Below are 139,561 nucleotides of genomic sequence, written 5' to 3' on the forward strand. Positions count from 1 at the left end.
TCTCCGTTCTCTTTACCCTGCATCTAATGACCGTCAACTTTGTAGCCAGCATCGTGTCTATGTCTATAGCTCTGGTGAACTCATTTCATCCAACTGGGAAGGCGGATATGTTCTGTAGGATTACTGGATATATTATATTCGTTTTGATTGGAGTGAAGTTGGGAAATATAACACTAATGTCCATCACTGCTTTTGTGAATGTCTCTCTCTCGAATTTTGGGAAGGCACTCTTTTCAAAAACTAGGAACGTTGCGACATGTCTTTGCGTCATTTGGCTCCTGCCGCTTCTTAATTTGTCGATGCCTCTAACGGAACTTTGGGGAAAATTTACCGTCGCAAGTTATGCTCCTTGGTGTTTTCCCTACACAGGTGGATTTGGAAAATACTTGGTGTGTTTTTCGCTCGTTATGACGCTGTCAGCACTTTTATTTTCTTATGTTGGAATCATACGGAAAGTTTTACAAAGCAGACGTAAGATCGAAACAGCGAACCAACTTGATATTCAGAAAAGAAAGAGACTCAGTAATGAGAGACAACTGATCATTTCTGTCGTCGTCATGGTGACGCTATTTATGGTCCTTTTCCTTCCAACAGGAATAATTCCCGTTTTAGATCCGGAACTGAATCTTGGTGTGACTGTCCATGTGGTTTTTACTTATGTCCTATGGGCCCAAAATATTATAGATACTCTAATATTTTCAATTTTCCATTCCAAAATAAGGAACGGGATTAAAATGTTCATGTTGTGTAGAGGAAAAAGATAAAAAAAACTTGTCAATTAAAAAGAATCTTGTTTTATGCGGCTGGATCGATAGATCCAGGGCCTATTTTGTTTTTGTCCTGCATGTCTGTTTGTCTGTCTGTCTGTTGTCAACTTTCAACCTTCGTCATAACTTTTAACCATGAGAGATAGCTGACTCCGCTACGCTCCATTCAAACCTCGGATGTCATAGCTTGAGCACGGGACTCTGAAGTTTTTATCAAGAAAAAAAAAATAAATAAAAAAATCCGGAAGAAAATTTTCCCACCCTCGACTAGAAAAAACACGTGTTTTTTTAGTTGAGTATTTTCCCGAATTTTTTTTTTACCTAGTGACCTTGACTTTGACCTATATGCTAAAATAGCTTTTTCGAACTTTCTCCATAACTTTTGAACCATAAGGGATAGAGACTTCATATTTGGTATTCCTACTCCACTAATTAAGTTCTTTCAAATAACCCCAAGGTCGATGACTTTTTGACCTTGACTGTCACCTATATGCTAAAATTAGCTTTTTTCTATCTTTGTTGCCGTCGGGCGCATAGTGTTTCATAAACACATCTTGTTTTAGATGTTTTGTTTTGTTTGCTTGTTTTGTTTTTTGACACTTTATTCTTTTGAAAAAGCGAAAAATCTAAAAATGTATTTTGGACTTTATTTTGTGATTATAGATGCATTCTGATATTAAAAATTACAATAAAACCTTTTAGTAAAAGGTTAAGATAACAAACAACACTGAAAGAAAAACCTAGTGAATTTAGCTAGTGTGTCTCGTAAAGCGTTTGTCATAATTAGTAATCTTTCAGTTTACTGGCCAAGATAGTGAATTTTGAAGCGGGCGTCGTATAGATACTTACATACAAAGTGAAAGTTACTTATCAATTCTAGATTTACAAATCTTATCTAGTAAATATACTCAATACTTAGTAAAACTGCTTTTAAGGTAGTGATTGTATGGACAATAAATTTACTAGTCTCCTTAGTGACTTTAACTAGCTATTTTTTACAGTGAATGATCGATTTCAAAAAATCCATAAACAATACAAATTCTAGTATGTGAATAAAGAGGACATATAAAAAGTATTTAAAAACTCCGAAATATGATTTTGAAGATTTGTTTCTTCTTTTGGAAAGTGAAGTATGAGTAAATGTACGATTTCCAGACGTAGAATTAAAGCCAAGTTCTTCCAAAATACAGTTTTCATAATGATCCTGACAAACAAAGACAATATCGTTAGAAGCCTTGTCTGCTCAGCTGGGACCATAACTTACCCCGGTATTTTTCATGTAGTCGCTCTAACTCTTCCAACACTTCTTCAGTATAAGGTTTAGTGCGAATGTAATGAAGAACTAAATTGTTTTTTGACGTAACGCGCAGAAGAGAATCATTAGACACCCTGTAAGGAAAGTTGACGATGGAAAAGCAGAAAATACACATGTATCTCGTTTGTCAAACTATTTAGCTGTTAATTGGCCTTTATCGTCAGTAAAACATGTACATCTACAAATGAAACTCTGTGGTGTATTTTATTTCAATTTCACCGAGATAATTACGAATGAAAATAACTATTGTAAATTGACAAAACATCGTCGTATCTGAATATCGAATTGAAGGCCAAAGTAATTAGTTTTCTCTTTTCGTGTAGAATTGATTGAATAATTAAATTTTTCTTCATAGAAATATAAAAACAGGTCAGTATTACAGGAGCACAATTAGTACCCATCGGGATTTCAAGTTTGTTGGAAAATTTGATCTCAGAAGACTACATAACTGTCGTCAATGAGGAACTCCAGCATCCTTTTAATACAAGTATCAACTTTAGAGCACTTGTGTGTACAATCAGAGTGGTTTTTCACAAAGTAATTTTGTTGTTGACCAATAACAAGATGCGGAAATTTTCCGAGTTTCGTTTTTTTTTTTTTATTCAGTTGTTTGTGATATCAAAGATAGAAAAGTCTTCTAAGTTTTAATGTTATAAACTTAAAAAAAAATATTTTAAAGTTTCTAAAAGTTCTTTCGAGTTTTTGAGGATCCACGTCTGATTTTAATGCACCACGTCTAGAATAGGCTGAATCACTGAAGGCCTATATCTCAGTGAAGTTCTCCTTAACAGCACCGGCCCTCATCCTCATCCCAACCTCCAATCCAGAGAAATCTTCAGTGCATTGATTAGGCCAACCACATATCAGCAGTCTCCAACAGAAATCTATGGAGCGCCAAATTAACGTACAGGGTGTTTCAACAAACATGTCCCGACTTTTGATGTCTGTATTTTTACACAATAGTGAAATATTTTTAAAATTATAGCTATAATTTAAAGCCCATTTTTTGCATTATAATTATGATATAAACAATATAAAATAAAGTCAGTACATTTTTTTCCATTTAAGTTTTGATTACATTTTCAAAAATTTGTTTGTGGCGTTGTTTTCTTCAAAAATGGATCTATGGATGTTTATAAAGTAAACAATACAAAAAGATAATCTCCAAAATCATCAATATTAGTGCAAATGATTTTTTTTTTAAAAAAGTACTCATTTGAAAACCATCTTTCTAGAAAGCAGATTTTTCATTCAGAATGTCCAAATATATATATTATAAAGGTCTTTGAGGATGCTGACTGACAATAGTGTGACTTTTAGAACGCGTAAAAAAGGACGTTAAATTGAAAAATTCTGCCGATGTTCAAATTATAAAAATGCCTGTCTTAAAAAATAATTGATTCAGAGTTACTTTAACTTTTATATCGATAAAATTGTTTGGTAATGTAGTTTTCAATTTTACAAATAAAATCTTTCATTAAAAGTGTGTAACTTTATATTGAATCCGCAAAGTCGGGACATGTTTGCTGAAACACCCTGTATATTCAAATATTTGAACCTATCTTCAAATACTTGTATACATGTACCTATCTTTAAAATAATTGAACCTATCTCCAAATGAATTTAAGATAGGTACATTTATTCAATTGAATTATACCTATCTTAAATTTATTTAAAGATAGGTACCGTACAATTGAATTAAAGATAGGTACAATTGATCTGAAGATAAGAAATATATCCACAATAAAATTAAAGATATGTATATTAGCTAGGTTCAATTCTTACCCCCCCCCCCCCCCCGACAACGACAACGACTTGAACACAGGGAGAACTGTATATAGGTTCATTATACCGATCTTTAATTCATTATACATCTGTTAAAGATAGGAATATTTGAATTAAACCTATCTTTAATATATTTAAAGATAGATATATTGATTTGAAGGATAGGTACAAACTATTAGATAATAAATTGACGATAGGTACAAATATTTGAATATTTCAATACTGGTTATGCGCCAAAATACTACCGGAAGTCATGCATTCTCGAGCTCTAAGCCTAAGCTTCGTTTGTGATGCTGAAGTTGAGGAACAGGTAGACACTGTAAAAAGCGTTATATCTATATTGTCTGGTCTAAAATTATAAAAATTAATAAGAACTTTAGTAAGTCTCATTTAAACACAGATACGTTTTATTATAAATGTTGTGTTCTGTCAGTTGATTGTATTTTGTGAGAGTTATCTTTCTTTTTATGAAGCAACGAAAGCAAGAAGCAACGAAAGCTAGATCATGGTGAAATAAATTCAAGTTGAAGTTATATATAGAAGATCAGGACTGACGTGGTATTTCATGTATTGATTCACCTGTATTTCTATAAGCGCACCACTTTAAGAAAAATGTTTTTTTTTGTTTCTTTTTACTGATAAAAAAATATTCCGTAACATGATCTTAACTTAGGGTAAATTTTGTTTTTCATCTTTTTTTTAAGAATAGGCCTATATTGAAAAACCAAAAGGATAAAATAAATTGTTACGACAGAATGTTAGTTTAACATTTTATCCAAAAATGTGATGTCTTATATCACTGAGACACACAAAGGGATGTGTCCCAATATAATGTAAAGTTATACATTGTATATAATATATAGTTTCAGATCTAAATGAGTGGCTGAAGACGATGATGATTAAGCTACAGATCTGCAGCTAGCTATAAATACAGGACTGACAATTTCCCATTCCATCTACTTAGCAATGCTAAGAACATGCTTTTTAATGCACACCTTGGTTTTGAGGTTTCAATTTCACAAGCACATGGTAACTGTTTAAATATGCTCTTGGACTACTTGAAATCTTCACCTTGATTTTGACCAGAAAAGTGATCACTGGCAGGTAGTAAAATTTTTTGCTCACCTGACCCAATCTTACGAATTATTTTAACATAATGTATCATAAATTAACTCCAGATGTATCTTTATATGAATAAAAAATTCTTGAATGGGACGAAAAACAACATACCATCAATCAACTCTGGATATACTTTTGAATTATTTTTCAATAGCTTGAATAAAATAATTTACGATGCATGGCAATTTACAATACCTTAAGAATGTAATTAATTAATCTCTGCAAGTGTATTTTAGCTTAGAATTAAAAATAACTTCCTGGTCCATGGTCTGGAGATCTTGTAGGAGCTGACTGTGTTGGAGGACAATTTACAGTAGATGGAGTAATTTCAGGTTTTGCAGTTTAGGATGTGCTGAACAACTGTCATCAAAAGTAAGTATACACCTTTTTGTGGGAACTAATTTTTTAGCTTTTAAATACCTTGACAAAGTCAAGATATCTTTATGAAATACCCCCTGTGTCAACATAATAGCATGGGCATCCCTGTTAAATTTTAGGAGCAGGTTCAATCCCATGTAACCATAAGCCCTTCTTAAATTAAACATACATAGATGATGCATATATGGATGGACACTACCAGACTTGCTTTGGATGCTGGATTTGACCTTCATTTTTCCCAGTGGCCAGGTTTATGAATTTTTACCAGGTCCATTATCAAGTAACTATTAGCCCTACCTGAACCAAACTTGCATTGATTTTGGGGTTGACACAACCAAATCTGATTTGGATACTGTGTCTGAACTATATTTTCCAGATGAGTTAATTTAACCATACTTTAGCCAAATTTGCATTGGGTGGTGTTTCTACAAATGGACACTTTCACACTAGCTAGGTTTTGATGCTGAGTCTTTCATGCATTTTCCAGGTGAGTGACCAGGATAATGTTTTGGACTACATATAGCTGTATTATCATATAGCCCGTTATGATTATAAACTAATGCATGAATGATGAACCTTAGGATGGACACTTCAAGACTTGCTCCATATGTTTGAACTGACAGACATTTTCTTAATAAGTGAATAGATGAAAGTTTTGAAGCAGGTCCATTCTCAAGTAACTATAAGTCCTAATTAAACCAAATTATAATCAATATTTGCCTTACTAATAGATAATATTTGTCGAGGTCAGCTTTGTATTCTTTGATTACCTATCATTTAAAAAAATGAACCATTATCATGTCCACTCCCCAGGTTCCTGTCAAGTTATATATGTAAAGTTTGGTCATTTCAAGTCCCCATATTTTTATTTGTCTTTAAATTACAAAGCTTGGCATATTCATTTAACACTTTCTTTGGTTCACAATTTGAGTAATTTGATCATATATATTGTACATTTATTATGTGAGGTTCTAAAATTGGAATCACAACTTTTCATGTCATCGTATGCAAAGTGAAAGTAGAACGAGTACATGTAATACATGCATATCCTTTCGTATTTAATGATGTCCTTGTTGAAATAATTGTATAAATGCTGTTAAAAGAATTTGAACTACTAGATGTTTTGTTTAAATTATGCTTTTCACTGGTATTTTACCTGTATTGTGCAGACATGTGTTGTAGGCTTGCAGACAGTCTATTTTTCTATTTACATGGTGGCGTATTGCATTACTTCCGGTTTATTTTTCTCTTGATCCGCGGTATTATTAATACGCCCTTGGGGTTTTGTAAAGAAGTGAAAATGTACAGTTATAAGGTAATTAATTAATTAATTATTGTTGAATGAATTACAGTCAAGTTATTTTATGGTGAAATAATTATTATTGTTCTAATTATCTTAATGGAACTATTTTCCGTATAAGATTTTCCGTATTTTTCGTATATTCCGTAAGAATTTATATAATTATAGAGTTTTGTATACGAATTTTCTTTAGAGTATAAAAAAATTTTCCGTAAATCGGGGAGTCTGCTATTTTTGATGTTAGGGTTAACATAATTATTTTGGGCTTTTAGACAAAATTGGTAATTATTTGCTAATTGTTAAATCAGTTAATTGTAATTCGGTAAATGGTTTAATTTAATTGGGGGAAAGTTTAATTTTAACAGTTTTTGGGGATTAATTTATGATCATATATCTTGATTATTTCAGGATCCGATCGTATCTGAATTTCCAGTTGTTAATAATCTTTTATTCATTGATAATTAAGTTTAATAGATAGGTTTCAGCCATATATTTCGATTATTTCGAGATCCGGCTGTTTATTAGAATTTATTTAATATTGTGAAATTTGTCAGTAAAAAGGGTGGTTAAAAGGCCTGGATATTATATTTTTTTGTATTAAAATTGTTCATGTTGGTTTTGCAGACTCAATAAATCTATAAAACTTAAATTTCGAGTTTAGTGTTTTGACTCAGTGTTTAAAAAGGGAGTTTACTCCTGTCTTCTAGAACCACTATAGCAATACTTAAATGAGATAGTCGTTGGACGCTTTCTCGCTACAATTTTTGGTGTCAGAAGTGGGATGGCCATTAAGCGCTATCCCGCTACAATTTTTGGTGCCACAATAATTAATTAATTAATTACCTTATAACTGAACATTTTCACTTCTTTACAAAACCCCAAGGGCGTATAAATATATACCGCGGATCAAGAGAAAAATAAACCGGAAGTAATGCAATACGCCACCATGTAAATAGAAAAATAGACTGTCTGCAAGCCTACAACACATGTCTGCACAATACAGGTAAAATACCAGTGAAAAGCATAATTTAAACAAAACATCTAGTAGTTCATACTCTTTTAACAGCATTTATACAATTATTTCAACAAGGACATCATTAAATACGAAAGGATATGCATGTATTACATGTACTCGTTCTACTTTCACTTTGCATACGATGACATGAAAAGTTGTGATTCCAATTTTAGAACCTCACATAATAAATGTACAATACATATGATCAAATTACTCAGATTGTGAACCATATAAAGTGTTAAATTAGTATGACAAGCTTTGTAATTTAAAGACAAATAAAACATGGGGACTTGAAATGACCAAACTTTACACTAAAATATTTGTATACACGTAAAATATAAAGGAAAGAAAGGAAAAGACTTTTCATCTGATTGCCTATAGTTGGATTTTGACGAGTGGGTTTTATGACATCTGTGAAGAATGAGGATTTTTGCTTTGTTGGATTAAGTACCGTTGGCTCTTCCTATGGATTTCTTCTTAATATTACATTAAAATATATATTTATTGTCCTTCCTCTCTATAATAGTATTAAGCTAATACGAGACTACTCGTCATGTTGCATTCCGGAGTTTCCTTACTCGCGAGTATTTGCAGAAAGAAGTTCTTTCGAAGATTTTTATGAAGATTCCTTTTTCTATGCTATACAACACTTGAATGATTTATTTAATCCAGGCAGATAGAATAAATGGGGATGGGCATGCATTTTAATTATGTACCCCAATTTTTTTTTACGAAAAGCAATCACAAGTGCAGTTTTAATATTTTTTTTTATAGAGAATGTCAGAAGCAGAAATTCAGGCACTGAAGAGGGGAAGGGCATATCAATGTCTAGACTGCGAAGATCCTATGCCTAAATATATTGGAGAAAGAAGACAAGTCATTGCTCATCTATATAAATATCATGTACCTCTTGACCGTGTCCCATATTATTGTTCACTCTGTCATTTTCTAACAGCAGAAAAAGACAAACTAGCCGCCCACGTTAAAGGGTACGTGAAGCATGTAGAAGCTGTAAAAACACTAGAAAGCAGTGGAAGACCATTAGAGAATTTCCTTCGGGCCAACCCGAACCCCGTACTATTAGTAGAGGGAGTACATTTTATTAGACTGAGTCGGGAGGAATCCAGGCAACACTGGATGGGCGTAAATTCCAGTAAAACACCAACTGCCCCAACCCCAGTTCCATCCGTGACTCCGGTACCTACTTCAAAAACTGCCATCCCTGCATTGGACACTTCCCCATTGCCATCCTTCACTCCAGTAAACCTCGCCTTTGAGGACTTACTGGAGGATGATTTTAAATATCTCGATCCCTTTCTACTAGGAGACACTGCACCTCAAGTGGCAGACATGGCAGGTTTCATGCCGGAACCCATCCTGGATGGTGCGAATGCTGCCCCATACTGCATCAGCAATGGGAGTGAAATTGGCACATCAGAAAAAGTGGGGACAGAAACAGAGAGGGCTTCCAGAGGCAGTGGTAATGAAGGTGGAAGTGGCCCACCGGAGAAAGGGGGGACAGAAACAGGGAAGGTTCCCAAGGACAGAGGCTCTGAAGATGGAAGTGTCCAAGTTAAGAGGGTAGAAGCGGCCACGGGGGAAAGAGAGGACCAGAAAGACGGAGTAAAGCGTCAGGCCCCTAGAAAAGAGAATCAGATGAGGAAAAGGAAACGAAGCAATAGCGACAGTAGTGACAGTAGTGAGAGTAGTGAAAGTAGCGACAGTAGCAGAGAAGGTGTCAGTGGAGAGAAGGAAGAGGGACGAGATCATGAGGAGAGAATTATTCAGGAGTTACAAAAAACAAATCAACACCTATTCTTAATATATACTTGCTTAAATGAAATGAATAACAGAATGAAAGAACAAGGGAGGACACTGGAGAGAGTAGTAGGGACTTTGAGGTTACCAGACAGAGAGAATAGAGAGAGCAGAGAGAGCAGGGAGAACAGAGAAGACAGAGAGAGCAGGGAGAACAGAGAAGACAGAGAGAGCAGAGAGATCAGGGAGAACAGAGAAGACAGAGAGAGCAGAGTAGACAGAGAAAACAGAGGGAACAGGGAGGACAGAGAGAGCAGAGTAGACAGAGGGAACAGGGAGGACAGAGAGAGCAGAGTAGACAGAGAGAATTATCAGGAATATCATCAAAGGCAGAGAGAAGGAGGATATTGGAGACGGGGGCGGGGTTCTGGGAGAAACGCGTGGAGGAACGGAAAGTGAAAAGAGAAAGTGAGTTGTAAGCAATTGTAAATATCGTTTAGTTCAAATTGAATTTGTATTGTTAGAGTTTTGTAAAATCTATATGGATGAAGATGTAAATCTGGGTAAACTGTTTAAGTAGACGTGGGTTAGGGGTGGATTTTTTTTTAATACAGACATTGCTGTATATGTGTAAAATGTTATAAAGGTATAACATTAAGGTACCGCTGAGGTGAACTTGATGTGTATTATATAAACTTTTATGAGTGAATTGATGAGCAGTTTACATGTTGATAACTTGTTATGAATGCTATTTTACTATTAATATTCACAATCTCATGAACTGTACATATTTATCATTTTTTACTTGTAATGGCATTGCCATAGTATTATTATTCATGAGGACATGAATCTTTAAACGGAGGGGTAGTGTAAAGTTTGGTCATTTCAAGTCCCCATATTTTTTATTTGTCTTTAAATTACAAAGCTTGGCATATTCATTTAACACTTTCTTTGGTTCACAATTTGAGTAATTTGATCATATGTATTGTACATTTATTATGTGAGGTTCTAAAATTGGAATCACAACTTTTCATGTCATCGTATGCAAAGTGAAAGTAGAACGAGTACATGTAATACATGCATATCCTTTCGTATTTAATGATGTCCTTGTTGAAATAATTGTATAAATGCTGTTAAAAGAATTTGAACTACTAGATGTTTTGTTTAAATTATGCTTTTCACTGGTATTTTACCTGTATTGTGCAGACATGTGTTGTAGGCTTGCAGACAGTCTATTTTTCTATTTACATGGTGGCGTATTGCATTACTTCCGGTTTATTTTTCTCTTGATCCGCGGTATTATTAATACGCCCTTGGGGTTTTGTAAAGAAGTGAAAATGTACAGTTATAAGGTAATTAATTAATTAATTATTGTTGAATGAATGAAAGTCAAGTTATTTTATGGTGAAATAATTATTATTGTTCTAATTATATTAATGGAACTATTTTCCGTATAAGATTTTCCGTATTTTTCGTATATTCCGTAAGAATTTATACGAATTTTAAGAGTTTTGTATACGAATTTTCTCTAGAGTATAAACATGCAGAGACCTTACAAATTACAAAGAAGTCTGAAGCTATTTTTGATGTTAGGGTTAACATAATTATTTTGGGCTTTTAAACAAAATTGGATAATTATTTGCTAATTGTTAAATCATTAATTGTAATGCGGTAAATGGTTTAATTTAATTGATAAAAAATGTTAAAAATTTTTCAGTTTTGTAAATATTCAATTTATGATATCTTGTTATTTTTTCCCCAATACCTAATAGTTGTTAATAATCTTTTATTCATTTAATTGTTTAATAGAAGGTTTGCCATATATTTCGATTTATTTAATATGAATGTTAAAAAATGAATTTTTTAATATTGTGAAATTTGTCAGTAAAAAGGGTGGTTAAAAGGCCTGGATATTATATTTTTTTGTATTAAAATTGTTCATGTTGGTTTTCAAAGATCAATAAATCTATAATTGCTCATGAAATAATGTGTAATTTAGTGTTTTGATTCAGTGTTTATATGTTTTTTTCTCATAACCATATAATAAATTGTATATAATTTTGCACATTGTTGATGGTTTTGTACATATATTTAAACTTTTTAATTTCAGTGCTCAGGTGAGCGATGTAGACTGTGGGCCTCTTGTTTCATATATGAAGCAGTCTTCCAACTTCTGATTTTCCTGCATTTTCTACAACTCTCTGCCAGATGTGCTTGCTGATTTCCTTTCTTAAACAGACACTGGTAAATAAACGACCCTGAGTACTGTTTTCTCTTACAACAAATGTTTCTCGCAGTGTGTTCGTGATATCGTCTTTACCAAAGAGATGAAAATGAGAAGTTAATACAGAGGTTATCCATGGCTGATAGGGTGGGATGGAAATGCACTTTTGTTCAGAGTTTGTTTTAGGTGAAACATTAGTAGCTTTCTTTGGAGAACCACATGTTGAACAGTTCTTTGTTATATGGGATTGAGCTCTGTCATAAATATTGGACAATATTTATGACAATCCATATTCAATAATTATTACAAGTTACTTTAGAAATTTGTGTCCCCTGTTTGATAAAAATGAGGAGGGTACCCAGTAGAAGAAATGGAAAAAAATTTTAGATGGAGGTTTAAAAAAATGTCAACCTTGACCATTCTGGGCCTTTTCAAAGTTAAAGATATAAATTCATGACACAAAATTTTATCGCAAAAGTTTACAGAAAACGTAAAATTATTATTTGAAAACTATACAGGAAGGGGGAGGAGCCCAGGGGTAACGATGCCCAAATCCTGCTAGAAATATATTTGCAACAGATTGAACAATTCATCATCTTCTTCAGACACCATTTTTGTAAATAATTTATCTTCAAACAAAAGAGAACTCCATCAAAAAAAGGCAAAAGTGAGAAGATGCAAGGCAAAAATTTCAAGCTGCGAAGGTGTGATATATTAGTATCGCTCCTTCGTCTTTGCACTTCCACCCTCGCACCTTCGTGCTTTGCTGTCACTTCTTAGCACTTTCACTCCTTCGCCTTGAAGGTTTCACAACTTTGGAACTTCGCAATCACAAATCTTTGCCCTAAAGATGAGAGTGCAAACGTGCAAGTGGCCCCAATGCAACATAAAATTTTTAACGAACCAACCATTGATTAATTGCAGCAGTATGTAATAAAGACTTAATGCTTGTAATATCTTTTGATACACATTTTTAAATTTACAGAAGAAAGATAATTTTTTGTTTATATGATTATGGGACAAATGAAATAAAGCCCATTACACATATTCTTTTTTCTGGTGCAAAAATGGTCACCCTTTCTTCTTTTTTTTTCAAATGTGACTTGAAAGGTTACATTGGAACAGAAATGTGAAAAAGCTCTCCTTTTTCCTAGCCATGGGAAAATCTTTACCATAAATTAAGACAAAATTTAAAAATCACAGATGGAAACATAACCAGGACAGATATAGTTGAATATGTAGATCTATAGGGGCACAAAGGGAGGGTTGATTGGCCCAGTATGAGAAATATGGTTTCCTGTGCCTTTGTAATAGGCTGTCAGACAGGAGTGATTAATGTATACTTAATGGGAACTGGATGGGGCTGTACTGGAAAAAGGCATAGTGGAAAACATGTCACAATAGTCCTCAATACAGAGAAAACTACGTACAGATGTAAAATACATGAGTAACCGGTAATTTTATCTGAGCTAAAATATCATCGATTTTAAAGTATGAATGTCTTAATAATATTCCCATACAGTCTTAAATAACCATATCTCCATGTATTTATATATAACATGTTCTTTTATAAATAAAGATTAATATTAAAGCATATACGAATAAGGTTGTTACAAAAAATGTCACATTCTTGACTATTATAAGCCATTAAATTGGTACTCAACTGTTTCATCATGTTTATATTTATATGTGTTGAACCATTTCAGTCCTGAAGGCTGAGGATACAGAGATCTGTAAGGCTGGACCTGGAGATCACTGGATTCCAAAATATTTTAAAAATCCAGAAAATCCTGTAGTCCAGGCAGCCGACGGACTTGAGAGAATCAAAGATTGCAAAGGCAAGAGGTCTTTGACAACTCTAACCATAGTTGATTGGATAAGGTCAGGTCAGATAGTTCAGAGGTTTGATTACGGGGCAATGTTTGACCACAAGGTCATATTTTCATATGCAATACAAAAATTGCTCACAGTTCAAGTCAAACAACAGGGATTTGCAGTGTAATTTTCAGCATAATGGTAAAGTTTTGTATTAATCTTTTTTAAATTTAAGTATGCCACTTCTTAGATTGACCAAGAGGGGGTATTTGTTCCATTTATGAATGTTCTAGATAGTTATATTTCCATTAGAAAATACTTCTGTGTTGCATGATAACGTAAGTTACTATAGTATTGCAGTTTCATGTGTATACACCACTTGTTGCAATAAAATAAGTCTGAACAATGACCTTCAAACAAACTCTGTATTCAGGATATGTTCAGACAGAGACTTTAGGTCAAGGGTCCCGGTTTGTACTTCTAGTTTGTCAAAGACCCCATCTAACTGGCAACATGAGTCATACAATGTATAAGCATGTTAGTGTCTCCCCTCTACACAGACAAAAGATGTCAGAAATCCTAAACGACAATAAAAACTCAGTTTTTTCGACCTGCTTTCCTTTCAAATACCTTGTATTTATGTATTGCTATCATGCAATTTTTGTTTTTCGGTCATTGTAATTTTTATTTTCTTAAAAACCACAGGTAATTTATTAGGGAAACCCACACACACAGCCTTTTTTTTGGTTGTGCAAAAGGAAAACATGGGAGAAATTAGGCCATTTCATGTAAGCTTGCCAAAGCAATTTTTCTGTTGACATGCTTTATAAAATAGTTAAAAAAAAAACAAATTAAAAGTCAAGTGAAATATAGATGTTTGAGGTTGAAAATGATTTGTACACTTGAGTTTATAAAGATGGTACTGTAATAAAAGCAATTTTGAAATTGCAGTATGCATTTAATGTTAAACTAATTTGTCAAGGTGTAATAAATAATTTTTAAGAGTGGCATATTTCATTTTTTGTTGATTTTTTTCTCTAATATTTAGAAGAAGAATGAATAGGTGATTTTGTTAAATAGACTAGAATTTTGAGTTATAAATCTTCTGTGTTTTTTTAAGCAATATATATAGGGGAGATGTTGAATGACCATAAATCTGACACATAGCACTGATATTTATGTAAAGAAAACATTTGTTAAAATTAATAGCAACATAGAAAAAGTTGCCAAGATAAGATCAGGGAGTGACAGGGTTTAACTCAGTACTAAAGCAGCACTTCTCAGATGTTGGTTAGGGATAATTTCCATTTTTTTCAACACCATATCCCATAATTTGTAAGAATCAAGTCTTTGAGTACAAGTTATGAGTGATGTAAATCTGGTCTATAACAGTGTGGGGAAAAAGATCATTTCAAATGTTGGTTTAACATAAAGGGTTTGTTATGGGGCAGTGAGCATAGATGGTGAAATTGTTATTGCTTTGTCTATCTCTCTGTATGTTTTAAACGTATTGTAGCTGATACAGTGCAATTCTTGGTCACAATATCCATCAATGTTTTACACAGTAATTTCATAAGTCTTTGGGGAAGAGGGATAATTATACACTTACTGTTGGAGAGCAATTTTTTTGGGGAGGGGGGTGTATTTTTGTTGTTTTCATGATAATTTGAAGAATTCTACAAATTCCATGACAGGTAAAATTTCATATACAAAACTGCACAGTTCTGCGACCATAAAATCCAATTTCTACATTATTTTTTCCTCAAACCACAAAAATTTAACCACAAGAAACCCCTTAGCCTGGGACCACAAATTTCACTTATTTCAGAAGAAGCATCCTTGCTCAGCACAACTTGGTTTGTTTGCTCTATGCAGGGGAACAGAGAAGAAGAATTTCAAAGAAATAATTCACTTTCACTGTACAACTGAATAATCCACAGAACTCCCCCACCTCCCATAGAATTCCTGACCCAGGGGCCATAAACTTCACAATTTTAGAAGAGGCAATCTTGATCATCAAAAAATGCACAAAGTTTATCTCCAGAATACCCAAAAGCAGAGAAGAAGACCTTCAAAGAATTTGGCCTTCTCACTACATGTACATATGATTGTTAGAGCCCTACCCTCGCTAATGAACATCCAATTACAAATTATCATGCTAAAAGTTTGACTGCATGTTGTCCAGGAGTAATGAAGATTTTTCAAGAAAACTCAAATTTTCATGGTTTTGGCTCCACCCTTAAGGCCCTGGGGTGCAGGGCCTGACTGTGAAATTTGTTAATTCTTGTTCCCTTTCACTTATAGATGTTCTTTTCCAAATTTGGTTGAAATTGGTTCATTGGTTCCAGAAAAAAGAAGCTGAAAATGTTCCAATTTTAAAGATGATGGATGATGCAGACAAAAACAGATAGTACTTCACTTAAATGTCTTGGGTGACCTAATAACACCAATGTAGGTTCCAGTGAGAAGTACGAAATTGAATATTTCCCATAGTGCAACACATTGATGGTTAATTAAGCCTGCGTTTGAATTCTGAAATCTTAAGAGATTTAACCATATAGGAACAGCATTGTAGGAGGAATGTTGCTGTGTTAAGCATTAACAAAAGGTCAAGTTTAACTCAAGCTGACGGGGGCAGGATCTCTGAGAGAAGCATGTCTTTAACAAGTTTGGTGAAAACTTCCAAATGAAGGGAACAACACAAACTATGATGACAATGTGAAACATTTTGGGGAACACCCACATGTCAGATTCAAGGGGATTATCCTTTCAATTTGTCATAGTGACCAAATCCATTGACCTCATACAAAGCCGACAAAGTCTCCACAAAGAAGGGATACTGGAGGAAGGGTGTCCATGGACCACTCACAGGGCTATAGCCAATTTAGTGGACATTTGGGGCATATTAGGAAAACTGCTGTAGGAGAGAGCTTAGCAAATTAAAGCCCAACCGAAAAGTTTGTAAAATAGGTAAATTTTGTTACAGCTATTGAGAATAAGGATTAAGGACAAAAGATGGTTTAAAAGATTGGGATTTTTTCATTTTTTGCTTTCCTTTACCAGACTTCAAGCTGTGCATTACAGAATTTATTAGTTGAATACTCTGAGATTTAAATGCCCACAGATAGAATAAACATTAAAAGCTGTTGTTAGTACAAAAAAAGGAGAAAATCAAAATTCTTTAATCTGAATAAAATCTATAGAAATGAAGTGATCATTATAGTTCTCCGAGAATACCAATTATCGGCAATCTCTACTTAACATAGGCCAACTCCCGGTACAAGGGTGTGAAATATTCCATTTCAATGTTTATAAAGTGCTTTTAATAATATTTTTGCAGATGTTTTTAAAAAGTGTGATTTAACTTGCTGTCTTGAAATATTAAACGTGTGTGTTCGTACAAACATTTAAATATGGACTTCCAAGCTAGAACACCCAGTATTTCCTTTAAACTTGTCGCTTATTGGAATTTGGCCTTCAATTAATATTGATCACAGCTCTTGATTGTGACTAAAAATATGAGTTGTTTTAATAAAACCCTTAAAAAGAATGTATTAATTTAAAACTATACTTTAAAAGTACATTATTCCTCATGGTTTTTATACCAGTATTTCCTTTAAACTTGTCGCTTATTGGAATTTGGCCTTCAATTAATATTGATCACAGCTCGGTATATAGGAATCACCTTGTCTGTCTGTCCGTCTGTCTAGCTGTCCGCCCGTCCGTCTGTCTGTGCAAACGTTTCCGGTCCATATCTTTCTTACGGAGGGACATTAGAATCTACTACTCCACACAAAGATTGCCCATGACCTAAGGGTGTGTCATGACCTTGACCCAAGGTCAGTTGGGGAACTTCAAGGTCACTGGAAGAAAATTTTCATAATTTGTGTCTGGTCATGGATAAATTTGGGGTTCTCATTTCACACAAAGATAGCCCATGACAATAGGGTGTGGTCAAGGTCATTTGGGGAAGGTCAAAAAGTAAAATTCATAATTCGTGTCCGGTCCATATCTTTCTTATGGATAAACTTGGTAGGTTCTCATTTCACACAAAGATTGCCCATGACCCAAGGGTGTGTCATGACCTTGACCCAAGGTCATTTGGGGAACTTCAAGGTCACTGGAAGAAAAAATTCATAATTTACGTCTAGTCCATATCTTTCTTATGGATAAACTTGGTAGGTTCTCATTTCACACAAAGATTGCCCATGACCTAAGGATGTGTCATGACCTTAACACAAGGTCATTTGGGGAAGTTCAAGGTCACTGGAAGAAAATTTCATAATTTGTGTACGGTCCATATCTTTCTTATGGATGAACTTGGTAGGTTCTCATTTCACACAAAGATTGCCCATGACCCAAGGGTGTGTCATGACCTTGACCCAAGGTCATTTGGGGAACTTCAAGGTCACTGGAAGAAAAAATTCATAATTTACGTCTGGTCCATATCTTTCTTATGGATAAACTTGGTAGGTTCTCATTTCACACAAAGATTGCCCATGACCTAAGGATGTGTCATGACCTTAACACAAGGTCATTTGGGGAAGTTCAAGGTCACTGGAAGAAAATTTCATAATTTGTGTACGGTCCATATCTTTCTTATGGATGAACTTGGTAGGTTCTCATTTCACACAAAGATTGCCAATGACCTAAGGATATGTCATGACCTTAACACAAGGTTATTTGGGAAACTTCAAGGTCACTGGAAGAAAAATTTCATAATTCGTGTCCGGTCCATATCTTTCTTATGGATAAATTTGGTAGGTTCTCATTTCACACAAAGATTGCCCATGACATAAGGGTGTGTCATGACCTTGACCCAAGGTCATTTGGGGAACTTCAAGGTCACTGGAAGAAAATTTTCATAATTTGTGTCTGGTCCATATCTTTCTTATGGATAAATTTGGTAGGTTCTCATTTCACACAAAGATAGCCCATGACAATAGGGTGTGTCATGACCTTGACCCAAGGTCATTTGGGTAAGTTCAAGGTCACTGGAAGTAAAATTCATAATTTGTGTCGGATCCATATCTTTCTTATGGATAAACTTGGTAGGTTCTCATTCCACACAAAGATTGCCCATGACCCAAGAGTTTGTCATGACCTTGACCCAAGGTCAGTTGGGAAGTTCAAGGTCACTGGAAGAAAAATTTCATAATTCGTATCCGGTCCATATCTTTCTTATGGATAAACTTGGTAGGTTCTCATTTCACACAAAGATTGCACATGTCCCAAGGGTGTGTCATGACCTTGACCCAAGGTCATTTGGGGAAGTTTAAGGTCACTGGAAGAAAAATTTCATAATTCATGTTTGATACATATCTTTATTATGGAAAAACTTATTTCTGAAAAACCCAGCAGGGGGTACTTTGTCCCGTTTGGATAGTTCTAGTTATTTATGTTATTTATATGGTCATCCTTAAAAAATGTATAAATAGACACTTGATGAATTAAATGTGTCCATATCATATATAGACAACAACAGAAGATTTTAAGTATCCTCAAACCTTTCCCTGCCTATAAAGCAATCGGAGTATCAATCCCTTAGGGCCATGGTTTTATTTAAGGAATAACTGTCTTATTTTTCGATGTCATGATGTGATCAATCGATTGGCTTGCGTGATAATTTGTATGAACGTTGAAGGCGTTTATGCATAAAATTATCACGCAAGCCAATCGATTGATCATCGTCATGAAATCGAAAAATAAGATAGTTATTCCTTATATTTACATGCTATTTATTCTGCCAATCCACGTGCTACAAGCCCTGCTTCTGTCTAGCTACCATATTTGTCCCGCCCTGCATGTGAATTTTTTAACCGTGCCCATCGATGAACCAGTGCATTGATGAGAGAATTAAAGTTCATTAACTATTTGTAATTTTATCTCTAACAAAGACATTGGAAATGTAAATATTACATGTTGAACCTTTCATTTTTGGGGGCTGACTTGTTTTATGCCAATTTTTGGGTCTTTTTAGCTCACCTGAGCCGAAGGCTCAAGTGAGCTTTTCTGATCACAATTTGTCCGTTGTCTGTCGTCGTCGTAGTCGTCGTTGTAAACTTTTCACATTTTCATCTTCTTCTCAACAACCACTGGGCCAATTTCAACCAAACTTGCTACAAAGTATTCTTGGGTAAAGGGGATTCAAGTTTGTTTAAATGAAGGGCCACACCCTTTTCCAAGGGGAGATAATTATGAATTAGAGAAAAATTAATGGCATTTTTAAAAAGTCTTCTTCTCAAGAACCACTAGGCCAGGAAAGATGAAACTCATGTGGAAACATCCTCAGGTAGTGTAAATTCAAATTTGTTCAAATCATGACCCCTGGGGCTAGGGTGGGGCCAAAATGGACGATCAAAGTTTACATAGGAATATATAGGAAAAATTTTTAAAAATCTTCTTCTCAAGAACCACTGGGCCAGGAAAGATGAAACTAATGTGGAATCATCCTCAGGTAGTGTAGATTCAAGTTCGTTCAAATCATGACCCCTGGGTCTAGGGTGGGGCCAAAATGGCCGATCAAAGTTTTACATAGGAATGTATAGGAAAAATCTTTGAAAATCTTCTTCTTAAGAACCACTGGGCCAGGAAAGCTGAAACTCATGTGGAATCATCCTCAGATAGTGTAGATTCAAGTTTGTTCAAATCATGACCCCTCGGGCTAGGATGGGGCCAAAATGGCCGATCAAAAGTTTACATAGGAGTATATAGGAAAAATCTTCTTTTCAAGAACCACTGGGCCAGGAAAGATGAAACTAATGTGGAATCATCCTCAGATAGTGTAAATTCAAGTTTGTTCAAATCATGACCCCAGGGGGTAGGGATTAGCAAATATGGCCGATCAAAGTTTTACATAGGAATATATAGGAAAAATCTTTAAAAATCTTCTTCTCAAGAACCATTGAGACAGGAAAGATGAAACTCGTGTGAAATTATTCTCAGGTAGTATAGATTCATGTTTGTTCAAATCATGACCCCCATGGCTAGGGTGGGGCCAAAATGGCCGACCAAAGTTTTACATTGGAATATATAGTGAAATCTTTTTAAATCTTCTTTTCAAGTACTACAAAGCCATGATTAGTAATATTTATATGGAATCATCCTCAGGTAGTGTAGATTCTAGTTCGTTCAAATCATGATCCCATGGGGTGTTAAAATTCAAGCCCCCCCCCCCCCCAACCAACCTCAGTAAACTTTAAGTTCTGATCTGATATGTGCTTTTTCCTAGCCGATGTGCTCAGGTGAGCGCTGTGGCCCCTGGGCCTCTTGTTTTTCCTCTTGTATTTGACTACAAATAGTTCTGTCTACTTAATACATAAGGCTTACCACAGGTGTGACATGGGATGCCTGCTCCTCTAAGGCACCTGATCCCACCTTTGGAATTTCCAGGGGTCCATGTTTTATACCATGTAGATATCTTGCATATTTTATAGGGTGAGGTATTGAATGCAAAGTATTTTTAATATGATTTTGAAATTGGCCTCAGATTGTAGCTCATCTATTATATGTCTCTTTGTTAACTTTATCCTTAACAAATATCTTTAAAGAGATGCAGGTTAATATCTTTTTCCCTTGTAGGTTAAAACAGATTTTTCAAAGAATAACCTTGTGATGCAACTAATTTATGTAAAATAAAATGTCCCACACTACCCAGCCGAAGACCGGAAATATACCACACCATTTAGATTTACTGAAGAGGATAGGAACAAAAAACTAAAAAGGGGTTTCCGTTCAGATAAAATTACCCGTAATAATGAGAGCATTGTGTCAATTGGTTATTCTTTTGTTACATTCGGCTTTAAGAGTGGATTCACCATGTTTGCAAAGAAAACCTACAGCAAACAGTCCGTAAATGGTTGTGTGGAATCATTCAGTTTCAATTCATTGACAAGTGTTTGCTGGGCTTCTAGCCTCTATTAAATCTCCTTAATCTTGTAGGCTCGGAAATTTGATTATTGGTGGTTAGAAACATCTTCACCAGTGAAGAAAATATAGATTTAAAGGTCAATATTTCATTTCCCTTGACATTGATAATGCTTAGTCAATCATCAAGTCTTAATAACAAAGAAAATATGATGGTCTTCGTGAAGTAATAATTTCAGCAGAAAGGCTTAGAGCTTTGATACAAATTTTGAGTAATAGTTTTATTATATCATAGAGAAGCTACATATTGTACATTACCAAAATTACAACTCATTATTTTTGTGCAATATTTATTACGTTTTTTTGTGCAATATTTATTAGGTTTTTATAAGGGAGACAAATTTTCACAATTTCTGATTATTATTGTGTAGGAACAAAGGTATTATGTATGCTAATGACATTTTCAAGAGCGAGAGGCTCTCAAATTTGTGTAAAAAAGTTCTCTTGGATAAAAGTACATGATTTTCAGCCCATTTATAAATTGATGAGGCTTGTTGAATCATAATATAATTTCTCGGTGATATGTGAAGTGAAAAGAAGACGTATTTTGAACTTTTTGTAGGACCCATTAAATAAGGCTGTGTCCATTGCAGTCCTACATCTTGATGCTTTATGAGATACAAGGTGACTTGATGTATTGTTTTTAGGGTAAAGTGTTTTAACCACGAGTTAAAGGAATTCCACAGAATGCAGTTGTTAATGGTGGGGAATGGCTTGACATGACAGAGGGGTGATGTTTGCCATTAATAATGATCTGGCCTCAGTTGTCCTGTGCTCTTTTTATACACTGACTGACAGATGGACAGTCCAGGACCTAGCTAACTGATTTAAGTGACAGTTATGACTGGAAGTGAAGTAATGTTCATTTACCAGACAGACATAGCTGACCGGCTCACTGTCCGAGTTCTGGAAGAACACCTGAGTGACAGTCCTACATAGATTCCATTAGTTCCTCATATCTACGTTTGTCTATGAAATATTAAATTTTTACTATTTTTTATCCATGCTTTCTTAAAAAGTCAGAATAATTTGTTTCTTCACATTTTCTTTATGGAATTCTGGTCAGGAAAAAATATTGGGCCATGGGCACACAATTTTGCTTCAGTTTCCAATGCAAGGACAAAGGAATGGTTCATTTAAAGACTTATAATATGTATATATATTGGAACCATATGGTACCAATCCCTTTCTCTACCCTTTTTTTAATGCAGATATAGGACAATTAATACCTTTGTTAATCCAATGCAGAAGTAGTTTAAATTTCCCTGAGACTTGGACCAATAATAAAGGTCATGGCATAGGAATGAAATGATTATGATGCATATTGTCAGGTACAAAACTGAAATATGTAGGTCCAAGTGTCAATTCACCCCAAGCACAAAGGTTTGTGTGCTTTGTCATGTCAAAATACAATCATAGATTCATACTTGGTCAAAGACTTTTGCAGCATAATTTTTACCTGGCCAGATTGTGGAAGGGGTCAGTTGAAAATGTAAGGTTCACAACTATGTAGCTCTTTAATGCAGGGTCTTTAAATGTTAGGTTATAAAAGTTATTAGTCATTGATGAAGATCACTTTAAAAAAGGTAAAGATCAGATAAATGTAGGTAAAAGATTCTTCCTTAGGTTAAAACTCTGCAGTGCATGGATTAATTTGACTCATATGATATATAGCATATCAATTTGCAGTCAACCAAGAGCAAAAATTGTTTATGGTTGATATATAAATGAGTTGTTAGGTTCTGTAATATTTCATGCACACCCCATTTAAAGTTTGCCCCATTAGGGAGGGTATTGAGGGTTATTCAGTCCCAAACTTCTCAAGTGTAATTTGCATTGTTATGGAAGGTCGGCAACCGTGATTTAGATAGATTTTTTAAGTTTCTGCAGGTGAAATAGTTACTTGTAACTTCAGTAATATTTATTTATTATTTGCTCAGCACAGCGTCTATAGTTAATTATTGCTTGTGTATTGGTTTCGTACTTACAGCAATTGCACATCCTGCCCAGCCTCATTTCTGATCATCACTCACCATCCTCAACCTCTGGTTTTTTTTGCTTCACTCTCATGGCCCAGAGTTTTTAGCTCACAATCAGGAGTATTCTTAGGTAGTGTAGAGTGTAGATTCAAGTCTGTTTCAAACATGACCAGGAGTTTTTTTTTTGGGGGGGGGGGGGGGGATAGGACAACCTGGGATCAAAATTTTAAAAATTGGAGAGAAAAAAATTAAAAATCTTTTGAAGAATAGTAGAGGTATGATTTATCATTAACATTGAAGATCCTAAGGTAGTGTAGTTTAAATTTTGTTCATATCGTGGCCATTTAGGGGTAGTGCAGGGTCTAAATAGGGGATCTAAGTTTTATGCGGGAATATATACTGTACACAGGGTTATTTTCGCCCCGTCTTATTTTCGCCCTTTCACACTTGCAAACAATTTTGCCCTGTTTTAAATTCGCCCAGTCATAGTTTTGTTTAAGAAATTATACTGAATTCTTTGAATTCATCCCGTTTTAAATTCGCCCAAATGAGAGTAGGGCGAAAGGGGCAAAAATAAAATGGGGGCAAAAATTTCCCTGTATACAGTAGGTTATCTCTCTTAAAATCTTCTCAAGAATTGCAAAGCCATGATTATATATCATATTGATATAGAATTTTACATGAAAATGCCTTATTCTGTCTGGGCAGAATTTTTTGAAAGGATTCCATTTTTGCATTTTTAAAGGTTCTGAGATCACTGTAAAATTGAATATCACTTAAAACTTATTCCATATCCATTATTATAGTGATCTCTCTTGGCATCATTAAATCTCTAAAATTACTTCTCACTAAAAATGTTTGGATAAAATGATAAATTTGTGTCTAGCTAAAATTTACTTTTATATGGTATGTAGGAAAACATATCTGCTGATAAAGAAGGATCATAGTTACTCTGAGCATGTAGGCCCAAAGACCTCTATTTATGTATGTTTTTTCAACTCCAAATTGCAAATATAATGTAATGAATTATGGATATAGTGAAGTATGAATGTACTGGCTGTAGGACTTTGCTATAACCAAGTTCTACTGTAAATACTGTCAAAATTCACAAAACCTTGCTACATTCAGTTAAATATGAAGTTTTAGAAGAAATAGCAGACTTGCACTCTTTAGATAATACTGTATATATTAATTATTAATATTAAATTAAGGGCACAATCAGATAAAATGGCTGAAAATTAAAATAAACATTTTCAAAATATTTTTCATGATTTTGCTCTGATTTATTACATATTAATTATTACAATAACGTTAAAGAACTTAAAGTGCGCAATTTCAAGAATAATTACATTACATTAAAATTTATAAAGAATTTTAAGATTGTTATCTTCTTGTATGAACTTTTTTTTTCAATTTTATCATAATTGCATGTTATGATGACCTCTTTTTGCAGACATAAAATTGTTATCAAAAATCTTTTGAATTTTAATATGCAAATTGATATACCAGTACTCTTCATAAAAATATTTTCTTTTTTATCCTTTAAATCACATAGTCCCCACAAAAAAATAGATTTTGCACGTAGTCAGCCAGACAAAAAATTAAAGGGGAAAAGTCATTCATAACATCATCAAAATTTACATTTGGAGCAGAAAACATTTGGATGCCATGCAGGGGTGACTAGGATCAAGTTTCAGATCATGTAAGCAGAAACCCAAGATAGTGACTATGAATCGCTTCCATTCACAAGAAAAATGTTAACGTTCAACTTCGGTATTTCCTGCAAAGAAGGCATGTAAAGGGATTCCTATTTAAGCGGGACCCATTTACGTGAGGTTTTTTTTGTGTATGGTGTGTCTATTCAAAAATGAGTTTGAATGCATTGTGGAGTGGTGAATATGCTTGAGTGAATCTGTGAAGTGTTGGTGTTATTCCAGGTATAGTGAAGCACACCGTATAGCCCTGAGGCAACACAGGCAGAAAAAAGGTGGGATGGTTTGGTTAACGCTACTGAACCTATAGATAGTGTATACACACATGCAGAAGGGGGTTCCCAGAAGCAGATGGTGACTGAGGATATAGTTTACAGGAGTTGGAATGCATTGTGGGGGATTTATTTTTCTGTGAATGACTGCAATAGTGGTGTATTCTGATCTACATAACTGATTGTCTGTTTTGGTGTTGAAAACACGTGTGTCTGTTATGAACTGGGAGTTAAATGTCTGACCCCAAAATTTCTCTCAGCAGTATATTTGGAATAGATTATTTCCATTATTAACATTCCCACACAGGAAAAGCAGAGTTATAACTTGGATGATTATATTTTCTAAAACCTGTGCCTTCTCTGCAGAATGTGTTGTCTGCAATATGTAAGTATATACAGCTATGATATACATGTCTGATTGACCATGTCTTAATTTGAAGCTATGAATGAGAGAGATAAGGGGATGGAGATGCAGTTCTCAACATTCTTTCCATAGCAGACATAATATTAGGTATCAACAAGCACGGCCAACTGGGCACCATTTGGGTCCAGACACAATGCTGATCACTTGTTGAGAGTGTTCTAAGCTGTAGATAATTCAGTTAATCTCAATTACTGCAGCTCATTACATGGTCAGGTATCTGTTAACTCCTGACATAAACTATGACACTCTCTTGTTTTTTATACAAACAGTGATGAAGAAGAGACATTGGAGGGATGATAATGACTGTCAGGTTTTTGTTGTTGATGTTGTATTATGTGATATAATGGTATGAATTTATTGGTTGACATCTGTGAATTTCTCCAGCCAGGAATGAGGGAGGCATCTCTGGAATGAAGGAGTGATGTCCAGGTTTTATCTCTGTATAGTACCTCTCATATTGGGCAGAGGGTCGATACAAGTGCAGAGTGTTTGACCGAATTAGCATTATAAATAATACATTTGTATTCATTTTCAAATGCAGATTAAGTAACCAAAAAATATCATAAAACTAGAGAAGAATGTCCATTTTAAATTCTAGAAATATTAGAAAGATTTTTTTCCATAAAGAATTTTAAAATTTCATCAATTAATTTGGATATAATTTAATCTTAACACATAAGTATAATTATAGTCTTTGACACTCAGCAAACTCAGCCTCATATAACCCAGGTTGCTTACTTATTGGGAGATTACGTAAATTATTATACATTTAATCCAATTATATTTAATTTTTCTTAATAAATAAAAGGCATTTCACATGGTACACTCTTAAAACTTTCATACTGCATTTTATGGGATTATGAATCTCTCTTAATTGTGCTGTTCACATCTACAAAAGTTAAGGGGGTTCGAATCATTTGACTGTCTTATGAAGAGGAGTTTTCAAATGACTCTACAGATAATGAAGTCTTAAAGATGTTAGTTTGTAGCAGTTTGATTGATATGATGAGCTAAATTAATTTGTTTCTAATGAGATCAAACCTGGAAATTCTCTTGCCTGTGATGTAAATACAATATAATATTGAGATAAAACCAAAATCTCACTGCTTTGTATGTATAATTCATTTTAATTTTAATTTCCTGTTAAAATGGATGCAACTTCTTTTTCCTCCTAGCCAGCATTACAAGACATTGTACCAAAATTAAGTCTCTGAAAATATGATTATATATAGTTGTAAAAAACATTTTTGAAAATATCGCTATGAATTAAATTTATGGAATTCAATATCTCTTGTTATCTTGGAATACAGTTTTTTTTAGGTCACCTGAGTAAACTCAGGTGACCTATTGCTATCCGTTTTCGTCCGTCGTCGTGCGTCGTGCGTTAACATTTGAACATTTTCAGCTTCTTCTCTGCAACCACTGAACCAATTTCAACCAAATTTGGCAAAAAGCATCTATGGGTCAAGGGGAACAAAAATTGTGAATTTCATGATCCCTGCCCCCCTGGGGCCTGAGGGGTGGGGCCAAAACCACTAAAATTAATGCAATCTTTAAAAATCTTCTTCTTTACTCCTGGACATCAAGCAGTCAAACTGTTTGCATGATTGTAATCAGCAATGAGTCCTCTACCAAAATTGTGAAATTCATGGCCCTGGGGTCAGGGGTTCTAGTGCTAGGGCGGGGCTAAATAAGTAGGTAGTGAAAATGCATTATTTCTTTGAAAATCTTCTTCTCTGCTCCTGGGTATTAAATTAATCAACTAAGTACATAGTTATGATGAGCAAGAGTGTCTCTACCAAAATTGTGAATTTTATGGCCCCAGGGTCAGGGGTTCTGGTGTTAGGGCGGGGCTCTATTGATTATATAGTGAAAATACATGAATTCTTTGAAAATCTTCTTCTCTGCCCCTGGGTATCAAATAAACTAACTTAGTACATAGTTATGATGAGCAAGAGTGCCTCTACCAAAATTGTGAATTTTATGGCCCCAGGGTCAGGGGTTCTGGCGTTAGGGCGGGGCTCTCTTGATTATATAGTGAAAATACATGAATTCTTTGAAAATCTTCTCCTCTCCTCCCGGGTATTAAATAAACTAACTAAGTACATAGTTATGATGAGCAAGAGTGCCTCTACCAAAATTGTGAATTTTATAGCCCCAGGATCAGGGGTTCTGGTTTTATATAGATTATATAGTGAAAATACATGAATTCTCTGAAAATCTTCTTCCCTGCTCCTGGGTATTTAATAAACTAACTAAGTACATAGTTATGATGAGCAAGAAAGCCTCTTCCATAATTGTGTATTTTTTGGCCCCAGGGTCAGGGGTTCTGGTGGGGGGGGGGGGGGGCTCTATAGATTATATAGTGAAAATACATGAATTCTCTGAAAATCTTCTTCTCTGCTCCTGGGTATTTAATAAACTAACTAAGTGCATAGTTATGATGAGCAAGAATGCCTCTTCCATAATTGTGTATTTTTTGGCCCCAGGCTCGGGGTTCTGGTGTTAGGGCGGGGCTCTATTGATTATATATTGAAAATACATGAATTCTTTGAAAATCTTCAATTCTGCTCCTGGGTATTAAATAAACTTACTAAGTGCATAGTTATGATGAGCAAGAGTGCCTCTACCATAATAATGAATTTTATGGCCCCAGGGTCAGGGGTTAGGGTGGGACTGTATTGATTATATAGTGAAAATACATGAATTCTTTGAAAATCTTCTCCTTTGCTCCTAGGAAATAAATAAACTAACTAAGTACATAGTTATGATGAGCAAGAATCCCTCTTCCATAATTGTGAATTTTATAGCCCCAGGGTCAGGGGTTCTGGTGTTATGGTGGGGCTCTATTGATTATATAGTGAAAATACATTAAATCTTTAAAAATTTTCTTCTCTGCTCCAGGGTATTAAGCAGATGAACTACAAATATAGTTATGATGAATATAGTTATGATAGACAAGGGCCCATATCTTACAGAATTGTGAATTTCAAGGCCCCAGGGTCAGGGGTACCATAGAGGGGGGGCTGTACTTATATACTGAAAATGAATGAATGGTTTGAAATCTGCTCCTTGGTATTAATCAAATATCAAGGCCAAAGGGTCAGGGGTTCATGTATGGTAGGGGCACTACTGATTATTGCTGAATATTACTGATTAGTTGAAATGCATTTTTTCCCCTTACCCTGCGTATGGGTATTAAGTAAACAAACTAAGCAACTACTAAGTGTATTGTTATGATGATCAATGGTGCCTCTTTCAAAATTGTGAATGTCATAACATCTGGCTTAAAACATGAATCAAGTTTAATCACTGGAAAGTTGTTGCATAATGCTCAGGTGACCTATAAGGCCCATGGGCCTCTTGTTTTTCATGCAGTTTTCCTAGGTTGTTGAAAACTGATGTTTTGTTCTAATATTCTGGCTAAGGTATTGCCAGTGTTAAATCTCAAGTGTTTCCTCACTTTTCACTTTTAGGCCACAAATTTCCCTTCTCCAATGTTTAACAGCTATGTTTTAAGCCACAGGAAGTATAGAATATCTGAGAAAGCTAGGTCATAGCTAGACGTTAAGAAACAAGTTTTTTGGCTGTATGATAAATGGATTTACTAGTGATCTTGGTGATAGGGTCGAATTTCTCTGCTAACTGTTTTATGGGGCAATGGAATGACAGCTGTTTTGTGAATGCCATTCCCATTCGTTTGGGGGAAAAAGAGGAGGTCAGCTATGTACTGTAGAGCAATGATGATCTAGTCAAGGCTTGCTTCTCATAGGTTCCTCAGGAAAACTAAGATTTTAGCTCCTCCAATACATCTAACACATCACCATTCAGGCTCTGTCAAAGGTTAATCTACAAGTCAATCAAGAGTCAAAATATAATGATCAGAGATTATCAATAGGGTATAATGTTTGAAAAATGAAAAGGACATATTTTATATACTTTGCTGTAACCGAATTTAATGCATCCCTCTCATTTAAAATCAAAATAGTGAGTGAATGGTAGACATCTATGACCGAAGACTAATTGTTTTAACTTTGACAATAAGAGACATTTTAAATTGACTTTAATTATAGTTTATGTAACACATGGCGATTTTTGGCATCGTAGTAGTTGCATTTAGTTCAAGTCCAGTTAAAATGTTGGAACAGTATAAATTCCATCAAGCCTACCACTCCTAAATATATTATGGTATTTTCATCACTATAAGGTCTCAATACCATTTGAATTTACCAACAATATATTTACCCTATAGGCTAGCTATCTCTTTTGAAAAGACCACAAATGACTTGTGAGAAAATTTATATATGTGATTGCTTCTTTTTTCAGGCTACATGTATTATTAAAAATCATATGCTTCAATCTTTAAAAAATATTTAAAGGTTTCCTGTTCTTAATTCTTTTAGTCAATTAAATCTTATTTTAGGAGCAAATGTTAAACTTTAAGTAAATATTTTAGAAAAGACAAACTGATATAGGTGTTGTCTATCAGGGATACATGTATAAAGCAGTACAATTTTTAAGGTTTCCCATATCAAAAAATAATACAGAAAAGTATATTTTTAATATATTTTTAATACATTCATTTTTGTACTTTCTTAAAATAATACAGAAAAAATATATTATTTTCCTATCACAAAAAATTCAGTATATCATTTTTGTATTAAAATTTGACTTTGATTTTGTACAGTATATTATTTTTGTATTTTTTTGGACTTAGATTATTTTCAGTGTATTATTTTTGTATTTTTTCAGGACTTATTTTTTTCCACATGTATTTTTTCTGTATCAAATTTGAACTTAGTAATTTTACAGAAAAGTCTATACAGTTAGACTGTATCATTTCTGTATTAAATTTGGACTTAATAATTTTACAGACAGTTTGTCTGTATTATTTTTATATCAAATTTAGACTTAGTAATTTTACAGAGTTTGTCTGTATTATTTTTATATTAAATTTGGACTTTGTAAATTTATAGAAAAGACCTTACAGTTAGACTGTATTATTTTTATATTAAATTTGGACTTGGTAATTTTACAGAAAGACAGTCAGTATTTTTTGTATCAAATTTGATTTTAGTACATTTACAGAAAATTCCATATATTTGGTCTCTATTTCTTTTTGTTGTTAGGGGGGGGGGTTAAATTTAGACATATTTTCTATTTACGTTTGTCTCTATGAACTTTATAAATTTTAGAGAAATTCCTTGCAAAATGTCTGCTGCTTTTTTTTATAAGTTTATAGCATACCCGGTACTTAGAAAATTTTTATTATATATTTTTTTCAGGAATCTTGGTATCCAATTATATAGAACTTAAATAATTAATTGGTACTAAAATTTATGTTAATCTCAATCAGTGGTAATCCAGAGAAATATTTCCGTCTTGGGCATGAAGACTTTACAGCGGGTTTACATTGACTTTTCAGCGGGTTTACATCTTTCACGTGTTTACATCTATCACACAACAGGTGGTCTTGCAGGCTAACAAATGATTGCATCATACTACAATTCAGAAATTACGTGATTTACCTGTGCACATGGAAAGTCCCAACTAGCTATTACCATGCATACGATGTTTTCTTCAGATTTTAGTATATATGTGCATTTTTTTTCACTCAGAGCAGGAATCATATTCAAATTATCCTAAATAACTTTCAAGAAATGAGCTGACAATGTTCAAGTCTAGAAAGGGATGTGCAAGTAGTAGGTTTCCTAATTTAAATTATCAGTGTGTTTAAGATAGATATTTACACTAGAGAAAGTTAGCTGAAACATGTGCAAAAATTATTAAAGTTTGGAAGTATTAATTTTTTAAACCTGCTTGGACTGTGTTATTTATGTAGTAGTACAGTCAATTTAATTATTCTAGTAGTTGTAATGTAAGATGGTTTTATTCAGATAAAATATCAGTTTTTCTTCAACTCTGTGTTTAATTCTACTCTCAGTTTAAAAAAAAAACGATCCTGATGTTAATTAGCTAATAATTTACAAGTTAATTATCTTTGATCTTGGGCTAATTCTTGCATAATCAATGCAATCAAATGACAGTTTCTCAAGTTAAATCTTCTACCCTGACAGCCTGAGGCATGTTAATTAGCCAGGTGGCTGTGTGCTTGTGTTCAAGCGTGAAGTGATTTCCTGTCGTGAATTCACACTTGGTTGCGTTATGTAAACAAGAGATTATCAGTATGCACTGAATAAACAGAACAGCTAAGGAATATTGCCTACACTGGGAATATTTATTAATTTTTTGTTAGGAAAATAGGACATGGCGCCGAGAAAAGGGGGCATGGCTCTGTGCCTTGCTATTTTGCTTTAGATTTAACACTAAATTGACCCTTCTTCTTGAACTTTATGGTCTATTATACGGGTCAACTTGTATACTAGTGATTAAAAAAACAAAAACAAAACAATATGGCTGACCAGAAATCTTTCTCATCTGTAATCGGAAAATTTCTTAAAAACAAAAATAACGATTATAAGAAATGATTCCTAATAATTATTCTAGTAATTATCAAGGGTTTATTATATTGATTCCATATTACTTATTAGACTTCGTACATAAGTAAATTTCCTTAGACTGTTAAAAATATTTTATATTTAAAAATCGGCAATCTTCGTAAATAAGGAGCTATTTGATTGGTCAGATTTTAAAATTTTTCTTTGCTTTTCTCTGATTGGTTAACGGTAATTTACCCACGCCATTTTGAAAAATAGATCGACGAACCGAATTGAGAGAGTTGGTGATGTTTAATAAAATTTAGCTAATATTCGCCGATGAAATTGGTAGAAAATAGATGTTTAGCTACAGCATGTTAGCATGGATCACATTTATAAACAAAGAAAAGCGAAAACGGAAGGAGGTTGGCGTTTTTCAAGCATCATGCCCTGGCTTTCCTGGTGTAAACAACGCCATATGCGGTAAGAATTTACATAAAATAGCACAGTAGTTTCAATTTTTAAAATGTGAAATGTAGATTAATAAATGTTATCTTTTATAAACAATTTATAGTAGGTCAAATTAAATGCAGATATATTGGATTTGTGGCGAAAGAGAGTTTTGTAATGCTACTTTCTATCTTGAATTGTATGGATAATTACGGGCTTTCAATGGCAAATGATATTATTTACATGGACCAAAAATGACTTAAAAATTAATTTAACCCTATCCCTCAGGCCTAAACATGGAATAATAACAGATAAAATCATCTTGGCATACAACCATTCAAATTTTGAAATGTGAAGGGGGGGGGGGGGGTAATCATTGCAACTAAACTTCATGGATTTATGGTTTAGCATACTTATAATTTATTTCAAAAATGACTTGAGAAGAAGGTGATAAGAAAGATTTTTTTGGCACAAACTAATTATTTTTTATATCAATATATGATGATCTGTATTTCCCTTGCCCAATATCACTTTAAGATTTCAAATCAAATGACCCCCCCCCCCCAATAAAAGGGGGGGGGGGATAATGGCTCAATTTGTAGAATATTTTGCCATGAAAAATTCCAATCAGGTGTATTGGCAGTTTTATATTTTCATTTTTTAATGCTCTGTATTTCTATCCGTTCTGCAAAACATTTATCAGCATCATTACTTTTACAGTTTGAGTGCCTCTGCAGAGCCATAGAAGAAAAGCTGATTAGTTATAGAGGAATAGGACACCCACCCCTTGAGGCATTACAGGTGTGTAACATTGACAATATCAGCTAATCATGTGAAGATTTCTTTTTGTGTGTGTCTGTGCATCTAATTTTGATACACCTCGGTACTTTTTGATATTCTATTTTGTAGATTATGCAGGACCAAGCAGGATGACAGTGAGAAAACTGGAGATGTACTTCTTCAACAAAGTAAAGTGCTGTGCAAAAGAAACCCCAAAGCAGAGAGAAGATCTAGACTTTTGAATTCATATCTCATTATAAATGTACAATTTACAAAGACAATAAGATTGATAAAACATGACTTAGAAATGAGGACAATTGAAGAGTGAATACTGTATGTAAGACAGAAAAGATCAAGATAATTGCACAAAAAGTAACTAAATCAGTAATCTAAAGACATTTCTTTTTTTTGTATTTTTCAGAATGTATTATTTTTAGATTTTTTTGTTTTAAATGCGATTTTAATACAGAAATAATAGACTGATACAAAATTAATACATTTTGTATTATTTCCCTATTTTTTTTTTCAAGGTGCTCCAAATAATACAGAAATAATAGACTGATACAAAATTAATACATTTTGTATTATTTTCCTATTTTAATTTTCAAGGTGCTCCAAATAATACAGAAATAATAGACTGATACAAAATTAATACATTTTGTATTATTTTCCTATTTTTTTTTTTCAAGGTGCTCCAAATGATACAGAAATAATAGACTGATACAAAATTAATACATTTTGTATTATTTTCCTATTTTTTTTCAAGGTGCTTCAAATAATACAGAAATAATAGACTGATACAAAATTAATACATTTTGTATTATTTTCCTATTTTTTTCAAGGTGCTCCAAATAATACAGAAATAATAGACTGATACAAAATTAATACATTTTGTATTATTTTCCTATCTGTTTTTTTCAAGGTGCTCCAAATAATACAGAAAAAATACATCAAGTGTATTATTTTTGTATTTTTACTGAGAAATAAAGTATATTAAAAATATATTTTTTTGTGTTTCATTTCTAAGAAAGTGTATTATTTTTGACCTAATTTGGAACCAAGATAAAAAGGGTTCCAAATTTGGTCATTAAAAATATACTTTTTTTCTATCATTTTTGTATTATTTTAATCTATTATTTTTATATTTATTTTCGATATGGGTTGTGTACCACATACTTGGAGCCTTTGTTGTTTGTTGGACCTCTATGTATAGGGTGATTGAATCTTTAACAGGTTTGTCTCTCTACCTACTGGGTTGTTAGGCCCTGTAGACAGAATATAGATAGGTCTAGATAGGTGGTATACACTGCTTAAAATCCAGATAACATTCAGCACCCCCCAACAGTCAGGGGTCCAGTTCAGCTTTGATGGGTGTTCCAATTGTTTTCTCATTGCCTCAGACAATAGCCCACTATGTGTGTTTTATAGGTCTTTGTCTTGAGGTAAGAACAGAACCTTTGATCTTGGTATTTAATTGTGTTAGGGTTGAATGGAAACGGTATTGTGTATTGGGGGTAACGGTTGGCGTAAAAGAATGGAATTTGGTCAAATGTGGTTAAAAATATTATGAATATAAGGCGTATCTGAGAAAAATTCTTCAAATCAAATACATTTCTTTTGTTTCAAAATTGTTTCGTGGGTCTTTGGTATATGGGTGACAACTCCAATACAGGTATTGACAACTTGCACAATTTTCAAAATTAATATTTGACATAATAATTGAGAATGTAAAAAAGTATGATAAACTTGCATAATAAATTCAATAATTTGAATATTAAGCGATGATAATTAAGCTACTTGCATTATGTCGTATTTGTTTATCTTGTATATAGAGGACAGGTGTTCAACTGTTTGCATTTGCATAGATATTAATTAATGACTCTAAATGTATTATATAATAAAGAGTTTACATGCATGAAAGTTCTGGTAAATGATGCAGGTTGATCACATTTGAGTTTTTTTCTTCCTTGCATGTGTTTGGCTGACATTGCAATGCATAGAATCTCAAATCATTATATAATAGCTGTGAACAGTTTATTGTGGATAAAATTATGATTTTATCTACTTAAAAAACAAATCAAGAAAAAAAATCAGCAGTATACATAAAACAATACTAAATATAACGATTAAACTACATACACATATAATCAGCAATTTTAAATCTGTTGGGTAAGTCAGAATCAGAGATTATTGGTAGGGTTTTGGGACAGAAAAATGACAAGGAAGACTGTGGATGACTAACTGGGATGAGAAAGTCAAGACCTATTGTTAACTGGAACCAATAACTAGAATAAGAAAGACCTTTGATTAACTGGAACCACTAACTAGAATAAGAAAGACCTATGATTTACTGGAACCACTAACTAGAATAAGAAAGACCTATGGTTAACTGGAACCACTAACTAGGACAAGAAAGACATATTGTTAACTGGGACCACTAACTAGGAAAAGAAAGACCCATTGTTAACTGGAACCACTAACTAGGACAAGAAAGACCTGACCTATTGTTACTGGGACCACTAGTTAGGAAAGGAAATACCCATTGTTAACCGGGACTCTAACTAGGATTAGAAAGACTTATGATTAACTGGGACCACTAACTAGGAAAAGAAAGACCTTATCTTGTATAATGATATACTAATGATATACTTTAACTGTATATCATGATATTAACAAGGTTAAGGATATGCGATCCTCAGGTAGGAAGGATAACTCAAAAAATTTATATTTAAATTGAAATGCATCAAAATTAAGCTTGAAAATGATTTTTTTTCATGCAACAATTTTCATTTTATTCATCTTTATAAGATTCAAGGTTTTTGGAATTCTTAGAAAAGGTCTTATAAAAGTTGACATTTGTACCCTATAAAAGGAAAACAAATTAATATAGTTTTGGAGAAATAAGATTTTCTTGAATCTAGCCTTAAATACAAATACTTATAAGCTTGATATGAAATAAGAAGTGTTTTGTGGTGTCTTGCAATGATAGCAAAAGCATTTTACACTGTGTATTATAGAATACATGTCGGAAATAGAAGACAAAAAATACCAAATAAGTATAAAAATCATGACAATTTCTCTGAATGCCTGGATACCTATCATTTTTTGACCAAAAATATATTTGTTGATCAATTTGCAGTTAGAAAATGCATTGCTGATATTCCAATTCGCTTTTTCTGCAAAAATGTTGGAGATTTGACAATTTTCCCTTTATAATATGATCAACTTTAATCTTTAACTTTAAAGAAATACTGTGGATAAATTTACTTAACTTTGTGGATTCAGAGATACTTTTATGAGTAGTTTTGATTACTTAACTGCTAATTTTATAAACCTGAGGATCGGACTACCTTAAGAAAGATAACATTAACCGGAACTACTAACTAGGATAAGAAAGACCTATTGTTAAGTGGAACCACTAACTAGGAAAAGAAAGACCTATTGTTAACTGGGACCACTAACTAGGATAAGAAAGACCTATTGTTAAGTGGAACCACTAACTAGGATTAAAAAACCTATTGTTAATTGGAACCACTTACTAGGATAAGAATGACCCATGGCAGGGTTCGACACTAACGCTAGCCCGCTGGCCCGGGACAACTGAATATTGAGGTCGGGCTACCAAACATGTCTTTAAACTTGCCCTGCAGGGCTACAGTAAATTTTACCAATTACTCGCTAAGAGCAAGAAAAATAATTATAATTTACATACAATATACCTGATAATAGTTAAATTTATTTTCAAATATGTTTTATCAGCATAATTATAATTTTTTAAGTCAAAAATGTAAACTTTAAAGGTGATACAAAATCCCTAAATGATATAAATAATTATAGAATTTTTCGAACAGTAAAAATGTCTTAGGTACAGGAATAGAGTGACATATAATTTACACCCAAAATTCAGCCAGAATGCAAGATTTCGCATCTCTATTTTCAAAATTTTCCGGGGGAGGCCCCCCGTACCCCCACCAGCAGGAGGGGGAAACCCCCTCCCGCACCTACCCCCCTCGTCGCTTCGCGACTCGGCCAGCAGCCAAAGGCTGCTGGACAACTAATACATGAGCAGGGCTAGTAGAAATTTGAAATTACTAGCCCTGCTGACAACTATAGTTTTAAAGTTAGTGTCGATCCCTGCATGGTTAACTGGAACCACAAACTAGGATAAGAAAAACCTATTGTTAACTAGAACACTTACTGGGATAAGAAAAGAACTATTGCTAACTGGAACCACTAACTACGAGGGGTGATCAAAAAGTTCACAAACTATCTCTATATCTACAAAACCACAATTCAGATTAGAATGAAATTCGGTACACACATAGCCATACACAAGGTCTATAAATAGCATATGCTGAATAAAGTTTCTCTCCTTGTTTGTGACGTCACAATGTGAAAATGACGTCACTATATAGGTCACTTGTGATGAAAAATGGTTGTCTCAGTCGAATTCGTTCAACAAACAACTGTACAATTTATTGTAATATCTTAGAAATCCCTCTACAGTATCATATAATAATTTGTACACAGTTTATTGAGATAAATGAGTTCCTATAAATTCAATTAATGATTGGATTAATCGTTTTAGTGAAGGAAGGGTGATGGTTAAAAATGATACTTCTCATCTTGCCTAGTGAAAGCAAGTTTGAAAAGATATGTATTTTTAATAAAGCAATTTGCTATCAAAGACCTCCAATTAGCACTTTGAAAAATAGTTGAATATTTGAATAATGATATAAGTATTAAATACCTAAGATATCGTTTACTTTAGATTTTAAACATATTAGATATGATAAAAAGGATGCACCCATTCTCTATCCACCTTGAATAAAGGTCTCTCCTGAGACAGAAGATTTGTGTTTTAATGGTCGCCATGCTTATTTTTGGAAAGGATGTTATTATCCACCCATTTTGTTGCTGAGATATGACCATTTCTGACAAATTAACTGTTCTTGTCATAAAAATTAACACACATGGAAAGAAATATAAAACTCGGAAAAATTTTTATAACTTTTGTGACGCTACGGAGGGGGTCACGTGACCGCCAATATCACGTGATTCGCGCATGCGCAGAACGATGGTTGATATGCATTAAAATCGGGGAGGATTAATTTAAAATATAATCAACATTAAAACCAAATATTGTTTCTTGTATGGAAGTTATTCAATTAGTTTGCGAACTTTTTGATCACCCCTCGTAGGATAAGAAAGACTTATTGTTTACTGGTACCACTTACTAGGATAAGAAAAACCTATTGTTAACTGGACCACTTACAAGGATAAGAAAGACATGTTGTTAAGTGGAACCACTCAAGAAAATGCATGTCTCAGACAATGTAAAAATGTGTGTATCCAAGTGATTAAAAGAGTACACTTTTTTCTCTGATGTATAGTTATCCATAATATACAATAATATACAAAATAAAAAATTTAAAATTTTAAAATAGTTATTGCTTATCTATCTACCCTAAATTAAAGCATGTTACTGGAAACACACATTTTTTTATTTGATTATTCCTGCATATGGTGTTTATGTCTACCTACTTATTAGATACTTCAGTTCATGCTCTGATTACTATAAATTATTTAACTGAAACAGGCTATTGTCAGATATGTTGATGTTACAGTCACATTTCAAGTCAGTGTTTCATAAATTGTGATATCATTTTAATGACCTTGTTAGTAATATAGCCTATAATTGTGTCCTATTTCATATCAATTCATCATTTTCATAGGAGTGGACCATCATGGTAACTCAGTCAGTAGAGCACTCATTCCATGATCAGAAGGTCTTTGGTTCAAATCCTGGCTGAATCCTAAAAATAGGTAGCAACTGTTATTTTACCAAGTGCTTGCCTTTTTGAGGTGAAATTTGTTGGTTCTTCGGAAGTCCTTAAAAAAACTGAGGCAGGTGTTTGCAGGATAAAGATCCCTTACTGCTCAATGACCCTGAGTGTTGAGTAAAGGTCATAATATAAAACTCCTCACTAGTGTATGCTGACATATCTATATGAATGAAAAGTTGTTTAATGGAATGTAAAACAACATGAAATCAATCAATCGATAGATTTTTGTTTTGAAACTAAATAAGGCCATAGAAAATTCTGTCTTCCTGATCAATATATAGGGCTCAGGTCAAAGGGAATGCTTACTTATCCATGCCACCTAATCCCACCTCCATTTTTTTCTGAGAGACTGTGTTTTGCTCTGTTCATTGATCTGTATTAGAAGGATTTTTTTCCATTAATCACTGTTTATTTATCCTAATATCAACTTTTCCATTACATAGCAGTACTTGGAATCCATGTCGTTGAGTTTTGTCAAGTTAATGATTGTAATTATACCTTTATTTATCTTAATTAATTAATGCACTTCTTTAATTAGTTGACCACATTTATGGAGTTTAAATGCACATTTCAAAATGCATTGCAAAACACATTTGACTCTTTTATGTATCTCTTGTCAAACATTAGATGACTTGTTTTTGATTTCCGCTAATTTTGTAGTAACCTCAGGTTTTTTTCAACAACCTTTGCTGAATAAAATTTAAACAAATCATTCAATCTGAAAAAATTTTGTCATTTGCATCTACCACAGTTTAATCTATTGCAGAAAACCTCAAAGCCGTTTTCTTTACTACTTATCTGGATGAATTTTGCTATATGTTTACACATTATATGAATTAGATTTTGTCAGTATGTACCATTTGGTGAGCACATTTATAGACTATAATAGGAATATTTACAAAAAAACAAAATGGAAAACATTAATATGGATGCACTTCATGTAATAAATATTAATAATCAAAAACATCAAAAAAGGCACATGCACCTTATGATGCATAATAAGGTAGATATAAAAGGCAAAGTTTAAATTAGGTATAAATTTTCATCAAATAAGGATGTGTTCCACAGGGAACCTGAGTTTTTACATGGGAATATGTAAATGATACAATAAAAGTTCATGCAAATCTAACACTTCTGGTATTAGCTTGAAGAACACATCAGATACACAGTTATTTTATCTGTGAACAAAGAAAATAAATTAATCCTTTCAAAAGGCTGTAAATAATCCTGCCATATAGTTCCTATAAACTCTTTTAATTAAATGACAAAAAAATAGAATCTAGCTTTTATACTTTATAAGTTCTGTAGTAAAAAAAGAGAAACAAGCTAATTCAGAGAAATTGTGTCCCCCACTTAAGGAAAAAGTAAAACATGCGCAGTTCGGGTGGAGGGAGGGGGGAGACTTGGATCCCCCTCACTGAATTTTTAGAATTATTAAATGTATACATGCATGTATACTGAAGCAAATAAAATATACCATTATGGATATAAAGATTTAATTGCTTATTCTTTATTATGTGTATAGAAGATTCTTTTTATATGGAATATTTATCACACTGTAATGATGATTTTATGAGTTTGTACAAGCCAGACCTCGTAAATTTTTCATTTCGCATGCTGAATACTATTATTTAGTTAAAAAAAAAAGTTGTCCGTCCAGACTTGAACTCGGGACCTCTCACATAGGAAACGAGAAACATACCACTAAACCACGGAATCGCTTTACATGAAGTCAAGTATATGCAGAAGTGAAGTCACATACATGTACATATTCATGTTCGGTATTGTCAAAATTTTACACAATCCATGGTGTTTGATTTATTTAGCCTTTATTAAACAGTTCTAATAGATGTAATAAGAACATAAAGTCGACCGAGAACCTGTTTTATACGCAATAACTCTCCTCATGCCCCTGTGGTAAAAATAGCGACATGTAATACCATAAATACTAATAAAACAAACAGGGCGGGGCACTTTGAGAGGGGTGAGAGAGGTCCTAGGGAGTTTTGGTATAAAATTACATTGAATAAGCTCAAAATCTTCTTGAAATATCGCCCGGAAATGATAGTGTTACACACAGACAGAATGTAAATTTATGACCTTGAACTTTGACCTTTTTACCTCAAAATCAGTAGGGGTCTTTATTAGGCCACAGGGAGTTGTTATGTAAAATTTCATTGCAATAGCTCAAATGGTTCTAGAGATATCGTGTGGAAACAAAGTATTATAACAGACAGAATTTGCTTATTTATGACCTTGACCTTTGACCTTTTGACCTCAAAATCAATAGGGTTCTTCTTTAGTCCGTAGGGAGTTGCTATGCTAAATTTCATTGCAAAAGCTCAAAGGGTTCTCGAGATATCGTGTGGAAATGAAAGCGTTACAGACAGACAGAGAGACGGACGGACGGACAAACCCAAATTAATATCCCCCACTTTTCAAGCGGGGGACAAAAATTTAAGGCTGGACTGGAAATTAAACCTGGAACCCCTGCATTGCTAGTCAGGTGCTCTACCATTGAGCTACTCAGGCGGATATCCACGGTCCATATAACCTTAACTGCTATAGTTACAAATACACCTAATCACCAAAAACCCATTAAAAGGGGATGCAACAGAAATAAATTAAACAAAGAAAAAAAAGATACACATCACAAACACCACATGTTAATTGTTTTATCTAAAATTAAGCAAATTTTCTTGAATTTTGTTTGATTCTTATAGTTTTATAAATCAAAGGGAGATGTCATAATAATTTATGCCTTTGCTAGGGAGAAACAGTATTACCTGTTCTCTTTGCTAAACGTAGTCTATTAAACGAAGAAAAAAATTGCTCATGAATTCACAAAGAAGTTATTGCATAAAAAAATCTAGATAATTTGGGTGGACATTGATAGTGATTTGCCTCAATCATTATATTGTTTTTGTCATTTAATTACTCTTTTGGGAGACTCTTGGTTGGTGTCTTCTACCTATTCCCACTTTTTAAAAATCTCAATTCCACCTATTCCCACTTGCAAATAACAATAAATGTTTAGATAGTTAATTTGTTTTTACATTAACTAGACTAATTACATCTGCTCTTTAGATTTACCTGTATTTTGTACATTTTAAGACAGAAAATAATGAATACATCTATAAGAAAATATTATTTATTTCGGATTTTTGAAATAATTTAAAAGATCTTACAAGAAATAGCAACTTAATATCTTAATTTAATATCTTAATTTAAGAACATAAAATAAATAGATTTGATGAAAAAAAGCATTCAAATAGGTGGATTTTAGAATGAATATAATAACGGAGATAAAATATAATTTAATTTTATTGAAAATCCATTTTTTCTTTCAAATATTATAGTAAAAAGTCTGATTTATAATTTAATAAAGCAAATATACCTGTCCTCTATTCCAATAGGTGTTCATTAATCATTGTTTGTACAGTAATTATATGTTTTCATAGTTAATCATTTGTTTACACAAAAATTCCACCTATTCCCACGTAAAATCTTACCTTTTTCTACATGATTTTCAAAAAGTGGGAGTAGGTTGAATGAACCTCTTGGTTAAATAAAAAATTTATTTGAACAAAGCTGTTAAAACATTCTTTCTTGTAATAAGGATTTATTTTTGTTTAAAAAAAAAATTACATTAAATAAAAGACACATTTATTCTTGGACTGATGATTATTGATGATAAAATATAGGAAAGTTGAAAAAGAAAACTCCTTGCAATAATACCCTGGATTTGTAGGATAAGTGCTTTACTTTACTTGTGACCCCATTCCTGGTTTTCCTTGTGTTACCAGAATACAAAAAAACCGAGTATCTGCTGCATTCTCCTGCTTGATAACTAATGAGAAAGAAATGTGAACTTGATTTTTGTTGATGATTTAGGGCCACATGTTTTGTTTCATACAGAACTAGGAGGATGCTAGGGTTATCTGTCAGTAGAGTTCCAGTTAGACTTTTATCTCTATTAGTTACCTGGCAATTACCTCTGTATCGGGGGTCTGGGATGGAAATGCAAGTAAATTAAGAAAACGTATTTAAAAAATTTAAAACTGCATCTGATATTACAAGGATGTATGTTTGATCTGCCATTTCTTTAAATGGTGGGCAACATTGATTCAGAAAATTTAAACAGCAAGCACCTCCAAATAATTTATTAAAAGTGAACAAACCTATGCCAAACAAGTTTCTTTAGCCAGAGATGCATGTGTGACCATTGTTATTATAATGCTTTGATTGTATCATCACATGGTCTTTCTCACTAGCATCATCATCCAGTTGAATCTGGATACAGAACCTATAATAAAAAAAAGTGAAACTATGAATGTATGTAAAAATTAGCTGTTTTATACCACTGTAGGCTGTGTCAGAGGTTTTAAGATGTTGAAAAGCCCATGGTTGTCATAAACACAAATCATGCATCATTTTTCCACTCTTCTACATGTTGTTTGTAGATAGATGAATTATATTTATGACACTGGAACATGAAAACTCCATTTATTCTGAAACAAAGTTACCTAACCTTGGATTTTTATAAATTAAAAAACAAATACCAGGTGAAGGATGTAATAATTTATGTTCTGAGAAGTTCACATAATGAATGAGATCTTCAAATTAAAAAAAAAGAAATCAGGAGAAAAAAATATTTATTATATTTAGAGTTTGATACATCATTACATTTCAAAGCCTTTGAAAGAAATTATGTATTCAGACAGAAAGTTATTTAGATTTTAAAATAGAATTTAATTGCTTTGAGAAGGAAGAGATTATTATTCAGATTTTATTTTTTTGGTGCACAGAAAATTAATAATTCATTGTATTTATTAGATTGCTTTGTCTTTAATTCTAGCATGTGTCTGGGATTTTGCATAGATAATGACTTGTAAACTTTATTTGCTCCAATAAATGCCATGATGTCTAAATTGTTTGCAAAGGGATATTATTGAGATGTCTTACCTAGCAAAAAATTAATTGGTGGTTTATATCTTTTAATGTTAGATCAGCATCAAGAAAAAATTTGCTTTGATAAGGTTAAACGGTCATTTAAGGGGAGACAGGACACATGTCACACGACTAAAAAGACATATTATGTCATAATCGGTGATGAAATACATGTTAGACGTTGTTAAAATCAACAGTTCTTGTGTAATTTTATTCTAAATTCTAAAATTGTTTTTTAAACATTTAATTTTAGAAATTATTATTCATAAAATTTTTAAAGATCTTGCCATCATTTAGATATTGTGAAGTTGCCCAATCCACAAATTTGTTTCTCTTTACCCTGCAGTTTGACGTCAGTGACGTCATAGACGTAGTGTTTGAATTTTCAGTGCAGTGAGATCAAGTATATTACACACACCGTCTTGATCAGTTTTATTTCATAATAAACAGGTCACAGTCAATGTATCATGATAAATTTCTGCAGCAGATTTTTCAGAATTAATATTTTTTAGTGTTTAGTAGCAGAGATTCTCTCTATTTAGATAATTTTGAATGTTTATGTTTTCGTGTGACGTCACAATTGATTTCCCGCACTCGAAAAATACAAACGTGAAGCGTTTTTATCATGCTTACGTCTAATTCAACGATGTCCTGTGCGATATTGAGGTAAGCTTCACCCTGTGATATTTATGCAGTAAGTAATTACGATGAAGGACTGACATTCAATCTTAAATTTAGAAATATTTATTGACAGAATTTTTTCCAAATGAGGTATTTGTCGTTGAAGCTGCCTTGAAAAATGCAGAAATTATCCCACCCAAATACTATATAAAATTAAAACAATTGCTTTCAGATATGTCCCCTCATTTAAACACTATGAATATTCTGAAATATTTGAGTAAATAATGTTATCTATAATATTTATCGTTTGTGCGTAAAAATTCGCATGATGGACTCCGTTATGGGCCTGTAAACATGAAGTATCTAAACTCCATACAAACTCTACACAGGGCGGTATTTGTGGGGCGATATCTTTTAAATAAGTCAAGAAATCCCATGACAGGAACGTTTTAAAATGTTAAGTACATATTAAATTAGTAGGGATGTCAAATCTGTCAGTTTTCAATTCTCAGTTACTCGTACGTTTTACCGATCGAGTACCCGGGTACTCGGTAAAAGTGTAAATAAATATGAACAAGTAAATTGAAGACTGTAAAACATTGTAAACTCTTGTAGAAATAAAACCAGATGCACTGATAGGAGGCTTATCCATAAATGTATCTTTGATGTAAAAATGATGAGCACTTCGTGCCCGACGAAATTTAATATAACAATTTTTAAATTCAATTTATTTATCAGATAAACACAAGAAATAAAATCATAAGTTGTTCACAGTGTTTTTGTTTAAAAAAATAATCTGCTCCGTAATTGTAATGTAACTCTTTGTCGCGTTTGACGACCAGGTATCAGTCGTCAGAGCTACGTACAGTATCAACTTGAACTTGATCAAGTTCTCCCAACAGAGCGGATTTACGATTTTAGTACACTTGTTCGATCCGAGATTATTATAGTATTACGGGACGGTATTTTGTAGTTTGACGTAATGGTGGACATCAGTTATTTTAAAGCCTTTGCCTTCAGCCAGTTGTATTGGCATGTAATCAAACACAACCATATCAACAATCGCACGTGTAATATCATCTGCTCTTTTCCCGAGAATTTACGGCTTCTCGGAGAATTGACAAAATTATCTAATTTATTTAAACATAATGGATCTTAAACGATGTTCAGTGAAAACAAAGTAATTAAAGCCAAACAAAAATGAGGGAAGAAGGCAGCCAAAGATGAGAAAAGCCAGGCACCCCAGGTACTTGGTCATGATGATTACTGTATAAACACTGCCACAGGCGATAACGGTCATTTAGAGTCGTAGTAAACCCTAATTACTGTATGTAAAAGTGCAATGAGTATTTTACGTTTTAAAACAGATTGTTTAATTCATTAATAAATAAGATTAGAAATATTCAAAAATATACGTCCAAGTAACCGAGTACCGATTTTAGTATTTGATACTCGGACCAGAGTACCTGGTTAACCGGGTGCTCGTTGCCATCCCTATAAATTAGTAATATAAAATATATGAAAAAAATTCATTGACATGAATTTTTTTCAGCTAAAGGTTCTGTTCCTCCTTAAACAAAAGTGGAAAAGCACATACCTTTCTAAATAGAATTGTCACATTTACACATATATAAGGTAAACATAGTGCCTATATAAGTATCTGAATTGATTAGTAAAGAAATAGCATGTCAGAATTTGAAGGTAGAAGAGGGGGGGGGGGCAACTGATTAGGTAGGGGCTCATGGACCTACCCCCTAAAAGCTCTTAAATTCTATAGGTTTAGTTTATTAGAAAAAATAAAGCCTCCTTAAAAATATAATTTTTTACTACTGCAGAAGTACTTTTTTCCGTACACTATGTACACGGGGACAAATTTTCTGCGGAAATTTGTCCTATCAAAATTAAGGTAGGATTCTTCTCACATTTCTTGTATTTAGAATTTAATGAAATTTTCACAGAATCAAGAGGACAGTATCACTAAGTGATGGTATCACTGACATTAAATTTGACCATTTAATATTAGAGGCAAGGTCAGGTCAAGGTCATTACTAGTACCTTTTTCCTTGATATTAAAAATAAAAAATTACTGTTTCCAATCATGCAACCCCTACTTGTAATTCAAAAGATTGAATGTTTTTCTTTTTGCATAAAAAAGACACTACAATATAGGGCCTATAAGATGATATTACCAAATTGACATGGATAATTAAAATAAAATGGATATTTGCTAATCTGAATTTCCTCTACTTTTGTTAAATTTTTAAGATTTATTAGTTATTTTTATATGCTTCCTATATTTAACTTTTTCCAATTTTCACATATAGTAAAGTTGACACATAAAGGTACAAAATGATACAAAAACTAAAGTTTTCATCGTTTACTAAGAGAGAAATAACACTTTTTACGGATTTTTGGCTCAAATCTGTACTTAGATTTGAAGCATTTAAAAGCCAACATAGTTCTACTATGTTTGAAAAATCTTATTTATTTGATATATTTTGAAACTTTAGTCCCTTATTATTAATTTAACTTACATTTGAAAATTTTGTCTAGTCTTTGATTACGTAAAAATTATAACTAAATTCAATGTTCTATAATAATTTTTAGAGGCAGAAAAGAAGATATTTTCATACGCCACCATTCCGCCAAAAATATAGTCCCTGCTAGTTTTCAAATGCAGTTTACCATTTCTATTTAAAGTTGTATAATTGTGATGAGGAAAGAAAAATATGGTCTTTTAAATCTCTTACATTTAAATATAGAAGACATATCAACAAATGTACTTTGAATATTCCATCTAGTCAGAAACCAGAGAAGAATCCTACCTTAATACAAATATAAGGCATATAAAGAGAGTCTTAAGATGTCCGCCTTAAATTTTATACCAGCAGATTGAACAGAACTAGAGATTTCGCCGAATTATGACCCCATGGAAAAAAGTATATAGATCTACAGTATTTCAGAATAGAATTTATTAACAAGCAAATTCAGGAAATCGTGTCCCTCCCCAAAACACTTTCAGAGTATTACTAGTTGGAATGGAATTATTTATGGTGGACTATAACCATTCCATTTGTCTGTCTTTCCATTATACAAAAAAGGTTAAAATTTTGCATTAGTACAATTTCAAGACAAAGAATAAAGTTTCTGAAAAGTTTAGCAAAACTCATTATTAAATATCTTAGAGCTATCTTTTCTCATTCAAAAGTTATTTCAATGTTTAAATTTTTTAAATAGACTCAACTTCAAGGTAATAATATAGTGTTTTTTCAGAAAGATCTGGCCATAATGCACCTGTGAAATTTAATCGCTGCATCTTTTCCCATTTAAAAGTTAGACCAATGTTTGAAAAAAATGAAAAGTAGATCAAACCTCAGGTTTAAGGTCATTGGGTTGAAAATCGTAGTACATGTGGAATCAACATGTGAAATGACCTATTTTTTCTTATTCAAAAGTTATAACCAAGATAAGTTTTTTGTGACAGACTGACAGATCTGGACAGCTAGACAAACAGACAAAGGAGATTTGATGTAACTTTCCCAAAAGTGGATACCATGTCCCCTCAGTTTTACAAAGGTGGGGGACAAAAAATTAGGGAATAACATTGTCTATCTTTCTGTCTGGCCAAGCAAACTTGTCCAGGTATATCACTGTATTGGAGAATAATTTGAAGCTCTTAGTACACATAATGTTCATGACATGAGAGTGTGACTTGACCTTGAACCGAGGTCATTCCTGCAAGGTCAAGTCACGAAGTAAAAGTATGAAAGCTTTTTCCAGGCTATAACTTTGTTAAAGAGAATCACTCAATAAAAGGGTACCAATTTTGTTAATGCTATCCTTAATCCCAGAATATTTTTAAAAAGAATTAACAGAATCTCATTCACATACTGTCGAGAAAATCCACTATACCACTTTCCTCATATGGAAGGGTGGGGGGTATCATTTTGTGAGCCCAGTGCTAATAGTACCTTTAGTACTATTTTTTTTCGTATACAATAATGATTTCAAAGCAGTAGAGCTATAGTGTATGTCAGAAAATTATGGTTTAAGAAGGTGATCTAAGGGACATTTGTTTGTATGTTAGAAGTGGTTGTGTGGAGGCATGAAATAGGTGAACAATAAAATATCTTTATAATGCAGACCAACACACTTCAGATTTTGGGAAGGACGTAAGAAATGATAATAATAAAACAATGAAATTGATAATTTTTAAAAGGTAAGGAATTTATTTAGGAATGCTTATATACTTGTATGTTGACAGATGGACAGTTTTGCACTAAATTCTTTTAAATGATAAAATCCTTTTCTAGGAAAGTTAATTGGAAGAAAAATGTATGTCAGTTTGGTTATTTTCCAGAAAAATAATGTTCCACTAATGTTATAGGTATGCACATAAACTTACTGAAAAATATTTATTACCCAATTGTTTAGTAAATTTGTATGTATGTGCCAAGGTGGTTGTTTCTGTGAGATTTGTTACTGAAAATGTTGCTTCCAGAAATTTTTTCAGAGAATATGGGATTATGTATATAGGAAAAGATCTTTTTAAAAAGACTAATATAGAAGCAGTTTTTTCCCAGATCATCAGTCCCCTCAAGGAGGGGGGGGGGGGGGTGTAGGTGTGACCACTTATATATTTAACTTCTCATTACTGAACTAGTTTCAGTATTTCTTTAACCTAATTGCTCAGGTGAGTGATGTGACTTCTGGGCCATTTGTTTGCAAGTAGTTACTCTTCTGTGAGCCATCTTAGATCCTCCCCTTATTCACTTCTTGATCAATAAAAAAAGACAAACAAACTTTGGAAGGCATGGTAGAGGTGTCATGGTTTCGCCAAATTACCAGTTACCACTGTCCAAGTTTTTAGTCTATCTCATTTTTTAAAAATTTTCCTTTCTATCTAATAAGACAAGACCATTTTTGGAATACCAAAAAAATGACCTTAGGCATCACTTTTGAACAGTTGGTGCAAGGGCTTTTATATAATTTCATATGTGTATTTCTAATGACAAGGCCTTCCCCGGGTATACCCTTTAAACTTGAACATTTTTGAACTTGGCTTTGGAGATTGATCCAAATTTTAAAAGTTTAATCATGGTCATAACTTTTGAATGGATATGCTTTGGCTTTCATATTTCACAGGTATAATTAATTAGACAAGTCCTTTTTTGGGTAACAATATTTTTCATCTCTTGACCTTGGAGTTTGACTTACATTTGAGATCTACAAGCAGAGAGCAAAGCATAAAACTAGAAAATTTACTTTTGTTTATAAATAACAAAATTTTTAGCTTTCTTACAGTGAAAGCTTTTTTTGTTTATGAGATTTTATTAAATTAGCATTTTAGAGTGTGTATACAGCCTGGTAAATATGGTATGACGGAGAAATTATATGAATGTAGAAATCGTAAATCTTACACATTGGTTGTATATGATTAAGAAATTGTAAATCTTAGTTACATATTTTGCATATTTAACAGTCCTTGTCAACAGCATTAGTTCATGTTCAAACACATTGTTGATGTGTGAAGCAAATTTTCAGCTGTCGTAAATTTTTCACCATTGCTACGTTAAGGAATTCAAAAGAAGGTGTAAACTTGTGTAAAATTTTTGGAGTTAACTTGAACAATGGCTGAACGTTTTGTAAAAAAGAACATTACTGTTTATCAGAAAACAGTTATTGAATTGGTTTTATTTAATTTTAGGAGTGATGGTGTTAAGAGGGAAATTAAGCCATAATGTCAAGCGAGGGCCGTGATTCCAGCAATGGGATAGCTTCTAAATCTGACAGCCCAGAAACCAAGAAATCCAAAGATGCTGCGTCCGGGCCTGATGGTAAGACAGTTACTGAGGGTGGGGTGGGGTTATAGGTGAAAAGGGGGGGGGGGGGGGTAGAAATGAAAGGAGGAAAGGTTGCAGAAGCATAAAAAAGGAAGGTATTTGAATTTATAACGCAAAGTCAATTTTATCACCATTTCCAACAATGTTTTCATATACAAAATCTTGTGGAAATGAAGAAAAGAATGAATTATGTATAATTATCATATTAAATAGAAATATTTTATGTAAATATTTCATGTGGAGGCTGTTTCTGCAATTTCTTTATCATCTCAAAGATAAATTCTACACAAATATTTCACATTTACAGAAAAATGGAGCATTCAGAATGGTGATGATACCCTGTAAATTAGTTCAAAAAGCATAATTTTGATAAGATAGAGGGGGAAAAAACCTTAGATGTATGGGAAGTTTGAAAGAAAAACATAAAACTACACCTACTCATAATAGATACAACTCAAACACATATGCATAAAAACAGGGCAATTAAAGGCTTATAAAGTTTTCATTTTTTTTTGAAAATTTTGATTTATAACCAAGTTTAAAAGATTTTTATCATAAGGTAAAGGTATCTCAATTTACAAAAGTTTTTTACAAAAGTATAAGCTTTCCCCCTTTGTAGGCCAATAAGAAGGGCTTCAGTTCAAGTTTAATTGCCATAAACTGGCTTGAAAACATGGGTAATATGATAATGTTGGATTCACTGTGGAGAAACATGTGACCTATCCCTATATCCTATCTTGATTGAAATTTGATGCTTTATAAAGAATTTCAAGTTTTACCTTTGAAGGCCATTCTTCAATGCAAGTAAAAATTTATGGTCTTGGTCTACATTTGTATTAAAATTAAGGAAAGTTAGAAGTTTTAATTTTATTGCAATTTTATTTGAAATTTATATTTCACAAGTTTTATCAATCTGATTTTGTAGTCATTATTAAAAGGAATGAATTCAGAATGCAAGTACTGTAGCCAATGGGCCTTGTGTTCTTACTTCTGCTGGGAAAAAACAAATGCCGTATAATCCCTATTAACCGCCCCTGCCCCTATAAGAGCCCCCTTCGGTCTTTTTCAATTGTCAAAAAATAAGGGCCCCCTGTACAGTGATTAAAATCAACTAGAATCGTATCAAAAAATGAAGAAAGTGAGATGAAACTTGACTATTATCCAATTTCTCAATGGAAAATGAATGATTTAGCATAATTTGGGTGGATTATTTTCACTTTAAGTAAAGTTAGACATTATTTTAGTGGTTCCTTTTATTTATTTTTTTTTCATAAGATTTTTTGAAGTTAAAATATGACATTAAATATTATAAAGAGAATACCAAAGTAACAGCCCCCTTTTTGCAATTTTCTAAGCCCCGGGGGTGGTTAATAGGGATTATACGGTAGAGCATATGTGATTAGCAGTGTATCGATCTATATCTATCAGTCATTTTTTCAAAATGCTTTTCCATCTACAGTTTTAGTCCCATTTAAACACAAATTGTTACATAAGTGGTCTATTCTAAATACAACAAAACTTCATCATTTTCTTTTCATTGTTATCTCCTTCAAAGACAAGGTTAAAGAAATAGTTATGGAAAGTTTTTATCTGGAGCCTGTTTTCTCTATCTTTAGCCTTATCATTTGTTCATTAAATGTGCCTGTTGGTAAAGGCTATGCAATGACGAACCAAGAATCGCAGTTAAAGGTCAAAATCATGTTGAAGTACATCAGTACTTTAATAATGTTTAAAATTTCAAAATTTTCTTGTCCAAACTGAGGACTTGACTTACACAAGTCTCTTTCATCTTTCTGTGTTCAACTAAAATTTGTGGCCCTTTGCAGTGCTCACCCTAGTGGTGAATGCAGTTCAGATCAATGAGAACATCAAAATTTATTAGAATTTTGTACCACAAATAGTTACATATGATAAAAAGTTACCTAAGTTGATTAAGCCTGCCTGTGCTCTGTGCTTACTGACACCTCATTGATTAAATCATTTGATTTCTCATCTCGGGATTAAAAGTATTATGGGGAGGGAGATGAAATCAAATTAAAGATAGCGATGATGCCACCAACGAATTGGATGCAGTTATTCAAGAAAGACTAAGCTAGCAATTTTGTACAGAATGCCGCTATAAGACAAAAAATACCATACTTAGATATTGATTTTTTGAAGCCTCTTATATTGATAAAAAAATATATATATCATACAGATCTACATAAGGAGTTGCAACATTCACCAGCTTGATTAGGCTAAAGAAAAAAAATGTTTGTTTATGGTTACCCTAATTTTATGCTCAGACTGAAATATATTTTTTCCCTGTAAATGTAGAAATTGAATGTCTGCATGTACTTCTTGCTTCAGATATAACAAATTTAGGTTGTAAGGTCACTTTTTAGTTCACCTGGGCTAAAGGCTGAGCTTTTCTGATAGAAATTTGTACATTGTCTGTTGTCTTCATGGTTGTCATCCCTGGTGAGTGTTGTGGCCTAGGGGCCTCTTGTTTTTACAGTGTTCTGCTTGTTGAATTCCAAAATATGCTGTCTTTCAAAATTCAGATAAAAATTACAAACTATGTCAATATTAGTAGGTCAGATTCAGTATGTTGTGCCACCCTGATAATAATGTCATCTTAGATGTGTCATGTCATTGTAAGAAAGTCTAAAGGTAGGGGGATGGGTGAATAAGTGTAAGTTGATTCTAACCCTTATAATTATATGACTCATGGTAGAAATTTTAAAATGAAACCCAAGCCATATACACAGTTGGATAGGCACTAAACTACTGCGGGCTGTTCAGATATGTTTGTTTATGGGTACACGAAAGATTCCTTGAAAGACTTAAAAGCCATTAAGAAAATGAGGCTCCATAGAAATGGGGAAAATTCAATTTTCAACTGATTAAACTTTTTACAGCTAATAGTGATTAAAAAATAGTGGGTGTCTCTCATCCTCTGTGAGGTGATTTGATTTAAGGCAGGAGTCAGGCAATTATTATTTTTTGTTGCGGAGATTCCCACAATCCTTCTCTCTGTGTATTGTCTTTGGTTTTCTGCACAAATGACAGGGACGATGGCAGCCGTCAGATATAACACGATAACTAACCTTGTATTGTTTTGCTGCACTGCATGTCCCAGGGTATATTATTGTTTAGATAAAGAGTGGCATATTAGGTTTTAAGTGTGACTGGGTGTCAAAATTAACCTGTGTGGTTAAAGGATGACCTGTAAATATGTTGTATCATTCAAAGAGAGATATATGTGTCATTTATGTTGTATGCATTTGAACTTGACATTTCAAAGACATCTCTTTATTTAAAAAAAAAGTGTGTACCCAACACCTCATAGATATCACTTGTTCATGCTTGGTCAGAATTTAAAAATATTTCATCCTAGATATCATTTGTTCATTTGTAAGCACACTAACTTGTAGATATCACTTCTTCATTTTTAAGTAAATCTATACATAACACTTAATTCATCATATCATTTATTCTTTTCAAATAGATGTTAAATCTAACCCTTAATGTATAGATATCTCTTGTTCATTCTTGATCAGATATTACTTGATAAATATTACTTGTTTATTCTTAAGGAGGATTGTTCCTTCTAAGCAGACTTAAATCTCATAGGTATCACTTGTTTATTCTTAAGCAGACTTCTCATAGATATTACAGTGTACTTGTTCATTCTTAGCAGATTACTTCATTGATATCATTTGTTTATTCTTAAACAGACTACATCATAGATATCACTTGCTCATTCTTAAGCAGATTACTTCAAAGATATCACATGTTCATTCTTAAGCAGACTAATTCATAGATATCATTTGTTTATTCTTAAGCAGACTACATCATAGATATCACTTGCTCATTCTTTAGCAGACTACTTCATAGATATCACATGTTCATTCTTAAGAAGAAAGTACTATTAGAACCTGACATAGATATAATTTGTTCTTTCTTACAAAGATTTTGGGCCTGTCAACCATTGATATCACTTGTTCATTCCTAAAAAGCCCTTTCACAACTTGCACACAAACACTTTACAACACTTTGCAATCAGAAAGATTTAGCTTCGCACAAGCTTTAATTTACATTCTTTGCCTGCGATTTAGTGGTCACACCAAGTATCCTCAAAATTGTCCACATGCACAGTATTCAGACCATTTTGATCATGAAATGCATAATTGCACGAGCATCACATGCACAGTTGCATTTGTTGCACATTCAACCGTCCAATCACCTCATCACTTGCATGATCCTATGGTGTCATCTTAAAACGCTTGCTTTCATTGTTCAACAATCATATATAGATGCAAGACTTTATGCCTATGCAGTGCACAGTGGTCACTTTAGATCATGCAAATTACAAATACTTTTATAAATGTGATGATTTCAGCAATAGTTTATGATCAAAATGGAAATTTTTCAGTCACACAAACCATATTTTGTTGCTTCTGCTTGAGCACCAGCTGTGAAAGGGCCTTAAGCAGACTATTTTACAGATATGACACTTGTTCATTCTGAAACAGTCTATGCCATAGATATTGTGTTCATTCTTAAGCAGACCATGTTAAGTTTTAAAAAAGACTTTGTTTTACTTGCAATGAACTACTTTTGTTGGGAGAATCAAGCAATCAAAATGTTTTAACTTTACACTTCATTCAACAGGGGCATGAAAAATTTCAGATTCATGCTGGAGAAACTTGAGTGAGAAGCTAGTAATTTTAAATTTATTTAATTTCAAATTACCTAACTGGAATATAGTTTTACATGGCAATCAATGATTCATTCTTACATTTGAGAATTTTTCCGTGAGATTGAAAAAGGGTATTTGTCAATCGGCATGGTTTCAATGTTTGCTTCTAAGTGATTAAAGTTTTGACAAATTGGTGTTTTAGTTTGTAAAGTGATTTCTATACTGAGTTGACACATTCTCAGCTGTAATTAAAATTTTTTTAGTTAAGAAAGTGAAAAAAATTCTTTAATTTGTTGATTTATTGAATAATTTCTTTAATACTAAACTGAGATGTTTTGTGGGATGGAAAAAGAGATGATTCAGACCCAAAGTTCATTCTTCTTAACCTAGACTTCTGTCTTCTTGAGGGAATTACCATAGGTATTTTCCAATCAGTTTTATTTGATACAATTTCATAAAATCCACGTGTAACTTTTTCAGTTGAAAAATGATAGACAAATCAATCACCACCCACCCACCCCCTCCCCCCACCCCCCAGGGAAAAAAATGTGGCACTGCCTTGATGCAGGTTGAATTTTTATAAAGAGTCTCAGTCACAGTGGTGGTACAGACTATTCAAATGTACACAAGAATAAAATTTTTACAACATAGTCAGACTTCCTTAATTTTGCAAAAATATAGTTCACTGAAGTAAAAGTGATATACAGTATACAAGACAAAACATGTAAATATTTTGGTTGAAAATTACCAAGATATAAAACGCAAAAAAAAGCTGTTGCAAAAATTTTTTGATCCTCATGCATTATTTAGTACTTTTGCAGAGGTGTAAAATTGTGAATTGGGGGAGGGGGGTGTAAATTTTTGTGGTTTGAGAAAATGATATTTAAAACTTGTTTATGAAAAAACAAGAAACATAAATCTTAACATTTCTAAATCTTATTGGGCTGTTTTCACCATGGAAACAGCGGAAAATTATAAACCCTACAAAAATAGTGAATTTACAGTATATATGCTAAAGAGAAAATATACAGATAAAAGTATTTTTCAATATGAGAAATTCAAAAGTATGTAGGAAAGGGAGACATATTACACAAACATCATCTCTATAATATATGGCACTTGCATGATTCTGTAGTACATTGGAAAGAAAGGTGTTCTAATAGAAATCAAACCTTTCAGTTCGAGGTCAATTAATTACGAAAACATTAGTACAAAAACTTATCCTTGAAAATAAAATCAACGACTCAATGTCAACAAATAAATTGAAATCGAGATATCTTAATGGCAAGTTACCTAGGAAATAAAATTGTGAAAGTGATTTGAAAGTAACGAAACCAACATTAAGCTGTAATTTTCATTGCTCAAATTTTGTCAAGTTAATGATGCGAGGCTATAATTACATACTCACCTCTACAAGCTTAACTGTCGAAATCTCCTCCATCTCCCCATTATATCCACGTTTTAAATATGGAAAAATGTTTCTTTTATCTGTTAATGAAAAGAAAATAGATCAAAATGGTTAAGGATCACTTTTCTCAACAGGACTGTATGAATAGCATTGACAGACGCATGCAGTTGAAAGCGTAACTTGGGTGGTCTAACACACTGTTAGAAAAAAAATCAGGGAAGCCAAAAAGATAAAACGTCATACGTGGAATATACATAAATTAGAGGCCTAATTAGGGGTTACATGATTTTGAATACAACAAACTTCATAATTAACGGGACGATTTGATCAGGGAACTACCTATGGATCCAAGAGAGACATAATTGTGTATTTTGTTGAGAAAACTCTTCAATTCAGGTGAATGTACTGGCTGAGTGAACATGTATAGGAGGTATTGACCCACATCAAGGCCCTCATACCACCAGAGTAGAGATGTGATCTGTTAGACTGCTTGTAAGCTGGCAAACAGGAGGTGTGTGTTAATATTGCTACAGCAAAATACCTCCAACCATTGTTTTTATCCAGGTTCCCTTTTTTTATCGGATTTTAGACGTATCAATTGTTCAAAGTGTTTGATTTTGAAATTTGAGAAAATTCACTTTTTTTCTGCATGAAAGAACTGGATTTTCTCTAGTACCTTTCGTTGCAGTGATGGTGTATTGTTTTGAAATGTGATAGTGATGTTAATGATTTGAGTGTTTTCTTAAGAATATTAATCTGTTGGAGTACTGGAATTTACAAAATATGAAATTTGATCCAGGATAATTTTTATACCAGTGCCTATATTGGAAATTTGGTATAAGAAAAAATGGAAACTTTGCAAGTTTAAAAAGTTGTCAGATTTAGCTGGATTGAAATTGTGTACCAGTATAGTTTCCTATGGGAGCTGAGTATTTTCTGTGGTGTTCTGAGTGAAAACTTTCGACCTGGATATTATCACTGAGGTTTTGGAAGTTTTAGAAGGTAATTTTTCTAATTTGTTAACAAAAGTTAGGAGAATATGAATGTCTATAAAATAATTTCTTAATGTTTTCAAATTTTAAAAAAGCAAGACTTGGCTAAAATATTATATTAAATAACTAATAAAAATTAACATTTAAAAGTAATGATATCTAATATTCTTTACATGTAAAGGCAATAAGGATCAAAATTAGCCCCAAAGATTGCGAAAAAATTTTTAGTGCACATATTTTTAAAGACACAAATAATGAGTAGCATGGCCATGTCTATGTCTAGAGCTCTATTATTCATTTATATTTTGTAAAATTCATTTAATATATGTATTAAATTACTCAATATATTTTTATTTCATTTTGAACTTTGATTCTTCTGGCATGTATAAGTATCATGCAGCAATACCCCCCAAATTTTTATATAGAAATAAAGTTTTATATAGAAATATATAGGAAAAATCTAAAAATCAAAAAAACAACTGGGAAAAAAAAAAAACACACATACTTTTAAGTTACATGAATTAAAAATTCAATTTTTTGTTGAATTTCTCTGAAATTTCATTTTTAAACTGTTTAATTCAAATATAAAATATTTTATATTTCTTGGATCTATGCTATGTTCTTTATCTCGTTGAATTCAAAATTTTATAGTCTTGATCTTCAAAAGTATGGATTCCTCAAATTGAAAGTTAATGTACTTGAAAGACGGATGAAGATGGAAAAACAGGGCATAATAAATTACTAGATTCCTGGGTCCTGAATGTTTTTCAAAAGAACTTGCCACTTTGACCTAAATGTAATGAGGAAAAAAAAACGAATAATTTTTACATTAATTTGAAAAAGGTTTTTAATATATTTCATAAGATTTTCAAATGCTATTTTTTTTCCCAGAGAAATTGTCAATTTTTCCAGTTTTCAATCGACTAAAGTTTCAGATCTTTTAAGAGTAAAATAGGCACCAGTTATGTAAGAGGGCCTGGCCCTGTATTTTGATATATCATGAGGTTGTGTGACTTGAAAATCAATGAAATTATGTCAAAAAAATTCCAGTTGTATAAGTTCTTTTAAAATTTGTCACAAAAACTTCGATTATATTTACTACTGATAGCTAAGCAAAATTAAAATATTGACAAGTTTTCCTAAGGTACGTTTTTTTGCAAAAAAGAAAAAAAAAAGACCCCATAAAACACCCGGCGGAGATATCTTTGAAGTATGCATTCCATGAGTATGTCATATTTCAAAGACATTGTAACCTTTACTTGTTTACATTGACACTACAGCATAGTGTTGATAGCCCACCTACATTTAAGTGTCTGTGTGTGGCCCAAAGTCTGCAATACTGTGTATACATGCAGATCCATTATTAATATTTTAAATATGACGGTCTACGTGTAACATGAATGTCAAGTAGTGATGGGATTTTCATATTCCATTGTCATCATGTGCAAAGGGATTTATTGTTTTTTGTGCCATTCTTGGATTATCAATTGAAGAAGATATCTGAATTTGAATTTGGATGTTGATTATATAAAGATGATACTGGATACAAGGTGTCTGAGAATGCTATCAGAAATTAGTCTAAAAAGATATTAGGATGAAATTCTGAAGATAAAGTCAAAGTATTGCCGAGTATTAATTCTTTCATAGGATAAAAGATTCAAGAAGAGGATTCAAAACATATTTTTTGACCACTTGAATCTGTAAATACTGCAGTTTAAAAACCAATTTAATCTTTGATGGAAATTTTATATAGGGACATCTTGTCTTGACCTCCTTATGGAAGTGTAAATCTCTATAACCTCAGAATGAGTTTGTTTAAGTGTTAAAAACATTGAAAAAACTGAATAATCAATTAAGTGCTTAAAGAACAGAAAAATATTTGCTATAATAAAAATTGTTTCATAGATTATTTACTGCCTGGAGACATAATATTAGAACTATAGTGGCTATATATAGTTTCATAAACTACAATTACCACTACAACGATAAACAAAAGGGGGGTTAATATATCTCCTCTTACCTCACTAGAATAAATGAAATTTTCATGAGAAGACATCTTTCATCATAGTGCAAAATATAAAAAGTGATGTACAAGGCTTTTTGCATGGAGTTGCTGTACTATTTATTACTGTATTAACTGCAGAGTCTAACCAACAATCTATCATTAAGTCATATGCTGAGGTTTTTCATACTAATTGTCAGGCCATTATTTACACACTGAATTGTCTGTGGATTACTGTATAGGGGATTAATTTCACGGGTTGTAATTTTCACGGTTTTCTCTCATCGGACACGATCGCGGTTTCTTGAATTTGCGGAATTCTTATGTTATAGAAGTTACCTCCCTTGTCTATATCCGTTTAATCCATTGCTACATGTAAACGACATTCATCATTGTTATGTCTTTATTTCACGAACAACAGGGTAGGCTAAAATAAAATAGTTAGACTCAATAAATAATTGAAGATTAATTAAAACAGTGCAGTTATCAAAAGTCCTTGACTACAAACGTCAAATAACTTTCCTATATTCTATTACGATGAGTGCATGTACACTCCAAGATCTTCAATACATCGCGGCGAAAAACCACTGGACGGTAATAAATGTGTAAAAGTAGGTCGACGAAATAATATCCTTCCAAATCTTCAGTAAGTTCTATAGTTATTTGAATGCTTTTTTAAAATCAAATTAAAATGTCGATAAAAACTATAATATGCATGATAATGCAGGTAATGCACACACCGTGCGTGGTAACATTAGTTACGTACGAGTAATCAAAACTCATGGCCCACGTGTTTTGATTGGCTATTAAAAAGCCTTTTAACAATTACAGGTTATTATCTGTTGACTTGAATTAATGTAAAGCGTGCTAATTAAAATAATTGACTGACAAGTACTACTCGTAATTACTGAAATGACCATATACAGTGGTGCATGTAAATGTATTTAAACCTATCGTAGTCTATTCTCAAATTTCCAAATAAAACATGGAGATTATTGAAAAATTATTCACTGTTTCTTGAATTCACGGATTTATTATCACCGTGAATATAGCGAATATTAACACCGCGAGTTATTTTCCCCCTATACAGTATTCCATTTTCTTGGGTCGCCACACCATGGGTCAGATAGATTGAAAGGGGATGCTTACTCCTCCATGGCACCTGATCCTACCTCTGATGTTTTTGGAGGAACGTGATGCTCTGCTTCCAATTTATATTGTTTCAATGGATTGAAGAACTTGATAATTGTGAGTTTATAATCTCCGTATTTCAAGGTAAAGGAGTTCAAAATTATTTGTCGGAAATCAGTTTTTATATGGGGATTATAGGAGAAATATTTTCTTTAAAATATCGACAGAGGAATACCAGAGTCGTAATATGGAAGTATTATTAGGTTTATATATAAAGATTCAAATTTGTTCAAATCAGAGCATCGCCTGCGTGGCACAGTGGTTAGGGCGTCTGCTCTAGAGTCGCGAAATGAGTTGATCCTTACGTCGCGGGTTCAAATCCCACTGTGGGACGTGGAGACCGTATAAACCGAGGTCTCGCTTCGCAGAAGGTGCTGGCACGAAAAAGATCCCTCCCTGCTCAATGGTTCTGAGTGCCGAGTATAGGATGAAATTTGCAGCTCTCCACCGGTAAGTGGTGGCGTCTCCATATGAGTGAAAAATTCTCGAGAGGGACGTTAAACAATATACAATCAATCAATCAATCAAATCAGGTCTAGGATGATTAATTGTTTGTTGTTTAATGTCCCATTGAAGAATTTTTCACTTTTAAAGAGACTTCAACATATACAGGTGAAGAAATTCAAATTAAAGCCTTTACTCACACTCAGGACCATTGAGCAGTGAGGGACCTTTATCATGCCATTTGACACCTGCCATGAAGAAAAGACAGGATTTTTAAGGTCTCATTCGAAGGACCCGCAACTGAAGCTCAAAAACCCAAAACCTTACAATCATAGAGCAAGTGTTGTACTGTATCAGTGACCATGATGTTCAAGAGTTAGGATAGCATGTGCAGATCTAGAAAGGGGGGTAGGGTTCTGGACCCCCACTGAAATTTGCAGAGATCTTAAATTTATAAACTGATCCAACTAAAAGTGCCCTTGGAAACCCTGCCCCCTCCCTATAAAACACAGACCCCTGATAAGTGGGTATGTAAAGTCTCTTAGATTTGAAGCTTTAGTAGAAGTGAGCTGATTAACATTTATGAGAGCTTTCAACTGCATCAACATTTTTTTATCTCGACTTTTCCTTTGACCTTGACCTCACTAAAATTTGTGAATAGTTCAATTTCAAAGAAGTCATACAAGATATTATTATTAAACCTTATAAGCTGATACATTCTGGTGAGAACTTATAAACTACAACATTTTTTGACATGGCTTTTTCTTTGACCCAGATTTCACTGTTTGATTTGAAAATTTTTAAAGAAGCTTTTATAGTTATTTTTCCATACTTCCCATGGTGATACATGTGTATAAGAGCTATTAAACTGGAACAACAATTTTGATCTTGACCTTATTTTGACCTTGACATCACTTCTTAAATTAGTGATTATCTCCATTTCAAAAGAACTTTTAAATGGACCTCTCTATAGTCTCCCCTTTCTGTGATACAGAGAAGATTAAAGTTTATTGCTTTCTTTGCAAATTTTCAACAGATAGAGTGTTTGTTGAAGACTGAAATCAGCATTATCTAAAAGTGGAAAGTATGTAGACATACAAAAGAACAGATATTTCTAGTAAAATGTTTATATTCAGTCATAGTTTTCATACATATTTTTCAGTCAAGAGCTTGTTTTATACATAATCAGATCTGAAGAATTTTCAACCAATTTCTCTAGAATAAATTAATTTTCAAATTGAGTTACCAAGTTGACTACCGGTACAAAAACTCATTAATCAGCTTGTGCCTATCACACTTTGTTAGCTAAAAAAAGATATTCGTTTTTCTTCTTGAAAAATATTTGTCCAAAAATTGTTTCAACTTTGATCATTGTTGATATCGCGTGAAATTACCTTCGAAAAATTAAATTTATCGCTTACATGTATAACTCATGAAGAACAAACCCGAGCATTTTTTCCACAACAAAGTGTACACGGGCAATATTCTAGCCCTCGTTACTAAACTCCCTTTTTAAAAAATCTTTAAAAATATCTAATTTTCCTTTATTCTGTAAATATGCATATTAATATAAAAATTACTATGGATTATATTCAGTTAATTTCTTAAATTTTTAAAAGATATATCATGACTTTAAAAGACTATCGGGTTTACATAATTAGATATCAATTTAGATTATTAAAAGTTTTTATGTTTTCCATGTAAGGATTGTTGTAATAAACTATTAAATCAATCTTATAATTAATTTTTATATATTTTTTAATGACATACTTTTATTGTTTAAGATAATATGTGCCTGTTTCGGATGAAGCGGCTTTAATTATTGAATTAATCTCAAAAGTTGTAAATAACAACACTAGTAGATTCATTTTTGAAACAGACTGACAACATTATTTACATAGATTTCAGCACCATAAAAATAAAAGCGAGTAATATTTTTTCGCGAGTGATGCTTCTCGCGAAATTACGAGATATTAATTCCTCGCGTATAATTAGGAATTAGTATTGTGAATATATAAAATATAATTCTGATCTGCTTTAATTAACACTGCCTTCCCTCCCCCAACGTTAAAGTGTAAAGATTTTGACTTATACTTAAGATATGTTTCATGATCAGGGGGCCAGGTCCCAGGATCATGGAACAGACTTGTAAATTGTTTAGTAATCATTAAATAAATCTCTAATTTTGCAGATACATGTAATAACCTTTTTTGAAGCAATATTAATCATTAAATAAATCTCTAATTTTGCAGATACATGTAATAACCTTTTTTGAAGCAATATTCATTGTGAAATAAAATGGTAGATTTAGACTTTAAAAATGTAGATATAGACTTAAATTACACGACGACTTTCATGCCGATTTCAATAGTCCTCGCCCAATGACGTCAAACACCTAGGCAGCCGCACGAGATTTACATGCACATTTTGCCTCCTTCAGACATAGAGAAGATGCGCACGAGATTTGCATGCATTTTAGGCCTCCTTAGCTCCTGACCTATCAACCTGCCTAATTTACATAGTTTCCAACTTTCAAAGAGTTTGAAATTTAATAACATTTCTCCTACAATATTATTAGTCACAAGTTTTTAGTTTCCATTGAAATTTAAAACATTTCTCCACTACACAAGTTTTTATCTGATTACATATGTAACTAAACACTATTGCAAGTAGACCATATATATACTGGGATAATTCTCTGAGTCAGATTTTGATTTTGTTGAACACTGTTGATTGAAATTAAAGATTGAAATTTCTGTGAAATTCTTCAGAAATGTTACTCTAGCTGCTACAGTTTTTGACCAGTTTGGCTACTGGAAATTTCTAGTCCAAATGCTACCTTCATATGCTTTTGTTAAGTATAAAAAAAAGTAGAGCTACATGCAGTCTCATCATGCAGAGACTTATGATCAATAAAAGTTTTACAAAAATGCACCATACTATTTCTCTCTTTTATGATCAAGAAATGGGTGGGAGCAGTGAATGCAATAGGAATTGGTGACTGATAAACTGGTAGACAATGTCATTGGAAAATCTGCATTTGTTACCTCTATAGTACAAGTTAAATATTCTTGAAGTGTGTAGAAGTTTGGGCTTTATGGACCGTGGATATCGGCCTGGATAGCTCAGTGGTTAGAGCACCTGACTAGTGATACAGGGGTCCCGGGATTGATTCCCGGTCCAGCCATAGGTTTTCCTTGTGCATTTCTCCTTTCCTACTACAAGTGACATAGCATTGATAGAAAGCTAATTTCATCTGTATGTGCTTTATAAGGGAAACAAAGTATTTGAAGCAATGTCTCAAACTCTTCATTAGGCAAGCCCAGAAGAAAAAAGTTCTGTATAAGAAGTTATGTAACAAAGATATTTGGTTTATATTCTTAAAGAAAGCTTACATGTCATCCTTCAAATGAAAGATCTTGTCCTTTTAAAAGATTTTATGTTAATATATTTTGTATTTCACCCTGTGCAGTCTATGCCTTTTGAGGGAACCTCCTTTTGCGCTTTAACACACAGATTGATAATTAAATGAGATGTGAAGACGACTCTTTGTGGGTTTATGTATTATGACCGATGTAGGTTTATGACATTTTGTTAATGTATTGCCAGCACTCACGAGGCGAGACTACGGTAAATATATCAAGCATGCAAGTCTTGTTCAGAGCCTTTTTCAAAAACACAACTGCATACAGATTACTTTGTTATCAAAGCCTGGATCAGACATTTTGACAGATGAATAGTGTTAGATCATATTGTCATCCAGCCTAATTTTTTGCCCACCAATTTCTTTCAATTGAGAAGTATATTTGATCAAATATCCCGATAATTACCAAGAACTTTTGATAAATGCCAGTACAAGAGGAAGCTATGACGTCTGTACAAATGATTTTAGGAGAATCAAGTTCTTCAACATGTTGACTAATTCCTCTGAAGGAGACAAAAGCTATTCCTCCTTATTATAAAGCCCATTTAAGTGATTAGATTTCTCCTAGCTGTTTCCAAAAAATAACCCCAAATTATTCAAGCATACCGGTAGCAAGGGTTCAAAATCATCAAAAAATCATTTTTTGTGTGACTAAACTCAGGAAATAACAAAGCCTTCTGTTTAAACCTCCGACTTGAAATGAAAGCCCAGTGAAATCTTCTATATCTCTTGATTTTTTTTATTGCACATGAACTGTTTTATAGAAACATATTTTATACCTCCTAAGTGTGGGCAATTAGTTCTGGTTCTTGGGTCTGGCCCAGGCTTTCAACTTGACAGATATTCAGGTTTTTTTTATGTTGAAGCAGAAATTTCTTTTTCTTTTTAATAACCTTCATGTTGTACTCAAAAAGCAACAATGGGGACCCTTTGTACCTCCAAGTGGGAAAAAAGAGTGTCATATCCATCTTGATGTAGAATCTGTATTGAACATATAAAAAACATTTAAAAAGATATTTTTAACAAAATTTTAATTAAATCAAATAAATTTACTTTGAGTACTTTGCAAAAAAAAAAAAGAAAGATCCAATGTCTTCTTTGCAGACACTTCAGAATTAAACATAGCATTAACATTAATGTTTTGAATTAATCATTTTGCATTTAGTCTTAAATACGCAACTCCTGTATATAAAAGTAAGTGCAAAAAGGGAAATGTTAAATTATGGTATGGTATTCTTAATTAGCATTAAGATTTTTGTGTATTTTTCTTGTGCTTCAAAAATTAATTTTCAGTGAATGTTTTGGCCCTTATATAGAAGTATAAAATTTGACTTTTCTCTTTTAAATTCTTTAAATTATGCAAATGGATTGCCAGACATAATGAATTTTAAATGAGAAAATTCTTCACAATAACACAATAAAAGTGTCCTTCAAAGGCTTTCAAAAAGAAATTTAAAAGAAATTTTTCTCATAAAAGATGAGATATGTTCTGAGATTTAATGCATGTATAATGCGTGCTCAGTAACTTAGTTATGGGTGTGTCATTCACTTCTCTGGGCATTGGATGCTTAAGTGTTGAAAAAATACGAGGGGTTAAAAAAGTAAAAAAAAAAAAAAAAAACCGTCAGAAGTTATGAAGGTGATATGGGTAGGAGCTGGGGCAGTACGCTGTGCGTTCTGGTGGGTGATTTTGTAGACACTGAAGGTAATAGGAGCTGCAGGGTATAGAAGAGATGTCACTAATTTATGATGGTGTCTTTAGTACACTGTTCACAGGTTGTAAAATAAAGAGTGTTTTTGTTGGGACATTTATTGAAGAACTAGCGACATTTTACATGATGGCACGAACATACAGTCATGGTTGTGTAAGCCTTCTGTCTGAACTGGGAAACTTGATCAGCACAGTGTAAATAGCACTGCACCAGTCTTCTTGTGTATTTGTTAGGTGTGCTTGAGAGCCTGATTTTTACATGCATATATCTGTGTGTTAAATGTTAATACAGAGAAAAAATGCCTATGAAATAATTTTTAACATGCTGGTGACAGGTATTATTAAAAGAATGTGCAGAAAGTATAATTAAAACATCTAAAAAGGGGAAAAAAATCTTTTGAGTGCAATACAAGTGGTGCTTAGGAATGTATTTAAATATTAATACATTAGCTAGCACTTGAGGTATTTGATATTAAGGGAGAAACAAAAGGAAAAAAATGCATTAATTATTACAGTGTGCAAATACCATTTTCCTGCCTCCTTACTGACTTCAGATATTATGTATAACATTTTTATTCAATCCTATATGGATGCATACTCCCACCCAACTTTGAAGAATTCACAATATGGTCAATTAAACTTTTTGAAGGCAATATTTTTATTGTAAGTCCTTTGCAGGGACACAGCATCATATTTGATTGTGGAGGGGAAAGACAGAGAATTTTTTTTCAACTAGTACCTGAAAAAAAAATTGATAATCTAAAAAAAAAAAGGAAGGGGGAGGGTTAGTCTTGCAATGAACATTTTCTATAGTAAAAAGTTATGTCTGGAAAAAAGGGGGTAGCCCCCCCCCTCCCCCTGCTCCTGGTCTACCTGCCTGTTTTTAGAACCCCTCAGACAAACTGACAATGCATTTCCAAGTCAGCAAATTGGAGGGTTAAGAATTAACCTGTGATTAAAAGTGCCAGAGGATAATTTTAGAATCCAAAAGTATTTAACAAATCAGAGAATCATCCCAAATGTCCACATGTGCAAAGTCTGGGGGAGTTGATTTATCAGTAAACATTCTGAATTTTCCTCTCAGCTTGCAAGTTAGCACAAATGAATCTAATCAAACCTCCACAGATAACTTCTGTGCTGGATGCTGTTTTTTGCAGTTGACTTCAAGAACAAAAATTCAGAGAAACAATTTATGCTCCATAGTGTGCTCTTTTTAAGCTATATATTTGCCTCAGTATCAAACTTCCCTGTATTTATAATGCTGAGCTGTCAAAAGCTACTGATATATAGTTTTGAGGTTTGTTTTTTCAGAGATTTAAAGATGCACTTCAGGATGTTTTTCTTTATTTTTACCAAGCTAATTCTTAAAGCTAAAACATCTGCTGTGCACTTTTCTGCAGACAATGATAAAAATTCTCTTGTCCTCTTATTAATGAATATTTTCTAGCTTTCAGTTGTTCTCAATCATTACCAAATAACTTATTTTATAAATACAGATTTGTCAAATTTATGTATAGAAATCCTCAGCAACATTTAGAACCATTTCCAGCTTAGTTTGGACTTTCAGTAAGGCGTGGCATTCTCAAGTTGCATAATTAGCTTCTGAAATTACAAAGCTTTCCTTCACTGATGAAATATACATGGGATAGAAATTCAGGCAAATGCCAATTAATTTATCAAATAACCAATTACATTGTTTCGTCCTGCAAGGAGGTGGAGATCAAGTCCTCTCTTCATTGTCAACAACAATTCAAAGTTCCTGATGTTATTAATTTCTTAACCAATGAGAATCTATTCGCCATTTGACAGGCTGTAAACATGTAGCGCCAAGAATGCAACGCCTTACTGAAAGTCCAAACTAAGCTGAAAATGGTTCTAAAATTGATCATTTCTTTCACCAAATATTATTTGGATGATTTTAGATATTTGTGTTAGAAATTTTTTGGAAAAGGTTAAATAAACCCCCTCCCAAACTTTGATCGATTTGAAGACTAAAGGAGAGAAAATATCCACAACTTATACATTCTTCAAATATCATTTCAATAAATCTTAGAACTTTAAATTTCATCAATTCTTGAAGATTGATCCAGGGTTCAGGCCCAATTTTTGGGCTAAAATTCTAACACTTTTATTTTGTGCCTCTTAATTATCTATGAAACAAGCTGCTGCAATCAAATGAGCTACCTAACAAAGTACTAAGAAAACAATCAGTTCAAATATGTACACCTGAAGACGGATTATGAAATCCAGAAAGCACAATTTTACCCTTACTAATGAGCATATTGTGAAGATAAACACATACATTTTTTAGGCTTTATGTTGATTTCAAAATTTTGAACTCAGTATTTTGTTTTTTATTAGCTGACTCGTCCTCGAAAACACGACGTCCTCCAAACGTTATCCGTCCTCCAAGTAACCTCCCACGTGTGGATGAGGAACCGTCCACATCCGAACCAGTACGGGAGGTTGAGACTGTCGATCGGGGGGTGGGGCCCACCCCACTACCACCCCCAATAGATCCCAGACTTCCACAACAGAGTCCATACTATGGTGTACAGCCTCTTCTGGACCCTAGAAATGGTTTACTGGACTATCCTTATGGTAATCAGATCTAGAAATTAGAATTGATAACAGTGCCAGCTTGTAATATAATTGAGATTCTTTTCTTTTCATAATTACCTATTCAATTTCTTTTTATGAATAAAGTATCTTAATGAAAAGTATTTCAACTTAAGATTGAAATAATCAGCGCCAATTGTAATTACTCTTCATAAGTTCAAGACTGAGTCATTTTGAATGGGAAAAAAATAAAAACTGTAATTCAATAATACTTTCTACTGACAGTTCGTGCGTGTTTTACAGGATTCAACATTAATCCTTATCGATACTACAACATCCCTTACCACATCAACAACCCAATACCACTGAACTCCCACACACTGGAGGGACGATACCAGTGGCCTCAGCCAGGGCCATATCATCAACCTATGCCTCCTGGGTAAGTCATACTAGATAGGGGCCTCAGCAAGGGCCATATCATCAACCTATGCCTCCTGGGTAAGTCATATAGGATAGGGGCCTCAGCAAGGGCCATATCATCAACCTATGCCTCCTTGGTAAGTCATACAAGATAGGGGCCTCAGCAAGGGCCATATCATCAACCTATGCCTCCTTGGTAAGTCATACAAGATAGGGGCCTCAGCCAGGGCCATGTCACCTACCTATGCCTCCTGGGTAAGTCATACAAGATAAGGGCCTCAGTCAGGGCCATATCATTTACCTATGCCTCCTGGGTAAGTCATACTAGATAGGGGCCTCAGCCAGGGTCATATCATCAACCTATGCCTAAAATGTACACTTGCTGTGCCTCATGAGTAAAGAACTTATCAGGCCTCAACATGAAGTGATTAAAGTTGCAGCAGAGCATTTGTATAAGTAAACCAACTTTTATTCGCGTACGAGAATTTTTTGTGAGTTTCGCTAGAGTCTCGTCATCGCGAATATTTCTCGCCGCGAACCGGTTCTAAAAGTCTATGTGTCTATTTACAACAGAACCTAAATAGGCTTGATCGCGAAAATTAATCGTCGCGAACAAGTTTACTCCCGGTAAATCGCGAAATAAAGTCGTCGCGAATAAAAGTTGGTTCACAGTAATTAAGTGAAATGCTGAATGGATGTTTGCTCACCTGTAAAAAAAAGCCTATGTCTAGTGAGTAATCTATGTCCTGAAGAAGCTTTATCAATGCCCTTTATCTGGGTCATTTCATCAACTGGTAACTTATGGATAACTCATACCAGGTGGGTCATATCTATGACAACTTGATGGTAGGCGGATAGAGTAAATAGCTTTCCTTTCTCTCTCTTTTACAATGACTGTAGATTTTATACCTGCATATGTATCAGTAAGCAGACTCAGATTTGGCTTGAATCAAGTTTATAGCAGGTCAAGGTCAATTTGTAGTCTTGGGTCAGATAAAAGTTGGCAAAGTTATTTGTACTCGTACTATATACATTTAAATTTAGATCATTTGATATGCTGATATAGTTTCACAGTATATGAGTCCGTTATAAGGTTATGGTCACTTCCAGGGGGATTCCACAGGTCAGTATATTGATAAGGCTTTTCCTTAAGATTTAGCAGAAAGGCAAGAACTATGATAGCTAAACATAGGGTCTTTGATATTGGATCACACACCTAAACCCAGACATAGATGCTATTAAGTCTGCCTTTGATATACACACCTAAAGAAGAGATTATTACACTAAAGATGCAATGAAAGTCATGTCTACAGCTCTTCAATGTAATGGACTGTTATGTCAGCCATATCCTGACCATCTCCGTACAGTCAAAACAGAGCTATGGCCATGTACACTTAACATGGATGCTCAGAAGGTAGTATGTTTAATGTCATGGGTCTTCATTTTTTGTAGAATTAACTTGTATGTGCTTTTATCCTGAATTACTTCATGAGGAAAAAACATTGTCATGGTAAAAGCCAGACAATAAAAAACTGAAATTGGTTTAAAAAAGAGACAAACATGTTAATGTGATTGGTCAAGCTTTTTACCACATAAGGATTTTATACAGGCAATTGGCATTATTTGTTTGGTTTGGAACTTTTTGTCATGTAAAAGATGAGTCACTTTGGTAATCAATCATTCACTGTTACTTATTTAACAGTTTTTCTTGATTTCAAAGTTTTGACACATCACTGTATGGTTTTAGGTCTTTTTATATGGTTGGGGGATCAATTATTGTGCATTTTCAAACAGAAAAAATAAAATTGTTTCAGTTATAAAACATGGCTTTTGAAATTGTCAAGTTTTAAATTCCAGCTTGACAACTGTTTGGAAAACCAAAAGGTTAACTTCTTTGAGTTTTAAGGTTATTATCAGGTTTTAATATTATTATTTGTTTGAGAGGTAGTAGGTGATTAATTTGGGTCTGCTTAGAGACAGTATGTCTTTTCAAGTGTATGTTGCACAATATAAAGTATGTGCAACAAAGACTAAAGGTGTTTCTTCAAGGTAAAAGTTTTGATGAAATTAAGGTCATGTTTTTAGGTTAGAGGTCAAATGCAACAAAAAAATGGAGTTGCTACTCACAAACTAGAAATACCTTTTAAGAACAGGCATTAATTGGATGCATTGTAATACGTAAAAGAGGAATTCAGTTTTTGTCATAAAGTTTAAACACTGTGTGCATTGTTGCAATATTCACAATCTTTCAAATATGATCTTTATATTCTAGGAAATAAATCATGCTCTAAAGTCACATATATTTCACTATCTTTGTTTTTTGTAGCATTCCTCACAGTCCTTTATCCGATGTTCCTTCTCTCAGTCTACGAAGCCCTTTAGCACGAGAACCAGTCACAAACCTAGCAGCCCGCATTCACTGGGAACAGCTTCAGAGAAACTATTATCATCAAAGTCCCCTATCACAACGAAGATATAGTCCTTCCAGCTTACCAGGTATGCATAAAGCATTACATTTTTGTGATTTGTTAAGAAATGGTTTTATGTTTTGAATTTACAATGTAAATATTTACATCCACTGAATATTTTCTCCTTTATTTCTTAAGAAACCCCATTGCGTTCATCCCTGCATAAACTACAATAGGCATGTCGCCTGTACAGATTTCTTAATCCGTGGCTGTTCCATCAATGGAACATATAAAGACGTTCGCATCATTAATACAATAATTAATCTTTTTAATCCTACTTTAATTGATTATTTAAACAGATATAAATATAAACAATAAAATGTCTTTCTTTGTTTGTTGTTACTGGAATGAACGGTCGCTGCTATTGCAGAAAAAATTTACATAACCCGCTTATGCGGGTTATGTATTTTCTCTGCAACAGCTGCTTCCGTTCATTCCAGTAACAACAAACAAAGAAAGCATTTTATTGTTTAAAAAAATGTTCTATCTTACAAACCATCACTGTAATAATAAGACCCCAATGAAGGGAAAAAAAACACCTCCATGCACAGGTAATAAAGTTTCAAATAAGGATGTTTAGTAATGGATTTTATTGGGAACTTTTATTACATTGGCCATCGTATTATAATATTTTACGATCTCAAAATGAACATTGTAATATTTGAGACACCAATGTTAGTCTTTAGAGCATTTGCTTGAATTATTAACATCAATTTCTTTGCTAATTGGCAATTTAAATCTTTGTAAAGATATCAAAATGAAAATTAATCTCCTTGAGGTGGGAAGGGAGCTAACTCTGGTGGCCCCTGAACTCCCTAGGTATGATATTTCCTGAAGTTCTTGGCTCTTTCTGAGAATCTGATGGTAAACCTACATTTATTTTCAGGATTACCCCTAGGAGGTCCTGGTTCCTTGTATGGTGATTATCCTCCTAGTCATGTGTCACAAAGTGGGCGGAGCATGTTTGGGGACATCCCTCCCACACCAGGAAGTGGAAGTATAACACTCCCTGGATCACTGGAAGGTAATCCAAAGGATTCCTCAAAATGCCGTGTATTGAGTACTTTAGAAAATGAATTTAATTTTATTATGCTCACAATTTATCATTTTTCCATGAAATTAAACACATAGTGAATAGAGTTGACTGATCAATAAATAAAATCATATTCAGCCTTTAGCTTAATTAAAGCTAGCTATTTTGATAGTTTCTCTTTTAAAAAATTGCAAAATTTTTGCAAAAAAAATATGTGGAATATTATACAGTGGACCTTCAGATATCTGGATGCCAGATATACGGATGCTTCAGTATTTGGACGATTTTTTCGGAACAGAATTTTTTAACTTTATTTGTCTTGTTTAACTGGTGATTCAGGTATCCGGACGCTTCACATGTCCGTACAAATTGACTAGGAACCAAAGCGTCCGGATAAATGAGGCTCCACTGTAATTAAATTATCGGTATAATGGATATTTGGCATGGTCACCATATGTTACAGGAGTTAGGTAAATTCATAGGGCCATATATTTATACAGTTTAACAAGAAAAATTGTATATTCCATTCTTATTTGGTTTCCTCAACTTAAATGAGGTTTCAATAACTTAGACTTTATTAGTTGACACTACATAAAAATGAAGCATATTTATCATACTTTTATATCATAAATCTACATATCTAGAGTAGAAATCTTTCATTGGGATCTAGGAAAACATGCATCAACAACACTCATTGACTGGTAGATCACATAAATTTCACTAATGATTGTTTCAAAGTCAGAGATATCAGACAAAAAATCATCTGAGTTTTCTATTACATTTGCGAGGACATTATCTGTAAAAATCAAACTGATCTGATCATACAGTCACAAGCGTAAGTGGCAATACCTATGATTCACCTGAGACTTCAGGTAAGGCAAAATGGCCACAAAAAACGATATAAACACCTCCCTGCTATCAATGTCCATTGAGGTATTGGCTTTACGATTTTGATGACTTTCTGTGCCTGCACTGAGGGACCTTAGGTAGCATGCTTCGTCAGCCAAGGGTGGCAATCTGGGCCAGGCTGATTTATGTCGCAGACAGGTGTTTCTCCTGCCGTAGTGAAAACGAAAACTAACGTCCAGTTCATCATGTCCCGTGTCCCCAACATTTGTCAAATATCTACATAGATAATCTGCCGTGTTCAGTGGCATGGTGCTAATGGCAGGTCACTTCTGTTTGATGTGGAGACCAGAATAGGGCTGCGACTCAGATAGGATGATGAATCTGTTTATTAGGCATTAACTTGATATCTGGGCAGGGCAGAGAAGCTTATATTTCAAAATTATACAAATTTTAAAATGTGTATGTACATATATATCCTGAATGAATACATGCATATGATATGAAAGTTGTTTATGTGACTCTTCAAGCCAAAGTAAAATAATTAGAATCATTCATCTTATTAAAGTTACAGCACCAGTCCTTTGGACAAGGCTATTAAAATTCCTTTGGCATCGGCAATTGTCAGTTTGAAATTCAATGGTGACTATTAAATTTTTGCAAATATATAGGAAACATTGTACACAAATACATGTACATAATTAAGTTAGTTAAATATGTCACGGAGAAATAATTGTAAGTTAGTGAAAAATCTTGTAATTATTGTGAATTTTATTAAAGAAAGATGGATGAAGTTAGTTTACATTTATCAACTGCTGCAGCTCTCTTTATGATATTTTCTATTGAAAGTAATAAACTTGCAAGTAAAGATAGACAAAGACTTTCTTTGTGATAAATATCATTGTGGCTTTTCTTTCATAGCTTTGAGCACTCCTTTATGAAGTCATAAGGGTATAAAATGGCTATCAGAAGAGGCCAAAGGTGTTCTAAATGTGTACAACTTATAGCTATATTATTGCTTATGACCTACCACACTAGTAAAATTTATATACAGATATTTCCTATGATATAAATATCCGATTGAATAGAATGTTAACTGACACAAATGAAAGAAAAATTGAAAGGTTAAAGAAGTCTTTAAATTTATGTTCTATTGCTAAATATTTTAATCTGGTGAATTGTGAAATCTAACAATGTAAAGAAAATATCCTAAAATCCCTCTTTACCTAAAGCTAGTCCTTGCACAATGATAATATGCTTGGTACACATGATGGTTCTCTTAAATCACGCTGTTTATGGAGAAAGACATCAAATGATAACCAAGCGATCATAAACCCAGGTGGAAAGGAGCTTTAGATGACCATTTTGTCCCAGAGGCATGCAGACATTCCATATAAATGACTGTACATCTACATTGCTCTATTCAAACAAAAATTATCTACAAACAAAAATTTTTTCACACAAAGTTTGAAATTATATTTTTAGCTCACCTCAACGAAGTTGGGGGAGCTTATGTAATACCCTCGGCGTCGGCGTCCCAGGTTAAGGTTAAGTTTTTTGGAGCAGTTTTCTTTTTAAGTACTTCTATGTCCTATATTGATTAGACATGCATGGAAGATGGTTCTAGTGTGTTTCATTGTACCAGTCAAAGTTTCAGATGCTGCAATTTCAGCAAAGGAATGACCAGGTTAATGTTTTTGGAGCAGGTTAACATTTTTGGTGCAGTTTTTGGTGTAGGTTCCATTTCCAAGTAACTATAATCCCTATGTTGACCAAACTTGCATGGATGATACATAAAGGATGGATACTACCGGGCTTGCTTCGGATGCTGAATCTGACCTACATTTTCCAGTTGAGTGAACAGGTTAAAGTTTTTGGTGCAGGTTTCATTTCCAAGTAACTATGAGACCTACGTTGACCAAACTTGCATGGATGATACATCTAAGGATGCATACAACCGGGCTTGCTTCGGATGCTGAATCTGACCTACATTTTCCGGTTGAGTGAACAGGTTAAAGTTTTTGGTGCAGGTCTCATTGCCAAGTAACTATAAGCCCTATGTTGACCAAACTTGCATGGATGATACATCTAAGGATGGATACTACTGGGCTTGCTTCGGATGCTGAATCTGACCTACATTTTCCGGTTGAGTGAACAGGTTAAAGTTTTTGGTGCAGGTCTCATTTCCAAGTAACTGTAAGCCCTATGTTGACCAAACTTGCATGGATGATACATCAAAGGATGCATACTACCGGGCTTGCTTCGGATGCTGAATCTGACCTACATTTTCCGGTTGAGTGAACAGGTTAAAGTTTTTGGTGTAGGTTTCATTTCCAAGTAACTATGAGACCTATGTTGACCAAACTTGCATGGATGATACATCTAAGGATGCATACTACTGGGCTTGCTTCGGATGCTGAATCTGACCTACATTTTGTGGTTGAGTGAACAGGTTAAAGTTTTTGGTGCAGGTTTCATTTCCAAGTAACTATAAGCCGTATGTTGACCAAACTTGCATGGATGATACATCTAAGGATGCACACTACCAGGCTTGCTTCGGATGCTGAATCTGACCTACATTTTCCGGTTGAGTGAACAGGTTAAAGTTTTCATCAAGAGATGAAAATTCTCAAATTTGCTTCAGATGCTGGATTTTGATTACATTTTCATGAAGAAGAACTAGTTTAAATTGTTTATGTAGGTCTATTTCAAAGTATCAGATCAAAATTGCTTAAATATTTTCATTTTTGGAATGTACACTTTTTGTTGGTTAATTGTGTGACTTTGCCTTACTTAAAGACAACATTCGTTGAGGTGAGCTCTGTAATCTCTGATTACCTATGTTTTACCATGTATTGTATATTGTTGTTGATAATCGATTTGGTTTTCCGCACAACATGAGTGAAAAATGTAAGAATTTAAGAAGTGTTTGGAAGTACACTGATGTCCCTTTATAGCAGCTCAATGCCAAGGTCAGAGTTTTCCAAAATTAGGTCAAGGTCATGAGGTCAAAACATTGATATCCAGAATTAGGGCTTTACACAAGGAATAAACTTGAAATAAAAGTTTTCCAAAATTGCATTAAATTCCAAGGTCAAAGTTAGGAGGTCAATAATGTTGGAACCCAAAAAAATTCAAATTTTTAACAAAGCTCTAACACCAACTGCTTAAAAGATTTGCCTAATGGTAAAGTTCTTGCAAAGAGACAGACAGTGCAAGTAATATATATCCCAAATTCTCTAACTACAAAAAGAATCTGTCATTAAAAGTTTTCATTCAATATTTTGTAGGTTCCCGGCTGACCAGTCCAAGACCGAGTATAGTTGGTCGCAGTCGGAAGCGAGCCCTGTCCCACTCCCCGATCTCGGACTTCCTGGACATCCAGAGTCTAACTCGCAGCTCTGAGGGGTCACTACAGTTCAATCCCTTTAACCTGAGCACCCATAATTCTAGAAGCTCAAGTGCTGCCAGTGGGTCATATGGACATTTGTCTGCAGGTGAGATTTTTAAACCAAATATTTTACTTTTGTTCACAAATATTGTAACCATACAATATCCAATTCCATAACCAATCTTAAGAACAAACTCTCTGCCATACATTACTGATAATTGGAAAGGTTGAAGAAGCTTAAACTTCAACAAAATTCACAAATGATTCCTAATCATCATTATTTCCTGGTCATCATTATAAAGAGTAATGAAAGATACTGATATATTCTCAAATATTTCTATATGCTAAATTTCTAAAAGTAGATTCATGGTTGGATTTCATTTTTTCAGTATGCTGTATTTACTGCAAACATTGAAAAAGGGCTATCAGATTTTAAATGAATTATAATGTGCCAGTAATGCAGAATCAAACTTTTATACTGTCAATGAGAAAGCACACAAAGAATTGTGCCAAAGATGCTGAATTAGGAATCCTGCCAGTGACACAAATTATATAGTGCCACAAAAAAAATTGTCCAAGATTCTTAAATTCCTAGATATGCTTGGCAAATAGGCCTAAATTTTCTGTTAAAATTTTGCACTTTCATGTCTACTTGTTCATTTCTTAACATTACACTGTAAATTTAAGAAAACTAGAATCCATTAAAGAAGCGTTAAATCTGCAGCTTAAGGTAAAATTTCAATCAAAGTATTTATATGGGACAAAAATGGTGAAGTCTTTCCATTTGTCTTTTTAAAAATTGCCTGCTCGCAAAATGACCCCTGACTGGGTACAGTCTACACCAAGTTAACTTTTTTTGTACAATGAAAAGAGGTCACTTAAATCTATGTGTAACAGGACTGGCAGTGCAAAAAACCACACTGAGAAAACTTTGGTTCTGTGGTTAGAATAGATAAAATGATAAACTTAAGAACTCTGTAATTGGGATGAACGGAGTTTATCATTTGAATTGACAGTGCTGATTACTATACACAGTCTTAGTTTTTGGGAAACTTCAGAATTAATTATTAGCTTAATGATAAATGAATTTACTTGAGAGAGGAACCCATTATTTGTAACTGAAGTGTTTTGTGCCAAAATCTCAGTTCTCAGTATTTGTAAAACCAACAGGATATTTAAAATTGGAAAATTGTGTTTATATCATGCACAGATTCATCCAAGCTTAGAAACCACACATATGGTTTTATCTGCCACAAATCAGACAGTTTATTGTGCAAATTATAAAGTGTAATATTGAAAAAGAATCTGTAGCACCTGCAAGGGCTTGATCGTTTTATGTGATACAGTTGATCCCCCTAATGTCTGCCAATGTTTTCTCACCCTAAACTTCTTTTACCACTAAATATTAAGCAGCCCCTCAGAAGATCTATTATTTTGTTGAGGAAAAGCTCTGATGAGTTCTAATAGTTTTTTATTGCCAAAGGGTATAAACAAAGATCAGTGTATAATGGTGGAAACTGACTGGTTTCCCTTTATGTGGCCTCATTTCCTCCTTAGTGTGTCTGCTAGTTGGTATCCCGGTGATTTATGAATTGCATCACAAATTCCATGGAGCCTGATTTTCTGACTTCCTCAGATTTAGTTTTGTACTGTAGGTGTAACCAGAGGCTCATTCCATAAGTATTTACCTCAAGAATAATGGATCTTCAAATGGGAGGTTGGAGATTGGTAGAGTGGGGGGCTCCCCTACAGCACTGAATATTTGGGGCTCCATTAGGGGAATACAATAATGATTTACACCAAAAGGCAGAAGAGGTTTTATCCAGCCAGTAAAAAGAATATTTTTCATTGTAAATTTGGTGGAAACTTAACATGATAAATAAAACAGATCTTGCAGTCTTGCTGTGCTTTTTACGCATTGTATTGCCTATCTAGGTAATTGCCTATAGAACTGGTGTTTGTTGATATATGTTTTTGTCGAGATATATCTTCTTTGAAGCTCAGACTTGCAATATCATTTTGTGTGTCTAATGGAGCTGATGGAATTTCTCAAGGTTTACAGATTTGTTATTTTAACTCCATCTGATCTCGAGTGGGGTTCCACAAGGCTTAAACAATTTGACTGTCGTTTCTAATTCTGGCCCTTGTATTTGTATACTGATCAAAGTTCACTCACATTGAACACATACAGGTGCTAGCTTCAAGACAACTCACAGAACAACTTCGCTGCAGAGCAACCCTATTTTCTTTCATTTTAATTGCCTTCATGTTTTTGCTAATTAACTGGTGACTAATGGAAAATACAAGTTCAGAAAAACCATCTTCTAGGAGACCTTCTTTTGAAGTTTTTTGGAGATAAACAAAGATTTCTAGGTTTTCTGTACTTCCTGTTATCTCAGAGAGTTGGGAGCATTCTAATGATCCACCGTCCATGTAGAGAAAATACGAAAAAATAACAAAAAAATATATATAGATGAAAGAATTGAGTTTTTTCACAATTTTCATATTTACAAGTATTCCTTAATATAGAGAAAATTATCATTGACAGTGTAATTTTAGTAATTTGAGAGTATTTGATCAAATTTGAACTTTTTTTCCACAGAGCTTATAATTTACAAGCTTTTGAACATTTTTAATAACTATTTTCCAATTTCCACTGGCCAATTTACCTCAAAGCATTATAAGGGTGAGAAATTCAGCTAAAGGGCCATGGATTTTTTACAAGTTTTATTTCATAGAACCACTTGCCCAGAACTGAAGTACATGTTATGTATCAAAAAATACTTGGATCTTAGCATCCAAATTTGGTCTAGATTTGAATTCTTCAAAGATCGGCCTGGGACTGTGATAGAGTCACAACTAGGGCTATGCTTCAATTTGTTGCATGGACCCTCAGGTCTAGGATAGAGCTGTAAAAGAAGTCCAAAATTCTAAATTGAAATAAATGTGTATAAAATGTTTACAACAATAATTTCAAGAAATATAAGGGTACAGATTTCAAATTATTAAGCAGGCATCCTCTCATAGTGAAATTTTTCCCCCTTCTAATTTCAAAATTTGGTAAAGTTGGATGATCAAAAACTCGGAACAGAAAAATCTTTGGAAAGAATTCATGCAGAGAGACTTGTATGCCTTTATCTAAATAACATGTGACATATGATGTTGTAAAGTACTGTTTTTCAGACATAAACATATCTATTGTGGTTTTGCTGCTTGTTAAAGCTTCTACATTTCTATTATAATTAATGTTGTCAAATGTTACAATATTTCACTTTTAAACTTTGTTTTTATTTCAGCATCTTTGGGGGCTGTTAGTCCTGCACATCAGACACAACTGCCCTATTTTAGACCGTCGGCTAGCAGCATGCAGGGCCCACCCTTCATGCATCCCATGATGCAACAGCCCATGATGGCCCCGGGAAGGATGCACCAGGGTGGGCACATGGGAATGCCTCCCTCTACACAGACAACACTGCCCCCTCAACAGCCACCACCCAAGACTGACCACTCACAGGTAAACAAGCCATACAGAATCAAGTTCTAGACCAGAATTATTTTTTCATGTATTCTGGAAAGTAGATTTTTAATAATTGGCATTAATGTTGAAACTTTTTTTGGGGGGGGATCAATCTACCTACCAACCCATTTTTCATCCTGAGTTGGGCAAATAAACTTTATTTTAAGTTGACCCCACATACAGACTTGTTCAGTTCGCATTTTTTATGAAGAATAATGATTTTTTTGTTCTGGGGAACAGTCACAGATTTCTACAACAACAAAGGATGCAGGCAGCAGTGTTGTAAGCAGTACTGTTGATCCCAACCCTATAGAGGTCAAAAAGTCAAAGATCAAGAAAGAGGCAGAGTCACACCATGGATCTCATAGTATGTATATTTCATAGCTTACTCATTTTACGTGATTGAAAACAAATGATATTTATAAACATGATAAACAGCTTTTCTTTGAAGTGGAGGTAAAGAGAGATAACTCTGATTTTCTGTTCTTAGGAGATGTACATGATGATGATGAAAAGCCCACGATTGACTCTCAGGGAAAACATATCCCGGTGGAAGGGGAGCCCGACTTCATAGAAACAAACTGTCACTGGGAAAACTGTTCCCTCGAGTTCCCTACTCAAGATGACCTGGTGAAGGTACTGTCATATATTTAAAGAATTATAGATTGTTAAAGTTTATGGTCATAGTCACTTTATAAAAGCAGACCTTTAGTGCAATTAAGTGAACAAACAGCACAAATCATTTATATTCTCTGCATATATGGGAAAAAAGAAATTAGCAGATTATTTTGACATTGTACCATTACTGGCAAAGTCAAGAGTCATTTATGCATATTTTCACAAAACATTTTTTTGTCGTATGTACTGGATTTTTGGTTAACTTTTTTAATACTATTTAAAAGAAATAACCATCATATTATTTGTGTTTGGTTGTAGCATATTAACATAGATCATATACAAGCCAACAAGAAGATGTTTATTTGTCGATGGAAGGAGTGTAGCCGCGAGGAGAAGCCGTTCAAGGCCCAGTACATGTTGGTGGTGCATATGAGACGCCACACGGGAGAAAAACCACACAAATGCACAGTATGTCAAACAAATGCATCTGTACTCTGATTGTGTAATGTTTTCACGTGAAGCATTTATATGATGTCTTTGTTAACTGTATATACATAACCTAAGTCTTTTAATACAATTTATTTTAAATTCTCCATGGTGTTCCCATTTCTTCATTCTTTTAAATTATCTCTGCTGTTTATATTCTGTACCTACATAATGATCTTTGTTTTTGTACATACATGTACATCATGATATTATTTTTGTTTCTACAAGCTGATTTTTTTGTACTTACATGATGATCTTTCTTTTGATACCTAGTTTGAGGGCTGTAACAAAGCTTACTCTCGTCTGGAGAACTTGAAGACTCACCTTCGCTCCCATACAGGTGAGAAGCCATACATGTGTGAGTTTCCTGGCTGTACCAAAGCCTTCAGTAACGCCTCGGACCGCGCCAAGCACCAGAACAGGACTCACTCTAATGCTGTAAGTAATCTAAGTAATCATCAGTACTTACTCAGTACTTGTAGTTACTTACCAAGTTTGTTAACAGGCAGGTGGAAAAAGATAGAAAGTTAACTTAGTTTATAAGCAATCACAGATTGAAAGTAAAGGTGAAAAGAAAGCAAATTATTGACCTCTTATTAAATCATGCATGAAACATTTCAGCAGCAAAGACATTTTTTCTAAATTAATTTGACTACCTTGTAGAAACCCTACATATGTAAGGCTCCAGGGTGTACAAAACGTTATACTGACCCCAGCTCTCTACGGAAGCATGTTAAAACTGTCCATGGTCCGGAGTTCTACGCCAACAAAAAACACAAAGGAGACGGGACGTGTAAACAGGAGAGGCGCGAAGAAGGGGAACAGGTACAGGGCTCTTATTTATCTTCATCTACATTTAATTGCAGGAAAAAATAAATTTAATTAAAATTTGCTACCAGTTGTTTATCATACAGATTTCTTAATAAGTCTTAAACTCCCCTGTAGAATTGCAAATATACCTGTTTTGAAATTTTTTTGCAAAAAATTGTGCTAAGCAGAAAAAAAAGTTATGGCAAGTTGGATAAGGTTGATTTATGTCTGAATTCAGTGTCATTGGTAGAACGGAAGACAATTATTTGCAAATATACAGTTTCCAGATTCTTGGAAATTATTGACAGTGATTGTTAAATTTTTATATACAATGTTTTGAACAGGACCCTGATAAAAAAGACGACAGTCATAAGAAGGTGGAGGAGTGCCTGACAGTGACCCCCCTCCATGCACTGGGGGGAGAGCGGCGCCAATCTCAGGACAGTGTGGGGGGTAATGGGATGGGCCCCCACCACCATTCCTCCCCCGACAGCAGTCCCGAGGTGAATGTCACGTGTAATAATCAGCCCGATCTCATTGAGGACCACACCTCCCACATGATTGACAGGCACGGTGACCTTGAGGAAGAGGAGGACATTCCAGAGTCGGAAGACGTTGAGGTATTTTCTATCATTAGTCACATCTGATTATCAGATCTATGTTTTGTAAAAGTGATGTATAGTGTACAGTGAAAATGGTCTAATCTGTAACCTGTCCTGTCCTCCTGTCCATTTCATTGTCAATCCAACCTTAATGTAAATTTCAATTTTACTGTTTTCATTGTCCTCTATGCTGTAAAATCTCGCACCCTGTATATCCAACAAAACACTTAAATTGTCTCCTAGTGATTGTCAGATTAGACAGGTTTCACTGTATCAGGGTTTGAAACAGAACCAAGGTCATTTTATTCCAACTTTTTGTTGCAGATTCATGGGACAGCAGCAGTTGTTGCTAGAACTAATAGGCTGAACACAACTAGGACCCTTCAGCAAAAGTTAAAAACCCTGCCAAGCAAAGTAACTCTACCTCAGATATCTACATCAGGTAATTCTTGTAAAATGTATCTGTCTTGAAGTGGACATTATTAACTTCTAAGCTTCTAAAGGTCTTTGAACCACTCCATGGGCATCAATGGAGAAAGCTAGAGGACTTAGCAAAGTAAAATTGAAATCTTCTTGTTTTGAATTGATTCATAGAATATACCTCATATTGCAATAAAGAAAAAGTAGATATACAACCAATCCAAAATATCTGTTAATACTATTTAATGACTTTCAATAACTAGGATTTTGTCAATTATATTAACATATTTCATTTATACATCATTTTAAACCGCTACACCTATCATTTTGATAAATTTGTAAATACGGAAAAAATTTGATGTTATCATGATGTTATGACGTCATAAATTTGTTACTAGTTATTTAACATGGATAGATCAAATCAGGGAGTTGCAAAAATTGCCCAATTATAATTTGCAGGTAACATTTCAAAATAACAGAGATTCGTGTCATTACAAAAGACATTCATCGGACAAACTAAGCTAACAAAACTGCAGTTACTCAGGTAAGTGAAAAGATTTCAAAAGATTGGTTCACTAGAAGATGCCCGTTTAAAAACAATGGAAGGCTTCGGACAACCAGAAATGTTTAATCTGTCACAGTTGTTGGAGAGGCGAAAACTGTTAACAGTGACCATTACTTGCACCTTCTGATTAACGAATTCATTCCAGCTCTCAAAGAAAGGTATTCATACTGCTGATATTCATTTCCAACAAAATAGAGCACCCCCCCCCCATACACACACACACATCAGGACTCAGGATAAGTTCCTGGATGGTTACAGAAAACATTCTTTAAGGAACTGATTTCGTTAAGGACAGACTGTGTTTGCATGGCCATACATCCCTCTGATTTAATCCATTGGACTTTCTTCTGTAGGGGTTTTTCATACAAAAAGTGGATACTCTAAAGTCAAACACTCTGAAGGATTTTAAATTACCAACTAACCCAGAAATTTGGAAAGTTACACAAGATATATATACTAAAATTTGATCAATAACTTAAAAAAAAGACGAACTCATGAATAAAAAAAGGACGTTACGTACAGCATGTGCGGTAAATAAAAGCATTAATTGAAACTGAATTATTATTTTTAAGAATGCGTAAAAACGTAGAGGCATGTATTGTATAAAACGTTATATCATATGTTAAAATTTAAAATATTTAGATAAAGTGTATTTTAATATTTGACAAAATTATTATCATATGAAATAGTATCAGATATTTTGGATCACCAATTTGCAGAAAATGCCATTTAGTTAATCATAAGATAATTTAATGATACAAAAGGCTAGGATTTTTTTAACACTTTATATTAACTGGGCTCTTTTTAGATCTACTTGTATTTATATTACATGCCTGTATTTCTATATTTCCAGGTAACCAACAGTGTAATCAGACCCCGTTCACAGACCTCAGTACTAAAGCACTACACCTTAAAAATCCTCAGATCAAGCGTCTTACTCAAGATCTCAATAGTAAGTTCTCAATTATCACATTGCACAAGTTATATCTGCAGGTAAATTTCAAAATATCCCAGGGTTTAAGTTACAAACGGTTAAGCTGGAACAAACTATAGTAAAGCTACAATTTTTTTTTTTCAATTGATACATGTAATGTTGTGCATATTTATGTTGGATGCAAACAAGAACATTGAAAAGTGAATATGTAGCATGAATAAGATACTTTTGTTGTTGTAGATCGTAATGAGCTTGTTCCTGGAAATATATATGGAGTTGGACGTCGCGACAGTAACACAAGCACGATCAGCTCGTACATGTCCAGCATGAGGTCAGAAACAAGTCCGTTCAATCCTGGTAGCAAATTCTCCAGCCGACGCTCGAGTGAGGCTTCTCAGATATCTGCTCGTCTCAGCATTACAAACTCACCTTACGAGTATGATATCACGGGAAACCTACCTATGCACATGCAGCAAGGTCATAGTCGTCGCTCAAGTGAATCGAGCAACAGCAACATCAGCAATGTGGCTGCCCAGTTCTCAAAAACTCACTTGGGGAGTCACCCAAATCTCATAGTGCAATCTCAAGCCATTACATTACGCAGCCCACATAGCAAATCGCGAGAACGTGTTCAGAGGTTCTTATCGGCCAGGCATGACCTTGATGGAGCTAGGACAAGTACCCCCTGCAGGACCCCCCTCCCTCATGAGATCCCCAATCAGGAGAGGAGGAGGGCTAGTGACCCGGTCAGGACACTGGATCCAAACTTCAGTGCCCTCAAACGCCTTCAGAGGTTCCACAGCCTCAACATGATGAGACCACTACCTGTCCCACAAAGCATGAAGTCATTACTGACAAAAACAGACTCTAACTGCACGTTTAATTCTTCACGCAGTAGCATAGCTACCGATAACAGTGTGCAGGAAAATGATGAGTATGAGAATGGCGCTGATTTTGATAATGAGATGGAGCTCCTGGAGAAGATGATGGACGATAACGAGGATATGTTGATTCCGGACGACATGCAGCGCTTCCTCAATGAGCATTATTACCACCTGGATAACTCAATAGCTGAGACGGAAGTCGCGGCGTCATCCAGGGCGAGTATAATGACTCAAGACCTGAACCAGACCACGCCCCTCCCAGGAGATATGGACGCCAATATGCAGGTCAATGGTGGTTACTATGGAAATCAAGGCAATAATCAGGATATGATGTACAACAATGTCAATGGAATGCAACAATTTAATAATAACACCAGATTACAAAACTGTGGTGATATGAATCAAAACAATATGCAACAAAATATGATGCAAACTATGCAGAACCAAAATATGCAAGTTATGGGTGGCAATATGCCCATGAATCCTGTGTGTAATCAAGGATTTAATAATTTGCAAGGAACTCAAGCAAACCTTCAGAATATACCTCAAGGTTCAAATATGATGCAAACTGGAATGCCCCATGCTTCTAATTATGAAAATGGCCCCCTCATGTCTTCCAATGGACCAATGCCCCACCCACCCAATGTTCCCATGCCTCATCCTCCAAATGGTCCCATGTCTAATAACCAGAACTCACATCTACCACATCGAAATATATCACAACCTTCCCCTGGAAACCAAATGTACAGGACTATGCAACAAAATATGAACCCACAAATGATGCGAATGAACATGAATCAAAATATGAACATGAACCAGTGGAACACAATGAACAATACTAACCAAGGAATACCTAATCAGCAATTCATGAACAACTCCCTTCCATCTCAAGTCAACATGCCTCACCCCCCAAACATGCCCAAAGGGTTATCTCAGAACGCCATGCAACAACCCATGGGAGGCATGATGCATCAACCCCAGCCTCCCATCAATAAACGAGAATCTGAAAGTCCTCAAGTCCAGGTGCCACATATCAGTACATCTCACATTCCACCTCGGGCTAAGGGCAGGAATCAGATGGTGATGCGCCAGCACCAACAGCAAATGTACAACAACCAGCAACAACAACAGCAGCAGGGCATGTATAACCAGAATCAGACAGGGAACATAATGCCCCAGCCCCCCTGTCCCCCAATGTACCCCCAGAATTCACCAAACATGATGTACAGGCAGAACATGAATATGGAGCCACAGCTGGCCAATAACCAGCCCAACCCCAACCAGCTGATGCCACAGCCTGGGTACCCAACACAGATGGAGATGTCCCCAGGATGTAACCAGGTGACCAGTTCTACAGACAGGAAAGAGGCCCCGCCCCCTCCCCCTCAACCCCAGCATCCCCCACCCCCTATCATTGAAGAATTCATGGAGAACATTAACTCAATTTCTTCAGAAAACTTGTTGGATAACATGAGTTCGATTTCAGAGGTGTGCACGCCCACTGCGATGAGTCATCGTTCAGCATCCCAGTCGTCTGTTAGATACAATGCGTCTCTGCTGAGTTCTAATAACATGGTGGTCAACGATATGAGTTCTGTATTAACCCAGCTAGCAGAGGAAAATAAGTATTTAAACATGAGGCACTGATGATAGCTTCACTAAATAAGGGAAAATATGTTGTGTTTTCTTGGAAAATGTGTTCTTATAAGTGCTATAATAGATTACAGTGATTTCAGCTTTGTAGTGAATGGAAGATTTTCTTTATCTTTTTTGTTTAGGTTTTAGAAGAGGATGTACATATTAAACTGTTAACGGCAGTTTCAAAGTTCCTTTTTTTATGCAAAAGAATTTCTTTTTAAAGTGCCAAAATAAGAATGGTTTCTAATCGGGAAATTTTAATGTGCTGGGTTGAAAGAGAGAGAAAATTCATCAAAAACTTGATATTTTGCACAAAAAAAGATGTCTTTCACATACATTTCATCTTGAAGAAAAGTGACAAAATGGTTTTGGTGCTGATTGAGTCTTCCAAGACAAATTATGGGAGTACATATCTCTCTCTTATTTTTTTAGTGCAGTTGACATTTTGAAGATCAATTGTCTATGATTGGTTATTTTTGAAGACATTTGTCTTGTCTCTTAATATTAAACTGGGCAGTTGTAACTGTCAACAGTCAGTGAACTGTATATTTTGTTGTCATCAAATGTTAACATTTATACATGTATCTCATTAATTTTTTATTATCATTTATTAGTTGCATACATTTTATGGTATATTTTTCATTGTACATTTTTAGTGAAGATTAGTGCTTTTTTCATCAATTTTGTGCCTTTTTGGAATTGTTTTACTGATGATGCTCTTCTATGATCACTTGTTTGATATTTAAAGAATTCATGTGTATGGTAAAAAAAAACTTTACAAGAGATTATGTGTTGCAGAAATGTGCCTTAAGGAATATTTATTTTTACCCTTTTTATTTCAAACACCTTTTTTCAAACACATTTATAGTAGTACTCATCAATAAATGGCTCAAAAACAAAGATCAAATTTACTGCTAAATGAATACTCAACTTTTTTTTTCTCGGAAAGAAACGGAAAAATTCTGTTTCTAAAGAGATGTTTAATGTGTGTGTCTGAAGAGATGTGTAATTTTATATTTCTTTGAGCAGATGAACCTCATACTATAGTTTCATGACATTACATGGGAGGGGTGTAATTTTTTGCAAGCCTGATCAGCATAAATATATATCATGAATTAGCAAGTATTTTCTGCCTTTAAAGTGCTTCATATGTATAGACAGTTATTGGTATTGACAGGATATGTTTGTGAATTCCTGAATCTTGAATGAGATATGCCAGAGATTTGTGACAGTATTTTGTAAACTTAACTGTACATGGTACACATTTCTATTCATCAGGTGTTGATCTCTTCTAAGGGCAGCATTAAAAAGGGATTCTTTTCGTATAGAGGGGGAAATTTTCAGTAAAGGAATAAAATAATGCTTTTGTTATAGTATCTGCACAGATTTTTAAACCTCGAAATAGTATTCATTAGATTTTATTTGTTTTGGAAATTAACATGCAGTATATACTGCATTTATTTAAGAAGGTGGTAAAAGTGCTCAAATATCTGAAATATCTATTGCATGTAGTTATTTCTGAAAATTGCAAACAGGGTATGTGAGAAATTTGACACATTGAATGAACAGGGTAAATGTCAAACAATTAGCTCCCTTCAGCAGCTTAGCAGTTACTGAAGTACATAAATATATGATTCACAATTATGGATAAGGTTTTACTTTCTTCGTTTGAAATTATAGATTGTCAGAGAGGCAGGTTTGGTGCTTAACATGACCATTTCTTGAGTAGATTTGAATATTTTGACCAGAGTCTGAATACAATAGTTGCTTCTTAAAATAGCATTAACTCAGACTTTGAGTTCTCGTGAAATGGTTACTATTTACACACACAAAAAAATATTAATTTAGGTATTAATTCAGTTATAGATAGGAGATTTTCTCTATATCTGAATTAGATTTATATATGCCTCTGTCCATTTTGTTAAGAGATTATTTTAAAAGGTTAGTGTATATTTTAGAGGTTTTGAATCTCATTTTGCAACATTTGGTGCATCACTGTATTTTTATACATTCTACAGATTTTTATTGATGTTGAGATTATTATGAATGGTTGTTACATGATATTGACCTACTTTTTTTAAGTGCTATTACACGAGGCGTAATACATTTTTACTTAATGTACATACTGTATTTTCATGCATTTTCAACATTTTCACTTTGACGTTAGTGATTTTAGTTACATTATTATACAATATGTACAGAAGCATCACTGAAAATGCAGAATGTTTTATCTTTGCAAGTTTTTCCCCCCAAGAATCTTATCACTGCATTCTCTGTGATTTTCCTTATATTTTGAAAAGAAATTTTAAAACGATGAGTAAAATGTTAGTGAAATATATTGTGTTTGTTTATCAATTATATATATGTTACATTTACATGTCAAAATATGATTCAATAAAATTCTAATACAATTCAAAAATGACTACTTTTGCCATTTGTAGCTATTCTGGGCTGTAGACTCATGGAGCTAATGCTATGGCCATTTGTTTGGTGTGCATAAAGTTTCTGACATGTGGGCCATACCACTATCTCAAGAACCCCTTGGTCAGTTACGACTTGCATGGGCAAAGAGCTTTAATTTCTTACTAACAATAGGCCCATGGGCCTTATAAGTCACTTGAGCATCATATAACAACTTTTCAATAGTTGAATTTGGTTCATGTTTGAAACCAGAGGTCATTACATTCACAATTTGGAAAGAGGCACAATTGCACATCTTAACTATACACTTGGCATGCTTAGTTTGGTTACTTATTACCCATAGGCAAAGTAATGGAACAAAGAAGAATCAATTAAACTAATCATTAAAAATCACCACTGACCAGTAGTTTCCCTACCCCACAGGAACCCCAGACCCTGGGGTCATACATTTCAAAATTTTGTAAAAGGCACCCTAGCTCATCCTAATTGCTTGGTCAATACCAAGGAGCAGACTTCAAAACATTCTTAATTTCAGTATTTAATCAATAGACCCCCCTTCTACAGTACTCCTGATGCAGGGGCCTTGAAATTAACAATACTGGAAGAGGCACCCTTGCTCACCATGTCTATGTATGTAGTTAATTTGTTTAACAACCAAGAGCAAGAGAAGATTTTAAAAGAATTAATGCATTTTCACTATATATAATCAATAAAGCCCTGTCCTAACAGCAGAACCCTTGACAATTTTGGAAGAGGCACCCTTGCATACCATAGCTATATTTTAAGTTTGTTTAATGCCCAATAGCAGAAAAGAATATTTTCAAAGAATTAATCCATTTTTAGTATGTAATCAACAGAGCCCTAGAACCCCTCGGGGGCCATGAAATTCACAATTTTGGTAGAGGACACAGTACTTATTACAATAATGCCAACAGTTTGACTGCTAGATTTCCAGGACTAAAGGAGAATTTATTTAAAGATTGCATTAATTTTAGTGGTCTCCGGTGGAGGGGGGGGGGGGCATGGACAATGAAATTTATCATTTTTGTTCCCCTAGATGCTATATATGCCACATTTGGTTGAAATTGCTTCAGTGGTTTCAGAGGAGAAGCTGAAAATTTTCAAAAGTTTCCAAAAAAGAAATAGCAATAGGTCACCTGAGTGCCTCATATGACCTAAAAATAGTATGTGACCCTTAAACAAAGGGAGATAAGTTTATTAGCTTTCCTTGGCTGAAAGTTCAAGGACACAGCTATTGTCTGTCTGTCCATCTATTGTAAACTTCAAATGTTTTACTTATTTTTCAGAACCTTTAGGCCAATTATAACCAAATTGAAAGTTGGTACAAAGCATCCTTGGGTTAATGAAATTCTAATTTGTACAAATGAAGGTCTATTCCTTCATCTAAAGAGAGATATCCAAGAAGAGGCCAAAAAAGGGATGTTATAAACAAATATTTCTATAGGACCATTGACTTGCAAACATTCCCATGTCTTGTGAATTGATTTGTCTTCATAATGGATCCTTGGTCGGCTAATTAAAATATATCTCATTTTTTTCATGATATACTAGTACATGTTTACAGTTGAACTTCGATATCCCAAACTCTGGTATATTGAATACATACATGAAAATGTTTTCAGAAAGCCCCCATTACTTTTTCTCCCCATTTTTACCGTTCGATATCTCATATCTTTAGATAGATTGTATGTCGGAAGTTCTTCCTCATTAACTTCCAGATTCTATTGGTAGATGATTTGAAGTCCGAAATTTTCAAACATTACTTTTTTAGCAATATATTTATATTCTTTAAACTACAAATCTTTAAAAATTTGTAGGTCTGTCCTCTTGGGGAATTATTTACCGGTATGTCAATAGGTGTGTTAACTAGATAATTTGACGATGTCTGACAAAGCACAAGTATCACCGATTTTCAGTATACAATCTATAATCTTGGGTTCGTTAATCCATGATGGATCACAGTACAGTTTCCACATGTAGAACAGATCATTTTTTACAACTTGATTTCACAAGCCAAGATAAAAGCTGTGCGCAAAATTAAATCAGTCTGCGTTCTCGTGCACACAAAAGATTTGGAAAAAGGTACATGTTAAATTCAGTGTTACCTATCATTGATTCAAATACATCTACCTTTTATTTTTTATTATTTAATTGTATCGTTCTTCAATTAATTAATTGTGATGTCTATCTTCCATGATCTCCTGTCAATTTAAATTTTGTAATGTGTACTATATTAAAAAAAATCCTTAAATCTTGGGTTGGGAATACGGGGGTGGGGGTGGGGGGTTCCACAAGCACCCGTGGAAATACTTTATTTAATTAATCATAACATCAAGCTATCGGACATCGTTTTATTATTTTGATGTAAATAAACAAGAAAACATAACTAAACTTTGATAAGTATCGCGTTGTAAATTTACAACTACCGGGGGGGGGGGATATTACTTGCATGCAAAATTTATAAATGCAAAATTTACAACATGATAACTTGTCTTGTTTGTCTCTCTGTTCAATATTGTTGAAATATGGGGTTGTTTGTTTATTTGTATCAATGTAATTATTGACATCTTGTCTTTTCAGTGCAAAATATTACGGAAAGTAAAATATCCGGAATGGTTCTAAATTATAGAAAAGTCAAGAGCAGTTAACTCTGATCTGCCGCATCGAATCATTGTGGAGGGTAAGAAAAAAAGATTGCAAGGTTTTCAAAGAAATATTGTTCAATTGCAAGTATGTTCGATTTGTAGACAAGTGGAAGAATGCTTTAATTTTGATAAAATATATGTAACGATTTGAGAAATAAATATGCTGCAAATATTCCTGAAGTAAATAGCGGCGTTTTCGGAGAAAATTCGAACTGATTGTGTTTGCATTTTCATGCTTTCTCGACTTAGTTTGATTCCCCATCATTTCTATTTGATTATGAATATCTTTTACCATTTATAAGGGAATATATTACGTTTTTAAATAGACAAGCTCAAATGTGACATGAAATAAAACTTTGGCATTTCCAAGGTGTGATTTTCAATTTAAAAAAGAAAGAAATCGCCTAGTATTCACAATCCAGAAGGGAAAGTAAAAAATTGAAAATGAATGTACAGAACTGATGAAAGCACAGTATTATAAGGAAACCAGGTTTTTGTGCAAATAGTGTTTTTTATCATGTTTATTAACAGGCTTAACTTATTATGATTAGATTTTTTGTCTCTGATTTTAGCCAAGTTAAAAAACACCCCCCCCCCAAAAAAAAGAAAAAAAATATTTTTTGTTATTTCTTGACTGTTTTGTTGGGGACAAAGGCTTAATGTACAATTTCATTCATTTTATTTTTAGGACTGCAGTAAAAGTAAAAGCTGAATTTTATTTTTAGGATGACCACATCAGCGGGTTATAAACCACGATGCTTCCTAGACATCGAGATCGATGGAAAGTCCGGTAAAGGGACTAAACTACTTACCATAAACTGATAAATTAAAATTGTTTGTAACTTAAACACATCTATCTTGAATAACTGTCACAATAAGTGTTTATTCTTGATGCTTGCCTTGCAAAGCAAATTTTAAAAGTTTAATTTTTTTTAGAGGTAAATGTACTCACTGAAAAATGTTAGTAGAATTCTTGTGTGTTTTCCTATTTCATTCGTGTGTTTTTAATAGACAACAATATCATTGTGGTTAAATGTACTGCATTGTGACACATTTCTATTTCAACACAGCCAATTTGATATATAAACATAATTTAAACCAGCATGTTCAACAGTTTTGTATTTTTAAAAAAAAAAGGCTTTAGTATATTCAGTACAGTGAGATTTTCTCTTTTGTAGAAGGAAGAATTGTGTTCGAGTTATTTGCTGATGTTTGCCCCAAAACTTGTGAAAATTTCCGATCATTATGCACAGGTGAAAAAAGTGTTGCCATTTAGTATGATGATTTCTTAGAAATTTTGTACTTGACAAAGCATAAAATATATCTGTACCTATTCAGTAAGTATTTAATAAAATTCACCATGATATTTGTACATAGGAGAGAAAGGAGTTGGACAGAAGTCTGAGGTACCTCTTCACTACAAGGGAGCCCCGGTCCATCGTGTGGTGAAGGACTTTATGATACAATCAGGCGATTTCACCAGAGGTAATTTTACTGATATTTTGAATGAGAGAAAAGAACTTATTTTTCTAATTTTGCTCTTATTATTTAATACTCAAGCCCTTGTAATAGGATGAACTTTGTTTAAAAGAAGTGTATTGTCTGGATGGAGTGATTGATTCATGATTTCAGAGAATTGAATAGAGAAATTGCTTGCATATGAAATATATCAGATACTGGTTCCTAAATAGTCCCTGTAGATTTAATGTTCTAGTTGAAATCATTGATAAAATCATTATTTCTGTTTGTATATTATATATCTGAGAATATTTATATATTATATCCTGAGAGTTTTGTGTAATATACACCTAAGATTGGTCATATATTATATACCTGAGGGTGTATGTTATTTACCTGAGAATGTTTATATACAGGGTTTAATCTAGGTTTTTGGGGAAACTACCCTTTCTGTAGAAATTGGGAAAATCAACCGAGGTCTGGAAACCACTCCAGTGAGTGCAAGACAGGCCCTGCTTGGGGGGGGGGGGGGAATTGAATTTCAGCATTTTTATGACCATTTTAAGTGCATAAAGTAGCAAAGTAAACCATATTTCTCATATACTGAAAAATTTTACTTTAAATTTTCAGTCTGTATGAAGGAAGAAAAAATATTTGAGGTTTTTATTATTGTAAAGGGAATATATTACTCCTCAAAAGGGGAAAATAAAATCTTCAGGGGAAATTTTCTCTAAGGGGAAAAACACAGAATATCGGTAGTAAATATGCCCTAGATTAATCCCTGATACACTATACACCTAAAAATCATTATAAACATACACTTTTACAGGTGATGGAACCGGGGGAGAGTCCATATATGGAGGGATGTTCCCAGGTAAGTTATCAGGGTTTATATTTAGAAAAAGTGTATAATTATATCCTGGTCAGACAAAGGTAATAATAGTGGGAATGTGAGGGTATAAGAAATATGTAGATATCACCAAATTTGTCTACCTCATGTTCTGTTAGGATGATAAGTTAACTAAAGGACTAAGTCTGAGATTGAATTTCAATGTGAAAATTGCTCAGAATCCTGGTTTTTACATTGAAAAGTAAGGTCATTAATTTATTTCTATTTTACAATTATAATTTAAAATTGTGGATTATGGTATTATCCTCTGCAATAACATCATCTCTTATTCCTTCTGAAATCTTTTCTAATTTTTTCTCTGAATTGTCTATTTTATGTTTTCTTAGATGAGAATTTTGTGTTGAAACATGACAAAGAATTCCTTCTGTCCATGGCAAATCGTGGTAAAGACACAAATGGCTCCCAATTTTTTATGTAAGTATTATTTTATAACAGTGGTATTGAAATCATAAAAACAGGGTTTAAACTTAACGCTCGCCCACTCGCAAATTGCAAGTAAAAATTGGTGTGGGCTCATAAAATTTATAACTTGCTCGCCCATGTGGCGAATAAAAATTCTGCAGGGTGCTGAATTAATTCCCAGTCCCCGTACTGAAAAATAGACATTTTACACAGGTTTTTGATTCAAAACTACAGAACAATGAAATAAATCACAGCAGCATGGTCCTATTGTTCGTAAATATCCTTCATCTTTTCCATTTGAAGTACTACATGATTTGTGAAATCCAAAAAACGATCGTCTTTTTTCCTAATCTGAATTTCCTCCAACCCTTTGTAAATGCTTGATACGCGAGAGATATACAATTTAAATAACTCCTAACTACGCAATGTTGTGAATAGTAAGTTTTTTCACTTATTTCAGATCTGTTTTAGTTTATAAATTTAACCTAGAAAATCTTATTGTGTCATTGTCACTTCATCAGTTGAAGAAGCAAATATACATGAAGGTGGGCTACGTTTTCATGTATTACCATGTGGCACTCAAACAAGCATGGAACCACACAAAAAAAAAAAAAAAAAAAAAAAGGATAGTAAAAGTATTGATTGAATTTAATTGTTATTTCCTTAAAGTAAATATTTAAATGACATTTGATTTTTATAAAGTAAGAACAATTTTAAACAGATGAATTTATATATGTATTTTATTAATTTGTATCTACTTTTTGTCCCTTTTTAAAAAATTACAGTCTGTGTCCCATGGGCTAACAAATCTAGCAGTGGGCTCCTAATTTTGAAATGTCAGGAGCCCACATGCTCGTGGAAATTTCAGTGAAGTTTAAACCCTGAAAAATTATTCTTTTTTTGCTCTTTATTCTTTGTTTAAGATAATAACAGTAATCCTGTTATTATAAAGATGTATAAATTAACAATAAGTATTCATTAAGCAGTATACAAAGCATCTGTGATAGTTTAAAGAAACATGCATATGTACAACAATTTAGTTAGTTTTTTGCGTAATCAGTGGTTAATTTTTTCTTCCTTGGGATTTAACAATTTGCATTTTCTTTTTAGAACAACGAAACCTGCACCACATCTTGATAAGTAAGTTTTTATACCTTTTTTTAAAGGAAATTTTTATATTATTCAGTTTTTAAAACTACACTTGAAGTGCTTCCTTTTGTTAATGCATAAATGATGAAGCTAGTATAAAATCATCATTTGTTTTATATCAAAGATTAATTTTATAATCTACTGTAGAAGCAGAAATTTTCGTGGGGATAAAATTTCGTTGATTTGTCATCAAAAATAGTTTCGTGGGCATTTAATTTCGTTGTTTTGAGAGTAATTCCATTCAATATATAGTCATAAAAAATTTCGTGTGGGATTTAATTTCGTTGATAATTGTTAACAACGAAATAAACGAAATTTAATCCCCCACGAATATTTGTGCTTTTACAGTAATTGATATTTATGATTTTAGCAAGCATACAGTCTTTGGACATGTGATCTTTGGTCAAGAGGTGGTCACCAAGATAGAGAACTTAGAGACGGATGAAAAAAGTCGTCCAAAAGTGGATGTGAAAATTGCCAACTGTGGAGAATTAGTTCTTCAAGTAAAAGCCAAAGGTACATATTAGAGTTTGATTTAGCGCTTGATTGCTGAAATTTTCAAAAGGTATCTATGTACAGAATAACACAATTATTCATAAATATTAAGCTGTGAAGAACTATTCATGAATAAATTAGTTTTGTGAAGAAAAAGACAGTTATACTGCCCTTCTTGTATCTGCATTTTTCTATTTTCATCACTAATAACAAAAATGATACTTTACATTTCTCTGCCAAAATGCATTGCATAATTATGCTGGTAAGCTTTCTATGGTTAATATTTGCACAAATTTCTAAAAGAACAGTATATTAATAAATGTGCTTTATTATTTATTGATAATGTGCTTAACCAGAATTTTAAAATTTTAAATTACATATAACCAACTGAAAATAGCAATAAAATATGTGTGTCATTTTGAGGTCAGCAGTAAAATTTCTTATCATGATCTTTTACAGGAAAAAAAATTAAAAAGAATGTTTTCCTATTTTATTTAAAAAAAATATCATAATTAATGAATTTACATTGTACAAATATGCAAAGTCAGTACATTGGGTCATTATTTATCCCATAAATATAACTCTATATTTCCTCATTTCATTATCAGATTAAACTTGGGTATTGAGGGCGTATGATTATGGCTTCATAGTATTCCCTTTTACAATTACCTTTTTTCTCGATGACTAGCTAAAAAGAGAAAGAAACACTCGGAGTCTGAAGCCAAGAGTTCTGGTGATTCAGATGAGTCATCTTCAGAAATGGAGAAAACGAAAAAGAAAAAGAAGAAACATAAAAAAGAATCCAAAAAGAAGAAGCACAAGAAAAGAAAAAAAGAAGAGGAAAGGTACACAAAGACATTTTATCCTTTTCAAGTTATTTAATGTACAACTACAGTGAATCTAACTCAGACCTTATGTCTCGAATTTTTTTTTTCATCTCATAATTATGCAGCATCAAGCAAATAAAGAAAATCCATGTTCTTGATTAGATCTTCAAGAATTAAATCTTTTTCATTGGTAAAAGTAATGTTCAAAATGACTTTAAAACTGCTTTATATTTATAAATTCAGTGCTGAACATATGAATATTTTTTTTCTGCAAATGAAAATGTAAGTGTATCCTTATAAAGTGGGTTTGAGGCTTTCATATTAGTACAATTCTCTATTAAATATTGATGTTCACCTGATATTCCTAGTAAGTTCAACTGTGTATTCATTGTGAATTTTCTCATAGATAAACAGATTAAAATTGTAATGCTGTTTCTGGTATTTAGTGCAAAGAACGAGCAGAAGGAAGAAGAAATCACCACAGTGTTCGCTCAGATTCGTCCGGATGAAATTCCCGACGTCCCTCAGCAGAAGTTCTTAAGCAGGGTCAACAGAGAGGAGGAAATGGAAAAGTATTCAAACATCTATCTATCACTGCTACTAAAATTGGAGTACTTCTAAACATTCAAATTATGAACTGTAATAGATGAATTCAATTTAATTGTATATTAAAAAAAAAAAAAAATCATAGACCACTTGAAGAAGTGAAAAATCAGATTTTTACAAAATTTAGAGAAAACAATTTTAATTATTTTAAAATGCTTTTTGCTGAATTTTTGTGTTATTTTTTGTTTTGGTTTTTGTGATGGTACTTTATATGATTCATGTTTATTGACTACAGAGAGAAGTCTCCACCAGGCTATGGCAACCGGCGGAGAATTGATAGGATTCCCTATGGAAACAAGCCCAAATTTACAGCCAGTGGGAGAAAAATTAAAGGCCGTGGCACATTGGTTAGTCTCTGAATTAAAAAGTTTTTATCTTCCCCATCAGCCTCAAAAGGACTGTAAAATACTTTTTTTTGCAGAAACTTCATTTATTTTGTAATTTTGAAAGACTGTTTTTCACGTAAATTTAATTTTCATGTATACATGTATTTGTAAAACAAAGATAATTTAGAACCATAACCAGAGTTTGTGAAAATTATGTCTAGCTGGTAAATGCCAAATGGCGATGTCGTGAAATGAAAGTGTCACAAAAATTCAGTGATCTACAGTACTGTTACAATTTTTTTTTAAAAAGTTTGCAAAGAGAGTACATGTGTATAAAATAAAATTATAGAGTTTCAAGTTATGTGACTCCAGAATTTTTGGGGAAGTTGGAAACATACCAAAGGAGACTGATTTTAGTATATGTATGAATCTAAGTAACGCATTTATTATCATTGATAATTACAGAGATATAGAAGTAGGAGTAGAAGTGAGACACCACCTCACTGGAGGCAAGCCGTGGAAACCCGACTACGATCTAACCAGCAACAACAACAGCAGCAGCAGCCTTACCCAGGGGAGGATCAAGGGAGAGAAGAGAGGTGGGCGATGGGGGACAGAATGACTGACCGGAGGGACAGGCAACCAATGAGGGAGAGGCACATACAAGAGAACAATCAAGAGGCCAGGAGGAGGAGGTTAAACATTTATCTATAATGGTTAAAAGGTTTTAAGGTTTGGTTAAAGGAGGATTCGGACTTTTGAAATTTCGGAAGCATTTTATTTTGGAACTTCACAAGAAAGAAGTTGTCAGATTTGTTAAAAACTATATGTAGTTCAAGATGGTATGTAAAGGTTAGATGGGACATGATGATGTGTTTCAAAAATTTTAATATTTTTTTTTTCATGTGCCTAAAATTCAGAATTGATAATCATACATGTATAAAAGCAAACTTTAAATAAGTTTGCATTTGATAATGAAGAATTTTTTCCCTCTTTATCAAAATAAGTAAAGAAATTCTGTAAAATAATATCACAATAAAGTACATTGTTATATATACATTACATTATCAGGGAAGACAAACCAGAGAGAATGGAAGATGATAAGAAGTCCAGACAAGACAGATCTGATAAGAGAAGGGAAAGAAAGGAATCAGCGAGGGAGGACCGGTCCCCTGATAGACACCGAGACAGAGAGAGTGACAGAGGGACAAATAGAAGACAGGACAGGGACACGGATAGAGAGAAAGACAGAGGGATGAATAGAAGGCCAGACAGTGATAGAGAGAAAGACAGAGGGACAAATAGGAGGCCAGACAGGGCGGGTAACAGGAGGAAGGACAGTGTGGAGGAAAGGAGGAAGAAAGAGAGAAGCCCCTCCTCTGAGGGGGAAGTTTCTGATTCTGATTCCTCCCCGCCCAGACAGAGGGACAGGGAGAAGTCGGGTTACAAAAACAGGAGCAGGTACAAAGTTTATTTCTATGTATAACATTATGGTCTTTCATAATACCTCCTAAGTGACCAAGTTGATCTGTTGCCCGTGTGGCCTTCATGACCTGTTAACTGAGTGATCTAGATGACCTGTTACCTGAGTGATCTAGATGACCCGTTACCTGATTGACCTAGATGACCTGTCACCTGGGTGACCTAGATGACCTGTTACCTTAGTGACTTAGATAACCTGACACCTTTGTGACTTAGATGACCTGTCACCTTTGTTACCTAGATGACCTGTGACCTGGATGACCTGTTACCTGATTGACCTAGATGACCTGTTACCTGAGTGACTTGGATGATCTGTCACCTAGATGACCTTGATAATATACTGATTGCACTACCTACATTTAATTTTTTTCTTTGGTTTAATTTTTATTTAACACATAAAAAATTTAATTGACCTATCATGAGTTGAATTGAATTGGATGTTGTAGATCTCCAGATGATTTCAGAGAGAGGAGGAGGGACTCGGAGCGAGATGGCAGGAGAGTCGAGTCCAGACCAGGTCCTCAGAGGTCAGTGGCTCACGACAGACGAAAGAGGTCAAGGTAAAAATAATAACATATACTCGAAAATGGCAAGACAGACAACAGAGATTTAGAAAAAATAGTAGTTAACACACAGATAACATATAGAGTCAACTATATGTAATATTTTACCTGGGATAATCATTATTTAGTTCTTGCCGTGTTAGATTGATTGAAGATAAATTCTTATTTACATTTACAAAACCTTTTTAACTTGTTACAGCTCAGAAGATTCAGATAAAAGATCAAGGTCAAAAGAGAGGACACGTAGAAGGTCAAGGTCAGATTCTAGGAGTAAAGCCAGGAGAAGATACAGTTCAAGTAGAAGTAAATCAAGTTCAAGGTCACCAAGTCTAGAGAGAAGACCTCCACCTGGAAGGTAGGCTTGTCAAGTTTTGTTACTTTTCATCTTCAATTTCACAATACCAAATATGCATTTAAACATATACTCTTAATTTAATTGTGCTATTCTGAATTTCATTTCAAAATTAATCTTAATTTTTGAATGTCACAAATAGCTTACAAAAATTAATACTTATCTGAAAAGCTTTTCAAGCAAAATTTGTATGGTTTTACTACAAACTTTATTTCTAGATTTATAAAGAAGAAATCAGAGACCTATGGGTCCCGTGTGTTGAACACATTGGTTAAACCTGGTAAATTATAAACGAAGTCACTGAGTTCAGACTCACGCAATAGGTAAATGTAACACTTGTCCTAGACTATGAACTTAAAGACTCACACAGAAAATCAGTTAGTCTTATCCTGAGTTCAGACTCAAACAACAGTTAATAGCACTCATCATAAATTAAAAATTGAATTTCAAAATTAGTTTTTTGGACTTGCAATGGATAAAAAATAATACTTCTGAAAAAGCTTTTAGTCAAGTGTTGTAATTTTTCATACATTGAAAATTTTATGCGATTGTTTTTTCAACGAAGTTAAAATCACACAGATATATGTGATATATATTGATATATATTAATATATGATATATAATTTTTGATATATAGATATATATATATTTTATTAATTTAATAGATATATTTTTAATATATAGATATATATATATGTTGTGATTTTTTTTATTACAGAAGTCATTGGTCTTCTGTGTAGTGACCTGTAATTGAAATGAAAACTTGTTTGCTTATTAGGGATCAGTCAAATTCATCAAGAGTTAATGGTGGACTAAACAGTTCTAAGTATAGTCCACCTAGACGAGAAAACCTGGAAGTGCGAAGAGAGATCCGGGAAAATGATTTTAAAAATGACAGCAGAAGATCTCCAGACAAGCGAGGATCTGATCATCCAAACAGACCCACGGAAGTTCTGCAGCAAAGTAGAATACAGTACGACTTGGAGAAGAAGGAGGTACCCATCAAGGCCCACCCAGTCAAGTCATTAAATGATTCCAAACAGAGGCGGTCAAGGTCATCATCCTCTAGCAGATCTAGGTCAAGGTCAGACGATTCACGAAGTTCTTCATCGAGTTCAGGTGAATCTGATGATGATGGTAATGCTGAAGAACGAAAGAAAGAAAAGAAAGTTGAGGTATTTAACTAATGCAGTGACAAAGTAGGGATAATATAAGGCTTTGAACTTTTGAAGGTTTTCAGTAAAGTAGATAAGAAAAGTGATTTACATGCTTTGTGACACTCAGTTCATTCTTAATCTGTTATTTACCTCAGATAATGATAAAACTTGGACATGTTAGTAGAAAGAAAAATAATAGCACATAATTAATGCATGTAATATTTTGACTTTACTAAATGTAGACCTAAACTCAACTCTAAAAACTGAAGTACATCTTTTGAGAGCAGATGTTTGATAGTTATGAACATAATGATTTCATTAACATGATGATTTCCTTACACAGGAAAGGTTTAAGTGGCAGCCACCCCCAGAACCTGAAGAAGAGTTTAAGCCCAGACAAAGGGTATTGCACTTCTAAGTAATTTGAATGCAAAAATTTACATATATTTCATGTCTGATAAAAAAAAAAATGTGTTCTACAATAATAATATATTTTAGGTTTGCAAGCTAGGTTAATATTTTCGCTGTTTGTTGGTAGGCTTCTCATACAGAAACAAAAGAAGAGAGTGTGAGGACATCATTAAGGATCAAAACTCCACCTCTGCCTCCACTGGGACAGGTAGCAGAGGCCACGTCAGAACTAGCCAGGTACTCCACATAAATCACTCATACAAAAGGTTTCCTAATCTAATGTTAAACTAACGAAGATTGAGACCAATGTTGTTTTACTTTACAGAAGGAGCAACAGATGGGACATGCAGACAACTGACCAAAAAAGGAATTTGAGTGAAAATAAGTCCAGTCCTCCCCCAGTGGATAAAAAGCTGCCTAGTCCACGTAAATCTAGACGTTCTTCTTCAAGGTCGTCTTCATCTAGCTCCGGTAGATCCAGCTCACGTTCTCCATCACCTACCAGCAAGTTCTTGTACGGCAAGAGTGAGAGTAAGATCAGCCAACCTCCGAACTCATCAACCAATCAGCAATCAGCGGGATTCAGTAAGGTGTTAACGAGTATGTTGGATATTCCTATCCCAGCAGTGCCTGAAAAATCACCAGAAAAACCAAAGGAGGCCAAGTCTACTCTTGATGAAAGAATCAAAGATTTTAAGTGAGTGATAAATAAAGTAAAATAAAATGAGCAGTTAATAAGTTGTTATGTGTAGAGTATAAATCTTTTAATGTGAGTTCTTCATACTAAATTTTAGTTCAATTTTTATTTCAACTCGTTGTGTGCTGCACTCCAGTTGTTTATGATCATAACCAAAATATTTTGTCACATAGATAAGACAAATGGAAAGTAGGTGCACAACTCAGTTGATATATTGAGATTTGCTTAGTATTGACTATTGACTCAGCCAAAATTGGTACATTATTTCTGTTAACGATATGAACGTAACATCTAGACACCACGACCCTTAGATGTGGCTTTCATTTTACTTTTTGTAATTTTCTTTCCAGTGTCAATGTGTCTAAATCAAAGGTGGAAATAGCCACACGAAGGACAAGATCAAAAAGCTCCAAATCCTCCTCATCTGACAGATCTAGCAGGTCAAGGTCACCCAAATCCTCCAAGACCAAACAGAGGTCACCTGAAAGGTACAAGTCTATATTTCTTATGTGTGTGGTTCAAAATCTGTTTCGTACACCTTTCCTATGTTATTTATTCTATTGATTTGATTGATTTTTTTTTCTACAGGAAGCAATCATCAAAATCTCCCTTAAGATCTAATAGGAATTCTCTAAGGTCACCAGGGTTGGGAAAAAGAAGGTCTAGTAGTCCTCAACCAAGAAGATCATCAGCAAATCGATCCAGAAGTCCAAAAAAGCCAACAATCAGGAGATCAATCTCACCAAGGAGAAGGTCAGGTTCACCTAGAAGGTCAAGGTCATCTAGAGGAAGATCAATTTCACCGAGAAGAGGAAGGTCACCTAGAAGGTCAACATCAAGAAGGTCACCTAGAAGGTCAACATCAAGAAGACGATCCATTTCACCCAGACGATCCAGATCCCCAAGAAGATCATCTTTCAGACGATCTATTTCTCCACGTAGACGAGCCCCTCCCTATCGATACAGGTCTCCAATAAGGAGAAGACCGTCCCCTCGACGTAGAAGTAGGTCAAGGAGTCGATCCAGAAGACGCTCTCCAATCAGGTCCAGGCAGAGGTACATTCATTAGAAAGCTTTATCTCATTGTTCTGCCATGTAGAAATCAGATGATCAACATTTTCACAGATTATAAAAATCTTGTTATCAAACTGCAAGCAGAAAAAGAATCAAATATACATACATTTGATCTGCCTCCTATCGATTTGTTTACTTCATGCAGAAAATGTTTATTATTGTCTTCCTGCATGCATATCTAATTTAAGACTGTCAGTTGGGGTTATTCTAGGGCATGGTGTATCATAGTTTTGGTTATGATGTTTTCTGATCACATCAAACATCATGGAAAATCTTATCCAATCTAGACTCTTCATGAATCTTGCTGATAGTGAAATTTTTTTACATTTATATCCTTGTTAGGTCTAGAAGTCGCAGTCGAAGAAGAGGGAGGAGTTCTAGTTCTAGAAGCAGAAGTAGAAGTAGGAGGCGCAGCAGAAGTGGAAGCAGAGGCAGAAAGCGCAGCAGAAGTGGAAGTAGGAGGCGCAGTAGGAGTGGAAGCAGAGGCAGAAAGCGCAGCAGAAGTGGAAGCAGAGGCAGAAAGCGAAGCAGAAGTGGGAGTAGAGGACGGAGCAGAAGTGGAAGCAGAGGCAGGAAGCGCAGCAGAAGTCGAAGTAGGCAGCGTAGCAGAAGTAGAGGACGTAGTGAGAGTCCTAGAGGCAGACGAAGAAGTCGGAGTGGAAGTAGAAGCAGACGACGAAGTAGGAGTAGGTCATGAATCAGCTGGAGACCTCAATTACAATCTATCTGCTATGTGGATAGCATTTGAAACTAGTATTCTTCAAGAAGGTTGACCACTGGCTGATTTAAAATACCAGTTATATAAATTTTATAGAATGTGGCACATGGGCCATTATGGTAGAATTCTCTGCCAATTCTAATCTTTTATTTAGGATTTCATTAATTTTGAGTGCTGATGATCCATTCATTTTACAAAATAGACATAAATTGTACATAATTTACATAGGCAAACCTTTGCCTTTAGTGCATACCATTGTCATTTGGTAGAATCATGGTCCTTGTTTTATTCTGTACCTACATTTGTCATTGTGTGAGTGTTCAGGAGTTTAGGTCTTGTTTATTCTTGTATTGTTAGGAACTACTGGTTGTAAACCCAGTGACAATAACATCCTAGTTTGGTACATTTTATTTGTGTATTCCCCCCTGTTTTGTTCAGTCACAAACATTCTGTGTCCAAAGACTTTTAAAGTTTCTTGTACAGAAAAACGTGTAAAATATTTTTCAATTCAAGAATAATTGATTTACACTTAAAATGATGTCACATTTTCTTCACTTGTCATTGCATAGTCTTTATGTTCATTAATTAGTTTTAGTAATTCATTATGTGAAATTATATAAATTCAAATCAATCGGTCAATTTGTCATAAGTAATTTTAATATGTATAGGGAAATTTTGATCTCCAATAGGTATCTCAAAAAGATTCCATGCACTTATCTGCATCGATGTTTAACTGTAAGCATGTGAAAAATGGAAAGACATTTTTGGTTACTCAAAAGAAAAGTATGCAAACTTTGGTTTTAAATTAGTTTTACAGTGATAAAGAAATTTTTCAAACATTGAAAGGTTGGGATATTGATACCAAATATTTCCTTTACTAAAGAAATATTGAACAATGGACAGATATACATTTTATACTTTTCAGCTTTTAAGTTTTTAGAAATTTCTCTGAGACCCATGGCACAATTTGTACACAGATATGAATGTTTTTCAATAAATTCACTTATTTCCAAGATATATGAATATTTTTTTTATCATTTTAATTATGCATATAGACTGACATAGTAAAACACAAAATAATAAGGAATCATTTTAATCTATGGGGGTTTTGGGGTTCATGTTCAAGGGCCAGTAAAAATGTGTGGTTCTTGGGGATGTACTTTTCCTGGGTAACTCATATATACAGAAGATTAAATGAATAAATGTGCTAGCTGACAGAATTGTTCATGGGGTTGTCAATTCATGGATAAGAGTGACTCACAAAATTCATGAACATTGGTCCTTCCACACACGACAATTCTACAATTTGACCCCCTAGTATGCTTCTAGGTTATGGATCCATATCATATTTAAGGAATGGAAATGTACTTGGACCTTAATCTACTTAAAGTCAAGGTATTTTGATTTTTGCATCATAATAGTTTTAGCTCACCTGAGATGAAGGCCTGTCATCAGAAACTTTTCACAATTTTGTCTTCTCTCCATACCTCTAGGGCCAATTTCATGCCAACTTGACATGGAGCAACCTTGGGTGAAGGAAATTCAAGTTTCATCAATGGAAGGGCAACACCCTCCTACAAGGGGAGATCAGAATGGAAAAAATGAATGGCATTTTTCGAAAATCCCTTCTTTAGAACCAATGGGGCAGAAAATGAAATAAATATATATAAAGAAAGCTTTATTATTGTAAATTCAGATTTGTTCAAATCACCCCTTCCGCTGGAGATAGTGTGGTGCCACATTGTATCTAGGATTTCTTTAAAAATCTCAAGAACAACAAGGCCATGACTAGTCATTTCTGTGAAAGCATTGATTCTCAGGCAATATAGATTCAAGTTTATTCAATTCATGACCCCTGGAGGTAGGGTTGGGCCACATTTGGCAATCAAAGTAAATTGACTCAGGAAAACTATAGGGGAATTAAATCTTAATTTAAATATTTTATTTAAAGGGGAAAAATTGACTTCTTGGGAACATTGGGACCATGGTCTTTATGGTGTTAGGACTGGGAAATGCCTTAAAATTAGGAATGGGCCTAAATTGTTCAAATCATGACCCTTAGGGATAGAGTGGGGCCACAATAGGGAATCCCAGGTTTTACAATGAAATATGTAGGAAAAAACTTTTCAAGAACCATTGCGAAAGAAAAGCTGAAACTGAAGTATAGGAACATCCTGTGGTCCAAGTGTAGATTCTAATATGTTCATATCCTGATCCCTGCGGGTAGGGCAGGCCAGAGTCACAATAAGTATTACAAGGGGGAAAGCTGGTGAAGAAAAAGCATGGCCAAAGTTATTCAGGTGAGCGATGTGGCCCATGGGCCTCTTGTAAGTATAAATAATTTAAGTTTTTTTATCTTTCAAATAAGTCATAAGAAATGCATTTGTCATATTGCTAACATTGCTTTCAAATGATTTTCATCGATATAAGCTTTTGTATAAATTAGGGGTATATAATATTACATTTGACAAAAGAATTGCTTCGATTTCTTGGATTTTTAGCTCATCTGAGCCGAAGGCTCAAGTGAGCTTTTCTGATCAAAATTTGTCCGTTGTCTGTCGTCGTAAACTTTTCACATTTTCATCTTCTCAAGAACCACTGGGCCAATTTCAACCAAACTACAAAGTATCCTTGGGTAAAAGGGATTCAAGTTTGTTCAAATGAAGGGCCACGGCCTCTTCCAAGGGGAGATAATTATGAATTACAGAAAAATTAATGGCATTTTTAGCTCACCTGAGCTGAAAGCTCAAGTGAGCTTTTCTGATCACCCATTATCCGTTGTCCGTCCGTCCGTCTGTAAACTTTTCACATTTTCAACTTAATCTTCTCTAGAACCACTGAACCAATTTTAACCAAACTCTGTACAAAGCATCCTTATGTGAAGGGGAATTTGAATTATAAAAATCAAGGGCCTAGTCCCCTTCCAAGAGGAGATAATCAAGAAAATACAAAAATAGGGTGGCGCGGGTCATTAAAAAATCTTCTTCTCAAGAACCACTGGGCCAGAAAAGCTGAAACTTATTTGGTAGCATCCTGGGGTAGTGTAGATTCTAAATTGTTTAAACCATGACCCCCGGGGGTAGGGCGGGGCCACAATAGGGAATCCAAGTTTTACATAGAAATATATAGGAAAAAACTTTAAAAATCTTCATCTCAAGAACCACTGGGCCTGAAAATCTGAAACTAATGTGGAAGCATCCTGGGGTAGTGTAGATTCTAAATTGTTCAAATCATGACCCCCGGGGGTAGGGCGGGGCCACAATAGGGAAATTAACTTTTACATAGAAATATGTAGGAAAAAACTTTAAAAATCTTTTTCTCAAGAACCACTTGGCCTGAAAATCTGAAACTTATGTGGAAGCATCCTGGGGTAGTGTAGATTCTAAATTGTTCAAATCAACCGGGGGTAGGGCGGGGCCACAATAGGGAAATTAAGTTTTACGTAGAAATATGTAGGAAAAAACTTTAAAAATCTTCTTCTCAAGAACCACAGGGCTAGAAAATCTGAAACTTATGTGGAAGCATGAAGCATCCTGGGGTAGTGTAGATTCTAAATTGTTCAAATCATGACCTCCAGGGGTAGGGTGTGGTCACAATTGGTATTACAAGGAGGGGAAATCTGTTAAAGAACAGCATGGCCAAAGTTTTTCAGGTGAGCAATGTGGCCCTTGGGCCTCTTGTTTTTATTTGCATCGGGTTCGGCATTTTAAAAATACAGTGACCTATGTCCGAAGGTTTTCTTTTCCGTTTCACGTGTGTAAACATTCGTTTCGTTATGTTTAGTAACAGGATGGGCACTTAGCACCCCCAGAGGAACACATGCAGCGGAGAGATGACAGGGGGGACTTTTGAGGACATCACGGCCGTGCAGCAGATGATTTCATCTTGCACGGGCGCCATCCTCACCTCTCTTCTTGGTAAGATTTTCAGATTGCGTAAGCCACTGCATATCAGCTTGAAATGGACATCATTTTATCACCTTATAACGATTTTTAAAAATATATTTTCAAATTTAGTTTTATCATGTCCGTTTATAAGAAGGCATTATAAGAAATTTCTCATACATTAATTTGAAAAAAAAAAAAAGAAAATGATTTGGGTCAAAGCAGTATACTTTATGCACGCTTGTATAACTGGGACCTGTATAACTAAGTCTTAAAGATAAATTGCTAAATGTTCCACCTTTAACGTTGCATTCTGGAGATCAATGTTCAGCCTAAAATAAAAACACTTACAGTACATGTAGTTAACAAATGGAGAGAAAAAAGGCCTGGATAACAATGCCTTTTCCCCTTAAAAATTAAACCATCCAAAAATGAATGCTGAAATCAATAAGGTTCAATTTATTATTGATATAGATCTCTAAAATTAATATCAGTTGTGCTTAGTAAATTAGTAGTACACTTTTATTTACAAGTATTTGAATTTGTTGAGTAATTTTGCAGTGACGCCTTTTGATGTTGTGAAAATCCGGCTTCAATCCCAGAAAGTGCCACTGGTGAAAGGGAAATGCTTTTTATACTGCAATGGATTAATGGATCATCTGTGTACATGTCTTAACGGGGGCAACAATGGATATTGGTATAAACGAAAAGTGCCTGGTCCCTACAAAGGCACAGTGGTAGGTCCTACTTAGTGTAATATAAAGTACTTCTTGCAGAACTCAGATCAGTGCACTAAAAGTAATATATAAAAACTCAGGTAAATTTCACATAATAAGGATTTATTAAGAGAATCTTTTTCCAAGGATCATTTTAGACTAGAAATTATAATTACACAGTTTGACCATCCTGGCAATGTAAGAATCCTTCAGTGGTGATAGTGCCACATCATTGATACTTGTATACTGTAGATCACTAAATTTTCGTGACACCTTATTTTCGCGAGATAGTCATTGACTCTTGATTAGCGAGACAAAATTTTCGCGAATTGTGGTTATTGCTCTATATAATCTTAAGGAATACTATTATATGCGAGAATAAAATTTTCGCGAGCACACTGTTTCACGTAATTACGCGAAAATAAAGTTCTCGCGAATAAAAAGTGATTTACAGTAGTATAGACGTTTGGGCTTTAAACGCCATGAAGGTCTGGATAGCTCAGTGGTAAGAGCACCTGACTAGTAATACAGGGGTCTCAGGTTTGATCCTGATCCACCCATATGTTTCTTCATGCATTTCTCCTTTCTTACAATAGCCATGCAACTGATTCTTCTTGCCCCCAATATTTTTTAGAAAATAATGTAAATGCATGCAGCAGGACATCTAGAATGAACATAATGATTGAAACACATTGGTAAGAATGTGTTTTAAAAGGAAAAGCAATTGCAAATTTACATGTATAAAGGTATATTGATATATTTCAGTATATTGTTGATATTTTAGGATGCGATGATGCAGATTACCAGACACGAGGGATTGAGATCACTGTGGAGTGGACTGCCTCCCACATTGTGAGTTTTAACATTTAAAGACTTGAAATTACTTTGTGTATCAGAAATGTAGCCAAGAAATTCAGATGGATAGATAGAAAAACATGCTAGATTTTTGTTATATTTTTAAGTACTGTAGATCACTAAATTCTCGCGACACCTTATTTTTGCGAGATAGTCTTTGACTTTTGATTAGCGAGACAAAATTTTCGCGAATTGTGGTTATTGCTCTATATAATCTTAAAGAATACTATTATACGCGAGAATTAAATTTTCGCGAGCACACTGTCTTGCGTAATTACTCGAAAATAAAGTTCTCGCGAATAAAAAGTGATGTACAGTAATCTTCAAAGCTCAGTGCACTCAGTTATTTCTCAGATAAAAATGTGACTAATATTTTGCCATTTTTACTTCCAGAGTTATGGCTGTACCTGCCACAGTGGTTTATTTCTCCTGTTACGAACATTTTAGGAATTTATTTGGTTACTCGGCAGGTCTAACAGAAAATGACTGGTGGAAACCCATAATGGCTGGAGCTAGTGCTCGAAGTGAGTTCCTTATATCTCCTTACCCAGGATTTAATCTAGCCTGCAGGTCTGGAAGTTGGACCCACTATTAGCTGAAAATTTACAATCCCCCAAAATATTTTTAAAAAAGACTGTAGAAGTACTTTTTTCCGCATTGTACCTGTATTAATCTACACTATGTACGCGGTCACATTTTCCGCAGATATTTGTCCCATCATACTTAAAATGCATATAAGGCTTTTAGTGAGAGTCTAAATTTTAGGTTTCTAAATCTGTGTAATTTTCTACCTGCGAAACAGAAATAGTGAATTCGCAGAATTATGACCCCATGGAAAGAAGTACCGTACATTTACAGTATTACAATATTAAAACACGAAAATACCTTATTTTTTACTATATACTTTGCAGCAATCTATAACGTTATGTTATAAAAAAAATTCCACATCTCCCATGCATGTTATTATCAAGCACTAGTCAAGGAGAATTTTGATAACAGAAAATGGCATGTCAAATTAGAGAGAAATTAATGAGTTTAGTGTGAGGAGCTAACTTGAATAGCATTGCTGATCAAGCAGATTTTATCTTTTATAACATCTCTTTGGAATTGGGCAAAGGAATCAACATCTTATTACTTGTGTTGGATGAATTGTTTTTGTTGGCTAGCCTAACTATCAAAATAAATATTGTATAAAGTAATTAAAACTAATTTGATATTTTACAAAATAATTCCAATTAATTAACTGGATGGAAGGGGGTGTATTGGAATCGGCATGTCCATCTGGTTCTATGAATTGCAGCTTAAGCAGGCCTACTCCCAGATTATTTAACTCAATATGTGAATATTTTTGACTTTAAGATAATAAGCAATTTTATAAATGCTAAACTTTGTTTAGTATTATAAATTTATCACCCTAGTTCCCTTGGGAGGGAGATCAACAATATTTATTCAGAATACTGATTAATAGGTTGGGCAACAGGCAAACTGTCTATAAATACCCTCTCTATACAAGTCAAGGTAACAAATACAATGAACTGAGTTAATGTTTATAATACAATACAGGTAAAGACACACTCTCACACACATCCTTACACACACCCTCCCTCACTCAAACACAACCTGACTTGCACAGATCCAAATCAAAAATAACATATAAACAAATAATTATACATGTATAAAGAACATTCAGCATAAAAAATATGTATCCAGGTAAAATGTATTAAAAAAAACGTTTTGTTAACCTGACAATTTTCATGTACATAATTTGTAATGTTTGTAAGTTTGTTTGATAGTAAAACTCCAAACTCCCAGATCCCATGTAAAAATACCTTAAACTCAAAAGGTAAACCAACTGCACTCTTTGTACTATTCATAAAAAAGTATTAATTATCATCATAATGGTTATCACACATAGGACAAGATGCATCAGCTTTTATGTCATGTTTAAGTGTGCATAAAGGATGCTAGCTTCATTACATAGTTGACAGTGTGGTACATTTATATACTCTTTTCTGTTACCATAGTTGAAATATTTACTGCTAAGTGGTCGTTCAAATTGTTTTTATTTTCAAAAAGAACAAAACTATCCTAGTATTTCTAAAATACAGTTCTACATAATGGTAATGAAATATTACTTTGATCTGATCTCAGATTGTAAGAGTGCTACACTGGTTAGAGAAGCTGTAATAATTTGCGAAGATAATCTGGGGCAATACCATGGAAAATTTTATGAAATGATATTAGTTTGTTTTTTTTTTCTCTCTGGTATAATGGCTCCCAACTGAGTTCTTTGTATTTAAAAGATCTTGAGGAATTTACTCTTAGACCAGTAATAATTCTTGCAGCTTTTACTTGGACCTTTTCTAACAATTCTGCTTTGATAGTGTATTCTAAAACACCAGCATTGATAAAAACCAACTCGGAGTATTTGATAAGGAGAAAGGGGACACTATACTATGAGTACATTAACACAGTTATAATTTTTTACAGCATTAGCAGTGTTTGCTATCAGCCCTCTGGAGATGGTCAGGACTAAGATGCAGTCTGAGCAGCTGAATTACAGTCAGGTTCTGACAGCAGTCCAGCATACTGTGAGGGAGGGGGGCATGGTCAAGTCCATGTACAGAGGTCTCACTCCCACACTCCTCAGGGATGTACCATTCTCAGGTAAAAAGAGAAGTCAACACTTTAAAAGATATATTCCCTGTAGATTGCAATATTTGATTTTTAAAAAATTGTGGAAAAATAATAACAATAAATATTTTCTTTTTGAAAATAGAAATATTTTTTGTCTTTTAAAGAGGTCAAGTAGACTTCTTACATACAGTTCACGGTTTTTATGATCTTTGCAATTATGAGATTCGAAATGCTAATTAAACTGCCTATTTCAGCTTTTTACTGGTTTGGATATGAGGGGATGAAGTCAGTCATTTTACAGAAGTCCCTATCACATAAGATGACGACTGTTGAGAGTTTCTGTTGTGGAGCTGTCTCAGGAGGGGTAGGTGGAGAAACACATAATACTGTTAATGTGTAATGATTTTTAGTACGTAAGCCTAGGTATTATTTAGCACATTTCTTTATGTGTCAATTTTGTGTATATGTGCAAGACATTTAGCAATGTACTTAAATTAGCAGAAGTTATCTCCACCAAAAAGAATACGCAGTCAAATGTATTATGTTTACAGTGATGTACATGCTGACATGTTTTTGTTGACTATTTTATGAACAAATGTCTTGAAGTACATAATCAGTTTTTCTATTGTTTTGATTTTTAAAATTTCATTAATCTTTTCTTACAGATTGCTGCAATTTTAACTTTGCCTTTCGATGTAATCAAAACCCATCGTCAGATTACTATTGGCGAAAGACGAATTAGAGGTAATGAACATGTCTGGAGTCAGTTTAATTAAGCCTCTTATTGCCTGAAAATTCTCAGTGATTGACTTACTACAAAATTTTATTTTTTTAAAATCCTGTCAAAGCAATATGTTAAATGACAGCTATACAACCTACAGTTGAACTACTTCAATATCTCAAATACTGATATCTTGAATATCATGGATATGTCAAAGTGATTTGGAAGTCTTAACCACTTATTCTTTAAATATTTAACCCTTGATATCTAAAATACTTCGATACCTCTGTTTTTCATCAAATTTGAGAAAATGTCAGAGGTACTGTTTTGTGTATTTTTGCATTGCCAAATTAAAAGAAAAGAAATATCTATGAAACAATCCAAAATTTAATAACTAACAGGTTATTTCTGTGTGAAGATAAAATACCGGGGTAGTTCAGTTACAAAATAATTTTTTTTTTCTCATCTGTAATAAATTTTAAGAATGCTTACAATAATGGTTTTGTGAAAGGAAAAAATGATTTCTTTTTTGTCTTATTGCTTACAACAAGCCATGAACTAAATGCACCTTTAATTTTTTAGCTTGGTGCTAAACTTTTCCATCTGAATAGGTGGAGACGGAATTTACACATGCCATCTGTCTAATTTTAAAAGGAATTTTGAAAATAACTAATTACTATCGTTTAAATGTTTTCAATACTTATAGATAAATTTAGAAAATTGCCCTCATTCTGTGTTCTGTTTTAGGTTCCCAGGAAGTCACCTCAACACTACGCCTCATTATACAGCTGTACCAAAGGGAGGGAATTCATGCCTTGTTTGCTGGTATGTCTAGTCTGTATATATAATCTAAACCTCTTTTTGAGCAGTCTTTCATTTGATAGAAATGCTTGCAAGATCCGTGTATAATCTTTATTTACCTGATTCTTTACAGGTCTAGTTCCTCGGGTTGTGAAGGTAGCACCAGCTTGTGCCATCATGATCTCCTCCTATGAATATTTCAAGAACTTCTTTAAAACCAGGAATCGTGAGCTAAGAGAGATGGATATCTGCAGGGAATTCTAAAATCTTCTGTCGGTGCTGTTGTGTGTGTGTTTGTGTGTGTCTAGTCCCAGAGGTGATTGAACACATGAAATGATGTTATAATTTTGTTATGTTCACATGAGGAATATAATTACAGCATGCATAAATTGAAGGTTTGTCATGAATTTTATGATTACTTGCTGTGATAAAACAGTTACACTATTTATATAAAATGAGTACATGTATAAATATTTCTGGATGTATGTACAGTATGCATATAGTGTAAAGGCTACTTTGAATGCAGTGATTGCATGTAATTGTTCACCACTATCCCACATTTAACCGTGATTTAGCATCAGTTTGACTGTCTGACAGATTTTTACTTCATGTGACCTCATAATTTGACAGGAATGCTTTATTTGAAAAGGTTCATGTTTAAAGAAATGCCTTATACTGCATTTATTTTTTTTTTTACTTTCTTTGTATTCTTGCAGCATATTGGGCATAATTAAACTCCTCATATGTTTTACTTTGAATAAAGATTACCGGTAATTTCTTTTGTGTGTAATTGTTTAACAAATGTTCCTTTATGTCATATTTGTCATTGATTATACAACAAAATCAGGCATATTCATATATATCAATGAAATTGGTGCCATCTTCATGCAAAGATACTGCATCTGTATGTTTTTAATATAACATGTATTAGTGTTTTAGGTATTAAAAATCTCATCCTAATTAATGTACTGGATATATAAGATGGTATAATACTATATGTTTTACATGAATATTTATGTATGCAATTTCCCTAGTTGATCAGCATATGCATATGTATGTGTTCTATATGAATAACAAAATAATTAATGTTGATACATTTATTATATGTAATTCATTTTCTGCTCAATTTAAGGTTGAAATAATGTTGATTTTAAGTTTTTAACATAAACCCTGCATTTTAAAAGTAGCCAAAGTGCATTCAATCAGTTGAAATTATGAAACGGAAATTGAATGATTTCCATTGTTAATAAATGTTATAAAATAATTCAAGTGTTTTCCTTCATTATTTGTTACTTACATAGGACTTTTAAAGGCTTATTAAGTCTGTATGATCTTTTCCTTTATATTTACAAAGTAATAAGTTATATGTATACAATGAAGTACATTGACATAGTAAAATTGGAGTATAAATTGTTAGTGCCCTTTCAAGGGGAGATAATCAAGAGAATACAAAAATAGTGTGAGGTAAATAAAAAATCTTCTCAAGAAATACTGGACCAGAAAAGCTGAAACTTATATAGAAGCATCCTGGGGTAATGTAGAATCTAAATTGTTTAAACGTGACCCCCTGGCTTAAGGAAGGGCCTCAATAGGGAATCCAAGTTTGACAGAAATATATGGAAAATTCTTCAAAATCTTCTTCTCAAGATCCACTTGGCCAGAAAAGCTAAACTTATAGGGAAGCATCCTTGGGATAGTGTAGATTTTAAATTGTTCAAACGTGACCCCCGGGCATAGGGTAAGGTCACAATAGGGAATACAAGTTTTACATATAAATATATAGGAAATCTCTTAAAATCTTCTTAAAAACCAACGGGCCAGATAAGCTGAAACTTAAGTGGAAGCATCCTGGATATATAGTGTAGATTCTAAATTGTTCAAACCATGACCCCTGGGGATTGGGCAAGGTCAAGATAGGTACAGTATTACAAAGGGGGGAATCTGTTAAATAAGAAAATGGCCAAAGTTACTCAGGTGAGCGATGTGGCCCATGGGCCTCTTGTTTTTCTTTCTGAAGAAATGGGCATGACAATCAATGTTCCAAAGATGGTTCAAAACGTTCCATTCAAACGGAAAATCTTTTCAATGCGCTTCATTGTAGAAGACACCTATATATTTATTTTTTGCATTAATCGGTTAGATGTTAGGAGTACATGTAGTAATTAATTTTTACATTTTGCAAAGTCTTAATTTACTTCACAGGTAGAGATTAATTATGCCTTAAAACATAATTGTATATTGGACCTCCTGCTTAAAAAATTGATCACCATGAAAGGCTTTTTTTTTTTTTTTTTTTTTTTTTTTTTTTTACAAAGGTAGACATAATATAGGCATTGTACATTTTAGCGTAGATCTACCCCCCCCCTCCCCCCTTCTTTCTACGGGCGCGATTCAATGTTTGCACTGAAAGAAGTTCAACAAGTTGGGATGCTTTGAATTGAATGCTTTGACTTGCATCACATGCATTGTATACTTAATTTTAATTCATCTCCCTCATACTTGTGGACAGGAACACCCCCCCCCCCCCGATATTCAACCCCAGGGCTTATTAGACATTTTTTCACAAATTATATTTATTACACATATTCATCATGTGTACAATATGAAATTCAAAAAATCATCAAAACCCCAAAATAATCGCTCCACAAAAAATATCCCACTATACATTATAAGAGAGAAATCTTGAGTCTTACCTGTACCTGTGAACTCCCTTTCATCTCCCTTTTATGTTACAACTGTTGTGTCGAGATTGTTTGAAACGAAAATAAATAAAAAATGCGTTATTTTTATGCCATTATAATCGATAATTCGGGGGCATTTAGTGTTTGCCCTGCACGTCCGTATTTCTGTTTATTTGTTGTTTCTATTTGTCCACAAAAACTTTGTAACCTTTTCATTAATTTTTGATCGGTTGAAACTATGGCTTTTGTATTTCAGAAGAGCTGCAGAACTGTAGCTCTCCGAAAAAAATAGTTTGACATACCGGAGAGCTACAGTGCCACCCATTGAAAAAAACTGTATATTTATCGCACAAAAAGTGTTCCGTTTCTCGATTGATTTCTCCATGATTTTAAACTGTCATCTCAAAATATTACTAACAGTGTGTTCCTAACATATTTTTTCACGGTTTCCTCAACAAAACATTCCTTGTTGTTAATAGACCTCCTGGTCCTGAAATTGAGATCATCAAAAATATCGTCTACTTATACTGCCATTTTGGCTTGCAAAATAATTTGGTCCTACGGACTTCTTGCAGGTGTCAACTACGGGAGTACTTCATAGAGAAGTAAGGAATTTTTATGAATCTGTCTTTTTCGCGAGTGGGTAAGAATTTGGAAGAATTAATTCAGCACGACGCGCAACGTTTTGTGCGCAATAAATATACAGATTTTACAATGGGTGGCACTGTAGCTCTCCTGTCTGTCAAAATATTTTTTTCTGAGAGCTACAGTTCTACAGCTAATTTCAGAATTCAGAAATGTACGCATTCCATGTGACATGACCTCTTGACCTTAGAGTTTGACCCATTTTTGTAAAACTTTTGCCATTACTTTGAACGGTTTGTACAGTGTACAAGGGCTTTTATATTTCACACAGGTATTTTCTGTGACAAGCCCAAGAATTTTGACCCTATTACCATGATCTAGTAGTTTTGCCTTCTTTGAACATGGTCATAACGTTTATTGTCCCCCGCTTGAAAAGTGGGGGATATTAATTTGGGTATGTCCGTCCGTCCGTCTTTCTGTCTGTCTGTAACGCTTTCGTTTCCACACGATATCTCGAGAACCCTTTGAGCTTTCGCAATGAAATTTTGCATAGCAACTCCCTGTGGCCTAAGGAAGACCCCTATTCATTTTGAGGTCAAAAGGTCAAAGGTCAAGGTGATAAATAAGCAAATTCTCTCTGTTATAACACTTTCGTTTCCGCGCGATATCTCGAGAATCCTTTTAGCTTTTGCAATGAAATATTTTACATAACAACTCCCTGTGGCCTAATAAAGACCCCTATTGATTTTGACGTCAAAAGGTCAAAGTTCAAGGTCGTAAATTTGTACATTCTCTCTGTATGAAACACTACCATTTCCGGGCGATATTTCAAGAAGATTTTGAGCTTTTGCAATGTAATTTTATATCAGAACTCCCTAGGAACTCTCTCACCCCTCTCAAAGTGTCCCGCCCCGTTTGTTTTATTAGTATTTATTACATGTCGCTATTTTTAGCACAGGGGCATGAGGAGAGTCATTACGTATAAAACAGGTTCTCGGTGGACTTAATATTTTTATTACATCTATTAGAACTGTTTAATAAAGGTTTATTAGACACCATGCATTGTGTAAAATTTTGACAATATCGAAAGTGAATATTTACATCTATGTGACTTCATATTTGCATATTATTCTTGCTAAATAACAGACGCTCCGTGGTCTAGTGGTATGTCTCCCTCTTCATGTGTGAGAGGTCCCGGGTTCGCATTCCGGACGGTCCATTTTTTTTTTCGAAATACTTTTTTTTACTGAATGATAGTATTAAGCATGTGAAATGAAAAATTTATGAGGTCTGGCTTGTACAAACTCATAAAATCATCATTACAGTGTGATAAATATTCCATATTAAAAGAATATTCTATACACATAATAAAGAATAAGCAAGCAAATTTTTATATCCATAATGGCATTTTTATTTGCTTCAATATACACGTAAACATTTAATAATTCTTCAAATTCAGTCAGGGGGATCCGATCCCCCCCCACCTCCCCCCGAACTGTGCATGGCTTACTTTTTCCCTAAGCGGGGGACACAAATTCTCTGAATTAGCTTGATATGAGGCGCCGTTTTAATATTTTTGAGGTATTTTCTGATATCAAAAAAGAAATTATTGATATCAATAATTCAAATTCTTGATATCAAAAAATATTTTTTGATATCAAAAAATAATTCTTGATATCAAAAAATAGATTTTTTGATATCAGAAAATGATTTTCTGATATCAAGAATTCGAATTTCTGATATCAAAAAATCATTTTCTGATATCAGAAATTCTAATTTTTGATATCAGAAAATCTTGTTTATTTTCTGATATCAAAAATTCTAATTTTTGATATCAAAAAATCATTTTCTGATATCAAAAAATCAAATTTATGATATCAGAAAATCATTTTCTGATATCAAAAAAGAATGAAGAATTTTTGATATCAATAAATACATTTTCTAATATCTCAAAATCGATTTTTTGATATCAGAAAATAAACAAGATTTTTTATATAAAAAATTCGAATTTCTGATATCAGAAAATGATTTTTTGATATCAGGAATTCGAATTCTTGATATCAGAAAATGATTTTCTGATATCAAATAATGACAAGTATTTTCTGATATCAAAAACTCGATTTTTTGATATCAGAAAATAAGATCCAAATAAAATTATGATCGACTTAATGAATGCTCCCTGTGATGCAACACTCAGCTTCCCGCCACAAAGTTCGATGTCGTTTACCTTTGAGTATGTTTTAAAGAAGGCTAAAATATATTTTTGAATTATTATGGCAAATTCATCTATTTATTCAATGGTTGGGACTGCTTTAAATGCCCTCAGAAGTGAACTGAATAACGCAAACGATATCGATGATGAAGCTGAAGAGGTGCCGGCAGTAAGAACAGAGGAAAACGGCGTCGGCGGTGAAGCACTGTACAGACGTACAGTGAGTGCCTTCAACCAACGCCAATCAGGTAAATTAAATGATATATTATTATTAGCCTATTCATGAGGTATATATGTATGATAAAAAAAAAATTCCAGACTCTCATACACGCCCGCCCATGCTTTTGATTATTCTGATCGGGGTCGTTATTCAACTAGCCATAAATTTCAAACATTTTTCCCTCAAGCTGTCAATTGAGGGTTTTGTATTAGTCTTAATCTAAACACAAGGTATGTTATAAGTAAGTAAGTAATATTTTATTATAGTGATTTGTGCTTATACCGAGATTCCTTCGACTCTAACCCCCGCTTTTATAAGAGAGATATGACATTAGGGGTTAGAGTCAGAGGAAACTCGGATTACAGACCTAGAAGTCACTTTTAGCAATATTTGTACATTTTAAATGTTGTTTTTTTTATATTTTACAATTTTATGTGGAAAAACAACATTACATGCGTGTGGTTTTTCTTTGTCCTATATTATTGGATTAATAAATGAAATTCAAAATTAGATGTGGGAATTATAGTGGTAATATTTAATTAAAACATTAAATTTGTTATTATCAAAGACCTCTGGTTCCGGAAGATGGTTGAGACTTCATGGTATAAGAGATTTTATAGAAACCCATTAGTACCACCTAGGGTGCGTTCAACAACATAGCTGCTTCATAGCCGTTACGTCGAGCTACGCTGTAAATTTAAATACATATTTTCGCCTGAAATAAACTTTATTTGATCCAGTTATAAGTTTTTGCTGACATATCTTTATTTGAAATCTAAAATTGCTGAAATTTATGTACTTTTCATCTAAAGGAAACACCAGTTCAAAGAGAAAAAGAGGAAGACCCTCCAGACGAGTTCATATTGATTTCTATCTTTTGCATGACGAAGTGGACGTTCTTCCAGCCCCAGTGGAACAAAGGGAGCTGGAAAGAATTGGACTTGGTAGGCAAACTGAATAGACGAAAAAATGTTTGGTTAAATTTTGTAAAGTCCAAAAAGAAAAAAAAACACTAAAGACATAAAAATGATAAAAGGGGGCAAGTGGAAATCTTTCCAACTAAAAAATTTGACCTTTCAAAGGTTTTTCAAGGTAATGATTACTGAGAAAATCGGTAACTCTAAAATAGGGCAATTAAAACACCTGAAATAAGCAAGTTAGCTTCATACATATATACATGTATCTTTAAAAATAGAATACTTGTATGACAGAAGGCATTTTATTTTTTTATATAAGTATACTCATTAAAAAATTTTTTCCAGGAAATCCAAAGAACTCATCAAAATATATTTCGAGGTCTCTGTCTCTTGCTCAACTCAAAAACCATATTTGTCAGCAATATCCAAGTAAGTTTATATTGTGTAAAATTGTTTAAAGATGATATCTGCTGATAATTTTTTTTCAATGTTAACATTTTGTTTTCAGAGCTTGAACCATCAAGACTTATTCCCAATACAATGGTTGTCATTATGGATTTTTATTTTACAAGAACAATGTGATATTCTGATTTATAAATTTGCCACTTCATTATGTTTTTATGCGACTAGCCGTTTTTAGCTCACCTGGGCCAAAGGCTCAAGTGAGATTTTCTGATCACATTTTGTTCGCTGTCCGTCTAGCTGTCCGTCTGTCTGTCTGTCTCTCTGTAAACTTTTCACATTTTCTATTTTTTTCAAGAACCACTGGGCCAATTTCAACCAAACTTGCCACAAAGCATCCTTGGTTGAAGGGAAACAGTCTATAAAAATCATCTTCTCAAGAATAGCAAAGCCATGATTGGTCATGGGACTACTTTTCAATAATAAACCAATTTCTGCTTTTTCCTAGCCATAGTGCTCAGGTGAGCCATCCAATAATACCAAGGTCAATGACCCTGTGACCTTGACTGTGACCTATGTGTAAAAAATAGCTTATTTGATCTTTCACCATAACTTTTAATTCATAGGAGATTGAGACTTCATAATTGGTATGCATACTCTTCTAATCAAGTTCTTTTAAATGAGTAAAACAACACCAAGCCCAATGACCTTGACTGTGACTTTTATGCAAAAAATAGCTTTCTTGAATCTTAACCATAACTTAGTTTTGAACCATGAAAGATTAAAACCTTGTCTTTGGTATGCATACTTCACTAATCAAGTTCTTTCAAATTATATCAATGACAAGGTCAATGATTTTGTGACCTTGACATTGACATACTCGCTAAAGACTTTTTTTCAAACTTTGTTGTCACAGAGTGCACGTACAGTGTTTCACAAACAACACATCTTGTTTATTTATAGTTTGGTTACCGATCCGCTAACCAGATTTTTTTTTTTTGACTTGTAGGAAAATAACATTTTTCAAATTTTTTTCTGTACAGACGGACATAAATTAAAAAGAAATCAGATGACTGCAAACTAAAAAATATTGAAATGAACACTAAAAAATAGGTTTTATAATTGATAGTGTTTGGAATACACATTTGACTCCACTGAGGAGGAAAGTCTAACACTGTCTAACGGTAGTTTGTCACTTTGTGAATCATATTTAAGTGCATATCTACAGGGTGGTGACAAAAGTGAGTAAATTGAGGGCCATTTTGAATACTGATTGTAAACAAATCAAGCTAATTAAAAACCTACTTAATTACCTTTCTGTTGAGTTGTGTTTTGACTAGGGATGTCAACGAATATTCGAGTACTCGACTATCGTTCGATCATACCGACTATCGACTAAAATTTCTTTAGTCGGTTATTCGTTAAAAATGTGTTTCAAGGCAATTTTATATTTGCCCGTTTCATTTATTTACAGATCAATATTTTCATATGTAAAATTAAGGGTATGGTATAACTGTTCAAAGGAAATTATTTGTACGTCGATGTATGTTCGGCAAACATGTCTATTCAGAAAGAATATTAATTTCTAGTAAACCGCTATTACAAAATCGTAAATACATGTAAATCGGGGTCAGTTAATATGAGAGTATTTAAACCATGTTTTCTTTTTCTGATATTAATGTCATACAATCATTGATTGTTTGCACAAAATTTCATAATTTAAATTTATCCCAAGCTCTCGCTTTCTCTTTGTTTTTATAAGAGACGCGCTTTAATTGTTTACCTGTCAAAGATCATTGACGGACACGTAATAATTGGCTTCAATTATGGGGTACATGTAAAGATAGAACAAATAAGGGCGTGTGATATCCTGCATTTAGATAAAACGTGCAGCTAGTATATGAATTTTGAAATGAATAAATACATTGGATACATATTGATGTACAGTTTTTATTGCACTAGAAATTCGTTGTACTAGTATAATGGGGATAGCGTAGGTTAAATATTGTAAACTTGTCTGTAAAAGACAAACAGTGAAACTGGTACGAAAAAATAATTAAAATTAAACGAATATTCGACTATCGTTCGACTAAAGCATCCGACTATTCGACTAAGCTGTCCGAGTAAAATTGACATCCCTAGTTTTGACTTAATATTTTGTTATATGGCCTTTTGATCTGATAAACTGAAGTCGTCGAGAAATCGTGGAAAATAAGTTCTGTATGTACATTAAAGGGATTGAAAGCCAGGCATGCTGAAGTACTGCTTTCAGATCATCAAATGTGTCAATATTCATCATGTCTTTTTACTTGATTTTTTAAGATGAGCCAAATATTTTCAATATTATTTATATCAGGAGATTGTGACAGCAATGGTATGGTTGGAATGTTGTTGTTTTCTTTCCAGGCTTTAGCTACATGTAGTAATTGAAGCATTTGGCTATGACTGGCCATGGGTTCTCATCTAACACATTAATGTATTTCTCACTATCTATATTTCCATCTACAAAAGTTAATTATAAGTAATACAACCCCACACCATTACTTTCAAGTTCCTGCCAGTGTGACGCTTTATAGGTGGCCAATGCACTCTGGGAGGTACTTCTCCCCTTTTGTTCTCCATACTTTAACAACTGCACAACCACTCACAGTTATGGCCATTTCATCACTGAATATGATCTTATTCCATTTTGGGCTACTGTCTGACTCCCAACTTAGTTTTCTTATATCATCAGTTCTGTCTTGATACCGCCTCAGAAACCTACATATTGTTGCTAGACTTATTGTCAATACTTTAGATGTTTCACTTTGTTTTAAACCACAGTCAATTAACTCCAAAAAATTGTTTTGTCTCCTCTCAGACCTCTGTCATTTCCTGTCGTTTGGTATCCATTGTAAACTAATGGCGGCCTTTCGGCAGTCGCCCTTTTCCTTCAGACGCTTGAAGCCATGTGAGGTGGTCCGATTGATAGAAACAGACACTGGTCGTACCAAAAATTATTCTTATAAATGACAACAACTGTTGAAGCTCTGTATCAGTGTATTGAATACTTTATTTGCATCAGCACAGAATTAAAAATGGCGGAACATTTACTCACTTTTGTCACCAACCTGGAATACTAAATAAAAATTTAACAAAACTTGTGACCAAATTAATTTTATCTTAACTAGGCTACTGTATCTAGGCCTAATACATACCTGAAACATTTTCCCGAGGTGCAGAAAATGCATTTTCCTGTTGTGATGTTCGTTGATTTTCAATTTTCATTTCAATCTGGTCAATTAACGCGGAGATTGTGGAGTCAATGTCACGTTTATTGTTTTCTTCTAGATTCACAAGATTCAGGCAACGTTTGGATTGTCTTAGATCTGTCAAGACAATGTTACAATCAACATCGCCATTTTCAAAGCAACGGCTAGCACTCAAGATGGTTTGTTGAATGCTCCTAAGAATGTCAGCAGTTCCATTATCAGCCATTTTGTAATCAAATATATTTTCAGTTACCGCCAAGCTGCGGAAACAAAACGTTGCCCGAATTTAAAAATGTCCATAATATCTAGAACACTTATAAAATTCTTTCATAAAAAATATTTCTTTAAATAATAAATTAACAAATTTTAATGGAAAACAAATCTGGCATTGAAGTTCGGGATTTTAGAATTACAGTTCAAGGGAGTATTCATTATTTACATGAACATTCTTCGCCATTTTATTTTATTTTATGATATCAGAAAATATATTTTGTGATATCAAGAAATCATTTTGAATTTTTGATATCACAAAATCATTTTGTGATATCAGAAATTCGAATTTTTGATATCAAAAAATCATTTTGTGATATCAAAAAATCGAATTTCTGATATCAGAAAATGACTTATATTTTTTGATATCAAGAATTCGAATTTTTGATATCAGAAATTACATTTTTTGATATCATAAAATCCCCAAGATTTTTTGATATCAAAAAATGATTAATTGATATCAGAAATTCGAATTCTTGATATCAAAAAATGATTTTGTGATATCAAATATTCTAATTTTTGATATCACAAAATCTTGATTATTTTCTGATATCAAAAAATATATTTTCTGATATCAGAAAATGATTTTTTGATATCAAGAATTCGAATTTGTGATATCACAAAATGAATTTTTGATATCAGAAAATACATTAAAAATATTAAAACGGCGCCTCATAGTTCTATGGGGGTTTCATATATCACGTGTGTATTCGTTCAAGCAAGACCTTTCTTGGGTATGAACAATTATTATACTTAAAGCGGATCTCTCACACCTGAATTTTTGTGATGTTTATAAATTTTTGACAGTTTTTCAATTTTTTTCAATTTCTTTTTTTCATTGTTTTTTACCCTTTGATATTATATATCTTTTCAGATATTGAAGAGGATCCAACCTGCTATTCTCAAGAAAATGCTGTTTTAGTTTTTCTTTTGTCTATTTTTGTAAATTTAAATAAAAATTATGTTGATTTTATTTTTGCACAGAGTTAAACTCTGTGCTACATTCTGCATCATCACATACTATCCCCACGGCAAAGTACAAACCCTTCTTGAGGCCAGAGTGGACTCAAAAGTAAAAGAGCTACACGACACAGAGCGCCAAATGCGAAGGATGTGGATAAATGAAGGTCGCCCTCGAGGAATGACACACGACTCTTACAAAAAATACAAACATGCGAAACGAAACTTTCGGAACGAACTGAACGACGAACATGATCGTTACATGTCAAGTGTTTTTAAGGATATAGATGAATCATCAGAGTGCGATGTTCGCCTTTTCTGGAAGTTAATCAGACGACTGAAACCACGTTCTTCTCGCACTTACCCTGTTATTGAATACAATGACGAACAGTTTGACGACCCTCCTGGCGTATCTCTCGCATTTGCAAAGCATTTCTCAGATATTTATAATGCCAAAGAAAATGCAAATTATTGTTCAGACTTTCTCACTTCAATTGAAAACCATTTTAGCGAACTCGAACGCATATCGAGATGAACAAATGATAGTTTCTCAGGAGGTCCCGCGACCGTTACGGAAATACAGACATTATTCGTAATCTCAAGCGCAGAAAAGCTCCTGGGGCCCGTTTCATCAAAAGTCGTAGATTTAAGCCTTAACTTAGGCGTACTTCCGGGGCTTACGCCAAGATTTAGTCGGGCGTAATTTGCGTTTCACCAAGTGGCGCAAGTCTAGTCGTAAAAGATACGCTTAGTCGCAGGACTAAGTCCTTGACAACGCAGCACTGCGCAGGCGCAAAAACATAAACATTGTCCACTGTGTTCAAACATATATGAAGTATTGTAGAACGTCAAAGTACAGAATAACACAAATTATAGATTAATGAATACTTGAACTGATTGAAACATGCATGGATTGATAGGGTAATGTAGGAGATATGCATCTTATATAAGAAATCAATTTTACTGAAAAAATACTTGTAATTAAGTTTGAGATATTTTAAAAAATTTTAAAAATTATTTTTATAAGAAATGTATACTTGCAAGCAAAAATAATGTATAAAAATGCAAACAGTTTACATATGTAAACATATTGATAAGATTTTTTAAAAATCAATTTATAAAGAAATGTATACTTTCAAGCAAAAATAATGTATAAAAAGTTTACATATGTACACATATTGAATCAAGAAATAAATTTTACATATCTACTATTAAGGTACACGTAAGACAATCCTTTCTAAGTCTATTAATTTTTTGTCAATTCAGATGATTCATTATAATATTGTACGTGTTCATTAATTTAAATGGCACAAAGGTTCATAAAACAATTTCGAATACTAGACTGCAGGTTCATAAGATTATAGACAAAACAATCTTTACTATCTGCAGCTTAAATTTGATGTACCGTTTTTCAAGTACGCAGAGAGAGAGAGAGAGATTCGAAAAAAGACTACAAAGGTATTATTACATAAATTCTCTGCATGCTTGTGTGATCTCTGGTTTTAAAATTAAGTTACAGTTAGTCTTTATTTTGTTTTTCATTAAAATGTAAGTTATGCAGGAAATAAAAAAAGTATATTGTTATCCTATATGTGCTCTATATGCGCTCAGATTATCTGAGAGGATAATTTACGCTATCAGACGAAATCGTGAAAAAATAAAGATAGATGTCTTCTGCATCAATGATTGTCTGAGAAAAAAAATATTTTAAGGAATAATTCATTTCTTGAACTTAACTGTGTAATTATCACCGTATTACATCGATATAATAAAAGTAATATTTTCCCCATTTAAAAATCTCGTATTGTCTAATAGAGGAGACTTTAGGTTGCGTTTTAGATTCACCGGCGACTTCACTTGTCCCAGATACCTAGAAAAATAATTAACTTCGCCGCCTCTATTTCAGTACATTAAATGTTGAATAATCTGCAAATTCGGGAGGTTCTGGACACTTTCTTCCGTCCCCTCGAGATCCACACATGTAGACGAGGAGTAAATAAGAAATGGACTCTTCGAACATGATAAAAAAAACCTACAGGTTGTATTTGGAATTATGATGTATTATTTTTTTCTGTAAGTTAAATGTAGAAAATTACTAGAAAGAGGATGATTGTGCTTTTGAAACCGATGTTTTTTTCCAAAAAAATATTTTGGGGAAAAGATTATTTTTAATCAAAATAGACAATTTTAATGAATCTCCCTTACGAATATGATGACAGTATCCATGTTTTGCTATGTAAAACCCTAAATATGAGTCCGACCAAAGAGTAAATTAAGTCACAGTGGCAATATTTAATAAAGATTCTGTGAAGTGTCGCATTAAATTTCATTCAGTGGTAAGAGAGGAGTGGTGGATAAGAGATGGGCACCCAAAAGCGCAATAGACGGGCAGACTGACATGAAGCGGGAGTATAAATTTAAGGAATCACTATCTAGTTAGCATAGTATCCAGAGACATCAACAATAGTGCGAAACATAATTTATGCATAACGGGCGAAGATTTGCATGCATATTAGGCCCCCTTAGCTCCTGACTTATTGACCTGCCTAATTTACATTCCGGCAGAATTATCAGGAAATTATAATTAACTCCACTAACTTTCAAAGAGTATATCACAGTTCAGAGAAAAATTAGAAATGGAAATATATAGTTATATGTGTAGTCACTGTACTCGATTTACAATACCTTATACATACAATACAACAATTAAATGTGTGTGTGAATGCTTTGTCATAACGAAAGAAATGGTGGTCGAAGAAATCTCTAATAAGACAATCTTTTCTTCTGAGAAGAATTCTATTAAAATATGAAGCACATTATTACTTCAGTCAACCCAAATGGTTGTAACACCCCCCCCCCCCACACACACACACAGTCACTCACTTCATAGTATGTATAATTAAATACCGTAATGCAATGTCTGTATTTAAAAAGAATTCTTAGAGCCGTACTTTTTCTTTAGAACTCGCTAAATTGTGTTAAAATCAGTAAAATTGCTTAATTTTAACTTTAAGCCCGAACTTACGCCTACCCTTGAGTAGACGTAAAAGTTTGGCCTAAATTTAGTCAGGCGTAACGATACACTCTTTAATGAAACGCAAATCTTCGTGCTAGTCCCGACTTTACGCCGGCGTAGCGCTACGACTGGGCGTACGACCTTTGATGAAACGGGCCCCTGGTCTTGATCTCACTCAAAACGAACATCTAATCCATGGCGGTAAACAAGTAGCTAGATGCATTGCTCAACTCTTCAATGCAATTCTGGAAATCGGATATGTTCCATCCTGTTGGAAAAAAGACCTGATTGTTCCCATCTATAAAGGCAACAACAAACCTCGAAAATCTCCCGATAGTTAACGACCAATTGCTCTCCTCCCCTGTGCGTTTAAAGTTTTTGAAAAATTTATCCTCACCAGAATACAGTCAAACTTATTGCCATCAATATCTTTCCCATGCTCTCAGCAACAAGGCTTCCAAGAAAAACTTGGGTGTCTAACAGCTTCCTTCAATCTACAAGAAACTATCCATCACAATATTGAACAAAACAGCTCTGTTTATGTTGCCTTTTTAGATACACAGAAAGCTTTCGATACGGTATGGAGGCACGGTCTCATGTACAAACTTCACGAACTCGGGATATCGGGCACAATGTGGTCTTTGATAAATGACTGTCACTCCAATACACAATTTTCCGTTGTAGTAAACCAGACCAGCTCCCAGTGGTTTCGAGTATCCCAAGGCGTTCGACAGGGAGGCGTACTTTCGACTTTCTTTTACCTCGTATTCATTGATGGTTTACTATCAGAAATTCAAAATCTTAGCAAGAACATAGGAGTCTTCAATGTCCAAAGCTCAAACCCAACCCTAGCAGATGACATCTGTGTCATTGCTCTCACACCTCTTGAGCTTCAACGAGTTCTGGACAACATATTCCAATACTCAACACGCTGGCGATTTACATTTAACACCGCAAAATCCAACGTTCTCCTCTTCCACCAAAAGCGCTCAAATCCTGCTGACACTTTAAGCTTGCGTCTCGGCAATGAACGCATTGAATTTTCCAACTCGTACAATCATCTTGGAATTCTTTTAAGCTCCAACTTTGATCCTGGCGAAAGAACATCAAACGCTTGCAGGAAAGGACCGCAATCATATTTCGCACTTAAAGTTTCCGAACAGCTCAACCCCGTAACAGTGGCCAAAATGTACAAAAAAGTTGTCTTACCATCAGTTCTCTACGGAAGCGAATTATGGTGCGATCTTCGGACAAAAGACATAAGAACACTCAACGCATTCCAACATTTCGTTGTTAAACATGTTATGGGACTGCCCCATCATACAAGATCAGACATGTGCGAAAGCCTTCTAGGTCTCCTTCCAATTACAGCAGAGATTGACATTAAGAAGTTGCAATTCTTTGGTCGTCTCTGTGAACTCAACACAACTTACCTCACCAAGCGTATATTCATCATCCGTCTGTTCTCCTACCTCTTCAACGCTAGTACTAAACATTATGTGTTTATTCAGGACATAATTCCCATACTCCTGAAATACAACTTATACCACGTGTTAACTGGTTATCTCGAAAGTGGATTCTTCCCCAACAAGTCTCAATGGAAATCTTCAGTGAAATCTTCTGTCATCTCCTTTCACTCTGCCTCTAGGCGCAACCGAATGCTTGTCGACCCCGACTTTGCTAGATTCAACATTCTCTGCGCAAGCAAACCACCTGAGCATCTGTGGATCATCCCAAAAAATATCCAAGATATTGTTTTGTGCAAATTCATTGTCAAGCTATGGACCCTTTTAGATGTACTGCCGGAAACCTGCTGCCTCTGCGCAAAATCTTTCACAAATGTGTTCGAACACATTACTACGGCTTGCCCCGAAACATCTCTGTTTCGCGACGCCTGGTGGGAAACTGTGATTGAGGACTACGACATCTCACTAGGCGCCGAACTCTCAGGACTCCCTGGAAATGAATTATACTTGTTTCTGCTCGGTGCCAGATGTCTAACACCCTTACTTTCCGACCGTGATGCACCAGAACTCCATATTCTTAACTTTCGCTTTATAAGAGATGTGGCTGCGGTGTATCAAAGAAAGATAACATACTCGTAAATGGATACTTCTACCCCTGTGCACTAACTTTATTTTTTGCAAACATTTAAGACAATTTCTTCTTTTTCAAATTTAATTTTGCATTAATGTAAATATAAAGCACTTATATGATGTTATATTTTGTTCTTTCACTATGTATTCTTATATGTTCATGAATCTCCAATGGGAGGAAATAAAGAAAGAATGAATGATCCCCCCCACCTCCCCCCGAACTGCGCATGGCTTACTTTTTCCCTAAGCGGGGGACACAAATTCTCTGAATTAGCTTGTTCTATGGGGTTTCATATATCACGTGTGTATTCGTTCAAGCAAGACCTTTCTTGGGTATGAACAATTATTATACTTAAAGCGGATCTCTCACACCTGAATTTTTGTGATGTTTATAAATTTTTGACAGTTTTTCAATTTTTTTCAATTTCTTTTTTTCATTGTTTTTACCCTTTGATATTATATATCTTTTCAGATATTGAAGAGGATCCAACCAGCTATTCTCAAGAAAATGCTGTTTTAGTTTTTCTTTTGTCTATTTTTGTAAATTTAAATAAAAATTATGTTGATTTTATTTTTAACTTTGTTGGTTATTATTTCAATATTTTATAACACTTAACTTTTAAGAGAAATTTAAAGCAATGGGCATTTAAAAAAATTGATATGAGGGATTTTAACAAAATAAATAAAATATTTCAAATATTTCTAAAAAATAAATTGAAATACTTTGGAACCATATTTTATGGGATATGGGGCCTATTATTAGAAACAAATGCATGCAACAAAAATCAGTTATACTTTACAGGTGTAGAGATCCTCCTTAAAATGTTTCCTGTATAAAGTTAAGAAGGTAAATTGACTACTTTTTCATAGTCAGAAAATTTCCACGCATAGGAAGCTAAACCCCGGGGTATAGTTTTTGCTATCCACCCCTCAGAAGATTTTCATGCAATTTTTGCCGCCAATTTTGATTTCAAGCGATAAATCAATAGACTCAGAAATTATAATATACATCAGTATAATAAAACGCTTATCCACTGGTTATGGGTGGGGTAGCTCTTTCATCTAAGCCTTGACAGGAACTATTCCCCTCGGGCAAGCCCTCAGGGAATATAGTTCCTGTCGCGGGTTGCATAAAAGAGCTATCCCACTCACAAACAGTGGATAACCCTTGGACATTGACTTGAAATTTGACCTTCTTTTGAAATATCCTAACCTTGTCCATAACTTTGAATGCTTGGTGTTAGGGCTTTCATTTTTCAAAATGTATGGATGTGACATGACCTCCCCCATATGTCCCTGGGCATGAATAATTTTGACCATTTGTTTTTGATGTTTGGATTACGGTAACCGTATTATGTTTCATGTTAACACGTAGGGACAGATTATGCAACAAAACGGTTGGTACTACGACAATTTCTTTTTCATCAGGTACATGTATACAGAAAAAACCTATTGATATTACAGGTAAATCTGTTAACCGATTTAGAGGACAAGGGCACAATCTTTACTTATGGTTAGCATATTTTTTTTCACTAAAAATATTTTATTTCCATGTTTAAAGGTTAATTTCCTTATTTAAAATGTTGAATTTCCGATTGATTTAAATAAAGAAATAAATGTTATAATTTGAAAGCCTTACTCTTCCTGCCTTAAAGGACCATGGTTCTTAATGATGGTACATGTACATTGATAGTCGTGACTGATCAGGTATTTACATGTATGTTTTATTTTTACGTCTTAGATCGCGATCTTTGATCATTGTAACGTGGAATGAGCCAGGCTTTCCTTTTCAAATCAAAACAAGAATTTCTTCAAAGAAAACAAGAATTTATTTACACACACAAAAAAAATAGAAATAAAGAAAAGACAATTAACAAATAAATCACGCAATCACACACACACACACACACACACACTCACTCAAATGATCGTAACCCAAAAAAAATGTTATTTACAATGATAAAAAAAATGATCAAAAGATGTTTAAACAGCTGTATCAACTATCAACACGTGTTCTCAAAAACTCAAACCAATTTAGAACTCAATTTCAATCATTACTAGTATTGTCCATCCATACGACAGTCTCAATCAAGTCCAACACTGTCCTTAAACCTCCCAAGCCTCCGGGGCTGTAATCCCAGACTGTGGTTGGGATCAATGTTCACAAGTACTGGAGATTCCCGCGACTAAGTCGTAGACATCATCATCGCCGTCGTCTTCATCAACATCATTGTCATCATCGTCATCGACACCATCATCAACATCACCGACATCATCGTCGTCATCATCAGATCATCGACATCATCGTCGTCATCATGACATCAGTTACCACGAACACCTCAGCATGGTGCTAAAATATTAACTTTCCTTTATCAGTAAAATAATTATGTACTCTACATATGGCAATACTATAATATAATTATACTGGCTTTAATTAATAACCATATAATTATCTTGAGTTCAATATAACATAACACTTAAATGCTTTCAATATCTTCAGTTTGTTTACAGTTGACATAGATACAAAATGGCTGACAATACTTCCGGTAACTTACTTCCGCTCAGACATTTAAATGAAAAAGTAATACGCATGTACAGCGAACAAAAATACAATAAAATAAAGAAACAGGCTGTTCTTTAAATGTATAGAATTACACTAACAGCGATAAAACTTCTGACGAGAAAACCTATTCAAACACTCTCGCTAACGTCACACCTGAACGCACACACAGGTAAGTCATTGATGACTGCCTGCCAAGGTGAATTAAAGCTGAACACGATTCGTAAAAGTATTGTGTCCGCCATTTTAGTTCCCGAGACTCGCTACTCTGCAGACCCCTATAAATAGGGCAAGAATTGGAGACTGTTCAGTTTAATCAGTCGACACGAAGAAGACGGACATATACTATACAGGACTTGGTAGCGAGAATAATAACGTAATACTTCGTCTAATGCAGGGAAGTAAGATACCAAATAAATTTACAATTATAGGTACATAATTCTGTTCAGTATACAAACAACATAGATAAACGTAAATGCAATAAAATATAAACAAAGGTAATGCAAGATAGCCAGCACGAACACGGGTCATTCCACGCCGATACCTGTGACAATAAAGCAGTCAGGTGTAACGAATACGACCAGTATACCCTAGTATTGTTGTATTGTAGATAATGCTATCAAAAATGGCGTATGCCTATTTACGAGTCGTGTTCAGCTTTAATGTAACGAATTTTAAAAGTACATTTAACATAACTAAAAAGTACTTGCAAAATATACTTACCACGGTCTGTTTTCCGTGCAGAAATATACTAAAATGTTGCAGTAGACTTGCTGTAAGTCATAGGCACAAGCTGGTGCAAAACTTAACCAATCTGTCCTGACCCTTTACATCGTGTCTTACACGGTGGACAGTTCTGCCGGGAATACCTAGCTATTGTTACCTGTCCTGTCGGCCAGAATTCTGCAAGGAATTTTGGGTGCTTGACCAAAGAGGTGCTCGAAGGGCGAAACTTTATACAAAACAAGGGGTACCCTATAGGTTATATTAGTGATTGTTACAATCATGATTCAAGACCTTGAAGCAGTTGTCAAATGGGTACATTATCCGTGGAATAACCTGAATAGGGGGTGCTACACGGAAGTAGCTTATACATCTTTTCTTTTATTGTGAAAAAAAGTATTTTCTTTTATTGTGAAGTAACCAAGACAGATACGGACCATGCCCGATATTTCGTTTTCCATGGTTTAAATATAGCCTTTCCTAAATTTCCAGGGCTTGCCTTACGTATACCGCAACAGTTCTCTATCCAGTTTCCTTCGTGACGGCCTGAGGACTTGGTTATAGGCGAACAACAAGGCTAAACATCATTAAATTTTCGACCATTTAAAAACTGAAAACAAAGTGACGCATTCGACATTAATCGTGACAATCAAAGAGACTAGTTCGTGTTTTTGGAGAAAAGCAACCACCTTGTAAAATGACCAATACCTGCTGCTGCATATTCCTTCTGTGTGTCCTAATAATTGTTGATTCTCAAATTCAAATAGCGAAGGTGAAAAATCAAGAACTAAAACTTAACACTCCGGATGACGGTCGCGGTGCTTCGCAGGAACGTGTGCCGGGGTTCCGTATGAAAAGATAAAAAATTTATACCGGGGTTCGTAAGTTAATTCGATTTCAATACAGTTTGATTTTCCAGTAAATGAATTTTTCAATTTTTAAAGATTGTAATATTCATAAATGATTGTAGTACTCAAAATCGTTAGTAGTTTTACATAGAATGTGTCAAAATATACATGCATGTCATATTAATAAATGTAAATTAACTGTTTAAAACTTGTTCTTTTAGATCCTTCAAGTGGCTTTACATGTATTGATATTATTAAATTTCAATATTTCGAGCAGGGATATTTTTCACAAAGAATGAATTGCAATTGAAACTAAAAGAATTAAATGCCTACACAAGCAGCACTAGTAAGAGTCCTGTATGGCAGAAAAAGTTCAGGAAACCTTACGGCTATTCCTCGCGTTTTAAAAGTACCAGTAATTATTACTATTCGGGGGATCATGACGGTGACCATTGTTGTCCTACGTAAGTAAATGTAAAAATTTCTATTCTTAGTTAATCTTTATAAAATTATCCACGAATGATTTACTCCTATAAATGTTTTACATCACTATTTTTTTTAAATAAACATTGAATTTTAAAAGTGATAAAACGGTCTTAATTATTCCGATATGAATCAAGTTCATATTTAACGTTATCATTTTCCTTTTTTTCCTTCACTTCATTAAAGGCTAATTTTGAATTATAGGTACCGTGATTTGATTTTCCCTCCTGTCTTATATAACACGAGAGGAGTACTTCGTTACATTGTTCATTTCCCCGACAGTCAACCAGACCCCATGTATCAATTCATACCGAGGGGGAGATGTGTGTAAGTAGTCCATCTAGGTTTCTCACGCACCTGTTCAATGTGCGAAAAAAGCATTCAAATCTTACAGTATTAAAAAAAAACTAAATTTTATTCCTTCGCTCTTTGAGACGAGTGTCAATTTTGATATTTGAACTTTTTAAGTTTATTTCAGAAATATAGATTAATGAAAAGGTATTTACCCTTACGTGTATTTGGCAAAGACTAAAGAGTGGTTTGTGCAATGAAGATTAAAGGGCCGTTTTAATCCAATATTGAATTTTTTTTATTACACCGTCTTCTTACGATTTCTTCTTTCTTTTACTTTTCTTTTGCTTTCAAGTAAGTCATATTTCAATTTCAAATATATGACCCTTTTCACAATTATTAAATCATCCAAAACATACATGTACTTAAATTTTGTTTAAATACATCGTTAATAACTCGTTTGAGTCTTTTATCTCTCTTTACTCAATTTTTGTCTTCTTTGCAAATTCACACACATTCACCATCTTTTATAAAATAAATTGTATTTGCTTAAAATGATAAATATTTTCTTGAGATCGAGAGTCTTTGTTAAGATTTTATTTTAAAAAGAAAATTTGAAAACAGACTTTTTTATAGTACAAAAATGTTTGCTTAAATAAACGATTTGATCCATGTCCTTTGTAAACGACACAGAAGAATTGGCCGTTTACAAAAATTCTTTGCTTTCGCTGAAAAAAAAAGTTTTTCCGTCATGCTTGTACGAGGGTTGATCCAAAAGTAATGTCACAGTGTCCATATCTTTTATATTTGGCGTCTTATTATCAAATATTATATACCAAAAGATGCAAAAATATAAATTAAACTAAACTTTAATTTTTCATTCAATAATGTTTAACTGACTATATTTTATAGATGTTTAAAACATATAAAATAGGGGGTGTCGCCGCGTCAAAACCGAACGTGACAAATTAAAGTGTACTTTTTTAAGTAGAAAAAAGACCAACACTTAAAAAGCATCTTTTAAAAGCGCCTAAACGCAAAATACTTTAAAAGACAAAAATTTACATCATTTTCTAGTATTAAATTTAAAATTATATGACATCAATGACAATTTAAAAAAAAAAAAAAAAAAAAACATCGTTGATTTATTCTGGTGCATTGAAAAAAGGAAATGTCAAAATGGACAAAAAAGCCAAAACAAACTGTAATGCATTTTTGCTTCAAAATGGAGAAATCGCCAGTAGAGACAGTTACGTTGATTCACCAGAATTTCGGAGGAAAGAATGTAAATAAGAGACGTGTTTAGATGGTTTCAGCGATTTTCGGTGGGTGATGGGTCATTAAATGCTCAGCAGATGACAAGAAAACCGAAAGGTGGGAGGGCGGACGGAAATGTTCAATGGTGCGTGACTTTGTCAAATAGTCAGACGGATAGAGCGATATGTGAAATTTTAAGTTGGTCTTTTACTACTGTTCAATAAATTTTGACAGAATTAATTATGAAAAAATGAGTGTACGATGGGAACTAAGGGTAAGAAAGTGAAATTTGTGAACGTGTTCGTGGATATCAAATCTCAAATATTTTTTAATGAAACGAAGGGAAGCGTTTAAATGTATGACGGCGCGTATCCGTCATATGACGTTATTTAGCTGCGGCGACTACCATAATCGCACGTTGTATATAATCCGATATTTTGAAAAGTATAAATCATGTTGAATTGAAATTTTCAGGTCTGATTTGAAATAAATATAGCTTTCATCATTTATAATTTTGTTGTTTTACGTCGACGGATAGCGATTTTATCGAAGTTGTGACATTACTTTTGGATCAACCCTCGTAATAACATATAGAATTTTAAAAATAGCAAAGTTGCTGTACTGGGGAGCTCAAAGTCATTAAATATAGACTTTCCATGTGTTTTCATTGCGTATTTCTAATCAGGAAGTTTTGACCATTTTTGCCTTTTTATATCTTTAGATCTGGAGGTAGCTGTAACAGGTGTCTACAGGAGAACGCCCTCCACTCCGTGCTCGTGATTGACTGGACAGCACCCCCATATTTCGAGTTTGACGATTTCTACCTAGAGAGTTATTGTTCTTGTAAAGATCGTTAATTATAAATGCAATTACTGTAGATCACTTAATTTTCGCGACACCTTATTTTCGCGAGATAATCATTGACTCTTTATTAGCGAGACAAAATTTTCATGAATTGTGGTCAGTGCTTTATATAATCTTAAGGAATTCTATTATAAGCGAGAATGAAATTTTCGCGAGCATACCCTCTCGCGTAATTACGCGAAAATAAAGTTCTCGTGAATAAAAAGTGATTTACAGTAATTGATGCACCATTTTCATTAATATTTCATCTATTGTGTGTGTATGCAGAGTTTTTGTGACGTATCGTGTGATTGTCATTAGTATACTGTAAACATCGGTCTAGGAATATATCTTATTGTTCAGCATTCTCGATTTGGCAATGACGGAGCACTTTTCAGTTTTTATCCCCATGACGTCAATCCTCCGATTCGTCAAGAGAATAACAATACCATGAGTCAAATTCTATTCACGGCATACGAAGGAAATCCCCAGTTTCTTGTGTCAACAAGCAACCAACTGAAAAAGTTGTGAAAAGACATAGAGTTAGATTACAGTCCAACTCAGATTTCTCTCAAGTTTGATTTATACCACTTGTCTGCTCGAATATATCGTTGTACGGTACTCCTGATGTTTCTCATACAAATTCACTACTGTTAATATTTTAGTGAGGAATAAAGAAATACGAGGGGTTATCAAAAAGTTCGTGGACTAGAGCCATAAAATTAAAACCGCTTTAGGCACATCAATGAATTTTAAATTATCTAGTTGGCATCATCTTTTCTATCTAGAGAATAAATCACAAATCATAAATTTTATTTTCTAATAAATTAGTAATGTTTTTGTAAGCAATGGAAT

General features: G+C 33.8%; 3 protein-coding genes and 3 long non-coding RNA genes across 9 annotated transcripts; 5 read left to right on the forward strand and 1 right to left on the reverse strand.

The window, feature by feature from the left end:
- The first annotated feature begins 13,468 nt into the window (after positions 1-13,468).
- On the forward strand, positions 13,469-90,185 carry LOC134259417 (zinc finger protein GLI4-like). Of its 4 annotated transcripts, none has more exons than XM_062742002.1 (17): positions 13,469-13,506; positions 50,581-50,710; positions 68,934-69,173; positions 69,435-69,570; positions 71,878-72,047; positions 72,906-73,043; positions 77,189-77,395; positions 80,586-80,803; positions 81,047-81,173; positions 81,297-81,442; positions 81,743-81,892; positions 82,184-82,348; positions 82,574-82,735; positions 83,065-83,340; positions 83,647-83,764; positions 85,161-85,259; positions 85,482-90,185. In XM_062742002.1, exons 2-17 carry the CDS (start codon positions 50,614-50,616, stop codon positions 87,770-87,772), a joined length of 4,740 nt encoding a protein of 1,579 aa, XP_062597986.1. In that variant the 5' UTR covers positions 13,469-13,506; positions 50,581-50,613; the 3' UTR covers positions 87,773-90,185. The 4 variants fall into 4 exon arrangements, with proteins under 4 accessions (XP_062597986.1, XP_062597985.1, XP_062597987.1 ...); XM_062742001.1 differs by lacking the exon at positions 13,469-13,506 and adding an exon at positions 25,031-25,750; XM_062742003.1 differs by lacking the exons at positions 13,469-13,506; positions 50,581-50,710; positions 68,934-69,173; positions 69,435-69,570 and adding an exon at positions 69,606-69,629.
- Positions 29,159-57,292, reverse strand: LOC134259419 (uncharacterized). The gene is made up of 3 exons (XR_009990349.1): positions 56,809-57,292; positions 43,484-43,608; positions 29,159-29,638 (listed from the first exon to the last, which is right to left on the reverse strand). It is a non-coding gene; the product is annotated as an uncharacterized LOC134259419 (long non-coding RNA).
- LOC134259416 (uncharacterized) lies at positions 31,774-33,852 on the forward strand. Its single transcript, XR_009990348.1, has 3 exons — positions 31,774-32,709; positions 33,397-33,477; positions 33,586-33,852. It is a non-coding gene; the product is annotated as an uncharacterized LOC134259416 (long non-coding RNA).
- A 3,104-nt stretch (positions 90,186-93,289) lies between the features above and the next one.
- LOC134259414 (peptidyl-prolyl cis-trans isomerase G-like) lies at positions 93,290-106,037 on the forward strand. Its single transcript, XM_062741998.1, has 24 exons — positions 93,290-93,340; positions 93,576-93,640; positions 94,029-94,103; positions 94,228-94,335; positions 95,138-95,182; positions 95,545-95,632; positions 96,731-96,760; positions 97,140-97,285; positions 97,953-98,109; positions 98,538-98,663; positions 98,933-99,044; positions 99,489-99,718; positions 100,095-100,484; positions 100,952-101,065; positions 101,268-101,423; positions 101,639-101,675; positions 101,718-101,743; positions 102,199-102,595; positions 102,921-102,980; positions 103,116-103,225; positions 103,314-103,685; positions 104,036-104,173; positions 104,274-104,741; positions 105,102-106,037. Exons 1-24 carry the CDS (start codon positions 93,312-93,314, stop codon positions 105,454-105,456), a joined length of 3,834 nt encoding a protein of 1,277 aa, XP_062597982.1. The 5' UTR covers positions 93,290-93,311; the 3' UTR covers positions 105,457-106,037.
- A 3,150-nt stretch (positions 106,038-109,187) lies between these two features.
- LOC134259420 (probable mitochondrial glutathione transporter SLC25A40) lies at positions 109,188-116,355 on the forward strand. The gene is made up of 9 exons (XM_062742005.1): positions 109,188-109,394; positions 109,923-110,098; positions 110,862-110,929; positions 111,326-111,456; positions 113,423-113,599; positions 113,824-113,933; positions 114,235-114,313; positions 115,038-115,115; positions 115,225-116,355. The coding sequence occupies exons 1-9, from the start codon at positions 109,310-109,312 to the stop codon at positions 115,353-115,355; spliced, it is 1,035 nt and encodes a 344-aa protein (XP_062597989.1). The 5' UTR covers positions 109,188-109,309; the 3' UTR covers positions 115,356-116,355.
- Positions 116,356-135,437: 19,082 nt separating this feature from the next.
- Positions 135,438-138,729, forward strand: LOC134259413 (uncharacterized). The gene is made up of 4 exons (XR_009990346.1): positions 135,438-135,861; positions 136,110-136,296; positions 136,520-136,642; positions 138,585-138,729. It is a non-coding gene; the product is annotated as an uncharacterized LOC134259413 (long non-coding RNA).
- The last annotated feature ends 832 nt before the right edge of the window (positions 138,730-139,561 follow it).

Source organism: Saccostrea cucullata, unplaced genomic scaffold (assembly GCF_032062105.1).
Source record: "Saccostrea cucullata isolate Sc308-1 unplaced genomic scaffold, CSIRO_AGI_Scuc_v1 ctg840, whole genome shotgun sequence".
NCBI classification, from domain to species: Eukaryota; Metazoa; Mollusca; class Bivalvia; order Ostreida; family Ostreidae; genus Saccostrea; species Saccostrea cuccullata.

Coding starts and splice junctions, on each gene's coding strand:
- LOC134259414 (XM_062741998.1), top strand. CDS start 93,312: ATGAAAGCACAGTATTATAAGGAAACCAG. Junction 98,110..98,537: donor AGAAAAAAAGAAGAGGAAAG/GTACACAAAGAC, acceptor TCTGGTATTTAG/TGCAAAGAACGAGCAGAAGG. Junction 103,686..104,035: donor GAAAGAATCAAAGATTTTAA/GTGAGTGATAAA, acceptor TTTTCTTTCCAG/TGTCAATGTGTCTAAATCAA.
- LOC134259417 (XM_062742002.1), top strand. CDS start 50,614: ATGTCAAGCGAGGGCCGTGATTCCAGCAATGGGATAGCTTCTAAATCT. Junction 77,396..80,585: donor ATATGGACATTTGTCTGCAG/GTGAGATTTTTA, acceptor TTTTTATTTCAG/CATCTTTGGGGGCTGTTAGT. Junction 83,341..83,646: donor CAGAGTCGGAAGACGTTGAG/GTATTTTCTATC, acceptor TTTTTGTTGCAG/ATTCATGGGACAGCAGCAGT.
- LOC134259420 (XM_062742005.1), top strand. CDS start 109,310: ATGACAGGGGGGACTTTTGAGGACATCACGGCCGTGCAGCAGATGATT. Junction 110,930..111,325: donor AGTGGACTGCCTCCCACATT/GTGAGTTTTAAC, acceptor TTTTACTTCCAG/AGTTATGGCTGTACCTGCCA. Junction 111,457..113,422: donor GGCTGGAGCTAGTGCTCGAA/GTGAGTTCCTTA, acceptor AATTTTTTACAG/CATTAGCAGTGTTTGCTATC.